Source organism: Erpetoichthys calabaricus, chromosome 1 (assembly GCF_900747795.2).
Source record: "Erpetoichthys calabaricus chromosome 1, fErpCal1.3, whole genome shotgun sequence".
Lineage (NCBI taxonomy): Eukaryota > Metazoa > Chordata > Cladistia > Polypteriformes > Polypteridae > Erpetoichthys > Erpetoichthys calabaricus.
This window is the reverse complement of record NC_041394.2, coordinates 16,339,221-16,483,399: the sequence shown is the minus strand read 5'-3', so window position 1 is coordinate 16,483,399 and position 144,179 is coordinate 16,339,221.

The window sequence follows — 144,179 nt, the reverse complement described above, 5'->3', positions numbered from 1 at the left end:
GGTTCAAATAATAGATCTTGATGTTCAGAATTCTCTAAATTGGTGTTAATGAGCTGAATGTACACTGCGAAGCTCAGCAACATGGGCAACACATTAAAGTGATGTGCGTTACATAGTCCAATTACTTTTTAAAGTAAAGAGTAACCTAGTGCAATATTCATCCTATTGTAGTAAAAATACTTGTGTTTTTATTATTCCAGCAGCACTGGGTGTAAGGCAAGAAACACACATACCAGTATTGTGGTCCTTTGCAGGGCTCAGTTATGCAGCCAAGTTGAAAAGAGTGTGCTGTGTGCTATCCAATAACAGGAACCTATCAATAAAGTGTCAATTTGACTAAACATATTCATAAAATACAAGAAAATGAACACAGGAGTCATGCATATTGTCAGATTTTTGGTGGCCGTTGACTCTTTTTTGCACAGTTTAGGAACATTTTGACAAAGAAGAATCACAAAAGATTATTTGCCCATGTAAATATGGATTATTAACAATCCAGGTTTGTGCCTTAACCGTGTTATTCACCTTAAGCTGGTTACATGTGTGTATATAAATGCACTCATTTATTCATTCAGCAGACACTTTTATCCAAAACGGCCTATAAATGAGGTCAACATAGTCAAGTCAACATCAGTTTAGGGGTCTGTTTTGAAACAAGTGTTACAGGAATTGGTTGGAAAATTGAAATTAACAAGTAAAAAGTGCAGTAGAACATAAAAGTAAGCAACCATTATAACAATTAAAGCACAAGGATAATTAACCTTACCTTAACTACAAATAGAACCAAGCATAAAAAACCATTAGAAATTGGGAAAATATTCACAAAACAGGAAGGCATTCAAACTCTTGTTAAATACACTGATGGAGTTACTGTAGCTGTTTTTCACTAGTAAGGAGATGAATCTGGCTAGAACTTCGACTGGAGGTGGTGTCACCAGATGACGTTTATTTACAGGCCTGAGAGAGCAGTAAGGAACATAGCACCCAATGAGGGTCTTCAATTAAGTAGGTGCTGGACCACTGACAGGCTCTGTAGATGAATATCAGTGACTAAAACATGTTCTGTTCTGCTGCAAAGGCACCAGTGAAGTGACATGTGCCTGTCTCAGCCTTGGAAAATGATACATGCTGCAGTACATACTCTACTGCTACTTCAGCCAGTAAGGAGTAGTCAAGGCACAGAACTTATTATTGTGTGTTTGACTCAGATTGTGTATCTCAGATTTAGAATAATATTTTTAACATAATAATAACCCACATCCCCTCCAAAAAGATAAACTTAATTAGCATACATAATTGCTTTTAAAGAGAAAACTTGGATAATCTCAAAACCTTACCTCTGCAATTTTCATTTCATATATGTCATTATTTGGAGCTCCCTGTAAGATAAAATAGGTGTGAGGCCTCAAAAAAACTTCTTCTCCGGCAGACCAAGATCTTTACTGGTCTGCCCAGTAGAGGATCACCTTAACCCAGCTAGACCACGAAGATTGCCAGCTGGCTTCAGCCATCACAGGCTCAAAATTGTGGAGATAGCAAAACCACCATAGATATTAACAAAACACAACCAGAATACAACTGAAGTCCCACAAGAGGAGGGATGGCCATAAACCCTCTATGTATAGTAAAAATGGCATATGAAGAATCTTTATAAATGATTTATTAACAAAAATAGTAAAATACAAAAAAGGGCTCACAAGAGAAGAAAGAGGCACAAAAGAGTTGCCAAAATGGAAATCTGCAGCAAACATCATAAACTATAAAAAAGTGATATATCATTAAAATCCAGAAAATCCCACACAGAAAGCACAATTCTCATTGCTTATCCAACAAATGAATGATTACCAACCCCTGAGCTTTCTCAATTAATTCAAATAACCACAGGGAGGTTTCAGGGGAGGTGATGTCTGGTGGCCCCACCTCCTGGGGCTCCACCCACAATAAACAAGAAACCTAATTACTTTTAAAGGGACAGAACACAATTACAAAATAACATATGAAATAAAAAAATAAAAATAATAACTCAAAATTAGCAAAAACAGCAATAAAACGCAATTACAAAATAACATATGAAATAAAAAAATAAAAATAACTCAAAATTAACAAAAACAGCAATAAAACGCAAAACTTTGAATCAAAAAAATAACAACATATATAATGTAAACTTTATAAAAACAAATAATCTTCTGGCAAAAGAGGATTTAATTTATCAGAATGAATTGCCTACTTTGAATGAAGAAACCCCAAAATCAAAGGCCTGCATCATAACAAAATTTTTATTTAATAAATAAAAAAATACTCACTAGAATAACTGCCCAACATATGGAATGGGAGACAAATGGAAACAAGAAAACTCAATACACTTAAATAAGGCAGCTTTAATCGGCTGTCCTAAAGATAACACACCTGTAGTTTTAGGGGGCCCTGCCCCCTTGGGATACACATCAAATTGGATAAATACAAATGAATTAAACTATATTAAATCACTGTAAAACAAGCAAATGTGGAAAACTATAAATCAACCTACAGAACAGTTATTAAACCTCTTTAATAAAATCCCTGTGTGCGTCCAGGTGTCCGTGTGTGTATGTCTTCTGGTGAAGTGCGCATGCGCGGGGCACGGTGCCATACGTGATATTACTGTCAGAGAAAGTTAGAGGTGTTTTACGGAAATACAAACCAGTATTACTGCGAGAGGAAATGAAAGGTACACAATACAGTGACGCATATTACAGCCACATACAAGCCAGTATTACTGTCAGAGGAGATTAAAGGCATATTACCACACGTCTGTACAGTAATCCCTCCTCCATCGCGGGGGTTGCGTTCCAGAACCCCCCGCGAAAGGTGAAAATCCGCGAAGAAGAAACCATATGTTCATATGGTTCTTTTTATATATTTTAAGCCCTTATAAACTCTCCCACACTATTATAAACATTTCCCGCACAATTATACAGCATAAACCCTTTGTATTCTCTTAGATATTAGGTAAGATTCGTTGAAATTATGTATGTAAACACACTGTTTATATACAGTAAAACACAGTAAAACCTAAATATTATTTTAAAGATATCGAGCGTCTCCGATATCACATATGCAATATAAATAAAATTTATTATTATTATTATTATTATATGTTACAGCCATTACGACAGACAGGCCACCAGCAATAAATACATACAATGCAAGAAAAATTGTATACAGTAAAATGTGTGTACAGTGACACTAAACTATGTACATGTAATAAGTACTGTACGTAGATAATTAATTATAGTTACTCACCAACAATGACACTTGTCCGATAACGATGAGTTTAATTTTACTGCACAACAAAGGAGAGCGTTACAGCTCTTCTAAAGGAGCCTCTTCAGGTGATTGTGTAGCACCGCCGTTGTTCTTCTTCCAGCACTCTTCAATCCAAATCCCTAAAGCAGATTCCATCCAGACTACTGCCTTATCACGTCCACTTGCAACTTGTTTTGTGCCCTGGTTAAAGGACACTGCGGCCGTAGATCTTATATGCTTTTCCTCCTTTTCAAATAAAGAGAATAGTGGACTCATGCCGTAATGGTGTCCTGCAGTGGTGTAGCTGTTCCCTTCCTTCAACATATCCAAAACTTTTACCTTTTCTGCAATCTTCTGTTGGCACTTGGACACGGCCCCTGAAGCAGTAGCAGGAGCACGTTAATGCTGAATGAGTGAGATGAGACTTCCTGGTTAATGCAGCACTCCGTCGCTGAGCCAATCAGCACACAGGAACTTAACTGTGTGCTCTGATTAGGTAGCTTCTCAGTCATCCGCCAATAGCGTCCCTTGTATGAAATCATCTGGGCAAACCAACTGAGGAAGCATGTACCAGGTAAAAGTAAAAAGACCCATTGTCCGCAGAAACCCGCGAAGCAGCGAAAAATCTGCGTTATATATTTAGATATAAAATCCGCGATAGAGTGAAGCCGCGAAAGTCAAAGCGCGATGTAGCGAGGGATTACTGTATTACCGCCAGAGAAAATTAAAGGTACGGACGTACAAGCCAGCGGACGTACAAGACAGTATTACTGTCACAGAAAATTAAAGACACAATACACGGCAGCAGCCCACGAAGAACGGTCAGCTCAGCAAGTAAATATCAACAAAAGAAAGGCTGAAAGAAAGAAAAATATGACCAACAAAAAGAATGAGGTCAAAGTCCCTTGCCATTTAATATAGACTGTTCCTACTAATGTTTATGCACTACTGTTCTAGCGCCTGTTATTGTAACGGGCTAAATTACTAGTTACTAATAATTAAATACCATGAAAAGCAATAAATCTAAAAGTACAGACTTATAAAGAAAATTATATGAAAAGTTGAAAAACCACCAAAAAATAAAACAAAACAAAATGTATCCCTTTAACTTAGTTCACGGCACGTACCCTTCTATGAACACTACAGCATAACAATGAAATAATTGGAGATGGAAAGGCCGAGACACAAACACCAAATGTGAGTAAACACCAATATCAGCCACATTTATTTAACAATATAAAATCCAGGGATTGTTTCTGTCTTGCTTGTTTGGATAGGCTCCAGCTTCCCAGCAACCTTGCTCAGGATAAAGTAGGTTTAGAATATAGGTTAACGGACGGATGATCCACAGCCATAAACTAACATACTTTATGAGCAGACTCATAAAGTAACAGTTATGCCAGTTAGCCATGTTCACTCTTTCACTGTCCCACCTTATCTTCTGGGAGGCTCTATTTATCTAGTGCTCCAAAAGTCTCCACTTGCCTGTTTGAACATTCCCAGGCTTGTAAAATGTAACAGGAATGTTCTAGGGGTTCACTGAATGCACAGCACAGCACATCTGTGTGACATTTCACTGTCAATCACCCACCCAGCACTACTTGTCTTCAGGGTAATATGCTTCCTACTACAGTACAGTTTGCACCAATGACCACCAGGGTGTTGAAACTGGTACAATTCACAAGCTCTCCGAAATCCTGGTGAAGTTAGGAGTAGCTTCTTAATTTAGGAAAACTGATACAGTGCTTTTACTCCTACTCCTAAGAGTAGGACCGAATTTGATTCACTCTGATATTTTAAACTCATTAGGACCAGCTTCCTACTCCTGCTATGAGATGCTTGATAAATACAACAACAATTTATTTCTTCTATAGACCAAAATCACACAAGGAATGCTTTAACAGGCTCTGTTTTGACAGCCCACCAGTCTTGACTCTCTACGATGAAAAGAAAAAATGGAAGAAATCTTGGGAAAGGAAATTTACAGAGAGTCCCCCTTCCAGGTAGATTGAACATGCAATGAAGGTGTCAAAAAATGGGGTAAATACAACACACAAAACAGAACACAATTCATCCTCTTCATGGAGCTAGATTGTCAGTCTGTCATGGCCACCTCAAAGGTACAATACGACAGGTCAGACACCTTTGTTCTTGCAGAGCGCTTCTCACCAAGTGCAGACACAAAGCGCAGCTACAACTCTCAAGGCAAAATGTAAGAATACATAACACCACTCGCTAAGTACAGAGCTATCACGTATAACGATACAGATTTGTTCATATACAGTACATTGTCAAATTCACAGTGTTTGATGGATGGCCAGGGCCTTTGCCCAGCCGGAACGCCTTTATGGAAGGACTGGGAGTGAGACGGTACCTCCCCCAGGAGGTACCTGGGGCCACGGGATTGGAGCTTGGAAGCTCAACACTGCTGGGGCCCGTGACCTTCGCCAGTTGATGCCTGGACAATTGCGGAGCCCTAGATGGGAGTACTTCCAGGAGCTAAGGCAGCACTCCTGGATGCTGATGGAAGCGCACCTGGAGCACTTCCGGGTCCAATATGAAAGGGGCTGCCTCACTCCATTCAGGGAGCCAGAGTCGGGAGGTGGAGGACAGAGCTTGCAAGGAGAGGAGTGGGGACAGCAGAAGAAAAGGGAGGAAGAGAGAAAGAAGGGACTGAGCTATATTGTTGTTGGTGATTTGTGCATGGTGCTGTGAAAAGGCAAAGGAAAGAAAGTGTGCTTTTAGGACTTGTGTGTCACAGTGTCTGTCTGTGTTGGGGCTGAACTACCACAACAGACAAATGCCACAAAAAAGGTTTATCTCTAAACCATCCAACCTGAGCTGACCCTCTAATGCATCTTCCAATGCCGTAAGAAAAAAAAAATTCCTCCGTGGAATTCAGAATGAGAGAAAATGGTGGAATGTGTAAAACAGAGAAGATTGGGCATGCTGTGCTACGTATATCTTATTGCTGGACATTTAGATTTTGTTGCGTTGGAAGGAATGAGAATGTCGTGAAGACTATTCAGGAAACTGAGAAGATGGGCAGTGTTGTAGGGTCCAAGTTGAGCATAGTGATGGAGCACCCTATGCATGCTGATAGCAGAACACATGGCTATATTACTACCACACTGACCAGGAACATCAACTGGCTCATGCTGTCCAGTGATGTTTCTGCATTGCCATCTTCTTCTTCCTCATCAATAAATACATATTCATACTGTCCATAACTGGAATACAGCTCGATCACTCTCTGAAACTGAAAACAGCACGCCACTATCACAAGGAGCTAATTGCATGATTCCATGACAGTACTACATGTACGATAAACAGTGTAAAGGAGTGAGCATTTTCATCAATCACGTGTGTACTTACCTGCTTGTGCTGATGCCTCAATGCCTTAATCTGCTCAATATTTTTTTTAAAGTGTATTTTATAAAGTTGCTTCATTCATATACTGTTCTCTTTCAGGATCCAGTGTATTTATTTTGCCTTATACAATTTCTTGTATTAGGAATTTGTTAGTTTTCTCATACCCCTGGGGGTCAAAGCACAGTTTCAGCCATTGCACAGCGCCCCTGGAGCAATTGAAGGTTAAGGGCCTTGCCCAAGGGCCCAGCAGAGTAGGATCTCTTTTGGCAGTTACAGGTATTCGAACCGGCAACCTTTGGGATACCAGAGCAGATCCTTAGCTTCAGAGCCACCACTCCGCTGAATGTACAGTTGTGCTTGAAAGTTTGTGAATTTTCTATATTTCTGCATAAATATGACCTAAAACATCATCAGATTTTCACACAAGTCCTAAAAGTAGATAACGAGAAGCCAGTTAAACAAATGAGACAAAAATTGTATTCTTGGTCATTTATTTATTGAGGAAAATGATTGAATATTCCATATTTGTGAGTGGCAAAAGTATGTGAACCTCTAGGGTTAGCAGTTAGTCTGAAGGTGAAATTCAAGTCCGGTGTTTTCAATCAATGGGATGACAATCAGGTGTGAGTGGGCACCCTGTGTTATTTAAAGAACAGGGATCTATCAAAGTCCGCTCTTCACAACACATGTCTGTGGAAGTGTATCATGGCACGAACAAAGGAGATTTCTGAGGACCTCAGAAAAAGAGTTGTTGATGCTCATCAGGCTGGAAAAGAATACAAAACCATCTCTAAAGAGTGTGGACTCCACCAATCCACAGTCAGACAGATTGTGTATAAATGGAGGAAATTCAAGACCATTGTTACCCTCCCCAGGAGTGGTCGACCAACAAAGATCACTCCAAGAGCAAGTAATATTCGGCGAGGTCACAAAGGACTCCAGGGTAATTTCTAAGCAACTGAAGGCCTCTCTCACATTGGCTAATGTTCATGTTCATGAGTCCACCATCAGGAGAACACTGAACAACAATGGTGTGCATGGCAGGGTTGCAAGGAGAAAGCCACAGCTCTCCAAAAAAAACATTGCTGCTCGTCTGCAGTTTGCTAAAGATCACGTGGACAAACCAGAACGCTATTGGAAGAAGGTTTTGTGGACGGATGAGACCAAAATAGAACTTTTTGGTTTAAATAAAAAGCGTTATGTTTGGAGAAAGGAAAACACTGCATTCCAGCATAAGAACCTTATCCCATCTGTGAAACATGGTGGTAGTATCATGGTTTGGGCCTGTTTTGCTGCATCTGGGCCAGGATGGCTTGCCTTCATTGATAGAACAATGAATTCTGAATTACATCAGAGAATTCTAAAGAAAAATGTCAGGACATCTGTCCATGAACTGAATCTCAAGAGAAGGTGGGTCATGCAGCAAGATAACGACCCTAAGCACACAAGTCGTTCTACCAAATAACGGTTAAAGAAGAATAAAGTTAATGTTTTGGAATGGCCAAGTCAAAGTCCTGACCTTAATCTAATCGAAATGTTGTGGAAGGACCTGAAGAGCAGTTGATGTGAGGAAACCCACCAACATCCCAGAGTTGAAGCTGTTCTGGACTGAGGAATGGGCTAAAACTCCTCCAAGCCGGTGTGCAGGACTGATCAACAGTTACCGGAAATGTTTAGTTGCAGTTATTGCTGCAAAAGGGGGTCACACCAGATACTGAAAGCAAAGGTTCACATACTTTTGCCACTCACAAATATGTAATATTCGATCATTTTCCTTAATAAATAAATGACCAAGTATAATATTTTTGTCTCATTTGTTTAACTGGCTTCTCTTTATCTACTTTTAGGACTTGAGTGAAAATCTGATGATGTTTTACGTCATATTTATGCAGAAATATAGAAAATTGCAAAGGGTTCACAAACTTTCAAGCACAACTGTAGATACACCTTAGTCTTTATGAAGGATGCCAAGGGATCTTTAATGACCACACAGAGTCAGGACCTCTGTTTTATGTCTCATCTGAAAGACAGCACCATGTTTATAACACGATGTCCCCATCACTGCACACATACCACAGGGTAAGCGCTCCCCTGCTGACCTTGCCAACACCTCATCGAGCAGCAACCCAAGCTTTGCCTAGATGGTCTCCCATCCAAGTACTGGCCAGACCTGAACATACTTAGCTTCAAGTTGATGACTTATTCTGAAGTGCAGGTGGCATGGATGATGACAATGGCACATGTAGATCCATAGCTGGTCAGTATCCAAATGTGCAGCAGCAGCAGACAACGTAATCCTTCAGTCTTCTACGATGAAGGCATTCACTATGTTGATGTGGGCTTGTGTGCACAATGTTGATGGTCAACCAGATTGAGCTTCATCACAGCATACTTGTTGTTATGGCTTCAAACATTCCTACCCATTCATAAACTTTTTATTGAGTCCTGCTGCTTTCCCTTCTGTACACAGCCAACACCTTTCATTGAATTTCAGCAGGTTTCACTCCCTCTGCCCAAGGAAATCTCAGTAAAGCACATTATTCAACAATGGTGCAATCCTGCAGCAGAGCGTCCATATCCATATGACCTTGGCTTCAACTAGTGTAACAGCAGAGTGCTGAGCTGTGCATGTTCAAACTACCCATAAGCCATTACAAGCACACTGTATTGCATTAGCTTCATCTGCTGTGGTGACCATGTAACTTTCATATTGCCTTTACTTTTTGATTAACCCTCGTACAATATATTGGTGGTCCAGGTCATGACCTGGAACGAGCTGGAGAGACAGAGATGCTTGGCAATCACTTGCCAGCGGCTTGTGCCCTGTGGAAGAATAATTTTAGGGTAATATAGCATTCATCTTAAAAAAAATGGCATAAAGGGTTAAATAAATGTCAGAAACCTGTTCAGGCACACCAGGAAACCAGATAAAGTTCAAGTGAACAACAAAATGGACACTGAAATACAAGAATATCATTAAAAATCTCTTTGAATCTAACTATTACCTAACTGGTAAAGGATGTTGTCATGTTGTCTTTCGCCGAATTGTCCTTTCTCCAATTTGTCTTTCGAAGAGTTGTCCTTTTGCCGAATTGTCTTTTGCCGAGTTGTCCTTTCGCTGAGTTGTCTGTCACCCACTTGTCTTTTTGCCAAGTTGTCTGTTGCCCAGTTGCCCCTGAAATGCTCCAAGGCATTTTGCTGAGGAGTAATTAAAAGATACCATGAACAGCTTTTCTCCTGCCTGATAACTGATTTGTCCTGTTCAGGGATGTTTCTTCTTATATATAAAGGTCTACGTGTGGAAGTGTGTGTGTGTCTGTCTGGCCCGGAAGTGAGAGGTGGGGTCAGGGTAAGGGCTCCAACCTCCGAGGAAACAGAAAACTAAACGTCTATGCGTGGAAGTGTGCGTGTCTGTCTGACCACAAGTGCGAGGCTACTACAGCATGAAGCTCAGAAAGCCGGCAAGGCGACCCCAAGTTAACGAGTCAGAAGAAGAAAACAACTCTGTTGCCAAAGTAACACCACCGAAAAAAGAGAGAAACTCTTACACAATTCGATATGAGCACATCGGCAAAACGGTATCCCTTTTACTTTTCCTCCTGCCACTAATACACGAGCGAGGCGAGCTTGTCGGCAAAAAGAAACCTCCTAGCAGAGAGATGCCCAGAGTAGTTCCTTTCAATCACCTGACATCTCTACATTTCATTTTTTTTCTGACGATTTCAATAGTTTCTAGGACCCCGGGATTTTTACAGCACGGGCTTACACAGCTAGTTCTTTAATAAGACTAGGGGGCTCCACCCCCTGCTCGCTTCGATCACCCACCCCCGTGTTTGGTTTACCGGATTATAGCAGTAGGGGGCGCTAGAGCTCCCTTGAACCCTCAGGTACCACTCCAAACACCAGGTAAAATTATAATTATTATTTATTTTATAATAACTATATTGTGGGCTTTCCCACAGTCCTTTTATATTCCCTGACCCGGAAGTGTTTCCCATCCTACAGTCCATGTGATTTCTTATCACTTCCGGGTCAGATAAAAAGTCCTTCTCTTCAACCCGGAAACACGTTGTTCCTTCTGGTCATATGATCATGACGTGCTTCTGGGTTATGGGGCACGTATGAGTCCTTGAGCCTCCCTGCAGCGTCCTCTGGTGGGCCCCACGGTGTCCAGCAGGGTTGGGAATAAAAACTCCATTGTCCATAATTCCCTGCTGGTCTTCGGGGCACTTCCATGCTACAGGGAGGGCTCCATCTAGCGGCCTGGGGGTATTGGCCGGGATGAACAGCCAGCCATCTCCCACACGGATATACAATTTAAAAAGATTGTTATTTTCGTGGGAATTGTTACATATGCATTATTTTCACTTTTACTTTAAAAACTTTTGTTAAAACAATACTTGTCCTTTATTTACGGCCCCGTACGTGGTTACATCTCTTTCTCGCCAGACGTATAATGCTGGGGGGTTGGGCGGCTGAACGTACTCTAAGGATATGCCATTGGATCATCTGCTCTCTTTTTGCTGCTTGCGAGCTGCATGTTCTGCTTGTCGCATGTCGTTGTTTTAAGAGCTGGGAGCACATGATGCTTGTCTGCCAAAAGCAATCCAACAACAGCTAGGTTAGATGTCTGTGGACTTGTTTTAAATGATGGCTCACTGCCTTGTCTCGCGTGACGTAAAAACAATAATTGTCCTTTGTGGTTAAATCTCTTTCTTGCAGGACGTATAACGCTGCATGTGTTGTGAAAGAGGGTTGCAGCTGCTGTCGCGCTGCCCTTCGATCATTTTAAAGCCTGTACAGTCGCCGTCCTTTTTGCCACTTGCTCATGTTGTGATCGCTTCTCTGTGATCCTAAATATACACCTGACCGAATTGTGTTTTCTTTGAAATTAAACTTATCGTTGCTTTAACTGTTGCGGGACCACAGATTCTCATAGCGTATGTTCCATTATTGTGTAAATCTACGTTTTGTGCATTGAATGTTGTGAATGTGAAAAAGACTGCACTTTCTGCACTTTGCCTTTTATTTCTGACCTCGCTTTGTCCTGCTATTTTTTCAATTACACCTGTTCCTGATGATTAATTTCCTTTTGTTTGTGCTAATGCGATCTTTTATTCGTTGACGTTTCATTTATAACGTATTGTCCTTTATATGCTTTATATGCACTGAGACCCCTGTATCTGTGTGTGCTGCGTGCCTTTACACTACTGATTTTTTTTTTGCTGGCCGTCTCGCGGGTCTTTTATTTTGTCTTCCGTGATCTTAACGTGAAGATCACATATCGTCTCCTAGTCATTCCCTCTCACAGGATTTTTTTTTTATAATAGAGAGATGTTAAATTTCTACCACAGCCCCAGAAGGAGTAGTAGGAGAAAATGAAAATGGAATGAATATATTGGTGGTAGCCACCATAAATTTTTGGCCAAGTACATAATGAGCCTGGAGGTCGGTCATGGGTTCTATCCCATCCTATCCCAGTGCCATCCTGCTCTCCAGGCTTTTTTTATTTCTCTTTATCTTCAGTCCCATGCCTCTTTGCTGATACTGTAGTATAACTAGTAAAAAGCCCGGGCTCCAGGAAACCATGGCTTCTGGCACTACAAATCAATCAGTCTCATCGGTTGTGCATTAGTGGCTAAGCGAGATTTCGTTTTGCCGATCTGCTCGCCTGCATTGTCTATCAGCGGCTCTGCGAGTTTCTCTCTCCTTGAAAGCTTTGTTTTGCCAATGTGCTCTCTTCATCTTCTGTATTAGCGGCTAAGCGAGTTTCTTGCTTTTCTCAGTGGTTTCACTTTGGCGACGGAGTCACTTATTTTGAGCTTCATGCTGTAGTCTCTCATTTCCGGGCCGGACAGACAGACAGACACACACACTTCCACGCGTAGACGTTTAAATATATGATAGGATGTCATTTTCACATTGGAAGGCATTGGTAGAGAAAAAACACTGTAGTGTTTGTTCTCTGGAGCTCTGCTTTATGTCCCTGCTTTTCAAAGGTAGACATTTTCTAATAGCACCAGCATAAGATGAAATGAGAGTTCATCGTGCAAGTTTTGCTCAGAGATTGAGCACCTGATGAAGTGTTTTAAGGATTTTGTAATGTGAGCAAACTGCAAGTCAGGGGTTTAAAGTTTTGTGCCACTGGCTTAGGAAACAGACTACTGAGCTTTGGGGATGGAGTTTTGTGTGCCAGTGTGTAGGCAAGGAAACCCAAAGAGTCCTTTTCTGTTGATCTGTATCACAAAGACCAACCTAAGACCTCTGCGATTTAATGTTGTAAAATAATAAAATGTGAAAACCTCCAAGGGGACGAACACATTTTGAATGAATTGTGTGTTTATTTCCCAAGATGAAACTTGGCAGCCGTTCTTATATTTTGGCACTCGAAGCCGTTACGATTCTCAGACTGTTTATTTCCTAAGACTCTCTTCAATATTCTCGCAAGAATTACCACCACCTGTGTTCTTTTCCATGCTGAATAATTAATTGAATTTAAACCTAAAGGCTTTTATTGTGGGAGAGCTTTTATGTACAGCTGAAAGAAAATGAAATGCGCCACCAGAAGAGATGAATCATCATTTCCACCAGATGCAATGCTCCACCAACTCATCCCAAATCTACAGAGAGATGACAGGATTGACCATCTGATTGAGGATTAACCTTTCGAAGCCTAACAAACAAACTGATTAAAATAACAATTGCAATAGAAATGGTAAGTTACTGCTTTGAGGCCAATGCTCACAATATAGGTTATGGCCCACAAGACCCTGAATTGACTCGGCTGCTCTATCGACGCACAGCTGTGTAACGAATCACAAAGTCAGGTGTTGTATGTAATAAAAATTGTCAGTGATGACTTGTACTTTGGAATTTTTTTGTTACCTTTGCAGTGCCTGTTTATTTATTGAATCAGTCAGTCAGTCAGTCAGTCAGTCAGTCATTAATCTACTTTCTAAACCTGCTTCTTTATTTGGGGCTCAGCAGGTATAAGACAGAGTCAGCACTAGAAGGCAGACCAGACGACAGCAGGGCATACGCGTTGTAACGAGGCACAATATGGGTGCTGACCCGACACAGACTGACATCGTGAGGCACACGTAAAATAAATAAACTTTTTATTTTTCTTCACCTGTGGGGCATGTCTTCCCTGTGACCCCCCACAGACACAACACAGTCCCAAGTACAGCAAACAAAACACCAACACGCACAGTCCTCCTTTGCACCACCACTCCTCCGTCAAGTTTCGTCCTCCTCCTCATCCCGTCTCTGGCTCTGGTGTGGTGGTTGCAGGGCCCTTTTATAGTCCACTGTACTTCCGGGTGTGGCGAATATGCTGCCCATACGGGCACAGGAGTCCCAGCTGCAGCACCCCCTGGTGGCCATCTAGCGTCCAGGGAAAGGTATTGCACCGTCCATGGCTGCTCCCCCTGAACATATAACGAAGGGGCGTCCTGGCCGCCCACCACAGCGTGTATGCAACCTGTAGCAGTTAAAATTACAACATCTTTTCCATTATTGTTGTGAAGGCACTGGTGGTAGTAACACTAGGAGGGCACCACCAGAACAGATTTGAGCCTGCAAATCTATTAATCCTGGCATTCACACTGGAGGAATATTTGCCATTCCTATGAGACTGCTAGGGGAGTACAACCAATCTGGTAGTTCTGAGTATACCATGGTGGCATTGGGGGGTAGCCTCCTTGAGACTATTGCTAAAATAAAATATACTAGCCAACCCGCGGCGTAGTATATGCCACATAATTATTTATTGATGGGTGAACACTTCCTGAAAGACACAGTTGTCCAAATGGGGCGAGTTTGAGGATACGACTGTGAGTGAATGAAAAGATGGAACTCTGGAGAGAGCAACATACAATTGTCCGTGACTGAAAACTGGTTTTGGCAGATACAGGCATATCGTTTTGAAAGTTTGGCCCTGTGTCTTATGAATTATCATTGCAAAGGCCAATCTAACAGGCAACTGTCTGCATGTAAAAAGTAAAAGGCAAATTTGAATCTGATGGGGTTAGGGAATAAGTCCCTGACTTATTACTTATTACTGACTTATTACTGGGGAATAAGGACAGTTTGTGAGGTAGGAGCTGCGATTGTTTTACACTCCAGTACATTGCGGTGAATGCTGAGAACAGTCAGTCTAATGTCATCACAGCGACTTCTTGCTGGCATGAGGTTTCTGAGAAGCATGATGACTGAACCAATTTTAATTTTGAGTTTATGCGAAGGCATGCCAGTGAGAATAAGACTGCTAAGAAATTCTTCGGGGAATGAAGGACGTTCTCGGAAGTGAATGGTGATAGTAGCTGGAAGTATTTGGGACATCACCACAATTTCTGCCTTGCCACCATAAACTCTGGAAGTATTCATGTAGTCAGCATATTGTTAAGCAGACTGTATGACTATGCTTCCGTGACTAAGAACAACGGAACATTTTTCTAGAAATATCCGACTGACAGAAAGAAACAGTCACCTGATGCAGGAATTTGTATAACCTTGAAAGAAGAGTTGTTTCCATGAAATACATGTGAAGCGGTGGCCATGTTAGGAAAATGAACAGTTAACGTGGCTCAGAGGTGCGTGTGGACTGTAGCACAGAGAAAAGCGACTCAGGATGTGTTTCGTGAGGAGTTGGGGACGGGCACATGAGCAGGCAGTGTGCATGCCTCGAGAGCGAGGGTGGACGCGGGAGGAGGGTTAGAGTTGGCGGGCCGGGCTCTGTTTTGCATATCCCATGACACGAGAGGAGGGTTAGAGTTGGCGGGCGGGGCTCGGTCGTGCCTAACCCATGCGCACTGCCTTCTCATGCCTCGAGAGCGAGGGTGGAGGAGGGAGGAGGGTTAGAGTTGGCGGGCGGGGCTCTGTCATGCGTAACCCATGACACGGGAGGAGGGTTAGAGTTGGCGGGTGGGGCTTGGTCGTGCGTAACCCATGACACGAGAGGATGGTTAGAGTTGGCGGGCGGGGCTCGGTCGTGCGTAACCCATGCGCACTGCCTTCTCATGCTTCGAGAGCGAGGGTGGACGCGGGAGGAGGGTTAGAGTTGGCGGGTGGGGCTTGGTCGTGCGTAACCCATGACACGGGAGGAGGGTTAGAGTTGGCGGGCGGGGCTCGGTTGTGTGTAACCCATGCGCACTGCCTTCTCATGCTTCGAGAGCGAGGGTGGACGCGGGAGGAGGGTTAGAGTTGGCGGGCGGGGCTCTGTCATGCGTAACCCATGACACGGGAGGAGGGTTAGAGTTGGCGGGCGGGGCTCGGTCGTGCGTAACCCATGCACACTGCCTTCTCATGCCTCGAGAGCGAGGGTGGACGTGGGAGGAGGGTTAGAGTTGGCGGGCCGGGCTCTGTTTTGCATATCCCATGACACGAGAGGAGGGTTAGAGTTGGCGGGCGGGGCTCGGTCGTGCGTAACCCATGCGCACTGCCTTCTCATGCCTCGAGAGCGAGGGTGGAGGCGGGAGGAGGGTTAGAGTTGGCGGGCGGGGCTCTGTCATGCGTAACCCATGACACGGGAGGAGGGTTAGAGTTGGCGGGTGGGGCTTGGTCGTGCGTAACCCATGACACGAGAGGATGGTTAGAGTTGGCGGGCGGGGCTCGGTCGTGCGTAACCCATGCGCACTGCCTTCTCATGCTTCGAGAGCGAGGGTGGACGCGGGAGGAAGGTTAGAGTTGGCGGGTGGGGCTTGGTCGTGCGTAACCCATGACACGGGAGGAGGGTTAGAGTTGGCGGGCGGGGCTTGGTTGTGCGTAACCCATGCGCACTGCCTTCTCATGCTTCGAGAGCGAGGGTGGACGCGGGAGGAGGGTTAGAGTTGGCGGGTGGGGCTTGGTCATGCGTAACCCATGACACGGGAGGAGGGTTAGAGTTGGCGGGCGGGGCTCGGTTGTGCGTAACCCATGCGCACTGCCTTCTCATGCTTCGAGAGCGAGGGTGGACACGGGAGGAGGGTTAGAGTTGGCGGGCGGGGCTCGGTCGTGCGTAACCCATGCACACTGCCTTCTCATGCCTCGAGAGCGAGGGTGGACGTGGGAGGAGGGTTAGAGTTGGCGGGCCGGGCTCTGTTGTGCATATCCCATGATACGAGAGGAGGGTTAGAGTTGGCGGGCGGGGCTCAGTCGTGCGTAACCCATGCGCACTGCCTTCTCATGCCTCGAAAGCGAGGGTGGACGCGGGAGGAGGGTTAGAGTTGGCAGGCAGTGCTCTGTCGTGCGTGCGTGCATGCGTACCCCATGGTCGGGCGACTTGGTCTTTTATGTATACAGATTGTAATCAGTCAGTCAGTCAGTCAGTCATTATCCAACCCGCAATATCCTAACTACAGGGTCACGGGGGTCTGCTGGAACCAATCCCAGCCAACACAGGATGCAAGGCAGGAACAAATCCAGAGCAGGGCACCAGCCCACCACAGAAATAAATTGTAATGCCATACCAAACTACAAATGCTTCTGATTGTATACAACCAATTTCAACATCAGATCTTGATGCAGTTTCATACCATGGCTACTCTTGTTTGCACTTCATCCATGAAAGACATTCACTGAAATCAACACCATTCTGCTTGCTCAACTTAGAGCATATTGAATTAATAATACCATTAGAGAGCAGCAGTTTTAAATTAAGAGAAAAAATATACAAGGCACAGTGAAGCAAAACTGTAATGCATCATACGAGGACACAGGGTCGCAGAAGGCTAAATTATGGAGTCTGGGTTAAAGGCCCTTCCTGTTGTGAATGTCTTTATTAAATTATGTTCTGGACTTCCGTGAGTCTCATTTATCCTTCTTCTTGCGAACTAGTATTTTTTTCATGTAGTATCTTTGGGGTGAGGTTCTGGCATTATTTTCTATCTCTAAGAAAAAAATTATTTTCCATTATGTACCTTATTTATAGTGTCATTATTTGTTATTTCAATGCACATTGCTATTTTATGTATCAGTTCTCGAAAACACTAGCCCTCATTGTCAGGGTTGCGCCTTTTGTGGCGTGACATATGACATCAATATACTGGCACAATGCATATCTCCTTTTTTTGTGTAAAAACATGTCTTGCAACTTAACTCTTTGAAGGCCGAATATTTTTTTCCAAAAACAGTTTTCTGAAAAGCACACAAAGCAATGGCTTCACGTGGAAATCAGCATAAAACGTTTGTTGCTGTGGCTGCTGTCGACTCCTGTTCTGCGTCTCTAGCAGCAGCGGCTGCTCGGAGTCGGCTCAGTGGCCAGCAGGAATAAATGGCGGGCTGGCTGCATGGCTCTCTTCACTTAGTCGGTGGGCAGCGGTGGCAGCCACAGTGCAATGCAATCTGGTGTGTGCCTCTTGTCATCGTAAGTGGCGGTCCTCCCAGGCAAGCATTGCCGTAGGTACATCAGCTAGACGCACGTGTTGAGCTCCACGATCAGCTGGGGACCGATCAGATGATGCTGGTACCTCACTTACATTGCATCAAAATCAAGTCTGACAAGTCAGAGTCCAATTCAGTGATAATATGCAAAATGTTGTCCACAAACTATGCGCTTTGTTCATTCTCTTTGGTCTCTCGCCAGATGTCGATGCTATTTTAGAGGTTGTCTGCTCTTTGCTACTCATTCACACACAGGGAATCAAGGTCAAATCAACATCAACTTTCCTTCTGGCAAACAGAGTCGAACTAAAACTTAACAGCGAGTTTACAGCTGATTACGGTCCTCTACCCCTGTAATTTCGACAAAAGCCGACATCCGCCCTGAAAGTGTTAATTATGATTTTCTGGCTTCATTTGTCTTTCATGTCTTGTTCTACTACAAGTTTGTTTAATAATTTATGCTTAGTTATTTTTCCATTTCTCTGTTATTGTGATAATTACTTTTGGTTTGATAATCAACTTATTTTAATTTTCTGGTCTCAATCCTCTGTTCATTTCTCTTGTTTGGCTCAGCCATAATGATTCAATTACGCAGACAGGAGTTATAGAGTATGTAGAGTTATAGAAGTAGCATTTGGACAAGAGCTAACTTGAAGGAAAGAAGTAAAGGAGGCTTAGAGATAAGAAGGTGAGCGGCTAAGGAACACACAGTATGGAATAAGTAGACCAGCTGAAGCACTGGCAGCAGGGGACCTTCTATGCCCAGCTTGATTCTGTCGTCATATTAGAATGCCCAGTAGGAGGTGAGCAGTCAGTTGGCTGAGGTCTGCAGGACTCTGACTGTCTTTGACTTTGTTTGGTTGACTTTCCCTGTTCTAATTGCCCACGGACTCTCCAGAGGTTTATTTCCTCCTGGGCGCTGATGACTGAAGTTTTTCTTTCCCTCCGCCCGTTGGCAACTGGCCATACAGTACAATTAATTAATGTACAGATATTGTTGGTTTCTGTTTATGTTAGTCAATTTTGAACTGCTTCGTTATCTGTCTGTTTGAACAAATCCATATCTTAATAGGTACTCAGTATGCAATTAGTAATTTGTAAAGTTTTTAATTGTATTCTCCTGTGTACGTGGTACAGTTCTCTGAGCCTGTAACCAGAAGAGCACTGTACAAAAATAAGTGGATGCCACTTAAACTCCCACTAAAGCCCACATTGTCTATCCATCCATCCATTTTCTAACCCGCTGCATCCGAACACAGGGTCACGGGGGTCTGCTGGAGCCAATCCCAGCTAACACAGGGCACAAGGCAGGAACCAATCCTGGGCAGGGTGCCAACCCACCGCAGCCACATTGTCTATATTTATTTTAATTATAACATTTTTTAAAAGTACAGTGCATCCAGAAAGTATTTACAGCGCATCATTTTTTTCACATTTTGTTATGTTACAGCTTTATTTCAAAATGGATTAAATTCATTTTTTTCCTCAGAATTCTACACACAACACCCCATAATGACAACGTAAAAAAAGTTTACTTGAGGTTTTTGCAAATTTATTAAAAATAAAAACATTGAGATAGCACATGTCCATACGTATTCACAGCCTTTGCCATGAAGCTCAAAATTGAGCTCAGGTGCATCCTGTTTCCCCTGATCATCCTTGAGATGTTTCTGCAGCTTCATTGGATTCAGTTGACTGGACATGATTTGGAAAGGCACACACCTGTCTATATAAGGTCCCACAGTTGACAGTTCACGTCAGAGCACAAACCAAGCATGAAGTCAAAGGAATTGTCTGTAGATCTCCGAGACAGGATTGTCTCGAGGCACAAATCTGGGGAAGGTTACAGAAAAATTTCTGCTGCTTTGAAGGTCCCAATGAGCACAGTGGCCTCCATCATCCGTAAGTGTAAGAAGTTCGAAACCACCAGGACTCTTCCTAGAGCTGGCTGGCCATCTAAACTGAGCGATCGGGGGAGAAGGGCCTTAGTCATGGAGGTGACCAAGAACCCGATGGTCACTGTGTCAGAGCTCCAGAGGTCCTCTGTGGAGAGAGGAGAACCTTCCAGAACGACAACCATCTCTGCAGCAATCCACCAATCAGGCCTGTATGGTAGAGTGGCCAGACGGAAGCCACTCCTTAGTAAAAGGCACATGGCAGCCCGCCTGGAGTTTGCCAAAAGGCACCTGAAGGACTCTCAGACCATGAGAAAGAAAATTCTCTGGTCTGATGAGACAAAGATTGAACTCTTTGGTGTGAATGCCAGGCGTCACGTTTGGAGGAAACCAGGCACCGCTCATCACCAGGCCAATACCATCCCTACAGTGAAGCATGGTGGTGGCAGCATCATGCTGTGGGGATGTTTTTCAGCGGCAGGGACTGGGAGACTAGTCAGGATAAAGGGAAAGATGACTGCAGCAATGTACAGAGACATCCTGGATGAAAACCTGCTCCATAGCGCTCTTGACCTCAGACTGGGGCGACGGTTCATCTTTCAGCAGGACAACGACCCTAAGCACACAGCCAAGATATCAAAGGAGTGGCTTCAGGACAACTCTGTGAATGTCTTTGAGTGGCCCAGCCAGAGCCCAGACTTGAATCCGATTGAACATCTCTGGAGAGATCTTAAAATGGCTGTGCACCGACGCTTCCCATCCAACCTGATGGAGCCTGAGAGGTGCTGCAAAGAGAAATGGGCGAAACTGGCCAAGGATAGGTGTGCCAAGCTTGTGGCATCATATTCAACAAGACTTGAGGCTGGAATTGCTGCCAAAGGTGCATCGACAAAGTATTGAGCAAAGGCTGTGAATACTTATGGACATGGGATTTCTCAGTTTTTTTATTTTTAATAAATTTGCAAAATCCTCAAGTAAACTTTTTTCACGTTGTCATTATGGGGTGTTGTGCGTAGAATTCTGAGGAAAAAAATGAATTTAATCCATTTTGGAATAAGGCTGTAACATAACAAAATGTGGAAAAAGTGATGCGCTGGGAATACTTTCTGGATGCACTGTAGTTTAGCCTGTTGTAAAATAAAAACATATTAATTGAAAAGCAAGGTGCTAGCAAGAAATGAATGTAAATATTTGAATTTCTAGCAAGCTCAAATGAAAGGATATTGAATAAAACAAATGCTGCCTAGGATTAAATACATTTTTTGTTTTAGCTTAATTGTTTGATTGTAAGACATAGATTGTGAAATAATGAGCATGTTACAATGTACAAAGAAACTGAGATTTCTTGATGCTCAAACCCACCTGCAGAAGGACAGTCCTAATTGTTATGTATCTGTTCAAAGTTATGTTTAAGTTTGAGTTATTATATTTCATATCTTTGTTATTTTTGTTGATTTCATATGTGTTTTTATGATGTGTACTGTCCTTTTAAATGCGGTTATGTTAATTGTTCTTTGTGGGTGGGGCCCCAGGAGGCAGGACCACGCTGATGTCACCACTGCTGAGCACACCCTCCGCCTATTTAAACTGACCGAGAAGGCTCAGGAGTGGGGCATCATTTGTTTGTTGGATTTTCAGTGAGTATTATGCTTTCTCTGTTGGATTTTCTGCTTTTCCTGATTTATTGTTTTAAGAATTTGGACTTTAAGAATTTCACATTTTGGGACTTGTATGCCTGTGTGGCAACTCCATTGTGCCTCTTTTTGCTCTTTTGAGCTTTCCTTTATATGTTTCTGTTTTGTTTAAGAATTCTTTCTTATTACGAGCTGGGGATTTATGGTTATCCCTTTTCTGGTAGGGTTTTTATTATACTTTTGGGATACTTATTGTTGTTTTGCCAGTTCACCATTTTTGAGCCTGTTCCAGTTGAAGCCAGTGGGTTCCCTTGCGAGCCAGGTGAGACTCTGCTGTACAGACCAGGCAGGCCTCTTTCCTGGCTTGATTTAGGAAGCCTTGCACCTATTTTGCCTCGGAGGAATCTCTGTTTCATAAAACTAACACTCCTTTGAGAGTCTTATTATTCTCCTTGGGCTTCTTTCAATTGTTCCTTCTGAACCATTACCATTAAAATAGGCAAAGTGCAGTTTCTTCATAGGTTTCTACTTTCCTTTATTACTCAATCCATTGAGGGGTAAGCAAACTTTCAGTGCACATTTTTCATAACTAATATATAAAAAAGGACACCAAGAAGAGAAATGGAATGGTGAAGACTTAGTAACAGTATTCCTCAACAGTTCCCAAGCACAATTTTTCAAAAACTTCCAAAAATGCCCACTAGAAGATATTAAGGTCAAACCCAAGCTAGATATCATGGCAAACAAAGTGAGTGGGTGAAGTGGTGGCTCTGTGGTTAAGGACCTGAACTGGTATCTGGAAGGTTGCCAGTTCAATTCCTGTACTGCAAAGTGGGATCCTACCACATTGGGCCTTCAGCCATGCCCTTCACCTGAAAATTGCTCCATGGGTGTTGTACAATAGCTGACCCTGTTCTCTGACCCCTAAAGGTCATGTGAAAGGACAATTCTCCCTCAGGGATTAATAAAGTATATCAAAATCTTTATAAAACCAAAAATTGTTCTTAACAATAATGCTCTAAAATAACATGGAGCACATAAAGGCCAAAAGATGTTACTAGTCACAATTGTTAATCCAATGACAAAGTCAAAAAAACAGAGCAAAAAAGCACAGAAGTAATCACAGCAAAACACTCACCAACTCCCAAGTGCATTTGAATGAACTGCGATGGACTCTGGGTTTACCCCACCATTATAGGGCTGAGGACAGTCCTTTGCAGTGATGGCCAGGTGGTCCCACTTCTTGGGGAACCACCCAGAAAATGCATAGAATGTATTTGTGGCATACATGTATAGATAAAATCAAATACAAAAAATGATGCAGTTAAACATTGAAAACGAATAAAGAAGACACAAAACAAGAATTTAAGCCAAGGGGAAAACCCCGGCAAAAATATAACAATTGCTCATAACTAAGTGTATTATTTGTATCTTTTTTTTTACCAATTACTAACACACATGTAGTATGTACAACTAATCAGCAGCTCTAGTCAGGATATGCTAAACTAAAGTCATGAGTCTCTAAAGGGGCATTGAGACGGTGAGGGTAGGCCCCACGCTACTGGGTCCTTCTATGGAGTCTCTTGAATCCGCCACTGTCTGTAATGTAATCAAGGGATGAGCCTAGCAGATGAGGACACAGACGGCCAGACAAGGGGTAGATGCATAAAGTTGCCAAAGTACTTTTGTTAAAACCATCAGAAACAACAGTGTCCAAATAGTGCAGTGTTCAAAAATGTTCAATCAATAAATAATCCTTTAAAACAGTGAAAGTCCGTGAAGTTAAAATCCAGAATAAAATGAAAATAAAACCAACCACACGGTCATCAGAGTGATGTTCCATCTGACGAGTTCAGTACAACTCCCACTTCATCTCTCTGGCATTGCTCACTCAGCTAGCAGAGACACAAGTAATTGCGGTCCTCACCACCCAATTCCTGTCTTAGCTACTACCAAGCAGTGCCAGTCAGACCGTTCGGTTTCAGTTGTCCTTCCACCTTCATTCTCACTTCCCTGGCATGCCTTGGATCCCTGCTGAGGAGTCCACCATGCTTGCACCCACTCCTCTACAAATATTCAGCGGGGCAAGCCACCCCTAAACTGCCAATCCTCCATTCATACGCAGTGCCAATAACTGCGCTGCCTTTCCACAGAAGCTGGCTGGCTCATTCTGCCACTCTACCCGATGCTGGTCTCATAGCTCTCTTTATGTTTTTTCATTTGTCTTTCTTGTTCTTTTTTTTAACTCCCTTCTGTCCGGTGCAGACTCCTTTAACCTCTGCTGCCTAATTGGGCACGGGTGTGAGGAGTCACTCCCTCCGTGGAATCATTGGGATGCCTGACAGAGTCGCCCACCTCCACACTTGTATGTGGTGTGGTCAGCAAGATCCACAATTAACCATGGTGTGAAATGCACTTGTGCCTTTTCAGGGCTTGATTATTTATTTGAAATTGGCCACTAATTTCCTCGCCATAGACCCGCTATACCACAGGCATCTCTTAAATAAGCAGGCAGATCATTCCACCGCTTTTGGGCCCTGTAACTAAAGGCTTGACCTCCCGCTGTTATTTTATTGAAGCCTTGGAATCATTAGCAGGCTTGCATCTTGAGATCTGGTTTATAAGTAACGATAATTTCAGATACGTAAGCTAGGCCTTGGCCATTTAAGGCTTTATCTCTCTCTATATAAACTCCAACGTATGTCTGTCTGTATGTCTGTCCACTTTTCATGAGAGAACTGCTTAACGGATTTATATATATTGTCACACACGAACGCATGGGAGGCAGCTAAAGGGCTTGAGTAAGGGCAATTCTAAATCATACCGGGATGTGGCAGAGTGCACTGACTCTTTTTCTTCCTTTTGTGCAGACCAGTCACGGGAGATTCCACCTGGCTCTCTTGACATCACTTCCGGGACCGAGTCTATGGAAGAAGACCTTGCCGGATCAGGCCCCTGTGATGTCACGTTCGGGCTCGAACCTATAGCTGAAGACCTTCATGAGCCCGACCCCTATGATCTCACTAACCGGTCTTCACCTTTAAAAGCTTCCACCTTTTCCCTATTCCCTCAGTTCTGTTTTGGACTCGGTTTTGTGCTCAGCAGTGCAATCATTTAAAACATTCATTTGCAGCCAGGAAACCAATTATACGAGTGGCTGCCCCAAACCTTGCTATGGCTCTGTGTGGAGTTTGTGACTATATATATATATATATATATATATATATATATATATATATATATATATATACAGTATATATATATATAGAGAGAGAGAGTGACAGTGATGAGTCTCAAAGTTATATACAGCAAGAAAATAAACGAATTACAAATATATGGTGAATAATGGCCAAGACATGTGCTCTGAGATACTGCTCTAGAATCTTTTAGGTTGTTCATTGTGTTCTACCCACCTTATACTGTGATACACAATCCAAAGCAAGTTACCTGGCCAATTTGGAGTGCCAACTGACAATGTAAACTCCTTCAAGATCAAAAGTGATGAGATATGAAGAGGTGAGACTCCCTGACTCCTAGGAACGTGCGGCTGACTTAATAGACTCGACTCTGATGTCAGAAAACATTAAAATGGAGTTCAATAGGTTTGTTGTTAAACAAACTGTTCTTATTCCCGCAAAAGGCCAAAGGCTAAACCGAATTTTGGTATATTATCTAAGAAAGAGTTGGCATACTTAAGAATCGCTTAAGGGGAGAAAACTACTTAATCCCCTTTAATTACTCAGGCCCCATGGTGGTTTATCTGAAGCAGACAAGAGTTGTTCTTCCCATCAGGTGGAATTGGTTCCGTTCCTCTTTGATGCCCAGAGGTTACTGCTGAGGTAGTGCTTGGGATAGGCATCTGTGCCCAGTTCATTTATGGAGGATTGATTCATAAAAATATTCTCCTCTCCACACTTGCACAAGTACCTTGCATCTACTTTCTGCAAGTGTTCTTTTGAGTTTCTCCTTCTTGAACTTTTGCTCCCACTTTGGCTTTTTGATTACTGGATCATAGACTTGGTATTTGTTGCTTCTTACATTTTAGGCAGATCTTCTGATCCTTCTTGTTTATCTTCCTGTTTTTGAATTTCACATAATAAATCTTGTTTGAGGCTTGGCTGCATTTTAGTCATAGCATCCATACAAGGCCATAAAACCTAATTTGTATTAGCTAAAATCTGCATTGTCTTAATTTCAACAGCTAGACAAGCCTTGAGAGATTGTGAGCTTGAGGAGCTGGATGCATTTCAGCAGTATCTATGGTTGCTTATAATTAAAAGCAGATGTGTACTGTAGATTTTTATAGCATTTCTTTGCAATAAAATGTATTTATAAGTAAAATGTCAGCATTCAGTATGTGCCTGGAATGTCTAGATGTTTTGGACAGTGAATACAGAAGCTTCAGACATGCATCTGTCAAATTTATTCTCAGAGTTACTTTTATACTCCAGCTTTGCTGTTCTAATTTTAAACTGAACTTCCCTGTGATGGTGGGTTACCTCCACAGTTCCAGTAACATGGGGGTTCTTATACATATATTTGTTATGTTTTTTAAACCATTTTTTGGGATATTTCATATTATTATCAATTTATAATATAGTTTATATTATTTAAATTCACTTTGACAAAGTTTACTTTTTTTTTTTTTATTTACATGATGCTCTTCCAGGCATCACATGAACTCAGTCATGAATGTGATAGTATTTATACAGTGGATTCAAAATGTATTCAGTCCTCCTCACTTTCACCACACTTTAATTTTAAAATGGATAAATCTGACATTTTTACCCATCAATCTACACTTAATAACTTAAGTGAAAACATGGCTTCAGAAAGGCTTGCAAATTTACTAAAAGTCAAATCCAAAAATCCAGAAATATTCAGACCCTTAATTCAGTATTTTGTAGAAGTAGTCGCGTGTCTTCTTGTGTTAAGTCTTTACAAGCTTTGCACACCTCTATGTGGGTAGGTTTTCCTCCATTCTTCCCGGCAGATCCTCTCAAGCAGTGTTAGACTGGATGAGAAATGTCTGTAAACTGCTATCTTCAGGTCTTGTCACCCATGTTGAATGTGATTTAAGACTGGGCTTCTCATTGAAGGCACTCCATTGTTGTCTTTGCTGTATGCTTCGGGTTATTGTTGGTTTACCTTGTTATTACAAGGTAAACCAACACTCTTTAGCAGGTTTTCTTCAAGGATTTCTGTGTATTTTGGCTGCATTCATCCTTCCTTCAATTCTGCTCAGTCTCCCTGTCCATTCAACTCAGAAGTACAACCATAGCATGGTGCTGCCCCTAACATACTTCACCATTGGGATGGTGTTAGGCAGGTGATGAGCGGTTCCCCCAGACATAGTGCTTGGATTTCTGTCCAAAGAGTTAAGGGATTGGCTCATCAGATGGGAATATATTTTGCCTAATGCTCTCAGAGTCCTGTAAATGCCATTTGACAAACTCTAAGTGGCCTAACATTTTCTCAACACTAGAATTCCTGAAGCCTACGAAAAAACTTGTAATCCCAAAAAGAAGTCTGTGCGCATTCTCATTACCATGCACCACAACGCTGAGTAAAGGCAAGATCAAAAAAAAAAAAACATGTTCAAATAGCATAGCATTTTCAAATAGTGATGTTTTCCTGTACGAATGTGTGTGTGCATGCGCGAGAGAGGCAGAGACAGATTCGATCTCATTTAAGTGGGCACTGGAATATAAAATGTCTATGATTTATGTCTAGACCCCATCTGATGGGCTGAGGTGGTGGATTGGCAGTGGTTCAGTGTGATTGTCTTAAAGCAACCACTGTTGATTTTCACAACATTACGTCTTTTGAATACCTGGTTGTTAAAATCACTGGAAAGGCTTCGCTGCACATTATATTAATCTACAGACCTCCTAAGCTTCAGCTGGATTTTTTTCTCTGAACTTTATGAAATACTCACTCTTGTCTGTGGCATGTCTACTGCTGTTATTTTACTTGGTGACCTTAATATTCATGTGGATTCTGACTGTCCATCTGCTTGTGAGCTACGTTCAGTACTGGATTGTTTCAGTTTTGTGCAGCATGTTGGTTTTTCAACCCATGCTAAGGACCATATTCTGGATCTTGTATGTTCCACTGGTCTGCAGAATGTCTGTACATCCGGTACTGTTATTGGTAACTCTGATCAAAATTGAATTTAGCTTCACTTATCTCCTCCCTAAAATAAGTCTAAAATCAAAAATAACCGTAATATCAAGAACATTGATCAGTTATCCTTCTCTATGTTTGTTGGTGCTTCCTGTCTCCAAGATGTTTCTGGGTTATCTTGCCCTATACAGATTTTATCTCTACAGGTATATATTTCCATCATTATGCACATATTAAATCCTTGGCTGTTCCTACTACCCGGTCATCTCCATGGTTTACAGCAGAACTGCGTACCATGAAATAATCTGGTCACCGCTTGGAAAGGCGCTGGAAGAAGACTGGTCTGGCCGTTCATGCCCTGGTTTACACCGAACACCTGAAGGAATACAGATGTGCCTTATTGGCGGCACGTTCAAAGTACTATTCCACTCTTGTTGACTTTGGTACTTGTTGCCCTAGATCTCTTTTTAATACAGTTAACAGACTTTGTCAGCCTGCTGTTAAAAATCCTTATTTCTCTGTGGAGCACTGTAATCTATTTTTGGACTATTTTCCGTCAAAAATTATGACCATATATCAAAGTTTCTCTACTAACCATTCCTCATCTCTGTCGACTGATTATGTTTCTAAATCTACAGTTTTCTTATCTAAATTTAACACCACTACACCAACTTATATTGCTGAAGTAATATCTAAATTAAATCAATCTACCTGCCACCTAGATCCTGCCCCTACTTTACTGATTAAGGCTTGCGCTGACAAACTTTCTGCCCCCATTTCTCATTTTATCAACTGTGGTTTCCGCACCCGTGCTGTTCCAAGTGATTTAAAAACTGCTGCTGTAACCCCTGTTTTAAAAAAACCTGGCTCAGATCCCTTACAGCTAAAATTTTATCGGCCAATTTCTAATCTTCCATTTATGACTAAGATTTTAGAAAAGGCCCTGCGGTGGGCTGGTGCCCTGCCCGGGGTTTGTTTCCTGCCTTGCGCCCTGTGTTGGCTGGGATTGGCTCTGGCAGACCCCCGTGACCCTGTAGTTAGGATATAGCGGATTGGATTATGGATGGATGGATGGATCTTAGAAAAGGTTGTTGCTGCTCAACTCAATGATTATTTAAATTTGCATAACCTGCTTGAGCCTTTTCAATCGGGACTCAGAGCCCTACATAGCACTGAAACTGCTTTACTTAAGGTAGCCAATGACTTACTTATAACCGCAGATTCTGGGATGGCCACTATTCTAGTTCTTCTTGACTTGAGCGCAGCGTTTGATACAGTTAACCATAACATTTTACTGTCCTGACTTTCAGCTGTTGGTATCTCTGGTGCTACTCTTTCTTGGTTCACATCACACCTCAGTGATCGCCAGTATTACGTCTTCATTAGGGAATACAAATCTGCCACTACTTCACTCACACAAGGTATCCCTCAAGGGTCAGTTCTCGGTCCAATCCTCTTCAACATCTCTATGCTCCCATTAGGTGAGATTATTTGTCGGTGTGGTCTGAGCTTCCACTGCTTTGTGGAAGACACACAACTTTATGCAAGCGTTGATGCATCTGCAACATCTTCTAATGTTACACTGACTGACTGCATTTGGGAAATCAATTATTGGATGACAGATAGTTTTTTACAACTCAATCCTGATAAAACAGAAATCTTATTAGTTGGTATCAAATCTGTCCTTTCTACCCTTCACTAGGGGGCTCCACCCCCTGCTCGCTTCGCTCGCCAACCCCTGGCCTTGGGTAACCCGAAATAGATTTGAAAGAGATTATTTATCTCCGTCAGTTGTGGTCTTTCGTTTTGAACCCGTGCCTGCTTTGCTTCCGCAGTATCAGACGCGCGTTGTAGGCGCCTGCGTTCATTGATCTTATTCAGGTGGGCTAGTGTTTGTATCGTTGAGCTGTATTGTGTTTGAATTTGGTGTAAAGCGTTCAGCGGTTTGTACAATCCCAAGAAGCACATTATTCCTAACTTCACTCTGCAGTAGTGCCACTCAAAATATGGCGGTGACGCCTGCGCCTTCACTCCGCAGTAGTGCCACTCACAATATGGCGGTGACGCCTGCGCCTTCCGTACTATCTTTGTGGACCTGTGGGGCCTCCGTAGCCTCTCACGTTTGACTCTGGGGTGCAGCGCAGAATCCTCTTGTTTGTGTGGTTGTGTCGTTAGTGGTAGCTATAGGCGCATTGTTGCTTCATTTCTCATTCACGTAAGTTGAGCTTTTTTGTTTTGGGCCATGACTCCTTCATTCGCGGTGGATACGACTTCGCGTGCGGTTTATGAGACGCGCGCCTGCGCAGTACGTCTCATGGTCCCATCGCCGTGTCCCTGCATCCATATCTGGTTTATTCTCGGTTAGTAATATGGATGACGTCGATGGGATCCTGGTTAAACCCTCAGCATCAGTCCGTAATTTGGGTGTCATCTTTGATCATCTTCTTACTTTTCAACCACACATTAGCCCAATAGTACAAACAGCTTTTCTTCATCGCCATAACATTGCTCATCTGCATTCTTTCCTCAGTGTGAAAGATACTGAGACACTCATTCATGCTTTCATCATCACTACCAATCTGGACTATTGCAATGCTTTGTTTTACGGCCTCCCGACTAAATATATCAATAGATTACAATATGTTCAGAATTCTGCTGCTTGTTTACTTACACACACTAAAAAATCTGCTCAAATCACTCCTGTCCTCTGTGATTTACATTGGTTATCAGTTTCTTCAAGAATCAAATATAAAATTATCCTTCTCACCTTTAAAGCCCTTCATGGGTTAGCCCCTCATTATCTGTCGGAGCTGATGCTTCCTTACACTCTTGCCCGTGCATTACGATCATCGGACGCTAAGTTACTCACTGTATCTAAATAGAGGTTAATAACTATGGGTGGCAGAGCTTTCAGAATGATAGCCCCTAAAATTTGGAATCCTCTTCTTCTCAGCCTTTGTGAGGAAAAATCTATTATTAATTTCAAACTTCTGTTAAAAACACATCTTTGCAATGAGTATTATTCTTTTTCGTGTATGTAATTTCTACTGTCTTGTTAATGTGTGTATTGAATTGTAAAGTGTCCTTGAGTGTATGAAAGGCGCTACATAAATAAACTTATTATTATTATTATAAAATAAACACTTTCTCTAAGGAATAACGAAACAAGCATGCTTTTATTCAAGAATGAAACTGAATGACAAAAAAGTGACAAGATACCAAGAAGACATTCAGCGTTTGTGTGTCTGCTGATATCCCTTCAGTGATATCTTGTACAGGTAGCAAAACTTTACACCGGTTGTTACAGACTGAAATCAAAGGCTTCTTCTTTTTGGGCGCATACACCATCAGCACAGTGCTGTCAGATCTAAACACTAGCGTGGCGAATTGCTCGCGTTCTGAAGTGACTTTAGCTGCAGGTGGAAGTCCCATTTTACTTTATCTTGCCAAGCAGAGTTGTCTTGTGGTGAAGCCGTCTATTAGTCAGCGAAATTGGTGTGAAGAAGCTGTCTTTTGTTACAGTCCTGCCTTTGTCCAGTCTGATAGCAGTCACGGGACATCGTATCTTTGTTTGCTAGTACAACAAATAGTTCTGAGGAGCCATCAGCCATAGTGCTGCTCTTGTGAAAAGAATGGAGATAAATGACATCCACTCAGAGAGAGAGAGGCAAGTTTGTTGTACCACGTGAATGTCACTGAGAGCATAAAACTGAATAATAAAAATACAAGCACTAACTTTTACAAGTAGCCAAACTTTACACCGGCTGTTACAAACTTGAATCAAAGGCTTCTTCTTTTTGGGTGCATACACCATCTGCACGGGAGCTGTCAGATCTAAACACTAGCGTGGCAAATTGCTCACATTCTGAAGTGACTTTAGCTGCAGGTGGCAGTTCCATTCTACTTCTGCTGCCAAACAAAGTTGTGTTGTGGTACAACAGTCTATTAGTTGGCTAAAGAGCTGTGAAGAAACTGTCTGCTACTGCCTTTGTTCAGTCTGACAGTGGTCACGGGACATCGTTTCTTTGATTGCCAGTACAACAAATAGTTCTGAGCAGGCATCAGCCACAGCGCTTCTCTTGTTAAAAGAATGGAGATAAACGCCATCAATTCAGAGAGGGAGAGGCAAGTTCATTGTACCACGTGAACGTCACTGAGAGAATAAAACTGACTAATAAAAAAAACAAGTGCTAACTTTTACAAGTAGCGAAACTTTACACCAGGTGTTACAGACTCAAATCAAATATATGTTTTTATTATATTGTAGAAAAAAAATAATAACAGCAGCTCACTACTCAAAACGCGAAGCACCCGGTCTCGAACCCGGGACTTTCGGGTTATAAGGGAGCTGTTCTTACCTCTGCACCATTCAAGAATACGTGTAAACTCCCTCGAGATTGACTTTTGAGCTTGAGTTTTTATCTCATTGACAGCCACATGTAAATCAAATGCTTTTTTTTTCTTTGGTTATATCCTCTTTAATAAAATCCCTGTGTGCGTCCAGGTGTCTGTGTGCGTGTGTCTTATGGTGAAGTGCGCATGCGCGGGGCACAGTGCGATGCGCGATATTACTGTCAGAGAAAATTAGAGGCGTTTTACGGAAATACAAACCAGTATTACTGCGAGAGGAAATTAAAGGTACACAATACAGTGACGCATATTACAGCCACATACAAGCCAGCATTACTGTCAGAGAAAATTAAAGGCATATTACCGACACGCACAAGCCTGTATTACCGCCAGAGAAAATTAAAGGTATATTACGGACGTACAATCCAGCAGATGTACAAGACAGTATTACTGTCACAGAAAATTAAAGACACACAATACACGGCGGCAGCCCACGAAGAACAGTCAGCTCAGCAAGTAAACATCAACAAAAGGAAGGCTGAAAGACAAATAAAAATACGATCAACAAACAGAATGACGTCAAGGTCCCTTGCCATTTAATATTGACTGTTCCTACTAATGTTTATGCACTACTGTTCTAGTGCCCGTTATTGTAATGGGCTTAATGACTAGTTCTTGAATAAAAGTACACGTGTTTATTTGATATTTGGACTAAGCTCTTCACACATTATACACTTCATGTCGTTATTAGCATAACTTGGAAAACGTTTCTGCTCTAGGTATGTGTTCAGCATTTCTTGCCTTGCATGTCTTTTCATTCTACACTTATACACAGACATGGAACACACATGAAATGCATGTATTCCAAATAACGATATACTCGCACTGTATTATTTACCCTGTACAACTCCAGGAACCTCACATGCAGATAAGGAGCCTTGGCTTGAACTGGGAGAAATTTTTGCCCAAGTTGACATCCATCAAGGTGGGACAGTAGGCTGCTTGCTGCTTGTGCTTTTACAAAACAAAAGACGCTGATGGAGAGGTGTGAAGGGATTTAAGGTGGGCCGGGATTATGAGTTTTTTCGTAGGCTTCAGGAATTTTAGTGTTAAGAGTGGCTTCCATCTGATTGGTGAAGTTTGTCAGAGATGGCCATCCTTCTGACCTGTTCTAAGCAGAGGAGTTCTGAAGCTCTCTTAGACTAACCATTGCGTTCTTTCTCCTTTCTTGCTTGGTTACTCAGTTTGAGTGGAAAGACTTGAAAGAGTCCTGGTGGATCCAAAATTCTTTCATTTCACAATTATTGAAGCCAATGTGCTCTTGGGAACACTCAAAGCTTTAGACGATGTTTTAAATCCTTGCTCTGTCCTATGCCTCATCACAATTTGATAATCAACGTCCATAGAGGGTTCCTTGACTTCATGGCCTGGTGTTTGTGCTGAGATTTAATTGTGGGTCCTCTTCTACACAGGTACAGATGTGCTTTTCTAAATGATGTCCAATCAATTCAGTTTGCTACAAGTGGACTGCAATCAAGTTCTCAACACATTTCAAGGAGAATAAAAGCAAGTGGGATACATCTAGGGAATCCATTCCCGGACAGGTTTATCCATTCCCCGGGAATCCCAGGCTCCCGGGCATGACACAGTGCACAGGCATCTCACATGTGAACAGTTTTAGAACGGCCGACATTTATTTTTAATAAAACTACTGCAATATGTTGACACAAATAACAGAAACCATATTTACATAATAAGCAAATAAACATAAACCTTATTTACAAGCAGTTCATGCTGTCATACAAGTACATGTATCTTTAGTTGCGGTAATAAGTGTGTAGAAAGCACAACGTGTCCAGCGTGCGGTCGTTCAAGCGAGAGCGAACCTTCGTGCAGAGTATGCCAGCCGCTGAGAAAACACGCTCTGCCTCCACTGAAGTAGGCGGCACAGTCATCAGATACTGGTAGACTTGTTCTAAACAACGCCCGCGCTTGCCGTTGCTTTGAAACACCGCCATTTCAGCTTTTCCTGATGCATCCAGTTTTGTGTCATCATTCTGTGATGGCAAGTTTCTTGGCACAGATACTGCGAATGCAACAGACTGACGCATTGCAAATTCAAGTTGCTGTTCAAAGCTGTTGTCTGATGAAGTGCAAGCTGCAGCAAAGGCGCCACCTTCTTCCAGTTTTGTGGATGCTGCAGCTGAACTACTGCTGTCAGTCTGTTCAAGTCGTTCTACCAGATGACAAATGAATTTTTGGATGACATCATTAGATGGTACCGAGAACATGTCTGTAGTAGCCGTCTTTTGTGTACAAGCTGTATGCAGATACTGGAGAACAGCTGCATGTAATCCTCGTCTTTCATTTATTCTAGACTCAAGAACATCTGCCAGAGTCTTTGCAAGTTCTGAGCTCTGCTTCTGTAGCTGGACAATGCAGAACTTCAGAGCGGCTTCTGCGCTGATCAGATTTGTTTCACGCCTGCACAGTGCATTAACTACAAGCTTCAATGGTTCCAAACTGGACACTATTTCACTGATAACTGTGAAGTCTGCGTCAGTTAAGTGTAACTGTTGCCCCAGATCAATCAGTACCTTCTGCATTGGACCCCGTAATTGCAGAAATCTGCTCAACATATCAACCAGACTGTTCCACCTTGTCCTGCAGTCTAGCAGATGACCGATTTCTTTGCCGAATTCACTCTTCACATACGGCTGAAGTATGCTGTCATTCTTTGTTGGTGATCGTCTAAAAATCTTGACGATTTTACAAACCTTGTTAACAACATCATCATATAATTCATCTGACAATTTCACAAGAACATTGTAGCTGTCATCAACAACTTCTACACCTTGTTCACCATCATGACTCTCAAGTATATCATCCTCATTGTCGTCGCTATTGTCAGTGTTGTAATGAGACAACTCGGGCTCGGCTGTAGCAGTAGTAGCAGGCGTAGCACAACCTCTGCGGTGATACAGTACATCTAGCACTGCCAGCTGGATACAGTGCGCATAACATAATTGATGCTCAACTTCCAGTAGTCTTCCGACCTTTGTCATGACACTGGCACCATCTGTACAGATGCGTACAACGTCACTGGTAAGACTGAGCTCAAATTCTGCCAGTTTACTCTGCAGTAAGTCAATGCACTTCTCCACCGGCATCGAGCCATGAACTCTGATTAATCCAAGGTTCCAATACTTCGGACCTTGTTCATGGACATTCACATTCATATATTGTCGATTTCTAGTGGAAGTCCATTCATCAAACGTTATACTAAAGCGCTGACCCTGCTTCTTCTTGTTAGCCATCTCTTCTGTTACCAGCAATCGGATTGTTTGACCGTGACACCCACTGCACGCCCAACCTACCTGGAAAGGGGTCTCTCTTTGAACTGCCTTTCCTAAGGTTTCTTTCATTTTTTTTTCCTACAAGGGTTTTTTTGGGAGATTTTCCTTTGTCTTCTCAGAGAGTTAAGGCTGGGGGGCTGTCAAGAGGCAGGGCCTGTTAAAGCCCACTGTGGCACTTCTTGTGTGATTTTGGGCTTTACAAAAATAAATTGTATTGTATTGTAATGGTCTCTTCTCGTTTGTCAAATGTCTTACATATGTGTTAATTTAAGCAAAAGATTTGAGCTCATCTTCCCATTTTTTTACTGGCTAAACTTTTCTCTTTGAAAGAGCTGGCATAAAGAATGTGGACAATGATAAAACATTAACTGTACCTCACTCTCAGTTCACTTGGTCAAGTAATGCTGATGGCGGACAACACGTCCAGTTCACCCTACCTGTATCAACATTCTCCAGGGCTCTGTAGAGGACACCATGCATATAATCTCTCCAGTGTTTGTAGGTTGCACAACTCTCACTGTATCCCATGCTAAATTCCATAATTTCCCAAAGCACAATTCATAAGAGTGTATTTTTATGCTAAAATTAGAATTGTAAATATAGTACATAAACAGGCTCAATGACTTCAACTGGCTGCAGTAGATTTCTATGCACCTGCATTATGTGCTTCCTGTTCCTCCGAAGTTAAGACAGAAAAGTAACACAAATGGATAGAATGTCAGGAATGTGAATGTTTTGGCAACAAGACCCATGGATGTCTGGGAAGCTTTAACAATGTTCAGACTTCTCGCTCAGGCTTGCACATTTCAAGGAATGCTCTTCAGTCCTGAGACAGTGCAGTGTGATGTCTAGACAAAATCCGACTAGACAAACACAGAAAAAAATCCTGTTTTAGAGCTACAAAGTATGCAATTGGGAATAATTTGCAGAAGAAGCTTAATAACAAAGAGTATTCTGTTTTCAGGATTTCCTTTATTTCTATAGATTGAAATCACTGCTCAGTTGATCTTTTTATTTTTTGACATATTTAGAAAGTTTAAACCCCTTAAAATGTCATCAGCATTGCAGTATCAACAATACACGCTCAGCAGACAAACACAGCTGTCTGGTTACTTTGTTTGAGAAATGATTTATTATGATGCACCTGAAGGCAGGCTATGTAAGTTAGAAACCACCTCTAATTCATATAGCGTCTTTTTTATACATTCCAATGTATTTTATGACTGTGACAGTTAGTGCAAACTTATAAAAAGCAGGTTAAATGAATGACCGAGGGTCACCCGGTCAGTTAGATGTGAGGACTGAAGCAGCATCCTTGTGAGCCATTACTCATTTTATATGCAGGGTGGGACTTTTCCCCAAAGTGAAGAATTAATTTATTGTCTGCTTTTTCAAATGGCTATTGTCCCAATTTATGCAGACTGTCTGTTTGCCCCCTCCAAATCTTGGGGTATTGGAGCAGAAATGTTTATGATTGAATGACCTTCTTGATATCATGAAGAAGGAAAAGTAACTGTATTAAATAAGATGTACTTAACTAATCCCCAAGGGGAAATTCAAATAAATACTGCAGCAAAAACATAAAAAATACAGATACCATCTAAATGTAAAATATAAGACAATAGAAATAAAAACATATAAACAATCCAATTAATTTAATGTTAAAATACAGTTCCCTCCATAATGTTTAGGATAAAGATACATTTTACCTTGATTTCCCCCTCTGCTTCACAGTTTAAAATTACAAATCAAGCGGTTCAGACATCATGATTAAAGTGCACATTGCAGGCTGTCATTGAAGAGGATTTGCATTGGTACCACCATTTAGAAATGACAATACTTCTTCTACATGGTCCCCTCCAGGGGGTGCTTTTTTGGAGTACTTTTAGCCACAGAGTCAGTCCCCCAATGTGCAACAAAAAAGCACCTCAGATGATCTTTTCAACCCGCTGCCATTAGGCATCTCAGTGCTTCCTCCCAACATTCCATTCTTCACTTCAGCCAGAAGCCATAGGACAATCATACAAAACTTCAATCCACTGTACTACCCCCCCATTGTTTGGGACAAAGACACATTTTTCCTCAATTTTCCCTCTGCTTCACAGTTTAAAATTTCAAATCATGCACGTTGCAGACTTTCATTTAAGGGGATTTGCATTCATTTTGGTCACACCATGAAGAAAAGACATGTTTTTCTATATGGCACTCCCATTTCAGGGCACCAAAATGTTTGGACAGAGCAATGTCGAATCTATTAAAACCGTCATATTTAGTCCTTTGTTGTATGTAATGACTGCTATGAAGTCTTTTCATACTCATGTATAAACGGTGCGTACGCTCAAAAATGTTGCGTACTCCTGTTTCTACACTCAAATCGTGATATATAAAACCTAAACTTGGCATAAAACCACACACATTTTCATGCCAGCTCAAATCCTGGCGTACACAAGTTCTCCGCTTGGTTTTGCAAACTAGCGGCACCCAGCGTCAAAGCAGTGCTTTTGTTCAAGTGTGGCTTCCTTTTATTTTTTAGATCCGCAACCCTGACACAGCTTTATGAAATACACTGAAATTAACCACATACTGTTTATTAGTTTAAGGCATCTGATTGTAATTAACCTGTAACAATATAATGGTTCACAGAATGGCCAAACTATTCCAAATACCATAGCTGCTTTAGAGTTGTTACTCTCACTGCACCTTCTTCTTCTTCTTCTGTCAGTTGCTCCAGTTACAGTTTGCCACAGCGGATCATCTTTTTCCATATTTCTCTCATTGCACCACTCAGAGTGTTTATATCACTGTATCTGAGTGGGGAATCACAGCCCTACAGCAGCTGATTGGAAAAAGAGAATTATCAGTATACAGCATCAAGCACACGTTGCCTCAGCCATGCTGTCTATTGAACTGCTCTCATGCAACAAACTCTTCAGAGCCTTTCCTGTGCTGACCTTGTGGTTCACAAAGTTTCATCCCAAGAACTAAAAACACACTCAATCAGTCCATCAAGTGCTCCTTGTAGAACGGTTTGTACTTATAAGTACAATCACCTCACTGTAAACTTGTGATACAGTTATAATATTGCACAACCTGCGCCACTTTATAAAGCGCGTATTTACATATGATGACGATGTCATTTTTAAGATGAAATGCAGCAAAATATGTTTATTACATTATACAGATAAAATGTTAACATCATTTAAGTAATCTATATTGTTAATAATTAAATATGTGAGGACACGGTACCGCAGCGCTAGCTACTTCAGGGATTGTTCCTGCCTTGCGTTGTATTCTTGCTGGTGCTGACGTGACACAATGGAAGGATAGATGGATAGAATAATTAAACGTGTACTACGAAGATATTTCAATGTTCCTTAAAAGTTTTGAAGAATCGACGTTCTAAGCTTACAGATGGCTTAACGTCTATTACTGAGCTGATTGTGTGGTGATTGGTTACTTGCAGAAAGAAAAGGACGGACAGGAATTGGGTTAGTACATTTGAAAGAGACAGTACTGCTGCAATAAATTATTTCATCGAAGGTCGCGCACAGCGCAGCAAGGATCTTGTGTGAGGCAGGAACAATCTCTGGATGGGGCATGTGTTTGTCACAATCACTGCGCCACTGTGTTCCCATGTTTATTAACATGCTATAACTCCTATCATCATGAAAATTATATCAGGTATACATCTTAGTATTTAAATTATTCAGAGAGCTGTAATATCACGAATGTAATGGATTCTGTGTCCTGTCTGAGGAAGAGAAAGCCCGTTTACGAAGCACGTAGTGATTCACACACATAGAGCACATAGAAGATCAAATACAAAACAAAGCATTTAACGTGCTACTTTAGTTACAATGGGATTTGAGAAAATAGTAAATTAAACGATTTTAAGATGAAGTTTATGACGTTCTGCTTTAATGACAAAATAAACTATGTGAGTAAAGTGGAAATTTCGAGATTAAAGTTGACATTTGACATTATTCAGCCTAATAATAGCCTCTTTGACTTTCAGTGGCACAGCTCTTACCCTCAACGCACTACACACACCACATTTGCAGACAATTTTTGACCAAAAACAATGTGACTGATGATAATTACAGTGAAATGATATGAAACAGGAATAATGTACATTATGTTATGTATCTGTTTGAAGTTATGTGTGTTTTTCATGTTATTGTGGATTTTGTAAAATTTTGAGTTGTTTTTCATGTCTATGTTGTTTTAGTTGATTTCATGTGTGATTTTGTAATTGTGTACTGCCTCTTTAAATGTAGTTATGTTTCTTGTTATTCAAGGGTAGAGTCCTCAGGGAGTAGGGCCACCTTAACATCACCACTCTTAAGCTCTACCTCTGGCTTTTTAAATTGGGTGAAAAGGCTCAGGAGCTGGGAATCATACATTTGTTGATGTTCCAGTGAATTTTTTTTTTTCTTGTGGTAGGTTTTTTGGATTTTTTTCTCTCTTTGTTTTAAGGATTCTAACTTTTGGATATTGTACTGGGACCTATTTGTTGTGGATGGCTTTTTAGGCAACTCCTTTGTGCCTCATTTTGTTATTCTGAACCTTTCTTTGTATGTTTTGTTATTTTTGCTGAAAAAAATATTTGATTCCTAAGATTTCTTTTTAAATCTTTTTTTTACCTTCTTTTCTTCTCAAAAATTATTGTTTCCCAGTATCATTTAAATATGTCATAAATAATCATATTAGAAATCTCTTTTGTAAAATCATCGTGAAAATATCACTAAAATTAATGAAATGATTTCCATTTGATTAAATGTATCTATTAGTTTCAGACATTTATTCCTAAACTTTTTACCACACATTATAAATTGTTGAAATGTTTCTTTTTCCCACATTACATGGAATATTTATTTATATGTTTATAAATGTAATATAAATATTGATTTAGAGCACAATGTCCTAACCAAAGTCTATCGATCATCACTTCTTCTCCTCAACTGACTGTTAAATTTATCTATAGCCTTGACTGTTGATTTCAGTTGATTTAAATGTCTTCCCATATTACCATACTGTGACTCATTTATAATTCACTTTTAATTACATTTTAATGTTTTTTTTCCCCAAAGGTAATTCCAAAAATATCCATAAATAATATATATTGTTTAAATTCTAACCCATTTGCTACTAAATTTCTTGCATTCAATTGAATAATCTTAATAATTGACCTAATCTATCTATCTATCTATCTATCTATCTATCTATCTAATTGGCTATGTGCTTGAAATGGTTGCTATAATTTGTCGTGTATTCTTCTGTTATGTTCAAATATTTTACAGCTCCCCTTGTAATCATCTTCATTTTTTCTGATTTCCTTCCTGTCTGTGCAGTTGAATTTATAACCTCAAATGGCAAGGGACTGCATTTCCCATCAGCCTTTATAGGGCTGCAAAATCCTCAACGGTGATGAGAAGGTGACTCCGCCTCTTGGGAAACCACCCACAAAACGCAAACAGCATGGCAGAACATGCCTCCACCCACAGAAACCAAACAATACATAAAAACTGTTAAAAATACATAATTGTACAACTAATAAACACACAACAATTTATTTCTTTTACAGCTCAGAATACACAAAGAATGCTTCAATGGGTTTTAACATGTCCTGTTTTGACAGTCCCCCAACCTAAGAAAAATCTCCCAAAAAAAACTTGTAGGAAAAAAATGGAAGACATCCTGTTAGAGGTAATTCAGAGAGAGACCCCTTCCAGGTAGGTTGGGCTTGCAATAGGTGCCAAAAAATGGGGTAAATACAACACACAAAACAGAACACAAGTCATCCTATTCACACAGCTAGATGTCCAATCTATCATGGCCACCTCAGAAATACAACAACAACAACAACATTTATTTATACAGTATAGTACATCTTCATACAAAAAAGTAGCTCAAAGTGCTTTACATAAAGAAGAAAATAAAATAAAAATAAAAGACAAAATAAGAAATTAAAATCAGACAACATTATTTAACATAGAAAAAGAGTAAGGTCCGATGGCTAGGGGGGACAGAAAAAACAAAAATGAGAATATAGATTTATTCAAATATGTCAAAAACAAAGTAGAAACTCATTAACAGAAATATCTGTCCAAAAAATATAAATAGTAACAGTAACATTAGTGACAATAACCAAAGGACCAAAAATGAACAAAAAAAAATCACATAAAAGGGAAAAAAAGGACTTCAGCATAACATTGTCATTCATACTAGAGGTTTTTTAGGGGCACTCTCCCTTGAAGAGCATTTCGATACACTTTTGGACATTTTAAATATTTTTGAATGTTAATAGCCTGTTCCCTATTTTTAGGGCCTGAATAAGCTGAAATGTGCCATGAAGAGTTCGATGTCAGGCTGCCTGAGGTGAGGCCTGTTTCTGGGAGGGCTACGGAGGACCTTGGACTGGTTTATGTATCTTTTAGTGGTCACACACTCATTTACCATTTCGAGCGTACTGAATCTTGACATAATTTTAACATAATGCAAAATTATGCAATAATCAGACAACGCAGCATCAATAAAAATCATAATACAGGGTGGTGCATGGAAATAGGAAATTTTCAATTGACATTCAATGCATGAATAACAAATTACAAAATACATTTATTGATGAAATGTATTGTACAGGATATTCAATTAACAATGGTAATTAATGTTCATTCAATATTCATTTTATGTTTTGAAGAAAACATCATGAAGGTGTTGTCTATTTCTCCATACACATTCTGACAGCCAGTTGTGGAAATTCTGCATTGCTTGACGTAACTTGTCAAGTGGAATGCCAGCAATTTTCCTCTTCAGTCCTCCTTTTTAGTTCAGCAATGGTTGCAAGATGTATGCGGTATACTTGTCTTTTAAGATGTCCCCACAGAAAAAAAAAATCACACACAGTGTGATCTGGGGATCTCGGAGGCCTTGGAATGTCACCGTTGTGTGAAATGACGCGCCTTCCAAACAATCAACGAATAGTTGCCATTGATTGTTGGGCAGTATACGAAGTGGCTCCACCTGGGGATTTCTTTTTTAAGACTGAACCAGTTTCTTTGAAATTACACACCCATGTTGTAATCGCATGAGCAGACGGGACACGATCATGACGTCCTAATTGGTAATGTCGCCGAAATTCCCTTTGTGCAGCAGTCACACTATCACCATTCTTATAAAAGGCTTTCACAGCAAATGCTTGTTGTGCACCACTCCATTGTTCCATTATAACTAATGGCAAGGGGTTCTAAACAAGGTCGTATCGGTACAAAACAACTGCTGACACCCCAAGATCACCAACACCTAGTTCCAAAATTTCATGTTTCCCTGTGCCACCCTGTATTACATAAATATAAAAAGACAAAAGCTGAATTAATAACAATGTGAAAACTAATATGTGAAAAATCACTAAAAGTTTAAGTAAACCAGAAACATACTTGTGCCAGGAATGTATCCTTAACCCTATTTAATACAGGCCTTGCAAGGATTGAGAGGAGCCGCCAGATAAAGGGAAAGGCGCTGGGTTTTTAAAAAGGACTGTTCCTTTCAGAATTTTAAGCTCATTTTTAATGGAATTATTTATTGGATTTTTAAAATCCATGTTCACCCATTTTAATGGATTATTTATTTGATGGTTGAAGCATTGCACTTTCTTTTTGGACACTGTTTTGATTATTTTTAATAAAAACACTGATCACTTTTGCACCTTCCCCTTGCTTCATGTGGTGTCCTCATTTGTCCAGTTCATCCTGGTCATGAGTATCAATGGTGTCGGGTTATCAAGAGGTTCCCAGAACTGGAAGAGGGATCTAGGAGCAGGACCCACACTGTCACATGCACTCACACTGGGAAGAACTCGGAGGACCACCCGCTGACGAACATACATGACATCACGCATCACAGAATCTGTTCTAACCTCATCCATTAAACTGTGGTTTGGATCAGCAACTGAACACAAGAAAATACCACATCGAATAGTCAGGTCTGCCAAAAAGCTCACTTCCCACGTTACAGGATCTGTATTATTCCAGAGTCATGATATGGGAAGGGGGAAAATCCTGTCTGACTCCTCACAATCCAGGCCACAACCTCTTTGAACTTCTTGCATCTGCTAGCGCTAAACTCTGCTAAAACATGCAGATTTAAGAAGAGTTTCTTTCTTGTCACAGGTTTTCAAGCTCACAAATGGTTAATTTGGATGTCCTTGCTCAGTTTGGGCACCCACCCCATAATGCCTACCTTTACATTCTCTATCTTGTACAGTATTTATCTCAGGTGTGTACTTATCAGTTGTGCGCTTGTCTATCATGTAACTACCTAGAGAGTCACCACAAAAAAAACAGAGTCATGTTTCTAGTATACTTGGCCAATAAATCTGATTCTGATTGCTTATTAGTGTGCCTCTCTATTTTGTTGATGTGAAGTGAATAAAGACCCCATGTAAGCTGGCTCTGTGTTGTTGGGATTGATGAAAAAAGGGATTGTATATACAGGTGAAATTCCGTTACAACAAAATTTTCATTACAACAAAGTATTTTTACGGTCCTGACAGAGAGCCTATAGAAATCTCATTACTAGAGAGAAGAGATGCCCCTTCAGTCTCAGCTTTTAAATCCCAGCTGAAGACTCACTACTTCAGTTTAGCACACCCTGACTAGAGCTGCTGATTAACTGTACAGACTGCATCTCTGTTGTCAGTCCATCCATCCATCCATCCTCTTCCGCTTATCCGAGGTTGGGTCGCAGGGGCAGCAGCTTGAACAGAGATGCCCAGACTTCCCTCTCCCCGGCCACTTCTTCTAGCTCTTTCGGGAGAATCCCGAGGCGTTCCCAGGCCAGCCAAGAGACATAGTCCCTCCAGCGTGTCCTGGGTCTTCCCTGGGGCCTCCTCCCGGTTGGACGTGCCCGGAACACTTCACCAGGGAGGCGTCCAGGAGGCATCCTGATCAGATGCCCGAGCCACCTCATCTGACTCCTCTCGATGCGGAGGAGCAGTGGCTCTACTCTGAGCCCCTCCCGGATGACTGAGCTTCTCACCCTATCTTTAAGGGAAAGCCCAGACACCCTGCGGAGAAAACTCATTTCAGCCGCTTGTATTCGCGATCTCGTTCTTTCGGTCACTACCCATAGCTCATGACCATAGGTGAGGGTAGGAACATAGATCGACTGGTAAATTGAGAGCTTTGTCTTATGGCTCAGCTCCTTTTTCACCACGACAGACCGATGCAGAGCCCGCATCACTGCGCCTGTCGATCTCACGCTTCATTCTTCCCTCACTCGTGAACAAGACCCCGAGATACTTTAACTCCTCCACTTGGGGCAGGATCTCGCTCCCAACCCTGAGAGGGCACTCCACCCTTTTCTGGCTGAGGACCATGGTCTCGGATTTGGAGGTGCTGATTCCCATCCCAGCCGCTTCACACTCAGCTGCGAACCGATCCAGAGAGAGCTGAAGATCACAGCCTGATGAAGCAAACAGGACAACATCATCTGCAAAAAGCAGTAACCCAATCCTGAGTCCACCAAGCCGGACCCCCTCAACACCTTTGCTGTGCCTAGAAATTCTGTCCATAAAAGTTATGAACAGAATCGGTGACAAAGGGCAGCCCTGGCGGAGTCAGTCATTAGCACTTAAACATAAGTAACATGATAGTTATAATTTGTTACTAACCCTCACCTATTCTGTTTCTCTTCTCAGTACTCAAATGTGGCACTTGGTGCCACGGCCCACCTGCCAAGTTGTTCTGCCTGCCTAAGGTAAAGCCATCCCTGATTTAGGATCTCAGGAATCATGGGGTAGAGGGGTAATTTAATCGGAATGGCTGGCCCAGCGCTGTCTCAGCTGTGGATTGGCCAAATGGAGGAGGCAGCTTGATGGCTGAGGTCTGCAGGACTCTACACAAATCCAAATTCTATTCTGTGATATCATCTACTGTTAAACTCTGCTCTGTATTTGTAAATTTTTTATTTTTATACTGTATTGAAGATTTGTTCTGTTCTGTGTATTGTATTGTATTGACCCCCCTTCTTTTTGACACCCACTGCACGCCCAACCTACCTGGAAAGGGGTCTGTCTTTAAACTGCCCTTCCCGAGGGTTTCTTCCATTTTTTTCTCTACAAGGGTTTTTCTTGGGAGTTTTTCCTTGTCTTCTTAGAGAGTCGAGGCTGGGGGCTGTCAAGAGGCAGGGCCTGTTAAAGCCCATTGTGGCACTTCTTGTGTGATTTTGGGCTATACAAAAATAAATTGTATTGTATTGTATTGTACTATGAAATACATTCAGCTGATACTTTCATTACAGTGAAGTGCACAAAAGACTTTGAAATGCCTGAATGAATCATTCACAGAGCAGTTAGTTCTGTGGTCGCAGCTCAGTTATGCACAACGATCCCCGAACACAAACATTGTAAATTTTTCTCTTTCTTCAAACTTTCCTTGAACTGTTTTTTTGGCTGTATTTGTTATCTCTGGTTTTCAGTGATACATTTTGCTTATTGCTCATCAACATTTGAAAAACATCCATTGGAATTTAACTCATTGTTACCCTCCTATAGAAATGGCAGATGCTCGTTCAATAAACAATACAATACAATACAATACAGTTTATTTTTGTATAGCCCAAAATCACACAGGAAGTGCCGCAATGGGCTTTAACAGGCCCTGCCTCTTGACAGCCCCCCAGCCTTGACTCTCTAAGAAGACAATGAAAAACTCCCAAAAAACACTTGTAGGGAAAAAATAGAAGAAACCTTGGGAAAGGCAGTTCAAAGAGAGACCCCTTTCCAGGTAGGTTGGGCGTGCAGTGGGTGTCAAAAGAAGGGGGTCAATACAATACAATGCAGTACACAGAACAGAACAATTTCTCAATATAGTAAGAAATAAAAAATATAAATTTTAGAAGTACAGAGCAAAATTTAACAGTAGATGATATATCCCATAATAAGATTTGGATTTGTGTAGAGTCCTGGAGACCTCATCCTTCAAGCTGCCTCCCCCATTTGGCCATTCCACGGCTGAAACAGTGCTGGGCCAGCCAATCCAATGAAAGGACCCCTCTTTCCCACGATTCCTGCGATCCTCCATCTGGTATGACCTTACCTTAGGCAGGCAAAACAACTTGGCAGGTGGGCCATGGCACCAAGTGCCACATTTGAGTACCGAGAAGAGAAACAGAATAAGTGAGGGTTAGTATACAATTATAACTGTCATGTTACTTATGTTTAAGTGCTAATGACTGACAACAGAGATGCAGTCTGTACAGTTAATCAGCAGCTCTAGGCAGGGTGTGCTAAACTGAAGTAGTGAGTCTTCAGCCGGGATTAAAAGCTGAGACCGAAGGGGCATCTCTTATAGTAGCAGGCAGACCATTCCACAGTTTAGGGGCCCTGTAACTAAAAGCTCGACCTCCCACTGTTATTTTATTAATCCTTCGAATCATAAGCAGACCGGCATCTTGAGATCTTAATGTGCGCTCAGGTTTGTAAGTCATGATAAGTTCAGACAAGTAAGCCGGACCTCGACCATTTAATGCTTTATATGTTAAAAGAAGGATAAACATTTCCATTAGTGCACCACTCATTCAAGAAAAAGCAAAGTCCCTGTTGTGAGGTTTCTAAACTTTTTTGGGATCTCCCCCAATGGGACGACACAATGAAGAGCATCCCGAAGCACGATCACCAAGTCTGTGGAAGACTGTTTATCTGTTTCCATGGCAACAGCAGGCTCACTGTGCTGCAGCAGCTCACCGCTGATGCATCTTGGAAAAGATCTTGGTGGGTGATGCAAGGATCATTATAAATGCAGGGAACAGAATTACTTGGCCACTAACCTGGCTTATAGCGTGACCACAATATTTTCGGATTTTCTTCCGTGGCATTCTGCTGCAGCGCTGTGAGCCTGTGGTTGCCCGGCCCCGACAACAGACAAACAATCTTCCACAGACATGGCAATCACGCTTCAGAAACCTCACAATATGAAGAAGAAGTTAAGGAAGATTCTGCTTGTAATTGATAACTGTCCTGCCCTTAGCATACTTCCACAGCTCTCTATTATAAAACAAAATCTTGCAACGATACAAGACTTTTTTCCTGCGACGAGACGTGATCCTTTGAAGAGAGATTTTTTGATGTGAGAGAGACACTTTCACATCCCACGAGACGGACAGGTCACGTCATACTTACAACCTTTGGAAGCAAGTGCTGTGATACACATGCAGAGCAGGTTAGAGGTAATGAAAGTAGGAAAATTCGAAAGACTCAAAAAATGAGAGTAAAGATCGCACTAGCGCAAACACGACAATACGAGACTTTTTTCCTGCGATGAGACATGATCTTTTGAAACAAGACAGAGATACAGAGAGACACTTTCATGTCCCGCGAGATGGACAAGTCACATCATACTTACAACCTTTGTAATCAAGTCTCGTGATACACATGCAGAGCAGGTTAGAGATAATGGAAGTAGGAAATTTCAAAAGTCTCAAAAAAAATCAGAGTAAAGATTGCCTTAGCGCAAACAAATGGAAAATATCCATCCATCCATTGTCCAACCCGCTGAATACAAACACAGGGTCACGGGGGTCTGCTGGAGCCAATCCTAGCGAACACAGGGCACAAGACAGGAACCAATCCCGGGCAGGGTGCCAACCCACCGCAGGACACACACAAACACATCCACACACCAAGCATACACTAGGGCCAATTTAGAATCGCCAATCCACCTAACCAGCATGTCTTGGGACTGTGGGAGGAAACCGGAGTGCCCGGAGGAAACCCACGCAGACACGGGGAGAACATGCAAACTCCACGCAGGGAGGGCCCGGGAAGCGAACCTGGGTCCCTGGAAAATATAACAGCGTAAAGAGATCGAATAGTGTTTGATGATGTCTGGGGGATAAGAGAGACAAGGCAGTGAGACAAAAGGACAGGTGCTGTACAGGCTTTTCAACGTTTGAAGCGTCTTGCAAGATGCGGATCACATGGCACGGCAGCAGCAGCAGCAGCTGATCGAGCAAAGAGGAGGTAAAAAAACAACTGTTACTTGTTTCCCATTGTATCACCGTTTAAGAGGAGTTTTGGAGGAGCGGCCACGTCTCCTTGGGGTGCGTTCAGCCCCCCCTCTTCATAATGACTCGTAACGCTGGCAGGGTGGAGAGGGGTAGGTGAGCGAAGCAAGCAGGGGATGAAGTCCCCTAGTTTAGATAATGTTCAAGTTGAATTCCTCCCACCCAATTGCAAGGCAGTGCTTCAGCCATTGGATTTGGGCATCATTTGCACCCTGAAAGTGTATCATCACAAGGAAATGCCGAGAAAAATTCTCGTCGGCATTACTTGTAGACAGGAGGAGTTGAAAACTAACGTGAAAGACGCTATTGAAATGATTGCAAACGCCTGGACGCAAGTTAAATCGAGCACTATAGCGACAAATATAGAATCTCATTACTTCAAAATTTTCATTACAACGAAATTGTTTTAGGTCCCTGGCACTTTGTTGTAGCGGAATTTGACCTGTACTTACTTATCATAAATAATACATTTTAAATGACTCAAGTTGTTCCCTAGGGGATAGTGCCAGTAATGTAATCTGATCTACAATCTCAGACCACATTTAATATGGTCCGACAGGAAATTCTCAAGAGCATAATGTTTAAAATAACAACATCAACAACAACAACATTTATTTATATAGCACATTTTCATACAAAAAGTAGCTCAAAGTGCTTTACATAATGAAGAGAAGAAAAATAAAAGACAAAATAAGAAATTAAAATAAGACAACATTAATTAACATAGAAAGGAGTAAGGTCCGATGGCCAGGGTGGACAGAAAAAACAAAAAAAAACTCCAGAAGGCTGGAGAAAAAAATAAAATCTGTAGGGGTTCCAGGCCACGAGACCACCCAGTCCCCTTTGGGCATTATACCTAACATAAATGAAATAGTCCTCTTGGTAGTTCGGGTTTTTCACGGAGTCACTTGATGCTGATGGTCATACAGGCTTTTAATCCATCCATCATTGTTGGAACATCATGGTGCTTTGGGTAGATGGTGGTGGCGCACGCCACCACCAACAGGACACCAGAAAAGGAAACAGAAGAGAGAGTAGGGGTTAGTACGGATTTTGAATGAATAGTTATTATAATGAATTAGATATACAGAGTATCAGGATTAAATTACAGTGAAGTTATGAGAAGGCCATGTTAAAATAATGTGTTTTCAGTAGCTGTTTAAAGTGCTCCACTGTATTAGCCTGGCAAATTCCTACTGGCAGGCTATTCCAGATTTTAGGTGCATAACAGCAGAAGGCCGCCTCACCACTTCTTTTAAGTTTTGCTCTTGGAATTCTAAGGAGACACTCAGTTGAGGATCTGAGGTTACGATTTGGAATATAAGGTGTCAGACATTCCGATATATAAGCCGGGGCGAGATTATTTAAAGCTTTATAAACCATAAGCAGAATTTTAAAGTCAATTCTGAATGACACAGGTAACCAGTGTAGTGACATCAAAACTGGAGAAATGTGTTCGGATTTTCTTTTCCTAGTTAGGATTCTAGCAGCTGCATTCTGCACTAGTTGCAAACGATTGATGTCTTTTTTGGGTAGTCCTGAGAGGAGTGCGTTACAGTAATCTAGCCGACTGAAAACAAACGCATGAACTAATTTCTCTGCATCTTTCGATGATATAAGAGGTCTAACTTTTGCTATGTTTCTTAGGTGAAAAAATGCTGTCCTAGTGATCTGATTAATATGCGATTTAAAATTCAGATTACAATCAACGGTTACCCCTAAGCTTTTTACCTCCGATTTGACTTTTAATCCTAATGCATCCAGTTTATTTCTAATAGCCTCATTGTATCCATTATTGCCAATCACTAAGATTTCGGTTTTTTCTTTATTTAATTTGAGAAAGTTACTATTCATCCATTCTGAGATACAAGTTAGACATTGTGTTAGCGAATCAAGAGATTTGGGGTCATCAGGTGCTATTGATAAATACAGCTGTGTGTCATCAGCATAGCTGTGGTAGCTCACGTTGTGCCCTAAGATAATCTGACCTAATGGAAGCATGTAGATTGAGAAGAGCAGTGGACCCAGGATAGAGCCTTGTGGAACACCATATAGAATATCATGTGTCTTTGAGTTATAATTACCACATCTAACAAAGAATTTTCTCCCTGCCAGGTAGGATTCAAACCAATTTAAGACACTGCCAGAGAGGCCCACCCATTGACTAAGGCGATTCTTAAGAATATTATGATCAATGGTGTCAAATGCGGCACTCAGATCTAAGAGGATGAGAACAGATAAATGGCCTCTGTCTGCATTTAAAATAATATTAAAATAATTCTTACGTATTGCCAAAAAAGACCATCCCTTTGTGATTGCTAAGTGCAAAAAGAAATGAATGGCTTAAAAGAGAAAAGAAACTCATTTATCTGACTTGCTTTGCTCATTATCATTTCCTCTGTTTTCTTGTAGAGAAAAGCCAAGCAAAATGACCCCTTTTATTGGCTAACTAAAAAGATTACAATATGCAAGCTTTCGAGGCAACTCAGGCCCCTTCTTCATGCAAGACATCTTTTTACATCTTACATCTTGCCTGAAGAAAGGGCCTAAGTTGCCTCGAAAGCTTGCATATTGTAATCTTTTTAGTTAGCCAATAAAAGGTGTCATTTTGCTTGGCTTTTCTCTACATTCATAATGGCTAACATGGTACAACACCCTAGTACTCTGTTTTCTTGAAAGCAAGCAGGCTGCACAATTCGACGTTAGCACAGACCATTTGGTTCCAGGCTTTCCCATGTGTTTTATTTACATATTTATTTATTTTCTGAGCTGCAGGAGGAACAAAAAAAAGGAAGGAAGAAACCACAAGCAGACAGGGATGGGAACCCAGCTAATTACAGCCAGGTTGCAGCAGGTCTAAATAATACACTGAAACAGCTGGAGACCATTATCCCCCCCCCCCTCCCCTGAATGTTATGCTGCCTGGAAAGGATCATTCATATGTCATCAGCCAAACCTAAACTCATCCATTAGAGTTAAGTGTGTTTCATCATTCCAGAGAACACGTCACCATTAATGCAAAGTTCAATGACGGTGTGCTTTCCAGCTTGGTACTCCGCACAGTGGTCTTAGACTTTGATGCAGCTCCTCGACCCTCATCCCATGAAACAGTCGACGCACGGTTCTTGTACTGATTTGGCTTCCAGAGGCAGTTTGGAACTCTGTGATGCCACAGAGAAAGAGTGATTTATTTTTTTTTTCCATTATTATGCTTGTGCACTTGGCATCCCCACTCTGTGAGTTTGTATGGCCTAATTCTTTTTGTCCAAACTGTTGTTGCTGCTCGACATTTCCAATTGATAATAACAGCACAGACAGTTGATCTGGGAAGATCAGAAATGTCACCTACTGATTTGTGGCAAAGGTGGCATCCTAGGACAGTGCCATGTTTAAAGTCACTGAGCTCCTTAGTACGACCCCAATGGCAGTGCACTTGTTTTGATGCACCTGTTAAACAATGAAATGCCTGGTCTAAGTCATTTGGGGATTGTCCACAAGCTTAGGACAACAACCCTAACCCAAACTAGGGTGGAACGTGCGATCATTCACTGAATGTGAGTGGGGACGAGGGGCATATTCAAGGACAGAGTTCTGAAGGCCTGCTGTTGTCCACCAACTCAATACACCTAACCCAAGCCCTAATCTTTTGTGTTTCCTTATTTAACTATCTAAAACGCTATTGTTGACCGCATATTGATCTGGCAAAATTTTACAATGGATGCCCTTCCTGACGTAACCCTCCCCATTTATCCGGGCTTGGGATCGGCACGAAGAAACACACCGGTTTGTGAGTGGCAGACAGTTATGGAAGAGTTGTACAAGGGAAGTGTGACCGTGGTGAGGTCTGAAGAGTCATTACACTTAGACTGCCCTGTCCAGGGGTTTGTTCCTACCTTGTGCCCTATGCTAGCTGGGATAGGCTCCAGCACCCACTGCCACCCTGTTTAGGAATAAGCAGTTTAGAAAATGACTGGCTGACATTCCACTTGCATTGTGAGCTTAATAGCTGCTGGTTTTGACATGAGACTATGAGTTTTACTCTGAATTTAATAAACAGTTTTTACATTTTTTGTGCCAAGAGAAGAAGCATTAGCTCTCTGGAAATGTGTTCTTTTCAATTGCGGCATTTTAATTAACCTGAATTTAAATAATTATAAATAAAAAAGGTATTACCCCCCCCCCCCCCCCCAGCATGCAAAATGACGGTTACAAGATTACACGAGAAGTATAAAGGATAATTTAGCTCTTTACTGACAGGTTCACGCGGTATTACAGACGGGAAGCTTATGACAGACTCTATCAAGCAATGTGGGTGTCTTGACCTACGCAGTCTGCCATCTTCCGTTTCCACGCTGAAAGGATTTTCACCGGACGGAAGACATAATCTTCCGCCCGGCATCTTCAAAGTGTGTTGGCCGTAGGTCCATCCTTATATTCTGGTTGCTCCATGTGCAGGCTCTTGCTCTGGATCCAAACAAGGACAGGAAAGATCTCAAATCCCACCTTCAAAAATACAGGAATATTACAATGCCTACATACAGTTCTCATTCTCCCAACAAGGAAACAGGATAGTGTGCTGACAAAAGACAGAAATATACTAGTCTGTCTTTAGGCTGACTATTCAATTCTCCAGTTGTCTTTGGCTCTCTAGTCCTGTGCTTGGTTCGGCAATTCTAAATGCTGATGCTGTGCCCCTGTGTACCATACTTGGTCTGCCTGTATGAATGAGTCCATAACAGTGGGCACAGAGAACAATGACATTCAACTTAATAACAAAACATATTATAACACTAGCAACTTGGTTTATCCTCGGGTCATGAACTACAAGATGACCAATGCCATTCATGCAGCAGTCCTTGTAGCATGGGGGTGTCACCCATAACAAATCCGGTCCTTGATGACATGATTTCATCGGACAGCTTATGCAAATTAGTCGTGTCTCAGTGCAATTTGCCAGCATGCAGGAGCCAAGTATATTCAGTGACGTTCATTCATTGAATGCCGCAACCGGCTATAGTCTCTTCACAGAACAATTTGCCAGCACACTGAAGCTGATCAGTCAGTGCCGTATATTCGATGAGCAGCCAGCTCATGACCACTAGAGGCCCCTGCAGCCTCACTGTCCCTGGGATACCAGCCGCTGCACCAGACTAGCCTGACAGCTTCAGAGCTTACCTCTGTATATTTCCGTGCAGACAGTTCAAGTGTAGTTGGCTCAGGGATTTACTGAACTTCATCAATGGCATCAGTTGCACCTTGTACATATAATAATTGACTGTTGCAGTAGTTTTTTTAATAGTTTCTATAGTTTATTGGCAGTGTGTAAAATGATCAGTGTTGCAGTAATTGTGATGCTCTTTACGTGAAAAAAATATGTGTTCCATTAAAATTTCACATTTTCTTTGTGAATTGTGACGTTTACTTAAAAAGTGCAGCAAAAAAGTATTTGGCGTCCAGGGGTGCACTAACACCCAGGTATGTGGCAGTTTAAGGGTTAAAATTAAATCTAGCACACAATAAAGTGTGCAGAAATTGAAATTGCTTCGTGGGAAGCCGTCCCTCATCAGATGGACCGTCTGGCCGGACGACACTTCGCTGGCGATGGGGCAGCCTCTCAACCGGCGGAGGCTGCGAAGGCACGAGCGGCACTGAACAGCAGGGCGAGGAGATCTCGGAGGGGGTGCCGAAGAAGAGAGTTCCAGGGTGCCAGATTGGACCCTGGACAGAGAGTAGGACCCACTTCGGGGTTGAGCCGCCCTAATGGGGTGTGTCGCTCAGACCAACGGGTCTTCGCTGGCGATGGGGCACTGTGGTGCCCCGCGGGCATCCATGCCCGGCCGGGACGCCCAGGAGGAGTGGAGGAGGGCTTGTGCCTCCTCCAGGACATGAGGGGGCGTCCTCCCTGGTGGCTTTGGGGACCACGGGTACGGAGCTTGGAAGCTCAACCCTGTAGGGGCCCGTGGTCACCGCCAGGGGGCGCCCCAATGCCTTGGGAGTGTTGGCCCTCAGTACTTCCTCCACACCGGGAAGTACTGGGGGGAAGAGACTTGAAGACACCCGGTGGACTTCCGGCTTCACCATGGGAGCTTCCACCATACAGGGGTGTGGCTATGAGCCCTCAGGATCCACCTGGAGTCCTTCCGGGGGGAATAAAAGGGGCCGCCTCCCTCCAGTCAGGAGCAAGAGTCGGGAGGAAGAAGGACAGCTTGGTGGAGAGGAGTGGAGGCGGACTAGAGACAGTACGAGGCATTGTGTTGTGGCCAAGGACTCAAGGGGTGATTGGTGCTGCGGCACTGGGTTGTGTGCACTACTATATTGTAAATAAACGTGTGTTGGGTGAAACTATGGCGTCTACCTGTCTGTGTCCGGGCTGTTCCCCACATGTATTAATAACTATTTCAATGAACTAAGAAAAACTATTGAAAAATTTCCCAGAGAAGTCCAACACTTGACAGCTGGTGGCTTTATGGCATCCTGATTCAGAGAGTGAGCCAAGAGAAAGTAATTACAAACAGTGATGGGCCGGATGGGAAGTGAATTGCCAAACTACAGAAGAAATAATGTGGGAAATAGTGTTCTAATAGGAAAGAAAATTCTTCCCCAAATAACCAGTTGACTTTTTTTTTTTATTTTAGACCTCTCAGTCTTGTGCAGAGCAGAGATGCTGGGTATACTGGGAAAAGGATCCTAAGGCTAGAGCTGCCAGGTAAGAGGAAAAGAGGAAGGCCTAAGAGAAGGTTTATGGATGAGGTGAGAGAGGACATGAAGGTGATGGGTGTAACAGAGCAAGATGATGAGGACAGGAAGATATGGAAGAAGATGATCCACTGTGGCAACTCCTAACGGGAGCAGCTACAACAACAACAACAACATTTATTTATATAGCACATTTTCATACAAAAAGTAGCTCAAAGTGCTTTACATAATGAAAAAAATAAAAATAAAAGACAAAATACAAAATTAAAATAAGACAACATTAGTTAAACATAGAAAAGGAGTAAGGTCCGACGGCCAGGGTGGACAGAAAAAACAAAAAAAAAACTCCAGAAAGCTGGAGAAAAAAATAAAATCTGTAGGGGTTCCAGGCCACGAGACCACCCAGTCCCCTCTGGGCATTCTACCTAACAAAAATCAAATAGTCCTCTTTGTAGTTAGGGTTCTCACGGAGTCACTTGATGCTGATGGTCATACAGACTTCTGGCTTTTAATCCATCCATCATTGTTGGAACATCATGGTGCTTTGGGTAGATGGTGGTGGCGCAAGCCACCACCAAAAGGACACCGGAAAAGGAAACAGAAGAGAGAGTAGGGGTTAGTACAGATTTTGAATGAATAGTTATTATAATGAATTGGATATATATCAGGATTTAAATTACAGCGAAGTTATGAGAAGGCCATGTTAAAGTAATGTGTTTTCAGCAGTTTTTTAAAGTGCTCCACTGTATTAGCCTGGCGAATTCCTACTGGCAGGCTATTCCAGATTTTAGGTGCATAACAGCAGAAGGCCCCCCCGCCTCACCACTTCTTTTAAGTTTTGCTCTTGGAATTCTAAGGAGACACTCAGTTGAGGATCTGAGGTTGCGATTTGGAATATAAGGTGTCAGACATGCTGATATATAAAGATGGGGTGAAATTATTTAAGGCTTTATAAACCATAAGCAGAATTTTAAAGTCAATTCTGAATGACACAGGTAACTAGTGTAGTGACATCAAAACTGGAGAAATGTGTTCGGATTTTCTTTTCCTGGTTAGGATTCTAGCAGCTGCATTCTGCACTAGTTGCAAATGATTTATGTCTTTTTTTGGTAGTCCTGAGAGAAGTGCGTTACAGTAATCTAGTCGACTGAAAACAAACGTGTGAACTAATTTCTCTGCATCTTTCGATGATATAAGAGGTCTAACTTTTGCTATGTTTCTTAAGTGAAAAAATGCTGTCCTAGTGATCTGATTAATATGCGATTTAAAATTTAGATTACAGTCAACGGTTACCCCTAAGCTTTTTACCTCCATTTTGACTTTTAATTTTAATGCATCCAGTTTATTTCTAATAGCCTCATTGTATCCATTATTGCCAATCACTAATATTTCGGTTTTGTCTTTATTTAATTTGAGAAAGTTACTATTCATCCATTCTGAGATACAGGTTAGACATTGTGTTAGTGAATCAAGAGAATGGGGGTCATCAGGTGCTATTGATAAATACAGCTGTGTGTCATCAGCATAGCTGTGGTAGCTCACGTTATGTCCTGAGATAATAGGAAGCTGAAAGCTGATAGCTGAAAGAAGAAGGAGAAGAAGATGAAGAAAAAGAAGTCAGTGTAAATTTCCTTATGGTGTCACACTTTCACTGTTGTTTACATAAAAATGAACAGCATCGTTAAGCATGGGGTGTTGTGGAGAAATCTTCAGAAAAAAACAAGTAGAGTCTTCAGAAAGGCAGTCAGAATTTAGATTTTATTGCACAGCATGAGAAGCAATTGCAGAGCACATAAATTCAGTCTCAGTTCATGAAATGAGCCCTGAGTGTTCGGTGAGCCCCAAATTTATTACAATTCTTATCACAAAATGTCCCCCTTTCACATCAGTTTCCTAACATCTACTGTATGGGGTTTCTTATGATGATCACCTTGCTCAGCACCTTTTCTCATAACAATCACCTAAGGCTGCAGACCTTCCCATAACAATACCCTTGCCCCCTGTAGACTTCCCCATAACAATCTACTTCCCAGTAGACCTTCTCATAACAAATATGCTTCCCAGTCCACGTCCTCCCACAGGGTTGAGCGTCCCGGCTCCGTGGCCCCCATGCAACCCAGGAAGGCTGCCCTCTCACCTTCCAGAGAAAATACTGTCCCTCTCCCTGTCCTTCCTTTCTTCCGGCATCCCGGTGGGGCAATGTCTCTGGACATATGTCACAGTATGGATACCTACACCATACAAAAACTGGATGTAGTGCCTTGTCGGTCAGCACAACAGGAATGATGGAGTGAAACATGGCTGAGATATTCATAACCTGCTGGTCAGCTCCTGGAGAAGTGACAGCAGGTGGTTAATATGAGCTGACAAAAAACTTAAAAAGTTCTTAATACAAAACAATGCAATTTATTTTTGTATAGCCAAAAATCACACAAGAAGTGCTGCAATGGGCTTTAACAGGCCCTGCCTTTTGACAGCCCCACAGCCTTGACTAAGAAGACAAGGAAAAACTTCCAGAAAAACCCTTGTAGGGAAATAAATGGAAGAAACCTTGGGAAAGGCAGTTCAAAGAGAGACCCCTTTCCAGGTAGGTTAGGCGTGCCCAAAGGGGGTCAATACAATACAATCCACAGAATAGCGCACAAGTAATCCTCAATACAATCCTCTTTAATAAAATCACTGTGTGCATCCAGGTGTCTGTGTGTGTGTGTGTCTTCTAGTGAAGTGCGCAAGTGCGGGGCATGGTGCGATGCGCGATATTACTGTCAGAGAAAGTTACAGGCGTTTTACGGAAATACAAACCAGTATTACTGTGAGAGGAAATTAAAGGTACACAATACAGTGACGCATATTACAGCCACACACAAGCCAGTATTACTGTCAGAGGAGATTAAAGGCATATTACTGACGCGCACGCCTGTATTATCGCCAGAGAAAATTAAAGGTATATTACGGACGTACAAGACAGTATTACTGTCACAGAAAATTAAAGACACACAATACACGGCGGCAGCCCACGAAGAACGGTCAGCTCAGCAAGTAAACATCAACAAAAGAAAGGCTGAAAGAAAGAAAAATACGACCAACAAACAGAATGAGGTCAAGGTCCCTTGCCATTTAATATAGACTGTTCCTACTAATGTTTATGCACTACTGTTCTAGCGCACGTTATTGTAACGGGCTTAATGACTAGTATGAAGATAAAAATATTACAAGTACGGAGCAGAATTTAACAGTAGATGATATCAAATAATAGGATTTGGATTTGTTTAGAGTCCTGGAGACCTCAGCCATCAAGCTGCCTCCCCCTATTGGCCCATTCCACAACTGAAACAGCGCTGGGCCAGCCAATCCAGTGAAAGGACCCCTCTACCCCACGATTCCTGCATTCCTGCATCAGAGATGACTTTACCTTAGGCAGGCAGAACCACTTGGCAGGTGGGCAGTGGCACCAAGTGCCACATTTAAGTACCGAGAATAGAAACAGAATAGGTGAGGGTTAGTAACAAATTATAGCTACCATATTACTTATGCTTTAGTGCTAATGACTAACAACAGAGATGCAGTCTGTATAGTTAATCAGCAGCTCTAGTCAGGGTGTGCTAAACTGAAGTAGTGAGTCCTCAGCTGGGATTTAAAAGCTGAGACTGAAGGGGCATCTCTTATAGTAGCAGGCAGACCACTCCACAGTTTAGCGGCCCTGTAACTAAAAGCTCGACTACCCACTGTTATTTTATTAATTCTTGGAATCATAAGCAGACCGGCATCTCAAGTGTAAAAACACAGCTTTGGCCCTCTTAAAAGAGTACTAAAACACAGTCTGTAGATTATACTCATTGTTTTCGATGGGTAATATGATTGTGTCATCAACACACATTCTAATAACAGCTCGGTGATACTGTATGTATTATTATACACCATTTAACCGGTTTGGCTGTATTTCCATACTCGATCAAGGGTGTCCCCAAGATATATCATTATGCACATGCTTCAACCAGCAGAGGGCACCACCAAGCCCCAAACTCAGACCCAATAATGTACAAAGTCATGGGTTCAGATAATGGAGTTTTTATTCCGATAAACACTAAATACCATAAAGTACAGTAAAACACAGCAATTAACCATACAAATAAAGAAAGTCTATTGTCTTTGTGGAAGATAAATGTTCTCTTCGTTCCCTTGTACTAATCCATGTCTGAGAAGTTAAGCAGAAGTAAGCTTTATGAAATCATACATTATGTAAAAGCATGCTTTGATGAGCAAACAGAAAAATATTTGTCCAAGGGACTCAAGGTCTAAGCATTCCAAACGTGAGTCTGCCTTATCCCGTTTCCTCTTATCATGAAAAGCCTGCGCCTGCCTACTTTATTATTTTTCTCTTTGCAGCTGCAAGTCACCAATATCTTTGCTGCAAAGCTTAAAAACTTTAGTGAAGGACATGGTGTACTTTGAGAGGGCTATGCAGATCATTGTTTTAGAAATGAAGCTGCTTAAAACTTCAACCTTGAGAGATGACTGTTGCATTCCATAATGATATTAAATCACGTGTTCTAGGGGTATAAAACTTTGCTCCACCCGACAGACGGGGTTCAGAAGAACCCTGACGCTGTCAAGTAATATTGATTGCCTGCTTTCTGAAACTCTGCTCACTGTGACGCTGAAGAATAAAAGCTGCTATATAACCACACCTGCTGTCTTGTCTGAGTCTCGTCCACATCTTCTTCCTCCTCCAGTTGAGTGTTGCCCACTGCCTTACGTCAGAGAGAGCCTCCTTTTATACTGGACCTGAAACAACTTATGGTGACCCAGCATGGGGACCCCGTCTGGGTTGTTTGGGAAACAAGGTAGCCCCCCCCCAACACACCGCCTGACAGTGCCCCCATGCATCACACAAAGACTGTGCTTGCAGACTCCAGTTTAAATGTTCAATCTGAGACATCTCCAGAAACCCACTGCCACCTAATGTATGGAACTGCTCCTGGCCTCTGGCTTCTGCTTGTCCATCCCATGGCACCTTCCATGGTCATGCCTGTCTCTCCTCTGTAGCACTCACTATGCATATTTTCCAAAATCAAAAACAGTTCTGGTCCCAGGCATTTTGGAATAGGGATACTCAACCTATATTGTTAGCTATTTAATAAGTAAAGAAAGAAATACTGTGCTTCTATACCTCATTCCTTTTCAAATAGTTGCAATAAATTAGATTTTTTGTATGAGCCTTTAAGTGCTAAAAACTCAAACACATAAAAGATTTCCACCGACCATTGCTTTGCTTCCTCTTTTTTTTTTCCAGTTTTCTGAAGCACAACTACTTTGTCAAACTGATTTACAAAATTCCTGTGATTTTGGAAATAATGGGAAAAATCCAACGCTAGGTCTTTCTCACATGGAAGTTTCAATGAGATAAACGTTGCAATATTTATGTGTGGCAGAATCCCTGGGGGTGGCGATGGCTGGTTGAGTTTTTTTCTTTAGCATTGGACTTCCTGGAGGTTTCTTATGACTGCTTGGCTCTTCTCCATGGCAGTTTGACCATTTCTTACGGTTAGAAGTTAGACAGAAACAAATTTTTTTTCATCCAATTTTTATAAAAGCACACAATGAGTATATTTATAATATTGTTGTGTCCCAGCCAAGTTGAAACCCAGAGGGGAAAGTGACTGTTGAATTAATCGAGGGAGTGCAGAGAACGGCATTGAGGAATGACAGCGGGGTATGATTGACAGTAAGAGGGGAGGAAAGGGGGGGGTGGTACCCAGAATGGGGGGGACGTAGGCAGGGCTTTTTTCCATTTTCTAGAGGGTTCAAGTAGGATGGGGGGGGGGGGGAGTGGGAGGAAAATGCGAAGGTGTTGGTGAATGAAAAATCAGCGTTTTGTTTTTGCTGTTGTTCTTTTGGGTTCATTAACGTCGTCTTTCATGACCAGAACAATGGGAGATTCATAGACCACTGTAAATAGTTCAAGTTCAAAGATTTTTTTTTTATTTTGCTGTTACAATCCTGCATTTTTTTCTGTTCCAGTAAACTGTTCTGTGATCCCAACTTCCTCCTTCTCTGTTCTTTCTTTTAGATCCTGACATTGAGGTCACTACAATATTTTAGCAGAAAGAACATGTGGTGACTCTGAAAAGAAGTTGCTTTTTATAACTTTCAAGGACACTGAAGTGAGCTGGAAGAAGATTCAATGGTCTGATGAGAACAAAATTGAGATTTCTGGCCATCAGACTAAACACCATGCTATTCTGCAGATTATCAATAGCCCACCACAGGATTATGAAATATGTTGGTGTCAGCATCAGGCGGTTGAGGATGCTTTTCCATAGTTGGACCTGGAAAAGCTTGTGAAGGTAAAATGAATGAGGTAGAATATAAAGAAATCCTGGAGGGAAACCTGATGTCATCTACATGAAAGCTGCACCTTGGAAGAAGATCTGCTTTCCACCAAGACAACCACTCCAAGCTTAAAGCCAAGGAAACAATGTTAATGTCTGGAGTCCTCTTGTATAAAACTTGCTGATGCCCGAAAACACGTGTAAGCTATTTCTTACACAAAAGTCAGCATTTATAAAATGTGGATTTTGAGATTCTGACCATCCACAAGTCCTATGCAAACTTTTTTGCCGTTGCTGTTTTAGTGACTCCAGGCAGCAGGACAATGAAGTGAATAGAACGTTTTGTTTCATTGTGTTTTTCAATGACACATCAGTCACATTCTAATTTATATCCATCCATCCATTTAATTTTTTCAACTTGGTTTTCCTAAACCTGTAACAGAACAGAGATTGTGTGCTTTCTGAGTGATGGTCTCCATAATCCATCCATCCATTTTCCAACCCGCTGAATCCAAACACAGGGTCACGGGGGTCTGCTGGAGCCAATCCCAGCCAACACAGGGTACAAGGCAGGAACCAATCCCGGGCAGGGTGCCAACCCACCACAGGACACACCAAGCACACACTAGGGCCAATTTAGCATCGCCAATCCACCTAACCTGCATGTCTTTCGACTGTGGGAGGAAACCGGAGCGCCCGGAGGAAACCCATGCAGACACGGGGAGAACATGCAAACTCCATGTTCTCGGGAAGCGAACCCGGGTCTCCTAACTGCGAGGCAGCAGCGCTACCACTGCGCCACTCAGTCTCCATAATGTCATCTCCAATTCAGCACACAACTCCAGGAGGACAGCTTTAAGATTTCTAAATCAGCTTATAAATCAGCCATCACCATGATAAAGAACACAAATGCCATTAGTCTGTGGCGTAGCAATGGATTGTGCAGATTGTGCAAAGCACAAGGGCCTACAAGCTTGCGGGGCCCACATGGGGCCTATAGGTTTAAAAAAAATTGAGTAATTTAATTTACTTGCACAGTTCATGAGTTAATAATTCACAGTTTCAGTGACATGTTTGCACCATCGCCAGGCAAGTCCAATCCAATACAATACATGATGATATTCCATATTCAGCAACTTTACAGTTTACATGAATTTAGACTTCGGGAGTTTGGAGGCACAGAGCCTAATCGGAGGCACAACACATCCTAGCCCGCCTTACACAGAAGTACACATTCCCAAATTTGGCAACCTTTGGCGTGCCATAGCGGACGTCAGCAGAAGAAGTTTTGAAGGACGTCACATGTATAATGTAAAAATACAATTATTATCGTAACAGTTTCTTTTGTACTTGGATTTGATGTCAACAGTTTTCAAAATTTGAACTCGTAAACGGTAAATCATAGCAATTCTGTTGTTAAGTTATGGTCCCCTTTAGTCTGCAAATGCCGAATATTAGAAGAATTTGGTGCTTTTTGTACTCTTGCCAAATAGATAGATAGATAGATAGATAGATAGATAGATAGATAGATAGATAGATAGATAGATAGATAGATAGATAGATAGATAGATAGATAGATAGATAGAAATGAAAGGCACTATATAATAGATAGATAGATAGATAGATAGATAGATAGATAGATAGATAGATAGATAGATAGATAGATAGATAGATAGATAGAAATGAAAGGCACTATATAATAGATAGATAGATAGATAGATAGATAGATAGATAGATAGATAGATAGATAGATAGATAGATAGATAGATAGATAGATAGATAGATAGATAGATAGATAGTGTCGCAATAACGACCATGAGACATTGCGAAGGTTTGGGGCAGCCACCCATTTAATAGTTCCCGGCTGCAAAACTGCTTCAAAAGTAACGACATGTTTATTCAACAGAGTCCACAACAGAACTGACTTTCTTCAGGCAATATGGCGGCTTTAAAGGCCAGCAAAGGAAGTGATGTCATCAGCCCCGGAACCGGAAGGGATGTCATTGGCTGCCCCAGAACTGGGCGGGATTTCCCTAGACTGGTCTGCAAAAGATCGAGAGGGAAAGTTAGTGCACTTCGCCACCCCCTGGTCTGGCATGGAATTACATTTATTCAAGCCCTTTGGTTGTCTCCAAAACACACGTGCGTGACAATAGATAGATACTTTATTAATCCCAAGGGGAAATTCACAATGACAAAATGACACCATGTCGACCAGTAGCGGCAGGTCCAAGAGTGGTGCTGCTCAACGTAAGGCACGCCTGCAACAGGAATTGAAAAAACGCTAAGCTTACCAAGATTTCTACCCTTCTCAAAACTGAGCAAAGGCCAGCGGTGGTAACTGAGAATGCTGATGCTGGTGAATCGTCGCAACGGTCACAAGCAGGTTATGCAGTGAGTGAAATGGTTGCAACTACCGAGTCTGGAAGTAGTGATACAACGGCTTCAGATCAGGTGCTCTCTGCAAAAACTGTTAAAAATGGAGAAACTACTAAAGACAAACAAGCCATATATGTGACTAAACAATTTCCTACCGACGAGACAAATTTCTTGGAACCATTGACACCTCACTTTATCATGTCCATTTTCTCAGAACTTGTGTTAAACAGGTCGATGGTGTCGTAGTATCCTGTCAGCCAGTGTTGTCGTTTTTATTTGTTAAAAATTGAAATGGCTTCATTTTATAGCACAGAACAGTTTCTACTTTCTAGCTTACGTTACATTTTAATCGTCTTCCTTCACAAAGTTGTCTTGGAAAACCAAGCGGGTCCACATCTAACATAGATTTATGTACTACTACTACTACCCACACCTCCCATATTCCATTCCCACAATTTATTTTATTTTTGCTAGCCTAATGCTGCTCTAATAAAGCAATTAAAAAAGTTATTACAAATTCCAATTAGAGACCCGGTTTGTTTGTCACCAGTGTGTGATCTGATAGTGACGCGGTCCTGGACACCACTGCCCAGCCGGTCCTTAGGCTCTAGTTGCGAATAAATGACTAACAGTTATGTTAGACAGGAGAGGCCACACCTCAGGGTGCTGCACGGGGGCCTTCAGCAAGCTAGCTATGTCACTGCCATTACTGATACTTAAATGATCCAACAAATTGTGTTTGGTTGTCTACTTGTTTTAATGAAAAAACATTTTCTTACTTTACAAAGTTAGAAAATGTCCACGTAACATAATGTTCAAGCATTTTTTGACCAAATTTGTGTTACTCTGAGATTTTGTAAGCCAGTTAGGACCAAATCTGAGACACTTGATAAATAGGACCCCCATTTCAGTCCATTGAAGAATTTGACACTGAAATAGAAAAAGGCCATTTCACTCACAATCACCATGCAACCCAACAAAGACAAGCAGCTTTTCCAAAAAGAAAGGGGAAAAACTGCAGACAGACTCAATGCCACCATGGCTGCAAACATTTCATCTACTAAATAAGATCATGTTCTTTGACTTTTCCAGTGCTTTTAACACCATTCTGTCTCATTGACTGGGGAAATAGCTCAAGGCTTTGACACCTGATGCTCCCACAATCTCCTGGATCATGGACTACCTGACCAACCGATAGCATTTTGTGAGGCTCAGGGACTGTAGGTCAGAAATAGTGGTGTATAAATAATAAAGCACCTCAGGGAACTGTCCTGTCTGCATTCCTGTTTGCCCTTCTACACAACAGATTTCCAGCTCAATGCCAGCACTTGCCACCTACAGAACTTTTCAGATGACTCCTCCATCATAAGCTGCATTAATAATGGAGATGAGTACAGGAAAGGTTGTGGTGCAGGGACAACAACTTGCAATGCAACATCAGCAAGAAAAAAGAGCTTGTGGTGGACTTCTGACATTCCAAGAAGCCTCTGAGACCAGTCTCCATTCAGAGGGGAGGACGTGGAAGCAACCCAGGTCTACAAGTACCTGGGGGCTCATATAAACAGTTTGCATATCAGGAGAAGGTTGGAGCAGAGGATGCCATCATCTATATGCTACACCGATCCCTCTCTCACTTGGACAGAGGTAGTGGCGCTGTAAGAATTATGTTTCTAGACTTCTCTAGCGCCTTCAACACAATCCAACCTGTGCTCCTTAGGGACAAGCTGACAGAGATGGGAGTAGATTCATACCTAGTGGCATGGATCGTGGACTATCTTAAAGACAGACCTCAGTATGTGCGTCTTGGGAACTGCACGTCTGACATTGTGGTCAGCAACACAGGAGCGCCACAGGGGACTGTACTTTCTCCGGTCCTGTTCAGCCTATATACATCGGACTTCCAATACAACTCGGAGTCCTGCCATGTGCAAAAGTTCGCTGATGACACTGCTATCGTGGGCTGCATCAGGAATGGGCTGGAGGAGGAGTATAGGGACCTAATCAATGACTTTGTTAAATGGTGCGACTCAAACCACCTACACCTGAACACCAGCAAAACCAAAGAGCTGGTGGTGGATTTTAGGAGGCCCAGACCCCTCATAGACCCAGTGATCATCAGAGATGATTGTGTGCAGATGGTGCAGACCTATAAATATCTGGGAGTGCAGCTGGATGATAAATTAGACTGGACTGCCAATACTGATGCGCTGTGCAAGAAAGGACAGAGCCGGTTATACTACCTTAGAAGGCTGGCGTCCTTCAACATCTGCAATAAGATGCTGCAGATGTTCTATCAGACAGTTGTGGCGAGCGCCCTCTTCTACGCAGTGGTGTGCTGGGTAGGCAGCATTAAGAAGAAAGACGCCTCCCGCCTGGACAAACTGGTGAGGAAGGCAGGCTCTGTTGTTGGCATGGAGCTGGACAGTTTAACATCTGTGGCAGAGCGAAGGGCGCTCAGCAGGCTCCTATCAATTATGGAGAATCCACTGCATCCACTTAATAGTATCATCTCCAGACAGAAGAGCAGCTTCAGCGACAGACTGCTGTCACTGTCCTGCTCCACTGACAGATTGAGGAGATCGTTTCTCCCCCAAACTATGTGACTCTTTAATTCCAGGGGTAAACGTTAACATTCAACATTATACATAGTTATTGTCTGTTTTTCTGTTTTTCACCAGCATTGTTATCAATCTTTAATTTAATATTATTTATTGTATCAGTATGCTGCTGCTGAAGAATGTGAATTTCCCATTGGGATTAATAAAGTATCTATCTATCTATCTATCTATCTATCTATCTATCTATCTATCTATCTATCTATCTATCTATCTATCTATCTATCTATCTATCTATCTATCTATCTATCTAAACAACAAACTGGACTGGTTTAACAACACTGTGGCACTGAACAAGAAGGGCCGGAGGAGACTGGACTTGTTAAGGAGACTCAGGTATTTTGATGTGTGCAGCAAGTGGCTGGAAATGGTCTACCAGTCCACAGTGGGAACAATACTATACAAATAAAATGTATTATTATTATTTTTATTTGTAAGAGCCAATCTTAGAAAGTTAAAGCTTTGAGTTAAACTCATATTAGTGTTTGCTTAATTTGAATAGAATATAAATTACTTTCATAGTCATAGACAATGCCTCTTCCCCCTGTAAGTTAATATGAGATAGAACTTCTGCGCTATAACTGAGATACAGTGTGATAATTGAGTCAGTTGTTGTTTAGAACAGGTGGTCCCAGTACACAGGGACTTAAAAGACCCATTTTCAGCTTAGAAATGGGATAGGCATACAGTTTTCTGACCATTCTGAAATGGTTCAGAAATGTTTTGAAGTGATTTGTAACGATTTGAAATGTACAAGATTTAAGCTCTGAATAGAACTTTTCTTAACAAGAACTTTTCTTTTTTTTGCTATTTTCAATTTTCTCTTTTTGGTGTGAACTGTTTTACTTTGGGTGCTCCAGTTTCCTCCCACAGTCCAAAGACATGCAGGTTAGGTGCATTGGCGATCCTAAATTGTCCCTAGAGTGTGCTTGGTGTGTGGTTGTGTGTGTGTGTGTGTCCTGCAGTGGGCTGGCGCCATGTCCGGGATTTGTTCCATGCCTTGCACCCTGTGTTGGCTGGGATTGGCTCCAGCAGACCCCGTGGCCCTGTGTTAGGACATAGCAGGTTGGATACTGACTGACTGGTTTTCTTTGTATTTTAACAATAACTTTTAAAAATGAAGATACCTTGTCTGTTGAATAATTCCTGGCGCATCAGGCTTTTGTTGATTCCCAATTTTTTTTACTTTTTTATTTTGGGAAAACACAGCTACCTTTTCATTATTGTTGTTGTTGTTGTTGTTATAGTAGCCAGCATGTTGTTCTACACTGCAGTGTCCTGGGGAAGCAACCTGAGCACAAAAGGAGCACAATGCCTGAATAAACTTACCAGGAAAAACTGCTGCATTACAGGGTGTTTTGTCTTGGTAGAGAAATCTATTACTCTACTTTCCCCTTTTGTAATAATATCCAGCCTTTGTCAGAATGCCTCAAATCTCACAGACTTACCACTGTACCATACAACCTGATAAATGGTGATGTGTAGTTTCAGGCGGCACACAGACTTGTTAGTTACTTAAAATGTCTCTAATTAAGGCATCATTTGTGGTCAGCTTTCTTCAGTATAGGCCGCATTGCCTGTCTCAATATGGCTGCCGAGCTGTGCTCTTCATTGTGTTGTCCTTTTCAGTTCATGGTGTGAGATTGTCAATCATCCAGTTTGGTAAGAGAGAGAGAGAGTGAGGGAGTGAGCAAATTTATAGGTTTTCTGTCCTACCCCTAGAGCCAATAGGACGTCATGGTGCTTAAAGGCTTCGGATACAAGCCAATTCCAAACAGCCATACTTCAGACCAATCGGGTAGAACATCTTCACACCTGCTGTCCCCCCAAACCCTATGTTAAGGTAAAGCTTGGAAGTTAGGCAGTCTGGCTTTGTGTGTGGGATGAGAGAGAGACTTTAGCAGAGAAACACTTGCCAAACTGGTGTGAGGCACTTCCCCCCCAACCCTAACGTAAAATTCAAAGAGACCCATTCCTGAAAGGGGCGGGGGGGGGGTGCGGGGGGGGGGGGAATGGTTTGGGTAAACATAAATGCTTCTCACTAATGTAACACTAATATTGCATTGCTTTGCCTAAGTTACAAATAAATACATACAAAATAATCAACTTGTATGCAAAATTTCACATCACAACACTCCACCCCTTTTGTATTATTAATATGTAGCCTTTGTCAGAATGCCTCAAATCTCAGACTTACCAGTTTATAAGGTATTATAGTATAAAACACCCCCCACCCCTTCCCTTCTGCATCTATAACGTCAGGCAATTAGGCATAGATAGATAGATAGATAGATAGATAGATAGATAGATAGATAGATAGATAGATAGATAGATAGATAGATAGATAGATAGATAGATAGATAGATAGATAGATAGATAGATAGATAGATAGATAGATAGATAGATAGATAGATAGATAGATACTTTATTAATCCCAATGGGAAATTCACATTCTTCAGCAGCAGCATACTGATACAATAAATAATATTAAATTAAAGATTGATAATAATGCAGGTGAAAAGCAGACAATAACTTTGTATAATGTTAAATGTTAACGTTTACACCCCCGGGTGGAATTGAAGAGTCGCATAGTTTGGGGGAGGAGTAAAAGACAAACAGGAGTTAAGTTACAATTTAAACCAATGGTCCCCAACCTTTTTGACAGCAAGGACCACTTTATTAGATGCAAATTTTTCCACAGACCGGTTGGGGAGGTGGGGGGGGGACACAGTGTTATACACAATTTACATAACATTTCTATTATTATTAAGTTATTAAGCAGTTTGCATACGTTTGCAACCTGAGATTTTTCTTCTTTTTTTGCATTTAACAAACACATATGCTTTGCATTTGCCATTCCAACAGACTGCACATCACAAACATTAACACTGTTATCGTTTTTTTCGTGTCTGCTGTTTCTATAGGAGGGTGACAATCAGTTAAATTCCAATGGATGTTTTTCAAATGTTGACAAGCAATAAGCAAAAGGTATCACTGAAAACCACAGAAAACAAAAACAGCAAAAAAAAAAAAAAAAAAAACAGTACGAGGAAAGTTCGAAGAAAGAGATTTTTTTTTTTACAATGTTTCTGTTTGGGGATCGTTGTGCAAACGTGCACAACTGAGCTGTGACCACAGATCTAACTGCTCTGTGGATGATTCGTTCAAGCATTTCAAGGTCACTTCGTTGTAATGAAAGCATCTGCTGAATGTACTTCGTAATAACGTGATTTCTATAGACTTGTGTCATATGGGGAAACTGTTGGGACTATAAAAATAACTTTGTTGTAATAGTCTCTCACCTCGGTCTCTCTCCTCTCTCTGCACCGCTGCAAAGCCCCGCCCGCCAAGCGTTCTGAAAAGTCTGAGTGAGTCTCCGTTGCCGGCAGTTCTCTCGCGGCCCGGCTGTCAGACGGCTGCGGCCTGGTAGTGGGCCGCCGACCGGGGGTTGGGGACCCCTGATTTAAACAATGTATTATTGGTAATATTCATAAATAATAACAATATGCAAAGTACTGCGGTGGGCTGGTGCCTTGCCCAGGGTTTGTTTCCTGCCTTGCGCCCTGTGTTGGCTGGGATTGGCTCCAGCAGACCCCTGTGACCCTGTAGTTAGGATATAGCGGGTTGGATAATGGATGGATAGATGGATATGCAAAGTACATTTGAATACTGGCAACCATACAACCTGATAAATGGTGATCTGTAGTTCAGGCGGCACACAGACTTGTTAGTTACTTTCCCTCTCTCACTTGGACAGAGGCAGTGGTGCTGTAAGAATTATGTTTCTAGACTTCTCTAGCGCCTTCAACACAATCCAACCTCTGCTCCTTAGGGACAAGCTGACAGAGATGGGATTAGATTCATTCCTAGTGGCATGGATCGTGGACTATCTTAAAGACAGACCTCAGTATGTGCGTCTTGGGAACTGCACGTCTGACATTGTGGTCAGCAACACAGGAGCGCCACAGGGGACTGTACTTTCTCCGGTCCTGTTCAGCCTATATACATCGGATTTCCAATACATCTCGGAGTCCTGCCACATGCAAAAGTTCGCTGATGACACTGCTATCGTGGGCTGCATCAGGAATGGGCTGGAGGAGTATAGGGACCTAATCAATGACTTTGTTAAATGGTACGACTCAAACCACCTACACCTGAACACCAGCAAAACCAAGGAGCTGGTGGTGGATTTTAGGAGGACCAGACCCCTCATGGACCCAGTGATCATCAGAGGTGACTGTGTGCAGATTGTGCAGACCTATAAATATCTGGGAGTGCAGCTGGATGATAAATTAGACTGGACTGCCAATACTGATGCGCTGTGCAAGAAAGGACAGAGCCGGTTATACTACCTTAGAAGGCTGGCGTCCTTCAACATCTGCAATAAGATGCTGCAGATGTTCTATCAGAAAGTTGTGGCGAGCGCCCTCTTCTAGGCAGTGGTGTGCTGGGGAGGCAGCATTAAGAGGAAAGACGCCTCACGCCTGGACAAACTGGTGAGGAAGGCAAGCTCTATTGTTGGCATGGAGCTGGACAGTTTAACATCTGTGGCAGAGCGAAGGGCGCTCAGCAGGCTCCTATCAATTATGGAGAATCCACTGCATCCACTAAACAGTGTCATCTCCAGACAGAAGAGCAGCTTCAGCGACAGACTGCTGTCACTGTCCTGCTCAACTGACAGATTGAGGAGATCGTTCCTCCCCCAAACTATGCGACTCTTTAATTCCACCCGGGGGGGTAAACGTTAACATTTAACATTATACATAGTTATTGTCTGTTTTTCACCTGCATTATTATCATTCTTTAATTTAATATTATTTATTGTATCAGTATGCTGCTGCTGAAGAATGTGAATTTCCCATTGGGATTAATAAAGTATCTATCTATCTATCTATCTATCTATCTATCTATCTATCTATCTATCTATCTATCTATCTATCTATCTATCTATCTATCTATCTATCTATCTATCTATCTATCTATCTATCTATCTATCTATCTATCTACTTAAGAATGTCTCTAGTTAAGGCATCATTTGTGGTCAGCTTTCTTCAGGACAGGCCGCATGCCTGTCTCAATATGGCTGCCGAGCTGTGCTCTTCATTGTGTTGTCCTTTTCAGTTCATTGTGTCATTCAAAAGCTTGGTATGAGAGAGAGAGTGAGGGAGTGAGCAAATTTATAGATTTTCTGTCCAACCCTTAAAGCCAATAGGGTGTCATAGTACTTAAAGGCTTCTGACACAAGCCAGTTCCAAACAGGCATACTTCAGACCAATGGGGGAATAGCACATCTTCACACCTGCTGTCCCTCCAAACCATATGTTAAGGTAAAGCTTGGCAGTTAGGCAGCCTGGCTTTGTGTGGGGGATGAGAGAGAGACTTTAGCAGAGAAACACTTGCCAAACTTGTTTGAGGCACTTCCCCCCCAACCCTATCGTAAAATTCAAAGAGACCCATTCATTAAAAGTGGGGAGAGATAAACATAAATGCTTCTCACTAATGTAGCACTCATATTACATTGCTTTGCCTAAGTTACAAATAAAGACATACAAAATATTTATCAACTTGTATGCAAAATTTCACACCACAACACAGGGCAAACCCTGGACACACTGGAAGCTGTTGAGAAAAAGAAGATGATAGCAAAATTGGATGCTGTCATGATCAATTGATTGATTGATTGGCTGTATTATTTGTCCTGTGAGTCTGTATCATTATTTGTTTGTTCGTTTCTACTGCGATATACATCTTAATTTCCCTTTAGGATGAATAACGTTTATCTAATCTTATCTAATCTAAATACTGATTTAAATGGGGTGAATAGTAATGAGATGAATTGTTTTACCATCCAGCCATCCCTTTTAAGGGGTAAACCTAGAGATATGCAGGTGGATGAGTCTATGGTGTCCTGGATGATGGACTATGTGTCAGGCAGACCACAGTCTGTGAGACTCGAGGACTGTATGAGCAACACTGGAGCACCACAAGGAGCAGGCCTCTCTGCTTTTCATTTCACCTCCAACTAGAAAATATAACAACAGGTCAAGTCACTTGCAGAAATTCTCAGATGACTCTGCAGTTATGGGGTGTATTGATAAGGGGGATGAGACACAGTATAGGAGTCAGGGGGAGAACTTTGTTTCTTGGTGCAAAGAGAATTGTCTGCAACTTAACATCAGCAAAACTATCCATCCATCCATTATCTATCTATCTATCTATCTATCTATCTATCTATCTATCTATCTATCTATCTATCTATCTATCTATCTATCTATCTATCTATCTATCTATCTATCTATCTATCTATCTATCTATCTATCTATCTATTATCCAACCTGCTTATATCCTAACACGGGGATCTGCTGGAGCCAATCCCAGCCAACACAGGGCACAAGGCAGGAAACAAACCCCAGGCAGGGCGCCAGCCCACCACAGGGTGTCAGCAAAACCAAGGTACTGCTTATTGACTTTTGCTACACCAAAGAGCCTCAATGTCCGGTCACTATTCAAGGAGTGGATGAAGAGGTGATCCACCCCTACAAGTACTTGGGGGTCCATATTAATGACAGGTTGGACTGGTCTCAAACGCAGAGGAGCTATAGCTTAGGCGACTGCATTCCTTTAATGTGGGAACTGCCATTCTTCACATCTTCTACAACTCTTGTGATGGTCAGTGCAATTTTTTCACAAGTAGTGTGCTGAGCTGGTCACATCACTTCAAGAGAGGCCATAGAAATCAACAAGCTAATTAAAATGGCACCCTCGGTTATAAAAAGCACTCTGAACCCACTGGAGGTTGTAGCAAAGGAGAGAGTGCCATTATGAACAATGCTGACATCCTCTCTCTGACACGCCAGCACTGAGTACTTTCAGATGATGAATCATTCAGCAGAAGTGTGTCAAGAAACACAGCTGGGGGTTCTTTATGCCAACAGTAATATGCCTGTATAGCACCTCACTGAGACTGAAACTGCCAAGTCAGAAGGTTTCTTTTCTTTCTTTTTAGATTTCTTGCTTTATAGTCATTCTGGCATGTGTTCAGTCCAAATTGTGTGTGTATTTATTTTTTTTTAAAGACCTACTGTAAAAAGCCAAATTTTCCCCAGACAAAAAATAAAGTTCTATCTACAGTTAGGTCCATAAATATTTGGACAGAGACAACTTTTTTCTAATTTTGGTTCTGTACATTACCACAATGAATTTTAAATGAAACAACTCCGATGCAGTTGAAGTGCAGACTTTCAGCTTCAATTCAGTGGGGTGAACAAAACAATTGCATAAAAATGTGAGGCAACTAAAGCATTTTATAACACAATCCCTTCATTTCAGGGGCTCAAAAGTAAAAGCCTGCTCAGTTCTGCCACAGATGTCAAACTGTCCAGCTCCGTGCCTACAATAGAGCCTGCCTTCCTCACCAGTGTGTCCAGGCGTGAGGCGTCCCTCTTCTTTATGCTGCTTCCCCAGCACACCACTGCATAGAAGAGGGCGCTCACCACAACCGTCTGATAGAACATCTGCAGCATCTTATTGCAGATGTTGAACGACGCCAGTCTTCTAAGGAATTCAATATGTCAAATTTAATTCAATACGTCAAATTTTCAACTCATAACAAGAGTCATATTTTACAGTTAGTTTGCTGCTCTGGTATCACACCTCACAATGTTATTCCTACTGAAATACCCATCTTGGATCACAAAATGATTACATTTGATGTTAGCTTACCTCTCAGTAAAATAAAGATTCAGCGTATAATTTCATTTTGTAATGTCAAGCATGTAAACCCAGAGAGCCTTATAAATTTATTGCAATCCCAGCCTGTTTCTTCTTCCACTACCACACCATCAGAATTAGTAGACCTTTACAATGCTGCTCTGTCTTCTGCCTTTGACACACTAGCTCCCTTAAAAACACGGACTGTTTCATTTATTTGTACTGCTCCCTGGTTTACACCTGAACTCCATCAGCTCAAAGCCATGGGCCGACAGTTGGAGCTCCTAGCTAAAAAGATGTGTCTTGTTGTACACAAGGAAATGTATTCAGATCATATGTTAAAATACAAAAACACTCTCTCTGCTGCCAAAACTGTATACTATTCTGACATTATCAATGCAGGAGGGAAAAATTCTAGGGCTCTTTTTTCTACAATGAAAAGGCTAATTACACCACCAGAAAGTGCAGCTCACCATAACTTCTCTATTAAATACTGCTGCACTTTTTTGGATTTCTTCAACTCAAAAATTGAAGAAATCCACTAGCAACTTGCTTCCTCTATTTCTGCAGAAAATGACATCCTCTCCACTATCATGCATATTCCCTTACCAACCACCCTATTCTCAGATTTCAGTTTACCAGCTGAAAATGATATCTCAGAGCTTATAACAAAATCTAATTCTTCCACATGCCAATTAGATCCAATACCTACAAGCTACATTCTGTCTGTCACATATCTCTCCAATGCTAACTACTATAGTTAACTCTTCCCTTACTACAGGCATGGTCCCCTTCTCACTAAAAACAGCCTCAATTACCCCAATTCTGAAAAAACCTGGCTTAGACCATAATATCCTTAACAATTATCAGCCTATTTCAAATGTTCAATTCATATTTAAAGTTCTCGAAAAGATAGTTGCCTCCCAACTCCAGTCCCATCTTTCAAAAAATAACCTTTTTGAACAGTTTCAATCTGGGTTTCGCCCTAAACACAGCACAGAAACAGCCCTGGTCAAAATCACAAATGATTTTCTCCGGGCAGCTGACATGGGACATTTATCAGCTCTTGCACTTCTCAACCTCAGCTCTACATTTGACGCCATATCCCATCAGATACTTTTGAAATGTCTAGCTAGTTTTGGAGTCTGTGGCCTTGTCCTCCAGTGGTTTTCTTCCTACCTCACTGATAGGAAGCAATTTGTTCAAATAAAGGGCTTTAAATCTGAGAACACAGTCGATACTCAAGGAGTTCCGCAGGGTTTTGTTTTGGGGCCACTTCTTTTTCTCATTTATATCTTCCCAATAGGTAATATCTTGCGTCACTATGGTATTAAGTTTTACCGTTATGCTGATATCTATCCACTAAATCCGCTTCTGTTTTCCCTCCAGATACTCTTATGGCATGTCTCCAATACATAAACACATGGATGACTCACACTTTTCTCCAAATAAACAGCAATAAAACTGAGGTTCTCTTCATTGGCTCTAAGTCTACACTTGCTAAGGTTAACCATTCTTCTATTTTAATTAACAATATTAACACAAACATCTCTACCCAGGTGAAGAGCCTGGGCGTCATTCTTGACAGTACTCTCTCTTTTTCTTCCCATATAAGTAATGTTTCTCAGACTGCCTTCTTCCATTACCGAAACATTTCTAGACTTCATCCTGTTCTTACGCAACACAGTACTGAAGTATTGGTTAATGCCCTGAGTCATCTCACGTATAGATTACTGTAATGCTATTCTATTTGGCATCCCACAAAAACTTATCCATTGCTTACAACTTGTTCAAAATTCTGCTGCCAGAATAATAACCTGCTGTTCTAAATCCACTGAACATATTACACCTATTCTCTCCCAACTTCACTGGCTCCCTGTTAACTACCGAATACAGTACTAAATACCGCTCTTAACATTTCAAGCTCTCCACAGCCTACCTCACTGATCTCCTACAGACTTGCACTCCCGCTTGCTCACTCAGATCCTCATCTGCAGCTCGACTTTCTGTACTGCACATCAGACTCAGTGCTCTGGGAGCTCGAGTGTCCTCTCCTAGTGCTCCTCAACTCTGGAATTCTCTTCCCTCTCATATCTCGATTCAATAACACAGTTTAAAACTGCCCTCAAAACTTATCTTTTCAAGCTGGCATACCAATTGTGAATTCTACACTGTTACTCCCTGTTATCTTTGTTTGTTTGCTAATTATTGCTTTGTGATTTATCATTGTTTTTATTTTACTAATGTTGTTTAATTTTATTGTAACGTGACCTTGAGTGCTAAGAAAGGCGCCTATTAAATACAATTTATTATTATTATTATTATGAAGGGGAGAGGGGAAAGCCCTGAGGAGCCAAATCCCCAGAAGAGTCGAATCAACTGGAGAGCCAATGGGTCAGGTCTGTTGGGGATCAGAACTGGTGTGGTGCTTAGGCATCACCCACTGCACAGCAGCACTTGGGTTCTAATTTGAGGCGACCCATCCTGGTAGGTACGTGGAACCTCTTGTCTCTTTGGCATGATAATCATCTTCCTGTGCTGTCAGAGGAGCTTTGTAAACTCCTCGTTCCAGTGGCAGCACTCTGTGAGGTGTGCAGACCTGGGACTTGCCAGATCTCTATAGATGGGTACACCTTTTATTGGTCTGGTGGCTGTTGTACTCAGGGACTAGCTGTTGCTGTGGCAGATTGGCTCCTTCTGTAGGTGTCCTTTCAATGAACGTATTGTGAGGCTCAGGTTAAGGCACTCTCTGGGTGCCTTGTCTGTTGTCTCAGTGTATGCTCCAGTGGCAGTGAGTTATGTCTCGGTGAGGGAGGCATTCTTTTCACAACTTGGTAGTTGATGTGTTCCTGTGTGGTGACACTCCTCTGGTAATGGGTGACATCAATGAGACCACTGGCACTAACAGGGCTGGCTATGAGGGTTTCGTTGGTCCCCATGAGTATAGCAACTGTGGTGAAAGTGGCTCCATATCCCATGACTTTAAAAAAAGGTCGGGGTTCGCAAATCACTGGATTGTGGTTTCAGGACTTAAGCTACATTGTTGGAATTGGTAATCCAATACTGGTGGTGCGGTGAAGGAGATTGATCATATTTTTGTGGGCAGTTAATGGAGGCTCCTACAGGATTTCAATTTTTACAGAAAGCCCCCAGTTTATGAATTCTGACCACAGACTTCTTGTTTCAACTCTGAGGATCCAGCTTAGGTCCAGTAGGCTGCCACCTATGAGGAGAATGATGCTGGACCTGGTCAGTCTCCAAGATCAGGCTGTCTCTAATGAGCCTGCACATAGTTTGTGTGAGGAACTTGCAGACATAGGTGCGACTGCCAATACTAATGGGATGCGGGAGAACTTTTATGACAAGATCCTGAAGGCTACTAGGGGTTGTGTTGGTTGTTTCCGGTGTTCCCAGAAGGTGGTATGTCATCTCGCAGGACACCCTGGATATCATCCACAGGAGTTGCAGCACCATGAGGACGGCTGGGAGGAATCTGTGAGCAAGTGACACACCATCTATTGGCTAGTGCCCAACGTCCTGCTTACAGAGGAATTGAAGCATTACACACATCAGAATCTGTTCCTCAGAGATTCACAGTCAGGGTGTGTGGGTGATAGAATGGTCCTTTATGTAATGAAACGGATAACGCTGCAGTTGTGACCTTCTGAGCTGGCTGCTTTGAGCAGCTGTTTAAGGCTGATCCTCCGGTTAGGATGTTAAACAATTCTGGCTCCATGGTTCTCAAGGCTGATCCTCAAATTAGCTGTGAGCCACCCAATATCACTGAGATTGCACAGGTAGTGAACCAGCTAAGTGTAGGAAAGGCTGCAGGGATCTGTGGTATCCGAGGTGAACTTCTCCAGGCTGGTGATAAGGCTGTCCTCCTAGCACTGTAAGCAATCTTTGCTTCCATTTGGGAGACTGGCGTTATCCCAACTGACTGGAAAACAGGACTTATCTATCCCTATCTGGAAAGGGAAGGGTGATCACTTGGACTGCAGCAACTACAGGGGATAACACTGCTCTTGGCGCTGGGTAAGGTCCTTGCTACGGTCATCCTCAATATGATCCGTGATCACTTGGTCACCTACCAGTAACTGTAGCAGTCAGGTTTTATGCCTAAGAAGTCTACCATTGACCACATCCTGGCACTGAGGGTTCTCATCAAGTGCAAATGCAAATACTGGAAGATTTTCTTTGCAGCCTTTGTCGATTTTCGTAAACTGTTTGACTCAGCTGCCGCGTGAGGCATTCTGAGACTTTATGGGATCCTTTCCGAATTTGCTGGAAACCAGCCAGCCTGTACACTGGTACTGTGAGTGCTGTGCAGACGGATGGCAGATCCTGTGTGTTTTTCGTTGTGTTCATTCTGGGATTCATCAGGGGTCTATTCTTCTCCTACCTTGTTCAATGTTTGTATAGTCTGGGCGTTGGGCAGGACTGTGGGGTTTAGCAGCTGTGGGGCATCTGTTGGCAAAGAAAAATTTACTGATTTTGACTTTGCCAACGAGGCTGTATTCTTCATGGAGTCAAAGGAGGCTCTGATCGGGGCTCTTGAGAGACTGTGAGGAGTCTGAGTGTCTGGGATTGCGAGTGTCCTGATAAAAAACAAAGATCCAGACCTTTAATGACCTCTTGGGCATGGACATCAGCAGTGTGTCTGTCTGCGGAGAGAGTGTTGACCTTGTTGAGAGGTTTACTTACCTTGGCAGTGACATTCATGTCTCTGGTGACTCATCCTATGAAGTCAGTAGACGGATTGGGAGAGCATGGGGGGTCATGAGGTCGCTGGAAAGGAGTGTGTGGTGCTCCTGATATCTTCTGCAAAAGGACGAAGGTCTAAGTCTTTAGAGTCCTGGTGCTTCCTATTTTGCTATATGGTTGTGAGACATGGACGCTATCCAGTGACCTGAGATGAACACTACACTCCTTTGGTACTGTGTCTCTTCAGAGAATCTTTGGGTACCGCTGGTTTAACTGTTTGTTGCTCACGGAGTCCCAATGGAGGCACATTACCTGCATTGTGAGGGAGTGTCAGTTATGCCACTAGGGCCATGTGACAAGATTGCTGGCTCACAGGATCATCATTGTTGAGGATCCGAGTGACTGGACCAGGCCAAGGGGTCACCCACATAACACTTGGCTGCGGGAGATAGAGGGTCATTTCCAGAGGGTGGGACTGGGGAGTTGCCAACAGGTGTTTCGTTGTGTGGTACCAGTGCATGCTCCCCAACATCACCAGACCTGGCCTGCTGGTTTTGGTTACAGTACAGTGTGCTCATGGCAGATTCACCAGCACAGTCTATTCATATTATTGTTGTTTTGTTTTTTTTTACTGTGTTTGTTTTGATTTCTTTCCTTTCCGGTAATGGAATCCTGCAGATACAACTTCTGTTTTTAACTATAGAACAGAGCGGCTGGATACCTCAAGCATCAGGGGTCTATCACATCATACCAGACCATTCATAGACCACAACTATGAATTTCAGCCTGTGGCATCCGAGTTAGCAGAACACTTAGCATGTCGGGAGGACAAACCACAGGACTCTTAGGTCATGTTTACTTTCTTATTTTTGTTTCCACTCCACCAGTGTAAACTGACCAAAGTTTAACATAACTTAGAATTACACTTTGGTCAAAGTGTATGGCTCCCTGTGTCCTGCCTATGAAAGGGGATGTGTGCTTATTGCTGGGATATTATTGTGGCTTAGCAGTCAGCCCTTCAGACTCATGGAGCCATCATTTCTTGTTTAAAACTGACTGTCCAGCACCAGTCTGTGTCGAGTTTGCATTTTTATCCTTGCATGGGTTTTCCCCAAAGATATTTAGGTTTGGTTAACTGGAAAATTAAAACTGGCTCAAGTGTGACTATGGAGACTATGAAGAACTGACATTTTGTCCAGAGTAGTTTCATCTCTTGTGCCCAATACTACCAGAATGATCTCTGGTTCCCCCAACCTTGAATCGTATGAAGCAGGTTTTAAAATGTTATGTTTATATGCAGTGCCTGCCATGTTATTTAGGACAAAGACACATTTTTCCTTGATTTCCCCCACTGCTCCACAGTTTAAAATTTCAAACTAAGCAATTCAGAGATGACGATTGACGTGCACATTGTAGATTTTCATTTAAGGGTGTCTGCATATATTTTTTTAGTCATAGCATGTAGAAATGGCAATACTTTTTTTACATGTTTTTGGGCACCATAATGTTTGGACACAGCAATGGCAGGTCTATTAAAGCCGTCATATTTAGGACTTTGTCTCATATCCCTTGCATTCAATGACTGCTTGAAGTTTGCAGTTCATAGACATCACCAGGTGCTGAGGGTCTTCCCTGGTGATGCTCTGCCAAGCCTCTAATGCAGCCATCTTCATCTTCTTCTGCTTGTTTTGGGGGGCTTGTCCCCTTCAGTTTTCCCTTCAGCATATGGAAGGTCTGCTCAATTGAACTTCAGTTGGGTGACTGGCTTGGCCATTGAAGAGTTTTCCATTTTTTAGCTTTGAAAATCTCCTGTGTTGCCTAAGCAGTATGTTTGGATTATTATATTGTTGTAATTGTAGGATGAAGTGCCGTCCACTGATTTTAGTGGCAGTTACTGGAACCTGAGCAGATCAGACGTTTCTACACACCTCAGAATTCATTGTGCCACTCCTGTCAGCAGTGAAGAGAAGTGTGCCAGAGAAGTGTGGCAGCCATACATGCCCAAGACATAACTCTCCCAACACCATGTTTAACAGATGAGGTGATCTGCTTTGGATCTTGGGCAGTTTCTTCTTGTATCCACACTTTGCTCTTGCCATCACTCTGATCAGGTTAATCTTTGTCTCGTCTCTCCACAAGATCTTTTTCCTGAATTCTGAAGGCTCTTTTAAAGACTTTTTCACATACTGCAATCTGTCCATCCTGTTTTTGTGACTAACAAGTGGTGTTCATCTTGAAGTGTGGCCTCTGTATTTCTGATCATGAAGTCTCCTTGCTGACAGTCGTCTCTGACACATCCACATCGGCCCCCTGAAGACTGTGTCTGATCTGTCGGACAGGCGTTTGGGGCTTTTTCTTGACCATAGAGAGGATTCTTCTGTTATCAGCAGTGGAGGTCTTCCTTGGCCCACCAGTCCCTTAGTGATTCCTGAGCTCACCTGTGTGTTCTATCTTCTTAGTGATAGAGTTGACGGTCATGCTAAGGTTTTACTGATGTCTCTATTGGTTTTATTCTTGTTTGTCAGCCTCATAATGGCTTCTTTGACTTTCACTGGCTCTTGCCCTCATGTTGAACAATGGCAACTACAGACTCCAAAGGGTAGAAGCAGGCCGAGGTATCTTATGAAGCCATGAAACCCACCTGAGGAATCACAAACACCTGTGACACCAACTGTCCCAAACATTATGGTGCCCTAAAATGGGGAGACCGTGAAAAAAAAGTGTTGCATAACCAAAATGACTGCAGATCCCCTTAAACGTGCTCTTTAATCACATCTGAATTGTGTAATTTGTAGTTTTAAAACTGTGGAACAGAGGGGGGAAATCAAGGAAAAATGTGTCTTTGTCCCAAACATTATGGAGGGCATTGTATATGATTTATTGCATATTTATATGTATATTTGTGTTTAATTAGTGGTTTTGTTAATTATTTGTTTTATATATAGTTTATGTTATTTGGTTCATTAAGCACTGTGTCTTTAAATGTCACCATGGTCCATGTATTTTGTGGGTGGTCCCCCAGTCACCACTAGGAACTGCTCTCTACCTTAAAAATCTGGAGAGTCTCCCACAGGTTCATTTTGAATGCACTTGCAGGTGGTGAGTTCTTGTGCTTTCTGTGTTTTCTTCTTGTGCTATTGTGACTTCCTGGATGTTTGAACCCATGCTCTGTTTTTGACTTTGTATCTGGATTGTACATTGGGATTTTGTTCAGTTTGGATTGTCTTCTTTTTAGGCAACATTTTTTAAGTCTTTGCACTCTATGGAGCTTCATGTTTTGTCAAAGCATTTTCATTAAAAATAAACTTTGTGAGCCACAAGTCCGAACACCACCAGACAAACACCAGTTCTTTATAAAAAGCACACGTTTTATTCTTCAAACACAGTCCCGCACAGCACACAGTGCTCCCAGCACTAACCACCCTGTACACGGTCCTTTATCTCCCTGTCCGTGGGCCATCTTTCCTCTCTTCATGGGAGCTTCGTCCCTCTCCCACTCCCGACTCTAGCTCCCTGATTATAGGGAGGCGGCCCCTTTTATTCCCACTCCAGGTGCCTGATGACACTCTTCCGCCAGCACTTCCTGGTGTGGCAGAAGTGCTGCCCTTGCACCCGGAAGCACTCTGGGCGTCCCTGGAAGGATCTTCCTCCACCTTCCTAGGTGTGGCGGAAGTGCCTGTTTCCCGGGCTCCATGAGGCTCAGAGAACCCCCTGGCGGTGGCCACGGGCCCCAATGGGCTTGAGCCTGCTTGCTCCTTTCCTGTGGTCTCCTCAAGATCCAGGCGGTTGCCCCCTTGTGGCCCGGGGGATAATAATAATAATAACAATAATAATTCATTACATTTATATAGCACTTTTCTCAGTACTCAAAGCGCTATCCACACAGGGAGGAACCGGGAAGCAAACCCACAATCTTCCACAGTCTCCTTACTGCAAAGCAGCAACACTACCACTGCGCCACCTGGGAGGATGTATAAGCCACCTCACGGTCCTTCCAGGCGTCCCAGCTGGGTCTGTCCCCCAGCCTCCTTTGACAACTTTATTTTATAAAGATTCGATGGGGCCATTTGTGATCTGTCCAGAATTTCCCCCCCTAGTGGGTATTATTGGCAGTGCATTTAGAACTCTCGTGCTTGGTACTCCTAGTTTGCAACACGATTGCTGTATCATTATTTACTACATAGATTTGTAAATTTGGGAGGCACAGTAGTTAGTGCTATTGCCTTATAGATTTAGCATCCTGAGTTTGAATCCCACATACTGTATATGCTCACGTATAAGTCGGATCGACTGAAAAATCGATCATAAAACACTCATTCAAAAATGCAACACTTATTTTTTAAAATTAGTTTTATCTTCTTTCCTCCTCCAATCTCACATCAGTTTCTCTGACACATCGAATTTTGTTGCAGCAGCGCAGTTACCAATTTCTTTCACCACTTCAACGACATTTAATTTAAAACCAGCTTCATATTTTCTTCTGATCGAACGCTTCATCGCAGATAAGGGATGCTGTTACGATAAAGGTGTATGAGGGTGTGAGATACAAAAAACACAAATCAGTGCAAACGTCGCTTCGGAATAGTTCGGGTATTACTGTGTGGTCACGTAGGCACAATAGAGAGAAAGAGTGGTTAGGAGCACACGCTGATACAGCGCATTGCCACACTCACATAGAAAAAAAAGGCCGTGTACTCTCTGGTTACTCTCTCAGGTGGGTGTTAGCATATCGTAATCCCTTGGACTGATAGCGTGAGTTTTCCGCATTCGACTTATACGACGACATTATAAAATAGCAGAAATTATACGATAAAATCAAGTCCCGACTTATACGTCAGAGAACTTTTCTGCGAGTATATATGGTACGTGCATTTTCTTTATGGAGTTTGCAGGTTCTTCCCATGTCTGTGTGGGTTGTTTCCCATGCCACCATCCACACGTTCCACAGACATACACTTTGGGTTAATTAACCAGTTCTGGGCCATTAGCAACACTAGTCAGTGTTTTGTCTTGGTAGAGTTCTATATTACTCTACTTTCCACTTTTGTATTATTTATTGTTTAATGTGTAGCCTTTGTCAGAATGCCTAAAAATCCCATGTACGTACCATTGTTTACACGGTATTGTACTTTATAACTTATCCCCACCTTCCATTCTACATCTATAACCTCAGGCAATTACACAGAGTAAAAGGACAAGCAGGAGTTAAGTTACATCTTAAATAATGTATTATTGATAAAATTCGGAAAATAATAACAATAAGCAAAGTATATTTCAATATTGGCAACCATACAACCTGATAAATGCTGATGTGTAATTTCAGGTGGCACACAGACTTTCATTTACTTTAAATGTCTCTAGTTAAGTCATCATTTTATGGCTTTCTTCAGGACAGGCCTCATGCCTATCTGAATATGGCTGCCAAGTTGTGTTTCTCAGCTTGGTCTTCTGGGTGAGATGCTCCTTCATCATGATGGTGTTAGAGAGAGATAGGGAGGGGTAAAGCAAGCAAATATATAGATTCTCTGTCCAAACCCTACAGCCAATGGGGCATCGTGGTACTTAATGGCTTCTGATTTAAAACCAAACAGGCAAATTTACAGCAATAGAATTCTAGTGTTACACAATGGATTCACACCTGCCCCAAAACCATTTGTTGAGCCAATGCTTGCTAACCAGTCTGGCTTTCCTGTGGGGGTTGATTGAGAGAGTCCTGCAGAGAATCACTTGCCAACCCTGTCATAAAATTACAAAGACTCAATCCTAAAATTCTTAAACATCACACCATTGCTGTTCTTATCAATGATATAGTGCATCCAGAAAGTATTCCCAGCGCATCACTTTTTCCACATTTTGTTATGTTACAGCCTTATTCCAAAATGGATTAAATTCATTTTTTTCCTCAGAATTCTACACACAACACCCCATAATGACAACGTGAAAAAAGTGTACTTGAGGTTTTTGCAAATTTATTAAAAATAAATAAACTGAGAAATCCCATGTCCATAAGTATTCACAGCCTTTGCTCAATACTTTGTCGATGCACCTTTGGCAGCAATTCCAGCCTCAAGTCTTGTTGAATATGATGCCACAAGCTTGGCACACCTATCCTTGGCCAGTTTCGCCCATTCCTCTTTGCAGCACCTCTCAAGCTCCATCAGGTTGGATGGGAAGCGTCGGTGCACAGCCATTTTAAGATCTCTCCAGAGATGTTCAATCAGATTCAAGTCTGGGCTCTGGCTGGGCCACTCAAGGACATTCACAGAGTTGTCCTGAAGCCACTCCTTTGATATCTTGGCTGTGTGCTTATGGTTGTTGTCCTGCTGAAAGATGAATCGTCGCCCCAGTCTGAGGTCAAGAGCACTCTGGAGCAGGTTTTCATCCAAGATGTCTCTGTACATTGCTGCAGTCATCTTTCCCTTTATCCTGACTAGTCTCCCAGTCCCTGCCGTGGAAAAACACCCCCACAGCCTGGTGGCCTGGTGATGAGCAGTGCCTGGTTTCCTCCAAACGTGACGCCTGGCATTCACACCAAAGAGTTCAATCTTTGTTTCATCAGACCAGAGAATTTTCTTTCTCATGGTCTGAGAGTCCTTCAGGTGCCTTTTGGCAAACTCCAGGCGGGCTGCCATGTGCCTTTTACTAAGGAGTGGCCACTCCACCATACAGGCCTGATTGATGGATTGCTGTAGAGATGGTTGTCCTTCTGGAAGGTTCTCCTCTCTCCACAGAGGACCTCTGGAGCTCTGACAGAGTGACCATCGGGTTCTTGGTCACCTCCCTGACTAAGGCCCTTCTCCCCCAATCGCTCAGTTTAGATGGCCGGCCAGCTCTAGGAAGAGTCCTGGTGGTTTCGAACTTCTTCCACTTACGGATGATGGAGGCCACTTTGCTATTTGGGACCTTCAAAGCAGCAGAATTTTTTCTGTAACCTTCCCCAGATTTGTGCCTCAAGACAATTCAAGGTCTACAGACAATTCTTTTGACTTCATGCTTGATTTGTGCTCTGACAAGAACTGTCAACTGTGGGGCCTTATATAGACAGGTGTGTGCCTTTCCAAATCATGTCCAATCAACTGAATTTACCACAGGTGGACTCCAATTAAGCTGCAGAAACATCTCAAGGATGATCAGTGGAAACAGGATGCACCTGAGCTCATATTTTGAGCTTCATGGCAAAGGCTGTGAATACTTATCTACATGTGCTTTCTCAATTTTTTTATTTTTAATAAATTTGCAAAAACCTCAAGTAAACTTTTTTCACTTTGTCATTATGGGGTGTTGTTTGTAGAATTCTGAGGAAAAAAATGAATTTAATCCATTTTGGAATAAGGCTGTAACATAACAAAATGTGGAAAAATTGATGCGCTTTGAATACTTTCCGGATGCACTGTATAACAATAATATTACATTGCTCTTTCTAAATTACAAATAAACACATGCAAAATATTTATCAACTTATACACAAAATTTCATACCGCAACAGTAAATATACAGAGAAAAGGCTAAACTGGTGTGTAGACAATTTATATCTTGATAGGGAAAAATACAAAGGAAATGGTTGTTTAATTCAGGAAGTCTTGTCCTGTCACATCCCTATTTATAGATCTGGTTCTAATGTTAAGACTCATAGAAGTTTCATCTTCCTCAAGTGCATATTTCAGAGGAGCTCACCTGGAGCCTAAGCTGTTCTTATGTTGCCAGAAAAACACAAGGCAGCTTTACTTCCTAAGATGGCTAAGGAAAGCAACCCTCATTTCCTTCATTCTTATCACATTTTACAGAGGTGCTATGTGGTAATGTGAAGTCTGTGGCTGTTTAGCTATTTAATAAATAATTGTTGCATTTCGTGTGGGTGGACATGGTAGCGTGGCGAGCGCTTCCCGTTCATGATACGGGAGCGGACGTCCCTGCACTTAGTGTGAGATCATCCGCGACCGCAATTAATGCCTGGAACTGCTGATAGCCCGGCTGTGCCACGTCCCCATTTTAAAAGGGGAAGTGTGAGTGCAAGGAGGAGGAGAATCGAGAAAAAAGCAAAAATGGAGGTTAAAGGGAGAAATGAAGAGAAGACAGGAAGCAGAAGGAGCCAGTGGGTGCGAGCTGAAGGGAGTAGGCTCGAAGGAGAGAAGACAGGCAGATGGGATGGGGAGCCCCTTGAGCGGCGCGAGAGGGCTGAAGGAATGATCACCAGAGCAATGTGCACTAAGAGGAGAAAATTTTTGTTAGTTGTGGTAATTATAATTCAAAGACACATGATATCCTATATGGTGTTCCACAAGGCTCTATCCTGGGTCCGCTGCTCTTTTCAATCTACATGCTTCCATTAGGTCAGATTATCTCAGGGCACAACGTGAGCTACCACAGCTATGCTGATGACACACAGCTGTATTTATCAATAGCACCTGATGACCCCCATTCTCTTGATTCACTAACACAATGTCTAACCTGTATCTCAGAATGGATGAATAGTAACTTTCTCAAATTAAATAAAGAGAAAACCAAAATCTTAGTGATTGGCAATAATGGATACAATGAGGCTATTAGAAATAAAATGGATGCATTAGGATTAAAAGTCAAAACAGAGGTAAAAAGCTTAGGGGTAACCGTTGATTGTAATCTGAATTTTAAATCGCATATTAATCAGATCACTAGGACAGCATTTTTTCACCTAAGAAACATAGCAAAAGTTAGACCTCTTATATCATTGAAAGATGCAGAGAAATTAATTCATGCGTTTGTTTTCAGTCGGCTAGATTACTGTAACGCACTCCTCTCAGGACTACCCAAAAAAGACATCAATCGTTTGCAACTAGTGCAGAATGCAGCTGCTAGAATCCTAACTAGGAAAAGAAAATCCGAACACATTTCTCCAGTTTTGATGTCACTACACTGGTTCCCTGTGTCATTCAGAATTGACTTTAAAATTCTGCTTATGGTTTATAAAGCCTTAAATAATCTCGCCCCGTCTTATATATCGGAATGTCTGACACCTTATATTCCAAATCGCAACCTCAGATCCTCAACTGAGTGTCTCCTTAGATTTCCAAGAGCAAAACTTAAAAGAAGTGGTGAGGCGGGGGGCCTTCTGCTCTTATGAACCTAAACTCTGGAATAGCCTGCCAGTAGGAATTCACCAGGCTAATACAGTGGAGCACTTTAAAAAACTGCTGAAAACACATTACTTTAATATGGCCTTCTCATAACTTCACTGTAATTTAATCCTGATACTCTGTATATCCAATTCATTATAATAACTATTCATTCAAAATCTGTACTAACCCCTACTCTCTCTTCTGTTTCCTTTTCCGGTGTCCTGCCACCACCATCTACCGAAAGCACCATGATGTTCCAACAATGATGGATGGATTAAAAGCCAGAAGTCTGTATGACCATCAGCATCAAGTGACTCCGTGAGAACCCTAACTACAAAGAGGACTATTTCATTTATGTGAGGTAGAATGCCCAGAGGGGACTGGGTGGTCTCGTGGCCTGGAACCCCTGCAGATTTTATTTTTTTCTCCAGCCTTCTGGAGTTTTTTTTTTGTTTTTTCTGTCCACCCTGGCCATCGGACCTTACTCCTTTTCTATGTTAACTAATGTTGTCTTATTTTAATTTCTTACTTTGTCTTTTATTTTTCTTTTCTTCATTATGTAAAGCACTTTGAGCTACTTTTTGTATGAAAATGTGCTATATAAATAAATGTTGTTGTTGTTGTTGTTGATTCGCCATGGAAGACCAGGAAGGCAGTGGGGGTTGAGTAGGCTTGGGAGGAGGGCTCCAACCTGAAGGTCTTGACCATGGGATCCCAAGTCTAGATCTGGTAAGGGAGCCAGGCCGTAGCCATGGGATGGCAGATACCCAGACCTGCGGAAGGTCAGCTGCTTGTTTCAGTAGGGTGCAAGGCCCATTTGGGATAAGCAGAGGACCAACCAGTAAGGGAGAAGGCACTGGGCTTTTTTTTTTTTTTTTTAGCAGTTTAGACAGTTTCCTGCCAGCTGATTTTAACCTCGTTTTTTAATTGATTTATTTATTTTGATTTTAACCTCCACCTCACCTTTGTTTTTATTGGATTATTTATTTTTGATGATGCATTGCACTTTCTGAACGCTTTTTGGTTTGATTTTAATACTGAAAACTTCTACACCTTCCCCTTGCTTCATGCGGCGTCCTCATTTGTACAGCTCATCCCGCTCATGACTATCAATGGTGTCGGGTTCAAGAGGCTTCTAAAAGTGAAGAGGGAGCATGGAGTCGGACCCGCACCATCACATACTATAGAAAATGTACTAACTGGCCCTATTACTGTGTGGTTTTGAAACTGCATTGTTATTGACCATAAGATGCTACAGAGGATTGTGGAGACAGCTGAGAGTATCATTAGTGAGTCTATGCCTTCCCTTCAAGACATCTTCAACAAACGCTGCCTCTGCACAGAATCTAGCATTGTGGCCAATTCCACTCACCCCTTGCTTAAGTGTTTCGCTCTAACTGACAGAAGATAATGGAGAATCAGTGGAATTATTACAGTGGGACTTGGACAGAATATAGGCTTGGGCAGCATGGGATTATGAGAGGAAGATATTGACAAACTAATCTTCTAGATTTTTTTGAACAGGCAACTGGAATAGTTGGCAAAAGCAAAGCAAACAACATAATTAACTTGACTTTCAAAAAGCCTTTGACTCAGTTGTCCCTCACTGAAGATTAATTCTGACACCAGAAGCTGTAGACATCAGAAGTAACCTACTGTGGCGGGCGGCTGGATTCCATGCCCAGCCGGGGTGCCCCTTCGACACTTGGTCAGGGTGTACAGCCATTGGCGACATACTACTTCCCCCCGGGCTGCATCAGGGCCATAGACATGGGACTCCGGAGCTCAGCCCTGTTGGGCTCCATGGCCACACTCAGGGGGAGCTGCATGACTTCCAGAGCCCGTGTGCAACCTGAATTAGGTCATCAATCACCTGAAGCACTTCCGAGTGGGCTATAAAAGGGAGCCAGCAGCCACCATCAGGAGCGAGAGTCGGGAGGAGGAGGACAACGCTTGACAGGAGGAGCGGTGGTGACGAGTGTGTTTAATTGCTTTGATAACTTGTTTGTGCTTGTGGGACTGTGTTAGGGATGAGGGACACGGGGAAGACGTGGCCCCCCAGCTGAAGAGAAAATAAAAGTTTGTTTTCTTTTTACGTAGGCCTCCGTGTCTCTCTGTGCCGGGTTGGGCGGCAATATAGTGTCTTTCTACACTACACATTGGATCTCTAGTTGGGTAACCAGCAGGACACAAAGAGTGGAGTGGAGTCCCTCAGGGGTCTGTCTATTACTATTACTTTTTATGACTTATATTAATGACATTGATTCTGGTATATTAAGTCAACTTGTGAAATTTGCAAATGATACTAAAATTGGAAAAATGTCAGACACTGAGGAGGCAGCAGAAATAATTCAGAAAGACCTGGGTAAGCGTCCGATGTGAGCAAAAAGGAACATCAATTATAAATACAAGATGGGATACACTGACCTACAGGAAGCAACCTGTGAAAAGTAATGGACAGAAGTAATTAAAAAGGCAAATAAAATGTTAGGTTATATCATAAACACTGTTGAGTACAAGAAAAGGGATGCTATGCTCTGACTTTATAACACACTAGTGAGACTGAATCTGGAGTACTGTGTGCAATTCTAGTCTGATCACAACGCTACAAGAAAGACATAGCAGCACTTGAAGCCGTGCAGAGGAGAGCAACCAAGTGCACCTTGGGACTTAAGGACATGTCCTACTGTGACAGACTCAGAGAATTAATTCTGTTTAATCTCAAGCAGAGGAGACTGTGTGGGGACCTTATTCAGGTATTTAAAATCCTCAAAGGAAGTGATAAAGTAGATCCAGCAGAATTCATTTCACATAACGATGAATCACTTACTCGAGGACACCAGTGGAAATTAAAGGGAAGTGCATTTAGGACTGAAACCAGGAAACACTTCTTTACTCAAAGAATTGAGTGAATCTGAAACAAACTATTGAGTCATGGCGATCAAGCAGAAATCTTGGTCTCCTTTAAGAAAGTACCTGGATGAGATATCGGGACAGCATTGCTATAAACTGAACAAACAATCTTGATGGACTAAATGTTCTCCTCTCGTTTGTTAAATTTTGTGCAAGATGCCAATGACTCCAATTTAAAAATAAAGGTACTATAAAATTTTCAAGTCAGTCAGTGGCACTACAATGACCACAGTTTTGTTTAGCTGATTTTTGAAGGAACTTGTAGGATTTTTTTTTGCACCCTAGTTCAGGTGTGTGTTCGCCTCTGCTGCACAAATATTAATTGAAAGCTGTTAAGATATTAATCCCAAGTCAATAATGTAGCTAATATTATACTTTAATAAAAATACATCATCTTGCCTTCACACATTTTTAGCCTTAACTGCCCAGCTCTTATTTTACCAATAGTCTAATGGTTGGTTTCTGAAGTCTGGGAAAAAAGTTATTCTGTCTGAACTTATTGCTGATGATGACATATAACTATTATGGTGTATTCCTATCCTGCAATTTCTACTCAAAAATGGTGTTACACTGACAACGCTTAGCAAAACCAGTTAAAGTATTGTAAAATATACAAAAAATCCCAACAGAACTGAGCCCACACCCACATTTGTAGAAAACTCTATCACGATGCCCATGAGTTGATACTCAGTAAATTCTTTGTGCTGTAAAAAACAGCCATTTGATAAATCTCGTAACAGTGGGAAGTGGTTGAAAACTGTGACAAGAAAGCTAAAAAAGCAGGAGTTATAATCAAAATGAATATGCATGGCTTATGCAAAAACATTACAGTTATCTTCTATTATGAATGAGTACACATAACATAGCAAAAGTGGTGTGAGGGCCCAAAAAACTCATAAATCAGGCTAAGTAGCCCAGAAATAGGCTTTAACTGTACTGGCAGGCCTCACAAATGGGGTAACAGCTTTTAAAATTCAAAAATATGTCTCTAAAATGTATCAACACACCTTTACAAGGGAGAGGAACTGCAAAACGTCCTGCGGTGGGTTGGCACCCTGCCCGGGATTGGTTCCTGCCTTGTGCCCTGTGTTGGCTGGGATTGGCTCCAGCAGACCCCCGTGACCCTGTGTTCGGATTCAGCGGGTTGGAAAATGGATGGATGGAGGAACTGCAAAACCTCTGGCTTAAGAGACAAGACCAATTTGAATTCTTTATAAATGAAGATATTGCATTTCAAAAAATCAGAAAGAGCAGAAATGACAAAGCTAAAATGAGGCAAAAAGGGTTCGCCTAAAAATGAAACACAGAAGAAAACAAATCCCATTTTGAAATCCAGAACCAATCAGAAGACCAGAAAAACAATACTCACTATGAAAATGAATGATGCTGTGAAGGCGCCATTCCTCAACCTCAATAACATAATGTATAAACGGAGGGAGGTCTTTCAACTGTAGCACCAGGGTGGCCCCGCCTCCTGAGGTTCCACCAACAAACCACAAGGAACTCAGAAGAAATAGTAATACAAAGATAATAAACAATAATGATACAATATACCAAAAATCATGTATATAATAAACACAATAAAAATAATAGTTAAAATGAGCCTATACAGTAAATATATGATTAATATACTAATAATGACGTGAAGTGTATAATGTGTGAAGACTTTACTCCAAATATCAAATAATCAAGAATATAACCAAAGAAAAAAAATCATTTGATTTACATGTTGCTGTGAATGAGTTAAAAACCCAACCTCAAGTGTCAATCAACAGGAAATTGATACTCTTCAATGGTGCAAAGGTACCATGTTTCCCCGAAAATAAAACTGGGTCTTATAATAATTTTTGCTCCAAAAGATTCACTAGGGCTTATTTTCAGGGGATATCTGATATTTATTCATGTACAACAATATACATTTATCCAAATACATTCATGTCATCTTCTTCTAGAATATCATAACTCTTGTGACACCCGGAAGGACCAGAAGAGGGACTACGCATCCTCCGGACCATAAGAGAGTGGCTGCCCTGGTTGGTATGGGGGCCACAGGAACAGAGCATGGAAGGTCAACCCAATAGGGGCCCGTGGTCTCCGCCAACGGGCGCCCAGATGCCTGAGAAGCCCTGGACATCAGCAATTCCGCCACACCCGGAGGTGCTGGGGGAAAGAATACCAGGGACACCCAGAGTGCGTCTGGGTGCTCAGCCAGCAATTCCGTCACACGAGGAAGTGCCGGCAGAAGTTCATTGGGAGACACCTGGAGCACGTCCAGGTGAGCATAAAAGGGGCCGCCTCCCTCCATTCATTAGCTGGAGTCAGGTGGAAGAGGACGAAGCCTGGAGGAGAGGAGAGGAGTGGAGGCGGTCAGGAGAAGAGGCATTATTGGGAAAAGCCTGACTGAAGGGTGATTGGTGCACAAGCAATGGGTTGTGTGCAGCACATTGTATATAGTAGAGATGAATAAACGTGTGTTGGTGCTTGAACCTTCGGTGTCTGCCTGTCTGTGTCCGGGCTGCTTTCCACACTCTCCACATTCAAACCCTAAATTCCAGCCTGAATTTCTTGCTACTCCAGTCACTTTTAGGAACCTGCAGGGTCGAGGTACGCGCTTCGATGTTTGATGAATGGTTCGATGTGGTGAAGCAAAATGCCGACGTACAAATGCATTCATGGTGCTTTGATATTCAAGTGTTGCATATTCCCGAAAGCAAAGATACGATATATTTTAAAAGTCTTGCATACCATCTTCTGTGCCATCTTTTTTTTTTTTCGCACCTTTACAATACCATCAGAATGTACGCCGGCGTATTTGAGCCACAGAGAAAAAAAATAAGGACATAATGAAAATGTCTATTTTGTGATTACAGTGGACATTTCGGCTTTAAACTCGAAATGTCCACTTTAACCTCATAGTTTACTTCAACATTAAAGCAGACTGTCGTAAACGTCATCTTAAAACCGACTCATTTGTTAAATCGCCTTACACTTCTGGTGCTTCCTCTTGACCTGACAGCAGTGGCAAGCAGCATCGCCACACAGAACACATCCATCCATCCATCCATTTTCCAACCCGCTGAATCCAAACACAGGGTCACGGGGGTCTGCTGGAGCCAATCCCAGCCAACACAGGGCACAAGGCAGGAACCAATCCTGGGCAGGGTGCCAACACAGAACACATTAAATTTATAATATTCCAGCTCTCTGCACACTTAGAATTCTTAGATTTATACTTAATATCACTTTCATGATGAAATGCATTAAAAAATGTATGTTAATTTTTACAGATAAATCGTTAACTTTGTTTAAATAATGAATACAGTGTGGCACCCGGACGGAGCTCATGCCCGGCCGGGACGCCCAGGAAGACAGGAGGAGGGCTCATTCCTCCTCCAAACCGCGAGGGGGCATTCACCCTGGTTGTATTGGGGGCCACGGGTACAGGGCTTGGAAGCCCAACCCTGTATTTGCCCATGGTCACCGCCAGGGGGCATCCCCCTGCCTGAAGTACCCTGGACCCCATTACTTCCGCCACACCAGGAAGTATTGGGGGGAAGAAGAGAAGGAACACCCGGAGTGCTTCCGGGAGGACAGCTGGCATTTCTGCCACACTGGGGCATGTCCGCGGGATTGCCGGTGCACACCTGGAACACATCCGGGTACAGATAAAAGGGGCCATTCAATGGCTGGAGTCGGGTGGAAGCAGGACAAGGTGCAAGAATGAGAGAAGGAGGCGGTCTGAAGAGGCAGAGTGGTTGGCCTGGACTTTGGGGAAGATTGGAGTTTGTGAGCACAATAACTTTGTAAATATGTATAATAAACGTGTGTTGGGTGACATGAGCGTGTCTGCCTGTCTGTGTCCGAGCCAGTCTCCACAACAGATAAAAATTACACATATGGGGTGGCACAGTGGCAGAGCGGTAGCACTGCTGTCTCGCAGAGAGTCACATCCCTTGTGATCCCTGCCTGGAATTTGTATGTTTTCCTGGTGGGTTTCCACAGTGTGCTCAGTTTTCCATCCAAAGACATGAAGGTTTGGGGATTTAATGAAGCTACAATGATGCCAGTGTATGTGTGTGTGCTGGTGTTCACCTTGCAATGAGCTGATACCCCGTCCATGGATTTTGCTTCTTTCTTGCGCTGATGCTTGCTGGAATGGGCACATCCCCAAATTGATGGATGTAATCATTAAACATCGTTTTCAGAGATATTGTGGCAAGGTGCCCTTGGAATTTAATGGATGTTTCGGGCACATGTGCCGCATTGCGTGAAGTATAAACCTGGCCTTAGGCGCCTTACTTTTCAGCTGACAATCTTGACTAGGGTTCATTTTTGGGGTAGGGCTTATATTACAGAGCTGCCCGAAAATCATGCTAGGGCTTATTTTCGGAGCAGGTCTTATTTTCGGGGAAACATGGTAAGAACTGCTGCCTTAAAACCCAGAGGTACCGTGTTCGAGTTTCAGCACTCCGAGTATGGAGCTCCTGCTATTATTATTACTATAATAAAAACATACATTTAATTTGAGCCTGTAACACCCGGTGTAAATTTTGCCTACTTGAAAAAGTGAGTGCTTGCTTTTTAATTTTATTATTCAGTTTTATTCTCTCAGTGACGTTCACGTGGCACAACGAACTTGCCTGTCCGTCTCTGAGTCGATGGCATTTATCTCCATTCTTTTCACAAGAGCAGCGATGACTACAGTTGGTACTGTGGATGACACCTGCTCAGATCTATTTGTTGTACCGGCAGTAGTTCTTATCTCTGCATTATTCAAGAATACATATCAACTTCCTGTCAAGTGACATTTGACTTTGAGGTTTTAACTCATTGACAGCAACATGTAAATCAAATGATTTTTTTTTTTTCTTGAATAAAAGTGCTCGTGATTATTTGATATTTGGACTAAAGTCTTCACACACTTTACACATTATACGTCATTATTAGTATAACATGGAAAAATTATCTGGTTTCGGTATGTGTTCAGCATTTCTTGCCTCGCATTTCCTTTGATCCTACACTTACCCAGATCTTTGTAGACACGGAACACACATGAAATGCCTGTATTCCAAATACTGATATACTGTATTATTCACCCTCTATAACTCCTGGCAGCTGGGAGAACTTTTTGCCCGAGTTGAGTTCCGTCAAGGTGGGGGATTGGATAACAGGCTGCTTGCTGCTTGTGCTGATTGACATATTTACAAAATAAGGACGCTGATGGAGAGGTGTGAAGGAATTTAAGGTGGGCCGGGATTACAAGGTTTTTTATAGACTTCAGAGATTCTAGTGTTAAGGTCACATGTTTGGATCACATGACAAATAAGGAAATATTGAACTGAGCTGGGACAATGAGTCGACAGGACCTCATGGAAGAATGTAGACTGAAGTTTTCAGGGGCCATCATTCAATTGACCAAAAACCGTCCAGCCCACTTTGTGATGGAGTGGAAGTCCACCGAGGGACAATGGAGGAGAAGACATCCCAAGAAGATTTGGTGAGCAACACTGCAAAAAGACTTTTGCAAAATACAATGAGTGAGATGAGTGGGATTTATTCTTGCTGAAAATTAAGAAATATTAAGGAATAACCTTTGACCGTGTACTCATTTGGTTTCAATGAAAGCACTCTTAAAGCATGGGAAAAATGTTCATAGAAGTTAATCCCAAAGGAAACTCTACTAGACTAAAAGTACTGTGAAGTGATGCAGCTACTCTGTGCTCCAACCTCACCCACTCTCTCCATGACACAACACCATGCCACATCAGTCCCCTCCAAACTACTACATTCTTAGTTCAAGGGATTTTTTTTTGCCTTCTTAAATGGTAAGAATTTAATAGTTGAAAGAGAAAAACCACATAAAAATGAGTGGATTTGGCAGCAAATTAAATGCTAACCTTCAATGGCAGTGTCCCATGGCTGAGGAGGCATATTGTTACAGTTCAGTGTCTACTTCAAGATGAATGTTTCAAGCACACACACCCACTTCTCCTGTTGTTTTTTAAAGCTTACTTTCTACCAGAAGCCTCTTCTTCTTTGTCTTCTGGCTGCTCTAGTTAGGGTTTGCCAACCAGTGGTTCATCTTTTTCCATATCCTCATGTCCTCTGCATCTTGCTCTGTCACACCCATCACCTGCATGTCCTCTATTACCACTTCCATAAACCTTCTCTTAGGCCTTCCTCTTTACCTCTTACCTGGCAGCTCTATCCTTAGCATCTTTCTCCCAATATACCCAGCATCTCTCCTCTGCACATGTCCAAACCAGTGCAATCTCGCCTCTCTGACTTTGTCTCCAACCATCCAACCTGAGCTGACCCTCTAATGTCTTCATTTCTAATCCTGTTCATCCTCATTACACCCAATGCAAATCTTAGCATCTTTAACTCTGCCACCTCCAGCTCTGTCTCCTGCTTTCTGGTCAGCGCCACCATCTCCAACCCATATAACATAGCTGGTAGGCCTCCCCTTTAACTCTTGCTGGTACCTGTCAGTCACAAACCACTCTTGACACAACTCTCCAACCACTCCACCCTGCCTGCACCCCGTTACTCTGTAGTATTCATCCCAAGTATTTAAACTCCTCATCCTTCACCAACTCTACTCCCTGCATCTTCACCACCCCTCTCATTCACACACATGTATTCTGTCTTGGTGGTCCCACTGACCTTCATTCCTCTCCTCTCCAGAGCATATCTACACCTCTCTAGGGTCTCCTCAACCTGCTCCCTACTGTCATTACAGATCGCAAAGTCATCCGTAGACATCATAGTCCTGTCAACCTGTCCATCACCATCACAAATAAGAAAGGGCTCAGAGCCAATCCCTGATGTAATCCCACCTCCGTTACTCTTACCGCAGACCTCACCACTGTCACACTTCCCTGTACATATCCTGTACAACTCTTACGTACTTCTCTGCCACTCCCGATTTCCTCATATAATACCACAACTCCTCTTTTGGCACCCTGCCATATGCTTCATCCAAGGGTTTTAACCCATGTAATTTGTACTTCACTTAACCCATATCATTTTTAGTGATGAGCAAGGAAAAAAAATAATTTTATATTGTTACCTATATATTTTTATATGTATATATATTACATATATATTGTGACAGATAGGAGGCACCACTGAGAAAAACTGATAATCGATCCCTGTAGCTCCCTCTGGTGGCAAACATAACACCTAGTAGGGTTGTTCCACAGGACAACGATTCCCAGCCTCCCCCATGGTCTCGAAAATGGGGGCAGTGACACATGGATACTGCCCTCCAGCGTATCGGTGGAATATATATTGTGAACAGGCTAACTCCCCCAGTTCCTCCATCCGTCTGACATCATTGCCAGACAAGTGATCACCTTTATTTCTGGACAGGATGCCAAACAATCCCTTATGGCACTTATATATACATACAGTGGAACCTCGGTTTGCGAGCATAATTCGTTCCGGAAACGTGCTCATAGTCCAAAGCACTCGTATATCAAAGTAAATTTCCCCATTAGAAATAATGGAAACTCAGATGATTTGTTCCACAACCCAAAACTATCCATATAAAAATGATTAATACAAAATATAAAGTAAAAATACATACGATACATACTTTGAAAAGAATCATGGCTGGTGTGAGTGAGTTTCTAAACTCTTGTGGGATTCCACCCAACGGGACGACACGCGGAAAAGCATCCCAAAGCAATCGCAGTCTCCCAGCGCTGTAGCAGTTCGCCGTAAAAGCGAATCCGAAAAGATCGCGGACATGCTATAAGCGCCTGCCATCGATGGGTAATACAAGGAACAAGGAACATTATAAATGCGCAGGGCCCTGCCTGACTGCTGTGTCTGTTTCAAGCTGAATAAAGCTGGTGTTTACTGAGACTCAGCTTTGTGTTTAAGTGTGCAAGACGGGGACTCGCATGTCACAGCACACACTCGCGCGCGAGCAAGCACACACACATAAGCACGCGCGCGCACACACAGTCACAATGCTAATGCTGCAGTAAACAGTATACGCTCGTACGGATGTTTACTATGAGTGAGGCACGCCGACTCAGACGGAGAATAGGAGACGATTGCCCACAATCCCGCAGCGAGAAAGAGAAGAACCATCAGCTCAGTTGTGATCACATGACGCTCATCAGACAAAGAGTATACATACTACTCGTACTGCAAGACCTCGCTCGTTTATCAAGTCAAAATTTATTAAAAATTTTTGCTCGTCTTGCAAAATACTCATAAACCAAGTTACTCGCAAACCGAGGTTCCACTGTATATATGTATATAAATGTCGAAAAAAAATTGCATCAGGCTAGTTTAATATAGGGGAAAATTTGAGTGTGACAACATCACTAACTTTCGTTCTGTCTGTTTTCCTAGAATGGAGGAAAAGAAACCACCGGAAAACCACTGAGGTCACTTCCTTTGGCTATAAAACCCTTGCCCTGCTTTTCAAAACGACACTTAATCAAAGTCACGCCAAGTCGGCATTAATTACTGGACCATCTTTGTCCTGGTTTTACAGATGTTCATGCATTTTATTGTTGTTTTTGAGTTATCCCATGTTTATTTTTACTAATTTTCTGTATACTATTCAATTTCAATGTATTGTCCTGCTATGTGTAGGGTGTTATTTGTGGGTGTTTCCCCAATACTGCCCTCATAACTATAAAGGATGAGAATTTAAGCAGTCCCTTGTGGTTCATTGAATGTACTTGGTGGATTTGGTAAGTTATATATTTTTTTTTATTTTTTTCCTGCTGTGCCTTTTACACTTCTTAGTGCTTGTCACAAGAACGACAAAGAGTCATTGAAAAGGTTTGGGGCAGCCACCCGTATAATAGTTCCTGGCTGCAAAACTGAATAAACAGAACAGACATTTTGACACGACTGAGTCCAAAAAAGAACTGATTTGCTGCCTTAAAATGGCGGCCATTAAATGCAAGGATAGGAAGTGATGTCATTTGGAACCGGAAGTGACGTCATCGGCACCACTGGAACCGGAAGTGACGTCATTGGCTGCCCCAGAACCGGGCGGGATTGTCTAAGAATGGTCTGTAAGGAATTGAGAGAGAGAATTAGTGCACCCTTCCGCTCCCTGGTCAGGCATGGAATTATTATTATTCAGGCCCTTTAGTTGTCTCCTAATCGCATGTGTTTGACGATCTTTTCTTAAAAAAGAACATTTTTATAATAAATATTATTATACTGATTTAGAATCTTTATCTGCCAAGGTGTCTAAAGTTTGATCCCTGTGTCGAAGTAAAACTCTGATTACCTTTAAGAGGACTCGATCAGCTGAGCCTGGATGATCAAGGTAGAGTGTCTCTGTAGTAGGCTTTACTGGAACTGGAGGTGCTTCTTCCTTTAATGGTTTACTGTTAACCTCTTGGAGCACTTTGAGATAATTTCCTTTACACAAATTGCAAGGTCTAGGGTGCACTGTACAGCCTGATGAGATCTGCTACATTTCCGACAGTGCTTGTTTGTCCTAATCCAATGTATCATTTGTTCTTTATTTAATTTCTGGAAAGTAGGACACTGACCCAGATAATGTTCAGAGGACTCACAATAAGGGCAGTACTTTGGTTTCTGGTCAGGCTTCTCTATTGGCATTTGTTTTGGTGGTAACTCTGATTTGTTAGTTTCTGGTGATTGCTCAGTACCATGAAGGACAATGGTTGTTCTGAGTTTATTCCTTGGCTCTTTATGCAAATCAGTCCTTTGTGCTGTCTGATCTTGCAGAGTCTTTATTCTGGGTTGACATTCACCTTCCTGGCACCAGGATTCAAATTGAAGCCACTTGGCAAGGTCTAGTAAGGTGCATGAAGTACCAAGCTTGTGAAACACCTGTCTGCGGAATGATGCCCTCATGTCTGGTGGTAGCTTGGTGAGAAGACGAGCCACATGGGAGCCGCAGGACAGTTCAGCCTCACCTTCTGGATCTAGGGATTTAAGTAAACTAACCAATGATTGGATATGAAGTGCAAACTGTTCAAATCCTACTGGATCATCTGGTTGGATATTAGGGGAATCCATTACAGTTGCTATCTTCTTAAGAGCTAGTTGGTGAGGTCTTCCAAACTTCTCAGTCAGTGCAGCCATAGTGTCAGAATATGAGGTTAATGAATGAAGGTAAGCATCTGCCACTAAACGGGCCTCTTCCAGCTTCAAATGATCTACTAGAATTTTGTACTTGAAAAGTTCAGTTGCATCCTTAGGGAGAAGATTACCCAATGTCAATTTCAATCTAGCAAACTCACTTGGATCACGATAGATAAAATCGGGAATAGTTGGTTTTGGCCCCCTATACTGCATTTCTTACTTACATTCTTGCTTATTGCCAGCTTGACTCAACAAGGGCGTACAATGCTGTGAATGTACTTGAGCTGAATAATTAGGGATCATTAGCTGCTCTTCATCTTGCCAGTTGGCATAGGTTGATTTTGGCATGCCTGTATGGTCCTGCGTTTCCTAGTATAAACGCTGAAGTTGTGGAGGATTAAAATAGCTTTGGACTGAGGGTGAGGGTTCACTATCGTGCCTTTGATCTAAATAGTCCTTATTCATGGCATCAATTTGTTCATCTTGAAGATGGGCAAGAAGACGCCATGGCATTGGGACTGGTGTAGTCCGTGGCAGTGATTCAGATGCTGCAGCTGTTAATTGTCTTTTGGTAATACGTGGACGTGGCACTGGTGTATTGCCTAAAGTCTGATGACTTAGAATTTGAGGAGATATCTGTCTAGGAGCTATTGTGAGTCTCTTCATCTCCTCCTGGGCATCTCTCAATATTTCTATTTGCTTATTCATTGCTTGTTGTGTCTGCTGCAATTGCTGGTTCTCCTTCTGAAGTTCGTATACTGCCAGTCGGAACCACATTGGCAGGTAATCAGTTTCCCTTAATTAGCTAAGAATGTCTCCTTGTTCAGATCCACTCATCCTATCAACTGTTGTATATCAGGGCTCTTATTATGAAATTGGTGAGTCATAGGGTATTGACCCAACTGGATTTCGACTGATATTAGGATATCTATGATAAGATGAGCTAACTCTCTGCTGACTGAGGGGTGTCATCTTGGCAATTCCCTCCATGCCAATTGGCCTGATCCCTGCTTGATGTTGTATATTCTGTGCTGCATATGATTATTGGCTAGGATAGTACACTTTATAGTCTTCTAAGTAGGCAGGCAGACGGGTGACCCTCTGTGGGTGACCTGAATCACTGCTTGTTTGGAACTGAAACATCTGGGCTACTGTATACACCACATCCGGCTTGAAGGACCACAATGAAATAGAGAAACAGCTAAAGGACTTATTCTGGTTGTGCAGGAATAGTTTATAGAGTACCCATAAAAACACAGAAACAATGTTTCTAAACTGTTATGGGGCTCCACAAAATGGGACGACACACCAAAGAGTGTCCCAAAGTGCCACCGCCGCGTCTGTTGAAGACAGCCTATCGTTTTACAGGGCAATTGCAGGCTCCTAGCACTGTAGAAGCTTGCCACAAAAACAAATCTGAAAAGATCTCGGCCGCATTATGAGCACCTGCCATCGATGAACATTGTAAATACAATGAACAATATTACTTACTACAACCCTGCCTGATTGCTGTGTCTGTGTATAGGAGAGTGGTAGATCCTGCTACAATAAATAATCGTGCTGTTCCTGTTTCAAGCTGAATAAAGCTGGCTTTGCTAAAGTACTGAGACTCAGCCTCATGTTTTAGGGTGCAAGACAGGGACTCACACAGCTATATGCATATTATGTACTACTATTATATGCTATATGTACTACTGACTAACAACAGAGATGCAGTATGCAAAGCTAATCAGCAACTCTAGTCAGGGTATACTATACCAAAGTTGTCAGCCCTCAGCCTGATTTAAAAGCTGAGACTAAAGGGACACTGCTTATAGTAGCTGGCAGACCATTCGACAGCTTCATGACCTTGTAACTAAAAGCTTGACCTCAACTTTTATTTTATTAATCCTTAAAATAATAAGCAGGCCAGCATACTGAGATCTTAATGTGCGCCCAGTTTTGAAAGTAATGTTAACATAGGTAATGATAAGATCAGACAAGTAAACATTGGCTACTGAAGGCTTTATATGTTAAAGGGCCTCACCGGTGCGTTACACAGGGTGGCTCAGGAAAAGCCGAACCATCTCCGACTCTAATGTCGAGATACGTTTCTTAGCCCGTACACAAAAAGATATGCAATACAAAAATCTGTACTTACTGGTTAGAGTAGGTGCTGAAAATGATTTCCTTGTGCGTCAATACACTTTTGTGCACACCGCACCATATTGTCATAGACTCAATACAGCACAGCCGCTTCAATTTTTCCAATTTCACTCTGAATATTGTACTTCAGTTCCTCTAATGTCTTTGGATTATTGACATACACTTTTCCCTTCAGATTGCCCCACAGGTAAAAGTCGCAAGTGGACAGGTCCGGTGATCTTGGTGGCCACAAACCTTTTCTGACAGTTCGTTCCTCTGTGAAGATGTTGTGAACTCAAGAAAGTGACTCGAGAGAAGTGTGACATGTCGCTCCATTCATGTTGCGATGGCACTTGCCTGTATAATAGCTCGAGCCAGCTGGTCGGAGATGGTTCAGTTTTTTGTGTGCCACCCTTTAAAACTTAAACATAATCTCCCTTGACCTTTACTCCACACAAAATGCTGCATTACTTAACATCCTACTGGTCTTTTTGATCACCTCTGTCCACTTTCTGGATGTAGATAGTGATAAGTCCACTGTGACTCCCAGTTACTTCTCATAAGGTGCTTTTTCAAGTTTCAGGCCTCGCATTGTGTGTTTAAATCTAATATTTCTACTTCCTCTATCTAACACTTTACATTTACTGAAATTAAACTTTATCTCCCACAAATCTGCCATACTCTGTATGCTGTCCAAGTGCCTAGATTATACATTACCTGCCCTTCCATGTAGTTTGGTATTATCTGCAAGTTAGCCTTTTCATTATACTCTTGTCCTGACTGTTTATAAATATTAAAAAGAGCAGCATCCCCAGCATTGATCACTGAGGGATACCACGTTTGCCATCAAGTGTGTTTGAAAAAGTTCTTCTCACCATAACCCTGTGTTTCCTAAATTCATACCCACCTAGAAACCTCACCTTGATTCCCACTTCTTTCAGTTTGATTACTAACCTTTCATGTGGTTAAGATGGCGCCGACTGTTGTGGCTGGCCATCTGCTTGTCTCGCTAGTCTATGTTTTAACTTTGTTTTTATGTTTTAGTTTATCCCAACAGCCACTGTCCTACGATCATGAGTCTTTACTAAACATATTTTCTGGCTTGCTTTCCTGTCAATTTTCATCTCCTGATGGGATTTTTTGTGAACCTCCACCTTTGTTTTATTCATCTCTTGACTTCTTCACCTGGACGCCGGTGTTCACCTGTATCAGTGAGTTGAATGCCCCTTGGAGACACAAACACACCCGCCGCCATATTGGAAAAAGAGCCAGAATTGCTGTTAAATAGCGCCGACTCAAGTCCCAGAGCTTTGATTCCTGATGCCTGCAAGTCGTCTATGACCCATCTTCTCTTGCTCAGGACTCCATCCCTGGTTCATGGGCGCTGGACACCAGATTTAAGTTCTCCATTTCAAGGTGGCATCACTTTTCCTCGGTGTGCTCTCGGGGAGTAAACGTCGCAAATTTTCGCACGCTCACCCATGCTCATCCTGCAACGAGCTCTTCTACTTCTATCAAGGCTGCTCTCTTGAACATGAGATCAGTGTCTAATAAAACTTTTATTCTGCAAGACTTTATTACCTCAAATAATCTGGATTTCTTTTACATCACTGAAACCTGGATTTTAAATGGTGACTCTTCATGTTTTACTGACTTGGTTCCATCAGGTTATTCATTTTTAAACTCTCCACAGCTGACTCGTCATGGTGGGGGCATTGCCACTGTGTTTATAAGTATGTTTTTGTGTCAGAGCCTTACAAAGGGTCTGTTTAGCAGCTTCGAACTGCAACTTTTCAAAGTGTGCAGCTCCCTTTCTTTGTTGCTTGCCGTGGTTTATAGACCTCCTGTATACCTTCATTTCTGAATTTTCTGATCTCCTGGCTGATATCACCCTCTTCCATGACAAAGTATTTATTGTTGGTGATTTTAACATGCACGTTTGATGTCAATTGAAACCTTTGGTCAATGACTATTGGACTCATTTGATTTTATCCAGCATATTAATACGCCAACTCACTCTCTCGGTCACACCCTTGATCTCGTTCTTACTCATGATATTTCAGTTAATAATATTGATTTATGCAATGTTTCTTTCACTGATCACTTTTCTATAATGGTGGATATGAATATTACTGTTGATGTCCCGTCTACTAGCTGTGCTCCATGCTACGCTTGCTTTTTAAATTCTTCTATTATATCCGAATTTAAAACCATATTCTCTAGTCTTGATGTGCATGTCCAAAATAATGGCATTGATGATTCTGTCTTAAATTTTAATTCTTCTTGTAAAACGGTTTTAGCCTCAATTGCTCCACCCAAGATACGCAGTAATAAAGGAAGACCTGCTCCCTGGCTAAATGAAACTACGCGATCGCTGCACCGCGCCTGTCAAGCTGCTGAATGGCGTTGGAAAAAAGATGGACTGATTGTTTCTAAACAGATTTTTAGGACTTCTCTATTCAACTTCCAGGCAGCCATTAAGAAATCTAAATATGACTTCTTTGCTGATTTAGTATCCCGTCATTCTAAGAGTCCTAGGGTTTTATTTAATTTAATTAATGCAGCCATTCACCCTCATTCTGTAATGGGATTAATAATAATAATAATTCATTACATTTATATAGCGCTTTTCTCGGTACTCAAAGCACTATCCACACAGGGAGGAACCAGGAAGTGAACCCACAATCTTCCACAGTCTCCTTACTGCAAAGCAGCAGAATTACCACTGCGCCGCCTGTGAGGATTAAATAGCACTGTTCATTCATGTGAGCAGTTTCTATCATTCTTTGTCAGCAAAATTGATACTACAGTAATCCCTCACTTATCGCGGGAGATAGGTTCCATGTTTAGGGACACTATATTTATTTAATTATTTAACGTGTATTTGGACGTTTTTAAACCCTCCCTGTATTGTTTACAACACACCATTTACTCTATTAATAACAGGGACAACTGCTAAGCAAAATGAAATCGGTAGATAAGTTTACACTTACTGTATAGCGAAGTACACGTAGCAGCTTGTAGGCGGTCATGACGTCGTCGACCTTGTTGCAAAGATTCCTAAAGCAGATTCCATCCAGTCTACTGCCTTATCACATCCACTTGCAACTCGTTTTGCACCCTGGTTAAAGGACACTGCGGCCGTAGATATTATATGCTTTTCCTCCTTTTTAAATAAAAAGAATCGATGTCCTGCAGCGGTGTAGCTGTTCTCTTCCTTCAACATATCCAAAACTTTTACCTTTTCTGCAATCATTTGCATCTTCTGTTGGTGCTTGGACACGGCCCCTGAAGCAGGAGCACGTTAATGCTGAATGAGTGAGATGAGACTTCCTGGTTAATGCAACACTCCGTCACTGAGCCAATCAGCAGCACACAGGAACTTAACTGCGTGCTCTGATTGGGTAGCTTCTCAGCCATCCACCAATAGCATCTCTTGTATGAAATCAACTGGGCAAACCAACTGAGGAAGCAAGTAAAAAGACCCATTGTCCTCAGAAACCCGCGAAGCAGCGAAAAATCCACGTTATGTATTTAGATATGCTTACATATAAAATCCGCAAAGTCGTGAATCCGCGAAAAGTGAACCGCAAAGTAGCGAGGGATTACTGTATTCGCTGTCACATTGTTCAAACGGGCTATGAACTTCCTACTGTTAAACAGGGCATTGTCTTAGAATCCTTTGATCTAGTCTCACTTTTACAATTAAAAAGAACCATTGACACCCTTAAACCAGCTCCCAGCCCTCTCGATATAGTACCACCACGTCTCTTAGTGGAAGCCTTTGATGTTTTTGGCCCATCTTTACTAGCCATTATCAGTGATTCTATAAGTGCGGGGGTTGTACCCTCATTTTTTAAACATGCTGCAGTCCGTCCCCATCTAAAAAAGGCTGAATTAGATCCTGGAGTTTTAGCTAATTTTTCCCCAATTTCCCAACTGCCATTTCTGGCTAAAATTCTTGAAAGAATTATTTATAATCAATTGGTCGATCACCTTAACTCCAATAATTTATTTGAGATCTACCAATCTGGCTTTAGGCGTTATCATGGTGTTGACATGGCCCTCCTTAAAGTATTCAATGACATCTCTATTATTACGGACTCAGGCGATGTGGCAGTCCTTCTCCTCCTTGACCTGTCCACTGCCTTTGATACTATTGACCATGAGATATTGCTGATGCAGCTTGAACATCTTGTTGGGCTTAAAGGGGCTGCTCTTAACTGGTTCGGGTCATATTTAACTGGTAGACAGTTTTCAGTGACTTTTAATTCCTCTTTTTCATCTACTGCTCCTCTTAAATATGGTGTTCCTCAGGGATCTATTTTGGGTCCTGTCTTATTCTCTATATACCTTCACCCTATTGGAGCGATTTTCAGGAAATTTAACATTTCTTTTCACTGCTATGCTGATGACACACAGGTTTATATTCCTGTCTGCAACTCTGCAATAAATCAACTGCACAACTGTCTTTCTGAACTAAGATCCCGAATGACTAATAATTTTCTTGATCTGAATCAAAATAAAACAGAGGGGCTTAAAGTGGGTCCATCAGCTAAAGCTCAAATTGGTCTTGGACTTCTCGGCTCTTTCTCTGTCTTTTGCAAACCTCAAGTCCGCAATCTCGGTGTTATCTTTGACAGTAACCTCTCTTTTGAGAAACTAGTAAATTCTGTAGCCAAGAGTTGCTTTTTCCAGCTTCGTCTGTTAGGTAAGATCAAGCCTTTTTTATCTTCTAGGGATCTTGAGATAGCTATTCATGCGTTTATTTTTTCTCACCTTGATTACTGCAACTCGCTGTATTCTGGGATTAGCAAATCTCTGATACGCAGGTTACAGTTGGTCCAGAATGCTGCCGCTCGCTTTCTGGTTGGGGCAAGAAAGTCTGATTCTGTTTCTCCAATATTAGCTTCTTTACACTGGCTGCCTGTCAATTTTCAAATTGATTTTAAAATCTTGTTGCTAGTTTTGAAATCTTTACATGGGCTCGCTCCTGCCTATTTATCTGAATTGTGTGCTTTACACCAGCCATCTAGAGTGCTTAGATCTTCTGGTCAGTTGTCTCTGGTTGTTCCTCGTACCAAGTGGAAAATCAAGGGGGACAGACAGGACTTGTGCTGCTGCTGCTCCTCGCCTGTGGAACTCTTTACCTCATCATGTAAAGGAGTCGTCTACAATTGAACTGGTTAAAACGAGATTACAGACTCATTTCTATTCACTTGCATTCCGTGACCTTCAGTAATACTGATGGTTTCCTCATTGTGATTATATAACATCACTTCTATTTATTTTATTTTTATTTATGTTCATCCATCCATCCATTTTCCAACCCGCTGAATCTGAACACAGGGGTCTGCTGGAGCCAATCCCAGCCAACAAAGGGCACAAGGCAGGAACCAATCCCAGGCAGGGTGCCAACCCACCGCAGGACACACACAAACACCAATTTAGAATCACCAATCCACCTAAACTGCATGTCTTTGGACTGTGGGAGGAGACCCACGCAGACACAAGGAGAACATGCAAACTCCACGCAGGGAGGACCCGGGAAGCGAACCCAGGTCCCCCAACTGCGAGGCAGCAGCGCTACCCACTGCGCCACCGTGCCGCCCTATTTATGTTCATATATTTTTATTTCTATTTATGTTATTTGTTTGTTTTTTCTTTTATTGTATTATTGTAAAGCACTTTGGCCACAGCATTCCTATATTGTTTTAAATGCGCTATATAAATAAATTGACATTGACATTGGTACCTTATCAAAAGATGAAACTTAATTTATTTGTCTCCAGAGGGGATATTCTGCCCAGATCGTATTCTTTTGTTTTGGAATTTCAGTACATTAGTAAAACATGACCTTCCTCATTTGAACCCCTGCTGACTGTTCAGTACAACTCCTGTTCCTGACGGGCATTTCCCAGTCTTTTCCTTAATAATTCCTTCCATTAATTTACCCAGGATGTGTGTTAAGCCTTCTGGCCTAGAGTTGCTTGGCTCAGCTCGATCAGCCATTAATATTTGTTAGCTTCCAGTTGTTAGGAATTTCCACAGTGTGCAGAGATTTTTGAAAAATGTGTCCATGTTTAAGCTGTCACGTGATTACAGTGGAGCGCGAGGGTCCAGCGTGGGCTATTTTAATCTCTCTCTTTCGCTCATTTTTTTGCTCGTTTATACAGTCTCATAGTTTGTGGTCTAGCCCACTGGGTACTGGTCTAGTAATCTTGATAGCCGTCACGTCCCTGTGGCTTGGCCATTACAGTAAAGCAGTTACAAAGGTAGCATTACCATCATAGAAGTGCACAGAGACAGAACAGCCTAAAGCAGTACATAATATACTGAGTATATTTGTGTTTGCCTCAGATGAGTCATCTTGGAAGAAACATATGGATGTGGAAGCAGTTTGTGACGCAGCAATCCATAAAGGTGTATCTATCTTAACAGGGAAAGTCTGAATGAACACCTACACATGACTCCATCCCTCCGTGCCCTCAAATTTAGTAGAAGGCATTCAGTTACGCAAGTGAAGATACATAAGAAATAATGCCTGTCATGAGGTCAGAGTTTGACATAATTTGAGGACCACTGATAGGTCCAAATCACTGTTCCTGTAATATTCAGCATTCAACTGCACTATTCAAAGATAAACTAGAGCATGCAAGGAAGTGATTGCATCATCTCCTTTTCCTTTGAGGTAAGTGTAATTACCCACAGAGTTCCTTCCGTTAAAAAACTTTTACTAGCAGCACAGCCAATGTTCATTTGGCACATCCTGTATCACCCACTCAGTTTATTTTCTTGGCATAATTAAGGAAGTTCAACTTATGGACATTAACAATAACTACTGACTCATAGTATCAGTCTTGCATTAAGCACTGTCTAAATAACATATTGAATCATTTTATTGTACTTTATATTGTCGATTTGAGATATATTCAAGTTTGGTTTTTAAATCAATGTCTGCTTAGTGAAAGACTCTGTACAGAATACAGACTTGTACAAATTTGTCAGTACCCTTAGAGCTCATTGAAAAGTGCTGTGTGCCCCCTGAAAAGTGATGAAGTAAAAAAGTGATTGTCCCCTATGTACCCGCATGCCTCTGACTTGTCATCAAGTAAAGCAAAGCAAGTGTGAAAAGAGATCAAGCATTGCTTATTCTACAAAAATATTCTAAAATGGCCTACACGCTGTGGAATATAGACGGAGAGCATTTTAAAGTCCACCACACGTTTATTATACACTACTATTTACAAGTTCTTAAAGTGCACAACCCAGTGCCTCAGCACCAATCTCCCCTTCAGTCCTTGGCCACACAACACAATGCCTTCAGTCTCTCAGGTCCACCTCCACTCCTCTCCTCTCCTCTGAGCTTCGTCTTACTCCTCCCGACTCTTGCCAATGACTGGAGGGAGGTGGCCCCTTTTATACACCCTGGATGGATTTCAGGTGCATCCCGAGGAGCTTCTGTAGCCACACCCGTGTGTGGCGGGAGCTCTGGTGGTGCATCTGGAAGTCCTCCGGGTGTCCCCAATCCTCTTCCCCCCAGCACTTCTAGGTGTGTCGGAAGTGCTGAGGTCCAGGGCTCCCAAGGCATTGGGGCGCCCCCTGGCGGTGACCACGGGCCCCTACAGGGTTGAGCTTCCAAGCTCTGTACCCGTGGTCCCCAATGCAACCAGGGCGGGCGCCCCCTCGTGTTCTGGAGGAGGCACAAGCCCTCCTCCGGTCCTCCTGGGCATCCCGGCCGGGCATGAACCCCAGCCAGGTACCACAACGCATTTGTTGGTACCCTAAATAAGTGGATTTGAGAAATATTTCAAAATCGCTGTTTTCTTGAATTCATATCACACTTGTCTCCAATGTGCAATCAGTCATTCAGTCTACTGCAATTTAGAAAAGTCGTTACTCTGCTGGGTGGTGTTATTGTGTCCCAGAGTGAACATGGACCAGAGAAAGCAAAGGAGAGAGTCATCTGAGGAGGTCAGAAAAGAAATGAGACAAGCATGTTAAAGGCTAAGGATAGAAGACCATCTCCAAGCAGCTTGATGATCTTTTGATAACAGTTGCAAATATTATTAAGACGTTTAAGGTCCATAACTTCCCTTGATGCGGCCACAAAAGGATAGTGAGAATGGTAGAGAAAGGCCAAGGACAACTTCCAAAGAGATATAAGCTGAACTCCAAGGTCAAGATCCCATCCCTGTCTGATAGCACCATCCATCGCTTTTTGAGTGACAGTGGGCTCAATGGACCCTGAAGGACTTCACTGTTGAAAGAAAAACATAAAAAATCCAGACTACAATTTGCTTAAATGAATACTGATAGCCACAATGCTTTGGGGAGAATGTCCTTTGGATAGATGGGACAAAAGTGGAGCTTTTTGGCAAGTCACATCAGCTCTGTGTCCACAGTGGAAAAAATGAAGCTTTCAAAGTAAACACCACCAGACCTACTGTGAAACATGGAGGAACATTGGTGATGTTTTGGGCCTGCTTTGTTGTGTCAAAAATGGGGTGACTCGAGTCTGTATAGGGATCAAGGAAATCTCAAGACTATCAAGACATTCTGGAGTGAAACGTACCACCCAGGGTCAGAAAGCTCTGTCTTAGGGAATCTTCAGGACTTCCCACCCCGTTATGCAAGGTGGTGCCGTCTGTAGGTAATACCTTCTGCTTTTTTGCGGTTTGAAATGCAGACATCCAGCAAGAAGATTGACGTCCCTTCTGCCATTATTCCGAAGTCCCACATTGGACACTATATATAAAATACTGTGCAACAATGTAAGCTGGTGTTCATTTTTTGATCTGCATCTGTGAGCAACAACATCAGTTAGCAAAAGCCTTGGCTGGAGAAGTCGAAAATGAAAAATCTTTTTTGTTATTTTGCTTTCTTTTGTCCATGCCAGCCATCAAATGGACTTCACAATAAGATGCCCTAAATTATAATTTTGTTTTTGTTACATTAAAAAAAATAAATAGTATATGTATATAATATATATGTCCGGCGGTGGGTTGGCACCCTACCCGGGATTGGTTCCTGCCTTGTGCCCTGTGTTGGCTGGGATTGGCTCCAGCAGACCCCCGTGACCCTTTGTTCGGATTCAGCGGGTTGGAAAATGGATGGATGGATATAATATATATATTGTGGCGGACAGCCGGGATCCCTCCATGCTGGGAGGACCGGTGGAGCAAGCGTGGCCGGAGCGTGGCCAGATTGTTACCTCCCCCGGAGCACTAGATGGCAGCAGTGCCCTGGAATCCTGCAGGGCTCTATGGGAGTTGGAGTTTGGTGCAGTCCTTTTGTAATCCGTGGGCACTGCCAAGGGGGTGCTGCAGCAACCTCTGAGCCCTTATGGGTGGTTCTTCCGCCACAATCCCGGAAGTGCTACTGGAAATCCATCATCAAGCACCTGGAGCACTTCTGGGGGGTTATAAAAGGGGCCAGCAGACACTACTCGGTGAGCCAGAGTCGGGAGGAGAGAGACAAAACTTGCCGAGGAGGTGTGGAGGAGAATGAAAAGAGAGAAAGAAAAGAATAGAGAACAAGAGTATCGTGTGGAATTGTGCTTTTGGGAATGTGCTAGACTTGTGGGGAACGTGGAAGGCGTTTTCTACAAGGGAAAAAGAAATAAAAACTGTGTGTTTTTACAAGTGTGCCTCCAGCGTCAGTCTGTGTTGGGTTGAGTGGCTGCTATGCCCTCTACAGGTGGCACAATATACTGTATATATATATATATATATATATATATATATATATATATACGAGGGGGGACCCAAAAATAACTGGAATTTTGTTGTTGTTAGGTTGGTACTTGTAGTACATGGTTGGGCCGCTAGGGCGATCTAGTTACACTCCTCACAAGTCAGTCTGCCAAGTGCCATCAGTCTGGAAGGTTGTGCTTGTGTTCAGTGAATTTTTTTGTAAAAGTAGTTTGATCGATGCTACAGTTACAATCCTGAGTCGAAACAGCAGTCCAATCATTGGAAAACCACGAATTCTCCTTGAGCAAAAAAAGCTCGGCAGGTGAAATCAAAAGTGATAACAATGTTGATTTCTTTTTTTGATGTCAAAGGTCTTGTGCATTATGAATTTGTTCCAGCAGGTCAGACTGTAAACCAAGCATTCTACCTAGAAGTGTTAAGAAGGTTGTGCAAAAGTGTGAGAAGGAAACGCCCTGATTTGTGGGAGTCGGGCGATTGGTTCTTTCATCATGACAACGCTCCATCTCACACTGCTCTCAGCATTTGCCAATTTTTGGCAAGAAACGGTATAACAACCCTGAACCACCCACCCTACTCACCAGATTTAGCTCCGTGTGATTTCTTTTTGTTCCCTCGGATGAAACAAGACTTGAAAGGGAGGCATTTTGCTGACGTCGAAGAGGTAAAACAAGAAACGACCAGAGCATTAATGGGCATTACTTCAGACGAATTTAAAAAATGTTTCGAACAATGGAACAAACGGTTAGATAAGTGTATTTCCGCCATTGGAGAGTACTTTGAAGGAGACTAATTGTAGTTTGTACAGAAAATTAAATTAAACACGTTTTAAAAATATTTCCAGTTATTTTTGGGTCCCCCCTCGTGTATATATATATATATATATATATATATATATATATATATATATATTTGCAGTTGGAGATCCACAAAGGGAGAAAAAACGAATCACGTATCATAAAATAGTTTTATTCCTGAGCTTTCAACCCCTATCAGGGGTCTTCATCAGAGGATAATGCTTAGACTTACAAGAATCAAAGGCAATATATAGCAGCACATTCAGTATTGGGGGGGGGGATAGGGGTGGTGGCGGTGACTAAGTCAGTATGATCAGGGGGGGGGGTGTCTCGTTTAATTATTGTGTACATGTCCTTCTTAAGTTGGCATATGCTGGGTTTATGTCCAAGTGTCTGTTGATGGCGTTTTCATCTGATAGCCAAGACTCGGCCAACTCTCTGGCACTTTTTGTACTGGCCTTAAATTTTACTTTCACGTTGTCCCAGTTGAATGTGTGTCCTGTCGATTTAGTATGTGCATATATCAAAGATAGTGCGTCCTTTCTTCTGACGGCGTTGCGATGTTCCTGTACATGTGTTGAGATTTTTTTTGACGTTTGTCCTATGTATACCGCTGAGCAAGAATTGCATGGAATACTATAAACTGCGTTTCGTGTTTCGGCTGTCGATTTCTTGTTTTTAGCATTAAACAGAACCATGCGCAGATTGTTGGTGGGTTTATGTGCTATTTTGATGCCCCACTTGGTCAGGGTGCGTGCCGTGCCTTCTCACACATTATGGTGATACGGGAGTGAATGCCAGGTGGGGTGGGGGTTCTGATTTAAGTCGATTGTATGCTGATTCCTTTGGCGTCTGCTGTGTAGACTCCGATTAATGAATGATTTTGAGTATCCGTTCGAGGTGAAAAGTTGAAACAGATAGCGTCTCTCATTAATTTTTGTTTCCTTGGTATTACAATGCGTGTGGACTCGTTTAAATAGGGCTTTCACGCAGCTCCGTTTATGAGATACCGGGTGGTTGCTGGCGTAGTGTAGGATCTTGTCTGCGTAGCATTGTTTGCGGTAAACACTTGTGGTCAGGGTGGCGTCACTATTTCTTTTGATGTAAATATATATATATATAGTGAATGAAAGGCACTATATGAGCGTCGACCTGACACAGACAGACATGGGAGGCACACTGATAAAACAAATAAATGTTTAATTTCTATTTCTTCGCTGTGGGCAACCCCTTCTCCCTGTTCCCACAGGCACATCACAGTCCCCACAAGCACAACTCCACACAATACTTTTATATCTCTTATTCTTCCTCCACTCCTCCTCCATAAGCTTCGTCCTCCTCCTCCCGACTCTGGCTCCCCGAGTAGTGGCTGCTGGCTCCTTTAATAATACACCCAAAAGTGCTCCAGGTGCTTGATGACTTCATTTCCGGCAGCACTTCCGGGTGTGGCGGAAGGACTGCCCATAAGAACTCAGCAACTACAGCTGCAGCACCCCCTGGCGGCGCCTGCGGATCCCAACAGGGCTGCACCAAACTCCAACTCCCAATAAGCCCTGCGGGAGTCTGAGACACCACTGCAACCCAGGGGGGTTGCCATCTAGCGTCCCGGGGGAGGCAACGTACTGGCCACGCTTGCTCCCTTGGTCCTCTCAGCATGGAGGTGTCTCAGCTGGGCAAGGGCCCGGCCACACGCTACAATATATATATACTATATATATAATATACAGTATGTATAGTGGAAGGGTGGCACGGTGGCGCAGTGGGTAGCACTGCTGCTTCGCAGTTAGGAGACCCGGGTTCGCTTCTCGGGTCCACCCTGCATGGAGTTTGCATGTTCTCCCCGTGTCTGGCGTGGGTTTCCTCCCACAGTCCAAAGACATGCAGGTTAGGTGCATTGGCAATTCTAAATTGTCCCTAGTGTGTGTGTGTGTGTGTGTGTATGTGCGTACCCTGTGGTGGGCTGGAGCCCTGCCCGGGGTTTGTTTCCTGCCTTGCACCCTATGTTGGCTGGGATTGGCTCCAGCAGACCCCCATGACCGTGTAGTTAGGATATAGCGGGTTGGATAATGGATGGATGTAGAGTGGTTTCAGGAAGAATTCTGTCCCCTTCACTTTTCCTGTAGATTTTATTTTAAATGGATATATTTTCCATTTTTGCCCATTAATCTACACTTAGTAACCCATAATGACAAAGTAAAAAGATATTTTCAAAAAGGTTTGCAAATTTATTAGAAATCAAACACTGAAATCTCTCATTTGTATGAGGTGAAAGGACTTTCCAGGTATATGTATATATAATTCTTATTAGCAGCTATCACTCTTTATTATATCATTATTTTTGACTGCTCTTCTGAATTGACCAGAATAAGCTTGGCTTGGTTCCCAATGACTTCAGACCAGTTGCTCTTACTTCATACATCATAAAGACCTTTGAGAAGCTGGTCCTTAAACTGTTCCAGCCCCTGTTTTCAGAACATTTGGGTCCTCTGCAGTTTGCCATTCAGACACATATAGGTGTGTAGGATGTTCTCATCTACCTGCTCCACAGAGTCTACTCCCACATGGACAGAGCCAGCACCACAGTCCAGATCATGTTGTTTAACTTTTCCAGTGCTTTTAACACCATTCTACCTCGTCAACTGGGAGAAAAGCTCAAGGCTTTGAATTTTGATGCTCCTCCTGACAAACAGACAGCAGTTGGTGAGGCTGAGGGACTGTGTGTCAGAAATGGTGGTGTGTAATACTGGAGCACCTCAGGGAACTGTCCCGTCTCTCTTCCTGACTCCCCTCTTCACAACAGACTTGCAGCACAATACCAGCACTTGCCATCTACAGAAATTTTCAGATGACCCGTCCATCATAGGGTGCATAAATAATGGAGACAAGTCAGAGTACAGGAAGGTTGTGGGGGGCTTTTGTCTTGTTGTGCTGCAAGTCAACATCAGCAAGACAAAAGAAGTCTGTGAGGCCAGTCACCATTCAGGGGGGAGGACGTGCAAGTGGTGCAGAGCTCCAAGTACATGGGGGTTCACATGAATAACAAACTGGACTGGTCTGACCAGACAGTGACACTGAACAAGAAGGGTCAGAGCAGACTGGACTTGCTAAGGAGACTCAGGTCTTTTGATGTGTGCAGCAAACTGCTGGAAATGTTCTACCAGTCCATAGTAGCCAGTGTGGTGTTCAACACCACAGTCTCCTTGCTCAAAAGAAGCACAATGCCTGAAAAAACCTGTGAGGAAAGCCTGGCGAACCCTGGACAAACTGGAAACTGTTGAGGAAAAGACGATGATGGTGAAATTGTATGCCATCATGAAAAAATACCCTCCAGGAGGTGCTGTCTTGGAGCACATTTAGCCACAGTCTCATTCCACCACAGTGTACTAAGAAACATCTCTGGGGGGCTTTTATGACCACTGCTATCAGGTAATTCAATGTTTCCACTTTATTTTCTTTTTAAGTTGATTGATTGATTGATTGATTGATTGATTGATTGATTGATATGATTGATTGATTGATTGATTGATTGATTGATTGATTGATTGATTGATTGATTTGCAGCATTTTTGTCCTGTGAGTCTGTATTTTTGTTTATGTTTCTGCCACTGTATTCATCTGAATTTCCTCCCCATGAGATTAACAAAGTTTATCTAATCAATCCTGATCCCTCACGTCAAAAATGATGAAATTGAGTAAAGATGTTCTAACCTCTTCCAATTTCAAATATAAGTACTGACACTTCTCCATAGTATATGGATCATGTTCATGAATTTTCACCAGGAAATGTTCTTTCAATCGAGTGTTGACATATCCCAGTGCCCAAAGCTTCACATGGGAATGCCCCCTCTCTCCCCAACTCTTTGATCGAATGTCACCGTATCACCCTAAAGAGTCAGTCAGTCAGTCAGTCAGTCATTGTACCAACCCGCTATATCCTAACACAGGGTCACATGGGTCTGCCGGAGCCAATCCCAGTCAGCAAGGCAGGAACGAATCCCAGGCAGGACGCCAGACCACCACAGGGCACACACACACACACACAAACAATTTAGGATCGCCAATGCACCTAACCTGCAGGTCTTTGGACTGTGGGAGGAAACTGGAGCACCAGGAGGAAACCCACACAGACACGGGGAGAACATGCAAACTCCACGCAGGGAGGGCCCGGGAAGCGAACCCGGGTCTCCTTACTGCAAGGCTGCAGTGCTACCACTGTGCCACCCATAAAGAGTATCGCCAGTAATTTTGTTCCACTGTGTGCACTGTGTGTATATTTGTATTTGCTTGTATCTCTCATGGATTAAAGTGACAACAAAACAGTTGATATCCTAACCTGAGACGTCCCATTTAGTGTAGCATTGGAGTTGAAAAAAGCAATTCCTTCCATTATGATTTTCAGTGAAATGCACTTCTGGGGAACATAGTAGTTAAGGGGTCACAGACACTTTGTTTCTCACTTGATTTTCCTTTATGGTTCTGGGACCGGAAGGGAAGGAGTCTGGCAAATGTATAAGTGATGTCAATCTATATCAGGCAGGACTTCCTCGTGCGTACGGATACGAGCAAACATGTCGATATTGAATCAATATCAGTCTCCTTTAAACCCCTCCAGGGACTTCTAAGGTACTCATCTGACTCATTACATTAAGTACTTTATTCTGGTTCATTCCTGTGAGATAAAATCCATTCTGAATTTCCTTTTCCTGCCTAAACCATGTGAAGCTTATTATGTTGTTAACCACTGTTGCTAATGCTTCAGTAAACCCTCTACTTTTGTTATGTTTTCTATTTCTGGCAGGTCTACATTAAATAAAAAACACTTAAAACGGCATGCCTTTTCTACCTTTGTTTTAAGGTTTACTTTTAACTCAGGAAATCATAAATATTTCCTCTATTTCCCTACTTGCTTCTAATGGCAAATATTTTTAGCTGTTTTGCTATTAGTATAATGTTAGTATCATGCAATGGATAAGATTCAACAGGATATTGAATATCTGAGAAAATATCTTTGAGAACGATCCAGTTCTGTAAACAGGAATTGCGCAAGACAAGCTAATATTGTTTAAGTGAAAATAGTTAAATAAAAATTAAAATGTAGTCATTTATAATTTTGCAAACCTAATTATGATTTAAAAGGAATGTAATAACTCAATGACAGTTTTTTAGGTGGCTTCTTTTTTATTTCTTTATCCATCTTACAGGTAAAAGTATATATAAAGGCGCTATATAGGTGTCGACCCGACACAGACTGACAACGGAGGCACAGATTCTTCAGCCATGGTGCACGGCTTCCCCGTGTCCCACAGGCCCTACACAGTCCCCAAAACACACACAAAAGAAAACACCCCAAAACCACACTCTTCTTCATCCACTCCTCCCAGGCAGCTTCGTCCTCCTCCTCCCGACTCTGGCGCTCTCAGTATTGGCTGCACCCTCCTTTTAAAGCCCACCCGGAAGTGCTCCAGGTGGTAATTGGTCTAATTAGGCTGCACTTCCGGGTGTGGCTGCGTTCCGGCCCACACAGACTCAGGAACAACAACAACAACAACAACATTTATTTCTATAGCACATTTTAATACAAATAATGTAGCTCAAAGTGCTTTACATGATGAAGAAAAGAAAAATAAAAGACAAACTAAGAATTAAAATAAGACAACTTTTAATTAACATAGAGTAAGAGTAAGGTCCGGTGGCCAGGGGGGGACAGAAAAAACAAAAAAAACTCCATACGGCTGGAGAGAAACAATAAAATCTGTAGGGGTTCCAGACCACGAGACCACCCAGGAAGTCGTGCAGCTCCGGTGTAACACGATTGTAGCTCCGATGCAACCCAGGGGGGGACGTAGTGTACATCCGATGGCTGCTCCCCCGGATCCAGCGTCAAAGGGGCATCCCAGCCATGTATGAGTCCTAGCCGCCCGCCACAACATTTACACTATATTTCTACATTAAAAGAGCATGGCAGCATTTAATATGATTTGAAGTGATGCATCTCCCTTCATTGGTTAATTTGAAGCACCCCCTCCATTAGCAATACACTGAATGAAGCCTTTGCTATTCATGAAATGGCCAATCGGACCATCGTGGTTTGTTAATCTCTGTTCATCACATATGTTATAAAATATCAAGAAAGTTAAGATCCATCGGTCACAAAAATATTACTATTTACCCCACTACTGGGTAATTTATTTCATGTATTTGTTGTTCTCTGTTCTTTGTGCGAAATGTACACTTAAAGTTAGGTAATTACTCTTGACGATTAGAAAAAAGACAGAAAGAGATGTGAAGCCAAATGAAGAGGACATGGACGAGTTGAGTTTTGAAGGTCCCTAAAGTCCTACTGTCAACCACACTACTTGGTCACTTATTAATTGTCTCTGTGCAGGGCCGGATTTTCCTATAGGCTAACTAGGCTTCAGCCTAGGGCCTCAAGATCAAGAGGGGCCTACATTCAAATTGTTAGCAAAATTAAAATTACACTATTCTAAAAACAGTGAACACTAAAACACTGAACCGAAAATAAGGAGAAATTCTACGCATATGACTAATAAACAAACATAAAAATGTATTGGTTAAGATCAACGCGTTAATTTTCCACACAGGTTAGTACCAATCACAACATGTTTCATTTAACATATTGATATATATCACAGTAATGATGTATTTTATTATCTCTCATGTAATTTACAAACTTAAAAATGGAAGGTGAAAGGGCCTCATAAGTGGAATAGCCTAGGGCCTCTTTTCATATAAATCCGGCCCTGTCTCTGTGGTTCTCTTTGTGAAGAAAAACTTCCTAATGTTTGTGCAAAATTTACGCTTAACAAGTTTCCAACTGTGTCCCCATGTTCTTGATGAACTCATTTTAAAGTCACCGTCTTGATCCACTGGACTAATTCCCTTCATCATTTTAAACACTTTAAACACAGAGAACCACAGACACTTGGAATAAGCTACCAAGTAGTGTGGTAGACAGTAAGACTTTAGGGACTTTCAAAACTTGACTTGATGTTATTTTGTAAGAATTAAGTGGATAGGACTGATGAGTTTTGTTGGGTTCACTGGTCTGTCCTCTTCCAGATTGTTCGACACTGGCATTTGTTCCTGTCTTACAAACAGACCTCAGTATGTGTGTCTCGGGAACTGCAGGTCTGACATTGTGGTCAGCAGCACAGGAGCGCCACAGGGGACTGTACTTTCTCCGGTCCTGTTCAGCCTATATACATCAGACTTCCAATACAACTCGGAGTCCTGCCACGTGCAAAAGTGTGCTGACGACACTGCTATCATGGGCTGCATCAGGAGTGGGCAGGAGGAGTATAGGGACCTAATCAAGGACTTTGTTAAATGGTGTGACTCACACCACCTACACCTGAACACCAGCAAAACCAAGGAGCTGGTGGTGGATTTTAGGAGGCCCAGACCCCTCATGGACCCCGTGATCATCAAAGGTGACTGTGTGCAGATGGTGCAGACCTATAAATACCTGGGAGTGCAGCTGGATGATAAACTGGACTGGACTGCCAATATTGATGCTCTGTGCAAGAAAGGACAGAGCCGACTATACTTCCTTATAAGGCTGGCATCCTTCAACATCTGCAATAAGATGCTGCAGATGTTCTATCAGACAGTTGTGGCGAGCGCCCTCTTCTACACGGTGGTGTGCTGGGGAGGCAGCATAAAGAAGAAGGACGCCTCACGCCTGGACAAACTGGTGAGGAAGGCAGGCTCTGTTGTAGGCATGGAGTTGGACAGTTTGACATCCGTGGCAGAGCGACGGGCGCTGAGCAGACTCCTGTCAATCATGGAGAATCTACTGCATCCATTGAACAGGATCATCTCCAGACAGAGGAGCAGCTTCAGCGACAGATTGCTGTCACCGTCCTGCTCCACTGACAGACTGAGGAGATTGTTCCACCCGATGGGGGGTGGCGGGGGGTAAACGTTAACATTATTCAAAGTTATTGTCTGATTTACCTGCATTTTTATTACTCTTTAATTTAATATTGTTTTTGTATCAGTATGCTGCTGCTGGAGTATGTGAATTTTCCCTTGGGATTAATAAAGTATCTATCTATCTATCTATCTATCTATCTATCTATCTATCTATCTATCTATCTATCTATCTATCTATCTATCTATCTATCTATCTATCTATCTATCTATCTATCTATCTATCTATCTATCTATCTATCTATCTATCTATCTAATGTTCTACAGCACATTTTCATCCAGAGGATGTAAGCTCAGAATTCTTTACAGCATGTGAAAGACATGAAATACAAACTAAATTTAGAGCAGAATAACAATAAATAAATGGTATACAAAAGATAAAGTGTACATACATAAGAAAGATATATAAGTAGTAAGATAAATAAAGTCCTTAAAACATGCAATTGTTTTTTCCAAAATATGGCATTTGGATTTTACATTTTTTTTAAATGGATTTTTAATGTCATACAGGATCAGCAAATAACAAATCAGTGTTTACATCATTTGGCACTAAGTTTGGAAGGTTACTCGCCCATGTCTGAGACATTTATCACTTCTGTCTGCTTGAAAGTCTGGTTTCTTGTTTATGTTTTTAATTGTTTAAATGTCTCAGACTAAGTTTATATGGCAGTGAATACTGAGTATTTGTCTACCTACAGTGAACTGCCTGATACTCAAATTGCCATTTTTCTGAGCAGATGTCTGAATTCATCAGACTATAAATATGGCAGAAGCCCAAAGCAGGTCAAACACAAGTTGTCTGGTTGTTTTTATTTTTCTGTAGCTCACAGCTTTGATCATATTGGAGGGTTAAGCTGTAATTAGTTTCACACGATTACATTTCTAATAGATTCCTGTAATGTTTTATGTGTTGTTCTTTTTTGCCGTCCAGAGCATAAAGCCGCTTTCATAAGTGACCTGGAAATATTATGTTGGATTAGAGAAATATTTTGTGTTATGTATTATAAACATTTTACTAAATAGTATTATATTATTATGTAGTTGTTTATGATGTTCTTCTTCAGTTAAATATCTATAGAAAATAGTCTATTTCGACATTGAAAGTTAATTGTTACAGCTTAAGAAGAATGGATAAATATGTGTACACATCATACATTCCCAGGACAATCCTCACACAGTTCTTTGGTCCTCCTTTCTCTCTCCTGCACCTCCAGACCTCCTAATATGGTACTCTTATCATAAGCCTTCTCCAAATCAATAAACACCATATGCTAAACTCTCTCATTTTCCTTCATGCTTTGTCTCAATGCAAAGACTGCATCAGTTGTTCCTCTCCCTGGCATACCGTAAAATCAGACTGCTCCTCTCCTATGGTGGTCTCCTCCCTAAGCCTTCTCTCTATAATCGTCTCCCAAGTTTTTCACTGTGTGACATTAGCTTTATCCCTCTATAGTTTCCACAATCCCGAATATCGCCTGTCTCCTTATAAATGGGTACAGTCCCACTGCTCCTCCACTCCTCTGGTATTCTCTCCTGTTCATAGATCTTCTGCATTAGATCCCCCTACATAAAAACACTTCCACACACCCACTGGTATTTCATCTGGTCATACTCCATTCTTCCAGTTTCCTCTCCAGTTCCTCCTTTCTGGTGTTACACAACACAATGTCATTAACAAAAAAAGCTTTCACTGTGTTGATTTGTCTTTCGTTCCTTGAGTCAACACATCCATAGCCAGATCAATGGGGTGAATACTTAAAGAAGATCCCAGGTGCAGACGTCCTCTTACTGGGGTCTTGTCTGTTACCCCAACACTGCTTTTAACCCAAGTCCTCACACTGTCATGCGTATCCCGGACAATCCTTACATACTTTATGATTCTCTTTTCTCTCTCAAATGCACTCTCAGTCCTCTTGATGTGGCACTTTATCATAAGCCTTCTCCAAACATTGCCTAATGCTTACTGTAGGAGGAATAAGGGGTTGACAAGCATCCTGGCAGGAAGACAGGAGGCTCAGAGAATACAGAAAAGCATCCACGTCAAGAGAAGGAAGGAGGTCGCACCCGGACAAGGCTGCCCTAGGGGATGGATGGAGATCCCAGCCAGATGTGGTTCCAGTACATTCCCAGGACAGGAGAGAAGGGACGGACAGTGAAAGACTATCTCAGAGGCATATCTAGTTCCCAAAGGCGCAAGATGGTGGCGCCCATGAATGCGTGTCCTGCACCCTACTGTGGTGTCTGTACTGCTTATCCAGCACGTACAGTGGGTACAGAAAGTATTCAGACCCCCTTCAATTTTTCACTCTTTGTTATATTGCAGCCATTTGCTAAAATCATTTAAATTAATTTTTTTCCTCATTAATGTACACACAGCACCCCATATTGACAGACAAAAAAAAAGAATTTTTGAAATTGTTGCAGATTTATTAAAAAAGAAAAAGTGAAATATCACATGGTCCTAAGTATTCAGACCCTTTGCTCAGTATTTAGTAGAAGCACCCTTTTGAGCTAATACAGCCATGAGTCTTCTTGGGAAAGATGCAACAAGTTTTTCACACCTGGATTTGGGGATCCTCTGCCATTCCTCCTTGCAGATCCTCTCCAGTTCTGTCAGGTTGGATGGTAAACGTTGGTGGACAGCCATTTTTAGGTCTCTCCAGAAATGCTCAATTGGGTTTAAGTCAGGGCTCTGGCTGGGCCATTCAAGAACAGTCACAGAGTTGTTGTGAAGCCACTCCTTCGTTATTTTAGCTGTATGCTTAGGGTCATTGTCTTGTTGGAAGGTAAACCTTCGGCCCAGTCTGAGGTCCTTAGCACTCTGGAGAAGGTTTTTGTCCAGGATATCCCTGTACTTGGCCGCATTCATCTTTCCCTCGATTGCAACCAGTCGTCCTGTCCCTGCAGCTGAAAAACAGCCCCACAGCATGATGCTGCCACCGCCATGCTTCACTGTGGGGACTGTATTGGACAAGTGATGAGCAGTGCCTGGTTGTCTCCACACATACCGCTTAGAATTAAGGCCATAAAGTTGTATCTTGGTCTCATCAGACCAGAGAATCTTATTTCTCACCATCTCAGAGTCCTTCAGGTGTCTTTTAGCAAACTCCATGCAGGCTGTCATGTGTCTTGCACTGAGGAGATGTGCGGTATGTGTGGAGACAACCTGACAGAACTGGAGAGGATCTGCAAGGAGGAATGGCAGAGGATCCCCAAATCCAGGTGTGAAAAACTTGTTGCATCTTTCCCAAGAAGACTCATGGCTGTATTAGCTCAAAAGGGTGCTTCTACTAAATACTGAGCAAAGGGTCTGAATACTTAGGACCATGTGATATTTCAGTTTTTCTTTTTTAATAAATCTGCAACAATTTCAAAAATTCTTTTTTTTGTCTGTCAGTATGGGGTGCTGTGTGTACATTAATGAGGAAAAAAATTAATTTAAATGATTTTAGCAAATGGCTGCAATATAACAAAGAGTGAAAAATTGAAGGGGGTCTGAATACTTTCCGTACCCACTGTATGTGTTGTCTGCCTTGGTGATGCTCTCTTCTGGTCCTGAGTGCATTACTATTATAGAGTATAACATTTGATTAACATGTGTGCGGTTTTTTGGATACCTTTGGTGTGGCTTCTGGGTAAAAGATCTATTACACTGAAGTTAGTTCATCTGCTGGAGTGTAGGATGTCTCCCCCTAGTGGCACTGACTTCTTGTAATGAACCTTCCTTTCAGTCTAGTGCTTAATTAATTACAACATCAGCATTGCTTCTCTTCATTTCATTTACATTTTCTTGATATCAATACAGGACAGTTGTGGAGGACTTTGTCTTGTGGTGAAGGGACAACAATCTGCAACTCAACCTCAGCAAGACAAAAGAACTGGAGGTGGACATCTGATGTGCCAAGAAGTCTCTGAGACCAGTCACCATTCAGTCTCTTGAAGCATGTTAAACCACAGGCTCATTCCACCATGGTGTGCTAAGAAGAGTCTTTGGGGGTCTTTTCTACCCAGTGCTATCGGTCAATCAGCTTTCCACCCCATGTACTCAATAAGTTTATTTTTATTTATCAATTAATTGACTGATTGATTGTCTGTATCATCTGACCTGTGAGTCTGTACTCTTGTTTTTATGTTTCTGCCGTTGTATGTATTTGAATTTCCCCATGGAATTAGTAAAGTTTTATCTTATATTGGAAGTTCACACTGTCGTGTTTCAACCAGGGTTCCTCCTCTGGCAGGGGTTCAAATCTTTGTTTTATGTTGGTTTTGCTCCATTTTGATTCTTTTGTGTGCATTAATATTGCTTCTGTTTATTATTTGTATTCTTTGTTTTCTTTTCACTTTTGTCTATGTAACAATGCCCCATGGGTTTTGTGGGCGGTTCCCTAGGAGGCATGGTCACCCCCATTATATCTGGAGTGCCTCCCATTGTTCATTGTGAAGCGGGTGAGTTATTATGTTTTGCTTTGCCTGTTTTGTGAATTTCTGGATTTTTGTAAATATGCTCTGTTTTTGACTTCATTTCTGGATTCTTTATTAATAATTCTTCACATTTATATAGTGCTCTTTCTTCACTATTCAAAGTGCTTTTCGTAGTGAGTGGGAAGCCACTTCAACCACCACAAATGTGTTGCATCCACCCGAATGATTCAATGGCAGCCATTTTTGTGCCAGTACACTCACCACACTGATGAAGGAGAGATAGCCAGTTAGAAATAGGGGATGATTAGGAGGGGCATGATGGACAATTTAGCCCGGACATCAGGATACAACCTGCTCTTTATGGAGGATTCCCAGAGATCTTTAATGACCACAGACAGTCAGGACCTCAGTTTTACATTTCATTCGAAGAACGGGTGTTGCAACACATAGTGCCTGTCACTGCACTGAGGCATTGTGATCCATACACAGACCCCAGGGTAAGCTGCTGGCCTCACCAACACCAACTCATGCTTTTTTCTAGATGGTCTCCCATCCAAGTACTGGCCAGGCCTGAACACGCTTAGCTTCAGGTGGAAGACTTCTTCTGAAGTGGCTGAAGTGGCTTCATTGGATTGGCTTCATTTATTTTACCTTGGATTTCAATTCTTTTTCAGGTTATTCTTATTTGCGCTTATCAGAGCTTCTTGTGCTACTGAGCATTTTGTTAAAAATAAATCTTTCATTTTTACAATGATCCTGTGTTTGCCTTGTTGTCCTACCTGGGGTTTGGTGGTGTATCTCCCTCTAGTGGGCATTTTTGAAGGTGCTTTTTGGAACCATTTGGGAATTATGCCTTGGGCCCCTAGCTCATAACATTTAACATTAGAATTCCTGAAGTCTATGAAAAAAACTCGTAATCCCGGGCCACTTTAAATTCCTTCGCACCTCTCCATCAGCATCTTTTGTTTTGTAAATGTGTCGATCAGCACAAGCAGCCTGCTATCTCATCCCCCCCCACCAGCCCAGCTCAACTCGGACAAAAAGCTCTCCCAGCTCAAGTCTGTTTATCTGAGTGTGAGATGCCTGAAGTTCTATAGGGTAAATAATATATCATTTTTGAAACCCATGTATTTCATGTGTGTTTCATGTCTACAATGATCTGGGTAAATGTAGGATGAAAGGAAATGTGACGCAACAAATGGTGAACACATTCCTAAAACGGGATATTTTTTCATGTTATAGTACTAATATCAAAATTTGACAGGAAGTGTATAATGTGTGAAGACTAAAGTTCAAATATCAAATAAACGCTTTCACAAAAGGTACATGCATAACAAAATAAGTGCGCTTTTATTCAAGAATATTCCCGAAGAAAAAGAAATTGGGTTAGGGTACGATGCTGACATGACCACTTGGGTGGTGCAGTGGTAAGAACTGCTGACTCATAATCAAGAGGTTGCTGGTTAAAGTCTGGGCGTTCCCCAATATTACTGTTTTGAGTAGTGAGCTGCTCTTATTGTTTCTATTACACAATAAAAACATACATTTGAATTGAGTCTGTAAATTTGTGGTACTTGTAAAGGTTAGCATTTTTTTTTATTCAATTTTATTCTCTCAGTCACGTTCACGCTCCCCCTGATCTGACACTGCTAGTTTTCAAATAAAGACGTGCTATAACAGAGGTGAACTCAGATGAGGATGACGGTTCTACATCGGAGAAAGCAAACAGAAGCCTTCACCTCCCCGCAAGAAACGTCCACTCACACATAAGAACAACGCCGCTGCGTCAGGCATAAAGGCAAAAGATGGCACCATTTGGATGCAGCAGCAGGTTGGGCGTCATCCTGCCAGTCAATCTGCCACACACATGCCCATCAACGAAATATCAGGGCTTACAGAGCTCGCCAAGGTATCGTTCAAAGTTCAGTTTGTGAATATGTTTTGTGAAGGTCTTTATATGAACTTTTTATTTTGCCCGAGTTGAGCTGCGGTGATGGGTGGATGGGATAGCAGGCTGCTTGCTGCTGATTGACACATTTGCAAAACAAATGATGCTAATGGAGAGGTGCAAAGGAATTTAAGGTGGCCTGGAATTACACATTTTTTCATAGGTTTCAGGGATTCTAGTGTTAAGGGGATGTCTTTTGAAGCCCTCCATTTTTGGTGAAACTGGTTTGAAGTAAAGACAGCCTCAGTGAACAGGCAACATCCCAATAGCGGTTCCTAAGGTTACAGGGTACAATACAAATGATGAAACAGGTAAGAGTTTACATGTAACAGTTGTATAGGTGATTTTAACATTTCTCCCCATCATCCCTTAAGAAAAGAATCTAAAGGATTAATCGGTACCTTTTGTGTTAGATGCATGTCATAGGTATTTTGTTAAAAATAAATAAAGGTCCTACATTTGCTATGTTATCTAGCTAGGGTTTGGTGGTATATCCCATTCTAATGGGTATTTTTGAAGGTGCTTTTTGGAACTGTTTGGGAATTGTGTGCCTTGGGACCCCTAGATCATAACACATATTGACAATTACCCATACTACAGAAAAGGAAATGCCCGCCTTAAGATTTAGTTTGGTTCGGAGCTGTGCAGCTGCAGTGCTAACCATCATGCCACCTTCAAAATATATTAAAGACTAATGTTGTAAAAATAAAGAGAATGCAGCACAGAAAGGTTTGGGGTTTTCTGGCCCCGTATACTGTACAGTTTGCAAAATCTCGGTACAACAGTCCAGAGTATTACTAACAAAGTATCACTGAACAACATGCTGGTGTGATGGGGGAACCTTTATAGGGCGGGCCGGAATAAACAGAGGGAGTGTGGGTAATGAGTTGCAGGTGCATCCTGTAATCATGATGTCATCAGAGAGGAGGAGGATGAGGAAGTGGATGAACGGGAGCTTGCTCAGGGTGTCGGCGTTTCCTTCTTTCTGGGGAAAATAAGGAGAGAATGGTTAGTTGCCTGCCAATCCCTTATGGCTTTTGGGTTTCCGCTACTCCCTGAGTCGTTCTGCGGCTCCCCAAGCACACGTGCGTGACATGGCCCCCCCCCCCCCCTCAGCCCAGCCCCACCGGGGCGGGCGTACCGGACCGAGAGGTCGTGAACCCGGGAGAGGGTGTCGGCATTGGCCTGAAGGTTACCCCGGCGATAAGTGATGATAAACTTGTACGGCTGAAGGTCCAAAAACCACCTGGTGACCCGAGGGTTCGACTCCCTGTGCAATGCCATCCACTGCAGGGCGGCATGGTCCGTCACCAGGGTGAACTCCCGACCCAGCAGGTAGTACATCAGGTGTGTCACCGCCCACTTGATGGCCAAGGCTTCCCTCTCCACTGCCGCATACCTGGTCTCCCGATCCAGCAGTTTCTGGCTCAGGTAAAAGACAGGGTGTTCGACACCGTCGACGTTTTGGCTCAGCACTGCCCCTAGGCCTGTGTCCAAAGCGTCGGTCTGGAGAATAAATGGAAGAGAAAAGTCAGGTGTTTTTAATATTGGTGACGAGGTTAGGGCCGCCTTTAGGTCACCGAATGCCTGTTCTGCAGTAGGATCCCAAACCACTCACAACAGAGCGCCTTTCCTTGTCAAGTTTGTCAAGGGTGCTGCCCTTTCGGAAAAGCGAGGTACGAACCGGCGGTAGTACCCTGACAACCCTAAGAAAGCCTGCACCTGTCTCTTGGTACTCGGACAGGGCCATTCCAGGATGTCTTTAATCTTAGAGCATTGTGGCTTCACCTGCCCCCGCCCCACCAGGTAGCCCAAATATTTGGCCTCTTTCAACCCGAAAAAACATTTACGGGGGTTTATACGGAGGCCGGCCTTTGCCAGGGTGGCCAGGACAGCATACACCTGCACAATATGTTCCTCCCAGGTACCGGAATGGATGACTATGTCATCCAGGTAGGCGGCACAATAGGACTGGTGGGGCCGTAGCACTCTATCTACCAGACGTTGCAAGGTTGCTGGTGCCCCGTGCAGCCCAAATGGGAGGACCTTATAGTGCCAATGCCCGCTAGGGGTACTGAAGGCAGTTTTCTCTTTTGCGAATTCCGTTAAGGGAATTTGCCAGTACCCTTTGGTCATGTCAAGAGTAGTCAAATAATGGGCTTTCCCTAGCCGTTCAATGAGGTCGTCTATCCTGGGCATAGGGTAGGCATCAAACTTGGAGACCTGATTCAGACGTCGGAAGTCATTGCAGAATCTCCACGAGCCATCAGGCTTAGAAACGAGGACGATAGGACTGGACCACGGGCTGTGACTTTCCTCGATAACGTCCAAGTCCAACATCCGTTGGATCTCAAGTTCAAACTCCGCGCATTTTGCCTCCGGGAGGCGGTAGGCTCTTTCCCTGACTACCACCCCGGGGTCCGTGCTGATGTCATGCTCAATCAGTGAGATGCGGCCAGGTGTCTCGCTCACCACCTTGGGGACGGCTAGGACGGTTTGTTCCAGTTCCTGCCGTTGGGAAGGTGACAAGTCCGGGCCGAGGTTAAGATGAATTTTGTTTGAGAAAAGGGAGAGGGATGCACCGGTGATCGGGGCCTCATCCCGAACTCTCCACGGCTTTAGCAAGTTCATGTGGTACACCCTTTCGCGTGGACGGCGATTCGGCTGTCGGACCAAATAGTCGACCAGCCCCTTTCTCTCAATAACCTCGTAGGGCCCCAGCCAATGGGCCAGTAATTTGGAGTGAGAGGAGGGCACCAACACCATCACTCGGTCCCCAGGCTGGAATTCCCTGAGGGTGGTGTTTTTATTGTAACACTGCGCCTGTGCTGCTTGAGCACGCATCAGGTGGTCTTTGAGAAGTGGCCTGATGTATGTCAGTCTATCCCGCAGTTGTGCGATATACTCTACGACATTGGTAGAGGGGAGGGCTTCCTCCTCCCATCCTTCTTTGACTATATCCAAAAGCCCCCGGGACTGGCACCCATATAACAATTCAAAAGGGGAAAAGCCAGTGGAAGCTTGGGGTACCTCCCGGTATGCAAAAAGCACGAGGGGCAGTAGTTGATCCCAATTCCTACCGTCCGCGCTGACTACTTTGTGCAGCATCTGTTTAAGCGTCTGGTTAAATCGTTCGACCAACCCGTCAGTTTGGGGATGATAGACAGACGTCTTCAGATGCTTTAGGCGGAGTAACTTGGCCACCTCCCTGAACGTTTCTGATGTAAAGGGAGTACCCCGGTCTGTGAGGACTTCTTTGGGTATTCCCACTCTGGAAAAAAGGTTTACAAGTTCCCGTGCGATGGTTTTGGTGTTAGCGGAGCGCAGCGGAACCGCCTCCGGGTACCGAGTCGCGTAATCTACCGTGACCATTATATATTTGTGGTCTCGGCTCGAAGGCTCTAGGGGCCCCACAATGTCGACTCCGAGTCGTTCGAAGGGAATATCGACTAGTGGGATTGGCACGAGAGGAGCTCGTGCCCTTCTAGGGATCTGGCGAATCTGACAGTCTGGACAGGACTGGCAGAAACGCCGGACCTCCTCGTTAATACTGGGCCAATAGAACCGGAGCTTTATCCTCTCCAACGTTTTCTCGGCCCCGAGATGGGCGCCTAGGAGATGGGCATGCGCTAGTTCACAGACCTCCTGCCGGTAGGTCCGCATGACTAACAACAACTTCCGTATCTCGCCTTCATGAGTCGCGACTCGGTACAACAGATCGTTGTTAAGTACAAAGTAGGGCTCTGCTGGTCTGGGATCGTTTGACATATGGCCATTTACTGCAACAACAGCATTCCTAGCAAACTTCAGGGAATCGTCATTCCACTGTTCTTGCTTAAAGGAGGCCGGGGTAGCCCTGTATTGGCATTCCACCCGGCCTAAGGGATCGTCCGTCCCCGTATAGGGGTCGACGCCCTGGCTCGGGCCCTCACCAGGTGGTTCCGGGAAAGGGTCCGGCGCCTGGGAATCTTCCCCCCGGCGACTGACGTCATCATTGCTTGCCGCATGGCATGGCGTGGGAGCCGCAGCGAGTGCCTCCTGTTTACTCACGGCTGGACCCAGGTTAAGGTAAGGAGTGGTTTTTGTTTTACCGCTTTTCATGTTTGACCAGTCATGCCCTAATATCACTGGGAAGGGAGGCTCAGGAAGAACAGCAACCGAGAGTTGTATCACATCTCCCTTCCATGTAATAAAGCAATTGGCAGCTCTATACGCCCTGGTCTCTCCATGCACACATGTAACTCTTTTGCGCTGACTTGTCCACTGTCGCGGTAAAACAAAACGGTGAGCAACAATGGATATGTTACTCCCGGAGTCAAATAATGCCATCACCGAGTGCCCATTCACCAACACCACTCCCACATTTGGAACAGCCAAGGGAGTTGACAAAGCACCATACCTCTCAGCTAGTGATACGGTACAATCCATGGCCTCTACGTGCAGCGGATAGGCTGGTAGGATGTGGCCGAGCTCACCGCACTTGAAACAGCGCGGCTGGGCTGGCCTTTCTCAGGGCTTTGCTGGTGCTTCTGCCGCGCGACAGGAGGGCTCGGGGTGGCTAGCGCGTCCCTGTCAGGCTCCGCGAGCCGGCCGTTCTGCCCCCCCAGATTGGTGAACCGCGAGCTGACGCCCTTCATATCCTTGTATGGGTGCCGCCGGACCTGCTGGGCGAGGTACTCTGGCATGGCGTTTATGAGGCCTTCACAGGCCACCTGCTCCACGACTTTCTGTGCGTGGGGGCCTTCTGGCCGTAGCCATCGGCCCATTTTGCCCCAAAACTCGAACGCTTGCGCTCGGGCCGGGGCTTCTGGGTCAAAGCGCCACAGCCGCCACTCACTCGCCTGCTGGTCCGGCGTAACGCCGTAGCGACTAAGGATCTCCGTTTTCAAATTGTCATAGCTCCTGGCCTCCTCCTCGGGGAGGTCGTAATAAGCCCGCTGCGCAGCTCCCTTCAGATACGGCGCCAGGATGGGCGCCCACTCCGCTCGCGGCCACTGGTTTCGAGAGGCAGTTCTCTCGAATATGCCCAAATAAGACTCAATGTCGCCCGCTTCCAACAACGGCACAATAGGCGGAGGCCGTGCCGGCTCCGGTCTTACCACGTCAGGAGAGTCTAGCCGGGCCGTGGTCTCCTCCAGCTTCCGCTGCGTCGCGGCATGCTCTACCTGGAGCTTCTGGAGTTGTGTAGCCAGAGTCGTCAATACGGCATTCAGGTCCTGTCCTTCGCTCATCATCGGACGTTGCTTTCTCACTCCTGCCAACTACGCCACTGTAAAAATAAAGAGAATGCAGCACAGAAAGGTTTGGGGTTTTCCGGCCCCATATACTGTACAGTTTGCAAAATCTCGGTACAACAGTCCAGAGTATTACTAACAAAGTATCACTGAACAACATGCTGGTGTGATGGGGGAACCTTTATAGGGCGGGCCGGAATAAACAGAGGGAGTGTGGGTAATGAGTTGCAGGTGCATCCTGTAATCATGATGTCATCAGAGAGGAGGAGGATGACGAAGAGGATGAACGGGAGCTTGCTCAGGGTGTCAGTGTTTCCTTCTTTCTGGGGAAAATAAGGAGAGAATGGTTAGTTGCCCGCCAATCCCTTATGGCTTTTGGGTTTCCGCTACTCCCTGAGTTGTTCTGCGGCTCCCCAAGCACGTGTGCGTGACAATGTCTTTTAAAGATCGCACTTTCTGTCAATGCCTTTGTATGTAGGCATTTGTGCTTGTCTCAGTTCTGTCTCTACTTCCACAACCTTCCTTAAAAGTCTGCTCCATAGTCTGACCACAACTACTGCCTAGCTAGGAGACACTGGTTATTCTGACCAAATGCTAAGTTCTTGGAATTCTGGCTTAGGACGCTATTTAAACTGCATGTGTGATGGGCATGTCTGCAGATGAGGAATAATGTCATAACTTGGCCCCTGCGTAGGAAAGAAAACTATTAAGCTTCATTGTCTGTGTTCCAAAAAGACAACTCAAAGAGACTGAAAGGTAGGCAAAACGTTGACAAAGATATCAATTACTAGGGAAAAGGCAAAATGTAAGACATACTGTACAAAAAAAATGAATTTAACAAAAAAAGGTTAATTAAAGATCTTAAGAGGAGGTAACATTTAAAAATAAGTTATTTTATTGTGAGTTCAAAGCTAACCTAAAAAGAAGCCGCTACACCACAAGACAGTGGGTTTTTATGCGGTTGGAAGAGAAACCACCTTGTAAGAGCCAGTCTTAGAAAGTTAATGCTTTACGTTAAACTCATATTAGTGTTTGCTTAATTTGAATAAAACATACATTTCTTTCATAGCCATAGTCAATGGTATAACCTTTTACCCCTTGTAGGTTAATATCAGTGTGTTATTTAATTCAGTTGAAGTTGCTGTTTAGAATACTAATGCTAGCAGTATGAATATGGCATAAGCCTACAGTTTTCTGAGCGTTTAGAAATGGTTCAACTGTATGAGAGAACGTAAAGAAACAAACAAGACATATAAGCCACTTTTCAGAACTTTTCTTTCTTGCAAAGCCAATTTTTTTCTATTTCTGTATGAAATGTTTTACTTTGAAATTTTACTAAAGTTTTTTAAACGAAGATATTGTATCTATGGAATCATTTCAATGAGTCAAGCTTTTTGCCAGAATCCCATTAATCATGCTGAAGCTGCAGAACTTTGGTAATTTTGGGTAAACACTGCTAATGGCACCTTATAGATGATTTGAACTTCTTCAAACAAACAGCTGTGAAGGCACCACATTAACCCTTAAACCGCCTCATACTTGGGTGTTAATGCACCCCTGGACCCCAAATACTTTTTTGCTGCACTTTTTAAGTAAACGTCACAATTCGCAAAGAAAATGTGAAATTTTAATGGAACACGTATTTTTCTTCATGCAAAGAGCATCACAATTACTGCAACACTGATCATTTTACACACTGCCAATGAACTGTAAAAACTATTTAACCTTTTAACCGCCAACTCCCTAAATATTCCCCATGCCAGGAGAAATCTGAACAATTTTCGTTTTTTTACTTTACATTTATTCAAGCAGTATTTACCTGCTGAAATACCTGCTGAAATGTTTCAAATAAATGGTCAATCAAAGGACGTAGCTTGAACAAGCGGGCACGGTTTGGATCTTTCATATCTGGCTCATATAACGGGCAGCAGTCCAGTTGAGATGCTGGGGATACACCCACTCATCGCCATCATCCGATGCGTCGTCATTCACAGTATCATGCAGCGCACGTTGCTGATCATCATTGTCGCTAAAATCTTCTTCAGAACTGCTACAATCATGATCAGAATTATTGTCCAAAATCGCCTGCAAAACCTCACTTGAAGTCAGTTTACGTTTCGCCATATTCACAGCTTTCACTTTCGAATCACATCACGTGATCGGCCAATACAACCGCAGAGTTGTCGAAATACAACGTAGTAATAATACCCACGCCAAACTGTCAGTTATACTACGCGCCAGGCATTCACATAACCACAGGCAAATGTGCCGGATAATTCCGGCAGTAAGGCGTCAGCAATAAAGCTACGATGCCGGATATATCCGGCAGAGGGCGGTTAAGGGGTTAAAAAAGTACTGCAACAATCTTTTATTATATGTACAAGGTGCAAGTGCTGCCATTGATGAAATTCAGTAAATCACCGAGCCAACTGCGCTTGAACTGGCTGCACGCGATCACACAGAGGCCAATGCTGATGCTGGCAGGCTATAGTGCAGCGGTAGAATCCCAGGGACAGTGATGCTGCAGTGCTGCCGGGGGCCGTCAGTGGTCATGAGCTGGCTGCTCAACGAATATACGGCACTGACTGATCAGCTCTGGCGTGCTGGCAAATTGCTCCGGGAAGCGACTATAGCCGGTTGCGGCATTCAATGAATGTATGTCACATAATATACTTGGCCCCTGCGTGGTGGCAAATTGCACTGAGACACGACTATAGCTGTTTGCAGCATTCAATGAACATACATCACCGAATACACTCAGCTCTGGCGTGCTGGCAAATTGCACTGGGAAACATCTTTAGCCGGTTGCAGAGTTCAATGAATGTACGTCGCCAAATGTATGTCGCCGAATATACTCGGCTCCAGCGTGCTTCCAAATTGCACTGGAAACCGACTCTAGCCGGTCATGGCGTTCAACAAATGTAAATTGCTTTAGGAACCGACTATATCCGGTTCTGGTGGTTTATGGGTTAACATCATTGAACAAGAATCTCTGAGTCAACATGATCGCAGGCAAGCTTCTTATATGAGGCTCAGATTTTGTCTGTCTAGCTGTTGTCATGCTTCACAATCAGGGTTCCACCAGGTATTTTAAATAAATAAATATGTACTCAGGCTTATGTGGGGTGTAGGTGTCTGTTAGCATGGCAGTGCCACTCCATGTTGTGAATTAGGGTGACACAGATGGCTCAGTCGATTGGCATGTTAGCGCTGTAGAGATTCTAATCAGCACCAACACACCTGCGTCCCTTGAGATGTGTATAAAGAGGCCTGAGTAGGACGTGGAGTAAACCAAGACTGTCACATTTGGTGGCAGCGGTGGGATGAGCCAGTGGTGGTGAGGAATGAAGCTGGAGAAGAAGAAACAGCAGGAGGATGTGTTGACTGACTCATTAAAGAACACACATACAAGTTGCAGGGATGTTTTTGATTAATTGAAATTTTAATGGAGTGTTTATTTATTGTAATCATTTTAAAAGTTCTTATTCATTTTAAAGTTCTGTTTTTTAAAGGGGCCTTGGGGTTTGTTTTAATGTTGGGGTTTTAGAACTCTTTTTAATTGGTCTTATTGGTGTTGATGTAGTGCAGGTGTAAGAGTTTAAGCCACGGACCTTGGCATCAGTTGCACTGGCTTGGTTGGAGACTGTAGGGCCTATCTGTAGAACAGGTGGTTTTTGGGGGGAGGTATATGGTATAGAGGGTTCCGTGTCGATTGTGCAGTTTTAGAAAAATAAATATGTATTCAGGGTTAGGCAGGGTGTAAGTGTGTGGTTGCATGGCCTGAAAATATTCCAGTCAGGTTCAAAAGGTTAATACCTGCACTGTCATCATGTCCAGCGTGTCGTATTGAAGAGTTAAAAGTCACAGTTACCACATACATAACATGCCAATAGTTAAGTAACATAATCTATAAAGAATGAACTCACAATGCAAAATGAACTGATACTCTGTGGTGAGAAGCTGTAGGTTTCAGAAGCCCTCTTGATCTTGTACACCGTACAATTGCAATAGGGACATCCTGGCATTAGAACATCAAGGTGCAGGACAAAGGGAAAAAATGTATTGATTCTATATATTCATGAATATCTAATGAGAGATCTGTAGCTTTGCCCCGTGAAATGTCCTTAGGCCACATCAGAAAGAAAAGTTTCATAATTTTCCATGGGCAAATGCCATACATGATATCTCTGAATGGCACAGTGACCCATACCTGGTCCTTATCCATTCTTACTTGGGCTGATTTAATATGCAGTAGACCATGTACCAGATTTGAGAAGCCAGCCAGATTTTGATAAGTTTAGGTGGCACACTTCTGTGCATGACATGTAAATTTGAATGGCAAACAGTGCAACTTAATTTGTTTCAAGGAAATTTTAGTAATTTGCACATGTCTGGAATTTTGACCATCTCAGCAAGTGGTTTGGTTTACTGAGGACTTATTGGAAAAGTGCCACAGAGAAAAGGCTTATACAGTGCATCCAGAAAGTATTCCCAGCGCATCACTTTTTCCACATTTTGTTATGTTACAGCCTTATTCCAAAATGGACTAAATTAATTTTTTTCCTCAGAATTCTACACACAACACCCCATAATGACAACGTGAAAAAAGTTTACTTGAGGTTTTTGCAAATTTATTAAAAATAAAAAAACTGAGAAAGCACATGTACATAAGAATTCACAGCCTTTGCCATGAAGCTCAAAATTGAACTCAGGTGCATCCTGTTTCCCCTGATCATCCTTGAGATGTTTCTGCAGCTTCATTGGAGTCCACCTGTGGTAAATTCAGTTGACTGGACATGATTTGGAAAGGCACACACCTGTCTATATAAGGTCTTACAGTTGACAGTTCATGTCAGAGCACAAACCAAGCATGAAGTCAAAGGAATTGTCTGTAGACCATGCCAGGCATCACGTTTGGAGGAAACCAGGCACCGCTCATCACCAGGCTAATACCATCCCTACAGTGAAGCATGGTGGTGGCAGCATCATGCTTTGGGGAACTGGGAAACTAGTCAGGATAAAGGAAAAGATGACTGCAGCAATGTACAGAGACATCCTGAATGAAAACCTGCTCCAGAGCGCTCTTGACCTCAGACTGGGGCGACAGTTCGTCTTTCAGCAGGACAACGACCCTAAGCACACAGCCAAGATATTAAAGGAGTGGCTTCAGGACAACTCTGTGAATGTCTTTGAGTGGCCCAGCCAGAGCCCAGACTTGAATCCGATTGAACATCTCTGGAGAGATCTTAAAATGGCTGTGCACCGACGCTTCCCATCCAACCTGATGCGGCTTGAGAGGTGCTGCAAAGAGAAATGGGCGAAACTGGCCAAGGATAGGTGTACCAAGCTTGTGGCATCATATTCAAAAAGACTTGAGGCTGTAATTGCTGCCAAAGGTGCATCGACAAAGTATTGAGCAAAGGCTGTGAATACTTATGTAAGTGGGATTTCTCAGTTTTTTTATTTTTAAACTTGTAAACTTTTTTCACGTTGTCATTATGGGGTGTTGTGTGTAGAATTCTGAGGAAAAAAATGAATTTAATCCATTTTGGAATAAGGCTGTAAGATAACAAAATGTGGAAAAAGTGATGCGTTGTGAATACTTTCCAGATGCACTGTATCCATGGTGCAATCCTCAATCTTTATAGCATTATCATGGAGGGTCTTCAATCCCCAGCACAATGATTATTTTCTAGAACAGGGGTGTTAAACTCGAGGCCCAGAGGCTGGGTCCACCCCTTGAACTTTTCTAAAGTGGCCATCATCATCAATATTAAAAATATGTTACATATGAACTGTGATGGCCGTTTGTCATGAACTAGGGAGTGTGGCGGGTGGCCGGGTGTGGTCATCAGCCGCCTGCCTATTTAAGAGGCTACCTCCCTGCAATCAAGGCTGGAGTCGGGTGAGGAGGTAGACGAGGTCGGAGAGGAGGCGGCGAGGAGAGGCCTGACGTGTGTGTGAAAGAGAGAGAGAGAGAGAGAGAGACGGCTGGGGAAGAAGCCGGGACAAAGAGAGGTGGCCTAAAGAAGAGCCTAGACTTTGGGAGACTGTGGGGGTTTGTTGGTGTGGTGGTGCACGTAAGACTTTGTATATAATAGAGACTGCAAATAAACGTGTGATGACGGCTGAAAATGTGTCTGCCTGTGTGTGTCCGGGCCGTAATATTTCACAGTGGCGTAGCCGGCAGGATGCTTCACCTGGGTCTAGGTGGGGACCAGCATTTAAAGAAATGTCTGTGAAAGGCCCAGCACAACAGGGGAGCTCACCCACGTGCCACGGGGCGGCGCGCACCCAACCCCACAGATACAGAGGGTGTGGCGGACCACTAGCAGTCCGCCGTTGGAGTTTGCGTTTCAGGGGCGGCTCAAGAACGCGGCGGCAGCAAAGAGAGCTGCCGGGAAGGAGAAGCTGCACTTACAACAGCCGCAGCAGCTACAGAGCTGCCCAGAGTCTCGTCCCGGTGTGTGGAAGGAGGACGAGATGGCCGCCGACCGTAAGTCCCTCCTTGCGACAGGCATGGGGTTGGATAACGTGTCCTGTGTGCCCGCCAGCGATTGGATGGAGGCGGGGCCAGGGAATGTCCATCCCGTGCCAGCCAGAAACCCGAATGGGCCGGAGGAAAGGGCCCATAGGAAACAGTCGGCGAGTGGCGCTGATCGACAGGTAAGCACACCATCGACTGACTTTCTCTCCTTGGCAGCGATCCTGCAGCAGCTGAACAAATGCCTTCTGCTGGTCGGATTGCCGCCACCCGAGCGATGTGCCCTCCGGGCGGAGATGCAAGGATCAGAAGGGACGGCGGGCGTGCCAGCACAAGCGCCGCTGGTGAGAGAGGAACAGCACGGTGCTGGAACTTCTGACCGGAGGAGCACAGCGGGGACGGTGAGTAGGACTGCCCCCGTAAACTACGGACGCCGGCGGGGCAGGGTTTGTCCTTTTCCTATAGGCAGACCTGAACCGCCGCGTAGTCCCAAAGTAAGAGGAGGAGTCGGAGAAAGAAAGCTGGCTCCTCCAATATGGGAGAACGTTTTGCTGGGTGCACACGAAGGGCCGCCCTCTGCTGAGGCAGAGGGAGAAACCGCAGGCTGAGAGGCAGGAAATGAGTGTGCTCTAGTTGTCAGATCTCGGATGGGGAGGCTGAGGAAAAGAGCATCGGGGTGCCGGGCGGAGCCGAGAGCGTTGGCCCAAACACCGAGGAAGCGCGCAGAGGCGCTGCATTAGGGCAACGTCTCCGCCCCTTGTTTTTCGTTTTAGGACCGGGCCCTGGGCTGAGTTGTATCGACCTGCCGCCGAAGAAGATCTGTCCTTGCGGGACGGGCCGCTGGCCCCGTGGGGTCTCAGCATGCGGGGCAGTATTGTGGCAGGTGGCCAGGTGTGGTCATCAGCCGCCTGCCTATTTAAGGGGCCGCCTCCCTGCAATCAAGGCTGGAGTCGGGTGAGGAGGTAGACGAGGTCGGAGAGGAGGCGGCGAGGAGAGGCCTGACGTGTGTGTGAAAGAGAGAGAGAGAGAGAGAGAGAGAGACGGCTGGGGAAGAAGCCGGGACAAAGAGAGGTGGCCTAAAGAAGAGCCTAGACTTTGGGAGACTGTGGGGGTTTGTTGGTGTAGTGGTGCACGTAAGACTTTGTATATAATAGAGACTAAATAAACGTGTGGTGATGGCTGAAAACGTGTCTGCCTGTGTGTGTCTGGGCCGTACTATTTCACAGGAGTTACTTAGCACAAAGTCCCAAAAAGTACCACAAGTGCAGGAATCAGTCACCCTTTGGGTTGTAAAACATAAGCAACCAAAGAATTTTTATAAAGTAGAAGATTTTTATTCAAAAATGAAGCTCTGAAGAGCACAAAATGCCCAGAAAGTGTTACTTTAAACAACAATGGGAACTCAAGCAACTATAGGACAGTAAGCTTAACGTGTATAACAGGAAAATTAATGGAAGGAATTATTAAGGATAAAATTGAGTAACACCTGGCAGGACAGGAGGTAATCTGAACAGTCAGCATGGGTTCAGCAGAGGGAGGTTGTGTTTTTCTAACATGCTGAACTTTTATGAGGAGGCAATAAAATAATACGATCAAAGTAGAGCAGATGATATGATTCATCTGGACTTTCAAAAAGCATTTGATAAGGTGTTTTTAGATGGGGGCAGAATTGGCTCAGACACAGGAAACAGAGTGTGATGATGTGAGGAACCTCATCAGAATTGGCCAATGTTAAGAGTGGTGTTCCACAGGGTTCAGTGCTGGGGCTGCTGCTATTTTTAATATATATAAATGATTCAGATAGGAATATAAATAACATGCTAGTTAAGTTTTCAGATGATACCAAGATAGGTGGAATAGCAGATAATTTGAGATCCATTAAATCATTACAGAAAGACACCTTATGAGAAAGATTTAGGAGTCATAGTAGACTGTATGCTATCAACTGCCAGACAGTGTTCAGAAGCCATTAAGAATGTTAGGTTATATAGCGCCTTGATGTGTGGAGTACAAGTCCAAGGAGACTCTGCTGAAGTCTTTATAACACACTGGTGAGGCCTCATCTGGAGTACTGGGTGCAGTTTTGGTCTCCAGGACTACAAAAAGGACATAGCAGCACTAGAAAAGGTGCAGAGAAGAGCGACTAGGCTGATTCCAGGGCTACAGGGGATGAGTTATGAGGAAAGATTAAAAGAGCTGAGCCTTTACAGTTTAAACAAAAGAAGATTAAGAGGTGACATGATTGAAGTGTTTAAAATTATGAATGGAATCAGTACAGTGGATCGAGACTGTGACTTTGAAATGAGTTCATCAAGAACACAGGGACACAGTTGGAAACTTGTGAAGGGTAAATTTTGCAGAATCATTTGGAAGTTTTTTCTTTACACAAAGAACAATAGACACTTGGAATAAGCTACCAAGTAGTGTGGTAGACAGTAAGACATTAGGGACTTTCAAAATTCGACTTGATGGTTTTTTGGAAAAAATAAATGGATAGGACTGGCGAGCTTTGTTGGGCTGAATGGCCTGTTCTTGTGTAGAGTGTTCTAATGTTCTAATGTTCAAGTCCCAAAAACACAAATCCAGAAAGGGAAGTTAAAAATAGAGCATACAGTTCACAACATCCAATAATTAACAATAAATAACAATAATCATAACTCAACAATGCCAGTGCATACAATGAACCACAAGAGACTGTTTGTTTCCTCAGCCTACAGTATATAGGGTTAAGGGCAGTTAACCTGGAGACAGACAGGTGGCCCCGCCTCTTGGGGTTTCACTCACAAAACACATGAAACATAATAGAACAAGTATAGCCACACAGAAATTAAATAATACACAAAGTAATAAAAAACACTATAACTATATTAACATGAATGAATCAAAAATATACAAAAATGACATAACAAAGGAATTTAAATTGAAGCCAGGGTACAGACACTGACCGAAACCTAATACTGTTAGATTTCTCAAACATCTCCTCCAACACTTGTTTCATATATAGATTGTGTCCGTTGTGATGGATTGCCGGCTTCTTATTCTGGCCCTCACCCCCAGGCCGCCAGGAGGAGCTCTCCCAACAGCATGGACGTGCCCCGAGTTCCAGCAGGGCCTCATGGACTATGTAGTTTTTATACACAGCCCTGCTGGATACCTTGGGGAACACTGGGAGTCGCATAGAGCTGGAAGGTTTGACATCCGTAGCAGAGCAACGGGCACTCAGCAGGCTCCTATCAATTATGGAGAATCCACTACATCCATTAAACAGTGTCATCTCCAGACAGAGGAGCAGTTTCAGTGACAGACTGCTGTCACTGTCCTGCTCCACTGACAGACTGAGAAGATCATTCCTCCCCCAAACTATGCGACTCTTCAATTCCACCAGAGGGGGTAAACGTTGAACATTATTCAAGTTATTGTCTGTTTTTTTACCTGAATTTTTTATTACTCTTTAATTTAATATTTTTTGCTGCTGGAGTATGTGAATTTCCCCCTGGGATTAATAAAGTATCTATCTATCTATCTATCTATCTATCTATCTATCTATCTATCTATCTATCTATCTATCTATCTATCTATCTATCTATCTATCTATCTATCTATCTATCTATCTATCTATCTATCTATCTATCTATCTATTACCTCGTGTTTGGAGTGGTACCTGAGGGTTCAAGAGGTGGACAAAAGCCTCAACTGCTACACCGTGTATAATTTAGCCCAATTACATTTATACCTCTGTGGTGGGCTGGCGCCCAGCCTGGGGTTTGTTTCCTGCCTTGCGCCCTGTGTTGGCTGGGATTGGCTCCAGCAGACCCTCGTGACCCTGTACTTAGGATATAGCGAGTTGGATAATGGATGGATGGACATATATACCTTAGATAACAATGCATTTCCAGTGTCTGCTTGTGTTCATCCTCACAATACCACAGCTGCTAAACTGTACAATGAGAACAGGCTGCTCGTAATGAACCAAAAAGAAAAAGTGAAAAGAAGGTGACATGTCACACATTTACAAATGAACTTTATTGTTTCAGCATGACGTCAAAGATGTGACAGATGGTAGCCAAACTTCACAGATTCTGCTCACTTTTTAAAGCTGTACTGCGCAGCCTCCACCAGCTTACCTGACTGCTGCCACCCTCCTATGTAACTCTTTTGCTTGTTGTATGGGGATAGAAAACACATTTACAATTCAACCTCTTGTTAAATGTGATCACTATCCATTTCTGACCAGTTCCAAATGTGTCATTTTTTAATGTGAACGAGTGTCATCTGATCATGACACATGTATTGCAGCTGTAAAATCACTTAATTTTTAAAATCACTTAATAATTTTTTCTAACTCAATGCTGGTTCTGGTTTTGTGGAGGCTGTTAGCTTTCCTAAAAGCTATGACACAATAGATGACTTTTCCAGCAATTTCCAGTTTTAGCTTTCATTGCGTAATTTATGCAGGCAGTTGGTGGTGAGCTTTCATGAAGGATGGTTGTCTACCCTGACATACCTAGAAAGTCACTCCAGCTA